Below are 144,179 nucleotides of genomic sequence, written 5' to 3'. Positions count from 1 at the left end.
ACCCCGCTAACATCTCCCCAAGGGACTCGGTGCGGCTTACATGAGGCCGAGCCTCTCAGGAAGTGATTGAGGGTACTGCAAGTCCCATCATCCATGGTCCACCCTCCTCCAAACTGCAGCAGGATATAGAGTGGGTCATGGGGGCTCTGTGTGCCAAGTTTGGTCTTGATTGGTCATTGGATGAGGGTCGCAGTGGTTTCAGTGAGTAAAGGTACTGCAAATCCCATCATCCATGGTCTATCCCCATTAGAACTGCATTGGGATGTAGAGTGGGTCATGGGGGCTCTGTGTGCCAAGTTTGGTCTTGATTGGTCATTGGATGGGGGTTGCAGTGGTTTCAGTGAGTAAAGGTACTGCAAATCCCATCATCCATGGTCTATCCCCCTTAGAACTGCAGCAGGATGTAGAGTGCCCACTAAACCCTTCTAGTGTTTTCTGTTGGTCATGGGAGTCCTGTGTCCCAAGCTTGGTTTAATTCCATTATTGGTGGAGTTCAGAATGCTCTTGGATTGTAGGTGAACTCTAAATCCCAGCAACTACAACTCCCAAATGACAAAATCAATTTTTTCAGTGATGGTCACTCCTTGGGTTAGTAAATGTCTAGTGTCCAAATTTGGCGGCAATTCGTCCAGTGGTTTTTGTGTTATGTTAATCCCACAAACGAACATTACATGTTTATTTATATAGTTGTAATATTACTAATAATGTTGCAATATAGTGTTGCAATTTCCTTTGGGAATTGTCCCCTTCTGAATGCGCACAGACTACGTTATCATCAGCATACCGGGGTTCATGTAACAGATGTTGTATGTCTTCTGAATGTGCACAGACTATGTTATCATGAGCATACTGGGGTTCTGTAACAGATACTGTAAGGTCTTCTGAATGTGCAGAGACGTTATCATCAGCATACTGGGGTTCTGTAACAGATGTAGGTCTTCTGAATGCGCGCAGACTACGTTATCAGCATACTGGGGTTCTATAAAATGTTGTAGGTCTTCTGAATGCGCACAGACTACGTTATCATCAGCATACTGGGGTTCTGTAACAGATGTAGGTCTTCTGAATGCGCACAGACTACGTTATCATCAGCATACTGGGGTTCTGTAACAGATGTTGTAGGTCTTCTGAATGCGCACAGACCACGTTATCATGAGCCTACTGGGGTTCTGTAACAGATGTTGCAGGTCTTCTGAATGCGCACAGAGTACGTTATCATCAGCATACTGGGTTCTGTAACAGATGTTGTAGGTCTTCTGAATGTGCACAGACTACGTTATCATCAGCATACTGGGGTTCTGTAACAGATGTTGTAGGTCTTCTGAATGCGCACATGCTACGTTATCATCAGCATACTGGGGTTCTATAACAGATGTAGGTCTTCTGAATGCGCACAGACTACGTTATCATCAGCATACTGGGGTTCTATAACAGATGTAGGTCTTCTGAATACGCACAGACTATGTTATCATCAGCATACTGGGGTTCTATAACAGATGTTGTAACCTTGGTTTTCGCTTTCAGTCTGCTTTCCATCTGTCTGATAATTTCCACTCCGGTGGGAAGCTTCCCATCAACAAGGTGAAGTATCATAGCAATGAAGATGGAGAATAAATAATATATACAGATAGAGATTATGCATATATAGATTAAAAATTAAAATTGACTTTAGGTTTCTGTATATATTTCAAAATTAATGTCAAAAATATGTAGTATGATTTTATGTAGGATTAGAAAAGACAAATATGGTTTAAGTACAATAAGCATTAAATATTAAATAACCACATTCCTGCAAAGAGAGAACCAAGTTAAAAAGGGGCGTCTGTCTCTTTAAATCCTAAGCCCCGCCCCTTGCATGCCTCCCTCCGTCCAATCAACGGCTAGAGCGCACTTCCGGTCTGGGCCGCACGTGAGCTCAGGGAAGCCGCTTTGAGACTTTGTTTACCTTTTGCACTTCCGGTTTGTACCGGAACTGACACCAGGGGCGCCTCTAGCCCAGCGAAATCTATGGTCTTGTTCCTCCAAGTGGAAGGAGATGGAATAAGGAAAGGATTTGGAGGGAAGAGAGCTCTTCTTCCGGGAAATGGAGGCCTCTGGGGAGCCCCCCAAGGCATCTCAGTAAGTAGAAGTAGTTTTCCTCCCCAGAATGTGGCTGCAGAGTAAGCTTGGGGACAGAAGTCTTTGAGATTGGGAGATATTTGCATCTCCAGCCTCTTAGGACCTTCATAGGCACCCCATCTAGACATAACCCTGGCCCTAATTTGGATTTTGTGTGAGTTGGTTAATTACACCATCAGAAAGCAAAAGGTGCCACTGTCTCAGCCTCTTTCTTTTAGGTATTCTTGATCACAGCAATGAAGGGCATCAGTTTCCAGGGGGAAGGGTTGGCTTGATGCGCCTTCCTCTTGGCACGTTTCTCCCTTTTGCTGCCTCTTTGAATTCTGCAGCACTGCTGGCCACAGCTGACCTCCAGTCAGAGCACTCAAGGGCCAGGGCTTCTGTTCCAGCAGTCACCAGCCACCCCCTCTCCAATGCCAGAGATACAGCTTAATGGTGTAACACTAGAAAATGTTGACCATTTCTGCTCCCTTGGCAGCCACCTCTCCACCAAAGTCAACATCGACACCGAAATACAACACCGCCTGAGCTCTGCGAGTGCAGCATTTTCCCGAATGAAGCAGAGACTGTTTGAGGACCGAGACATCCGTAGGAGATACCAAGGGGCTTGTCTATAAAGCTCTGCAAGTGCAGCATTTTCCCGAATGAAGCAGAGAGTGTTTGAGGACCGGGACATCCGTAGGGAGACCAAGGTGCTTGTTTATAAAGCTATTGTCCTCCCAACCCTGCTATATGCCTGCGAAACGTGGTCTACAGACGTCACATGCAACTCCTGGAACGATTCCATCAGCGCTGCCTCCGGAGAATCCTGCAAATCTCCAGGGAAGACAAGCGGACAAACGTCAGTGTGCTGGAAGAAGCAAAGGCCACCGGCATTGAAGCGATGGTCCTCCAACATCTACTCCGCTGGGCCAGCCATGTTGTCCGGATGCCTGACCACCATCTCCCAAAGCAGTTGCTCTACTCTGAACTTAAGAACGGAAAATGGAACGTTGGTGGACAGGAAAAGAGATTTAAAGATGACCTCAAAGCCAACCTTAAAATCTCTGGCATAGACACAGAGAACTGGGAAGCCCTGGCCCTTGAGCGCTCCAGCTGGAGGTCAGTTGTGACCAGCAGTGCTGCAGAATTCGAGGAGGCACAAGTGGAGGGTGAAAGAGAGAAACGTGCCAGGAGGAAGGCGCATCAAGCCAACCCCGACCGAGACCGCCTTCCACCTGGAAACCTATGCCTTCACTGTGGGAGAAGATGCAGATCAAGAATAGGGCTCCACAGCCACATACGAACCCACAAAAATAGTCATCAAGGAAGACCATCTTACTCGTCCAACGAGGGATCGCCTAAGTAAGTAAGTAAGTGCTCAGTGTCTATGCCACAGTTTTTAAAGTTGGCACACAGTTCTCCCACGACCAACAGAAAATACTGGAAGGGTTTGGTGGGCAGTGTCCTTTGGTTTGGGAGTTGTAGTTCACCTACATCCAGAGATCCCTGTGGACTCAAACAATGATGGATCTGGACCAAACTCTATACGAATACACAACATGCCCAAATGTGAACAGTGGTGGAGTTTGGGGAAAATAGAATCTTCACATTTGGGAGTTGTAGTTACTGGGATTTATAGTTCTTCTACAATCACAGAGCATTCTGAACCCCACCAACGATAGAATTGGGCCAAACCTCCCACACAGAACCCCCATGTGGGCCACAGCAACGCGTGGCACGGGACGGCTAGTATACATATAAAATTTATAATATTATAATGTAATACAATCTAATACTAATAATATGATATTATAATTATACTAGCTGTTTTTAAGGGATTTTTAAGCTTAGGTGAGATGGCCACCTGCCAAGGGTGCTTTGATTGTGTCTTCCTGCCTGGCAGAATGGGGTCGGACTGAATGGCCTTGGGGCTCCTTTCCAACTCGAAAGGAGCCCCAAGGCTATCATATCTCAGCCTTCTCTTCTTCAGGCTAAACATGCCCAACTCCTTAAGCCGCTCCTCATAGGGCTTGTTCTCCAGACCCTTGATCATTTTAGTCGCCCTCCTCTGGACACATTCCAGCTTGTCAATGTTGTTGTTCATTCGTTCAGTCGTCTCCGACTGAACGACCTCATGGACCAGCCCACGCCAGAGCTCCCTGTCGGCCGTCACCACCCCCAGCTCCTTCAAGGTCAGTCCAGTCACTTCAAGGATGCCGTCCATCCATCTTGCCCTTGGTCGGCCCCTCTTCCTTTTGCCTTCCACTTTCCCCAGCATAATTGTCTTCTCCAGGCTTTGCTGTCTCCTCATAATGTGGCCAAAGTACTTCAACTTTGTCTCTAGTATCCTTCCTTCCAGTGAGCAGCCGGGCTTTATTTCCTGGAGGATGGACTGGTTGGATCTTCTCGCAGTCCAAGGCACTCTCAGAACTTTCCTCCAACACCACAGCTCAAAAGCATCGATCTTCCTTCTCTCAGCCTTCCCTAAGGTCCAGCCCTCACATCCCTAAGGTCCAGCTTGTCAATATCTCTCTTGAATTGTGGTGCCCAGAATTGGACACAATATTCCAGGTGTGGTCTAACCAAAGCGGAATAGAGGGGTAGCATGACTTGTTAGCGCTAGCAGAAGTATCACAGAAGCTAAGAATAATGGACTCTGGAGTCACCGGTAAAAAGCAGGTTTCAGCTTTACTTGAGCAGTTCATAAATCCAACACACACCATCAGCGAAACAGACGTGAAGAACACAAAGCAAAAGAGATAGGCACTAAAGGTAAACTGCAGCTAGAAAGGAGTTATCCCTGACACTCCCTAATTCTTCACACAGCATGAACTCAGGGTCACATTCTCACAGCTTCATTCATTTGCTGTTTAACTCTTCCGTGTAAACATACATCCTGGCCATTCAAATCTATTACAATCACTATTCTCCTCAATAAAATTACATTTAAACATACATCATACATGAAATACACACTGACATTACTTCCCTAGATCTAGACACCTTGCTCCTCTTGATGCAGGCCAAAATCCCATTTTTGGCCTGGAGTCCTCGTGGAGTCCACGAGGTGGAGTCCTCGTGGAGTCCACGGTTGTCCACGAGGACTTGGAGTCCTCGTGGACAACAAGTTAAACATGAGCCAACAATGTGATGTGGCGGCAAAAAAAGCCAATGGGATTTTGGCATGCATCAATAGGAGCATAGTGTCTAGATCTAAGGAAGTAATGCTCCCCATGCTCTATTCTGCTTTGGTTAGACCACATCTGGAATATTGTGTCCAATTCTGGGCACCACAATTCAAGAGAGATATTGACAAGCTGGAATGTGTCCAGAGGAGGGCGACTAAAATGATCAAGGGTCTGGAGAACAAGCCCTATGAGGAGCGGCTTAAGGAGCTGGGCATGTTTAGCCTGAAGAAGAGAAGGCTGAGAGGAGATATGATATCCATGTATAAATATGTGAGAGGAAGCCACAGGGAGGAGGGAGCAGATCAAGGGTCTGGAGAACAAGCCCTATGAGGAGCGGCTTAAGGAGCTGGGCATGTTTAGCCTGAAGAAGAGAAGGCTGAGAGGAGATATGATAGCCATGTATAAATATGTGAGAGGAAGGCACAGGGAGGAGGGAGCAAGCTTGTTTTCTGCTTCCTTGGAGACTAGGATGCAATGGAACAATGGCTTCAAACTACAAGAGAGGAGATTCCATCTGAACACGAGGAAGAACTTCCTGACTGTGAGAGCTGTTCAGCAGTGGAACTCTCTGCCCCGGAGTGTGGAGGAGGCTCCTTCTTTGGAAGCTTTTAAGCAGAGGCTGGATGGCCATCTGTCAGGGGTGATTTGAATGCAATATTCCTGCTTCTTGGCAGGGGGTTGGACTGGATGGCCCATGAGGTCTCTTCCAACTCTTTGATTCTATGATTCTATGATTTGCCGCCACATCATATTCCTGGCTCATGTTTAACTTGTTGTCCATGAGGACTCCAAGATCTTTTTCACACGTACTGCTCCTGAGCCAGGCATTGTCCCCCATTCTGTATCTTTGCATTTTGTTTTTTTCTGCAACAAGCAGCACACCTAAACATTAGGAAGAACTTCCTGACAGTAAGAGGTATTCAGGACCGGGATTTGTGTGATGGAGCTTCCTTTTCTAGGGATTTTAAAGCTTTGATTGTGTCTTCCCGCCTGGCAGAATGGGGTCGGACTGGATGGCCCTTGGGGCTCCTTTCCAGCTTGAAGATCCTAACCCTCTTCTCTTCCAGGAGATCCTCTCCAGAGGCAGATGTACCCGAGAGCTTGGAGCCGGGAGCACCTCCAGCCCAGCCGTTGAAGTTGTCTTCCGCCCAGCCGGAAACAAGCAAGAGATCTCGCCAATTGGGCAATCTCTGCTTCACGGTAAAGTTTGCACGGATGAATCACCCGGCATCGTTTTGAAACTTTTTTTTTTCTGGTACTTTTCCGGAAAGGTACTAGAAGTAGCTCTGAACAAACATTGTTCTTATATCAATGGTTTGAACGTCAGGCTCTGATCCCAGGAGTAATTGGAATGTAAATTGTTTTCATAGAATCATAGACTCAAAGAGTTGGAAGAGACCTCATGGGCCATCCAGTCCAACCCCATTCTGCCAAGAAGCAGGAATATTGCATTCAAATCACCCCTGACAAATGGCCATCCAGCCTCTGTTTAAAAGCTTCCAAAGAAGGAGCCTCCACCACACTCCGGGGCAGAGAGTTCCACTGCTGAACGGCTCTCACAGTCAGGAAGTTCTTCCTCGTGTTCAGATGGAATCTCCTTTCTTGTAGTTTGAAGCCATTGTTCCATCGCGTCCTAGAGGAGGGAGAACAAGCTTGCTCCCTCCTCCCTGTGGCTTCCTCTCACATATTTATACATGGCTATCATATCTCCTCTCAGCCTTCTCTTCTTCAGGCTAAACATGCCCAGCTCCTTAAGCCGCTCCTCATAGGGCTTGTTCTCCAGACCCTTGATCTGCTCCCTCCTCCCTGTGGCTTCCTCTCACATATTTATACATGGCTATCATATCTTCTCTCAGCCTTCTCTTCTTCAGGCTAAACATGCCCAGCTCCTTAAGCCGCTCCTCATAGGGCTTGTTCTCCAGACCCTTGATCTGCTCCCTCCTCCCTGTGGCTTCCTCTCACATATTTATACATGGCTATCATGTCTCCTCTCAACCTTCTCTTCTTCAGGCTAAACATGCCCAGCTCCTTAAGCCGCGCCTCATAGGGCTTGTTCTCCAGACCCTTGATCTGCTCACTCCTCCCTGTGGCTTCCTCTCACATATTTATACATGGCTATCATATCTCCTCTCAGCCTTCTCTTCTTCAGGCTAAACATGCCCAGTTCCCTAAGCCGCTCCTCATAGGGCTTGTTCTTCAGACCCTTGATCATTTTAGTCGCCCTCCTCTGGACACATTCCAGCTTCCAGTTTTAAACCATTTTATTATGAACTAGCTGTCCCCTGCCACGCAGTGCTGTGGCCCAGTCTGTGTATATGTGTTTTGTGTGTGTGTGTATATGAACGCGTGGTTTTGCGCATGCGTTGTAATATAATTTTTGGTTTTTGGCTTTTTAATCCCTTCTGCTGTGTTTTCAGTGTTTTTATGTGTGATGGTCACTGGTTGGCCTGAGAAGTGTCATGGGTCCAAATTTGGTGTCAATTCGTCCAGTGGTTTTGAGTTATGTTAATCCCACAAACAAACATTGCATTTTAATTTATATCGACTAGCCGTCCCCTGCCACATGTTGCTGTGGCCCAGTCTGTGTATATGTGTTTTGTGTGTGTGTATATGAATGCTTCATTGACTATTCTAAAGCCTTTGACTGTGTGGATCATCATAAATTGTGGCAAGTTCTTGGTGGGATGGGCATCCCAAGCCCCCTTCCCTCTCTCCTGAGGAATCTGTACAAGGACCAAGAAGCAACAGTCAGAACTGACCACGGAACAGGAGACGGGTTCAAGATGGGGAAAGGCGTACGGCAAGGCTGCATCCTCTCACCCAACCTTTTTAACTTGTATGCAGAACACATCATGCGAGGATGTGCGGGGCTGGATGAATGCAAAGCTGGGGTGGAAATTGCTGGAAGGAACATTCACAACCTCAGATATGCAGATGACACCACTCTGATGGCCGAAAGCGAGGAGGAGCTGAGGAGCCTTCTAATCAAGGTGGAAGAAGAAAGCGCAAAAGCCGGGTTTCAGCTAAACATCAAAAAAACCAAGATTATGGCAACAAGAATGTTTGACAACTGGAAAATAGAGGAAGAAAATGTGGAGGCCGTGACAGACTTTGTATTTCTAGGCGCAAAGATGAGTGCAGACGCAGACTGTGGCCAGGAAATCAGAAGACGCTTCCTTCTTGGGAGGAGAGCAATGTCCAGTCTCGATCAAATAGTCAAGAGTAGAGACATCAGACTGGCAACCAAGATCCATTGCCTAGTCCAAGCCATGGTCTTCCCTGTAGTCACCTACGGATGTGAGAGCTGGACCTTCGGGAAGGCTGAGCGAAGGAAGAGAGATGCTCTTGAGCTGTGGTGTTGGAGGAAAGTGCTGAGAGTGCCTTGGACTGCGAGAAGATCCAACCAGTCCATCCTCCAGGAAAGAAATCCCGGCTGCTCACTGGAGGGAAGGAGACTAGAGACAAAGCGGAAGTCCTTTGGCCACATCATGAGGAGACAGCAAAGCCTAGAGAAGGGAATGATGCTGGGGAAAGTGGAAGGCAAAAGGAAGAGGGGCCGACCAAGGGCAAGATGGATGGATGGCATCCTTGAAGTGACTGGACTGACCTTGAAGGAGCTGGGGGTGGTGACGGCCAACAGGGAGCTCTGGCGTGGGCTGGTCCATGAGGTCACGAAGAGTCGGAGACGACTGAACGAATGAACAACATATGAACGCGTGGTTTTGCGCATGCATTGTAATATAATTTTTGGTTTTTAGTTTTTGGCTTTTAAATCCCTTCTGCTGTGTTTTCAGTGTTTTTATGTGTGATGGTCACTCGTTGGCCTGAGAAGTGTCATGGGTCCAAATTTGGTGTCAATTCGTCCAGTGGTTTTGAGTTATGTTAATCCCACAAACAAACATTGCATTTTTATTTATATAGACTAGCCGTCCCCTGCCACGTGTTGCTGTGGCCCAGTCTGTGTATATGTGTTTTGTGTGCCTATATGTGTGTCTATATATTTGTGTAAATATGTGTGTTTGCATATATGTGTGTGGTTTTGCGCATGCGTTGTTCAGTCCCCACGAACTCCTCCCCCACAAATTGCTTTCTCATCCAGAGTGCATTTGGCCCGTCCACTGTGTTTCATTTTCCATTATGTTATTTTGTACTGTTTATTTACTTGATTGGTTTATTTATTTTAACTGTTTCAAATAATAATAATAATAATAATACTATATATTGTCGAAGGCTTTCATGGCTGGAATCACTAGGTTCTTGTGGGTTTTTTTCGGGCTATAGGGCCATGTTCTAGAGGCATTTCTCCAGACGTTTCGCCTGCATCTATGGCAAGCATCCTCAGAGATAGTGAGGTCTGTTGGAACTAGGAAAAAGGGTTTATATATCTGTGGAATGGCTGGGGTGGGGCAAAGAGCTCTTCACTGCTGGAGCTAGGTGTGAATGTTTCAACTGACCACCTTCATTAGCATTTGAAGGCCTGGCTGAGCCTGGGAAAATCTTTTGTTGAGAGGTGAGAGGTGTTAAGATGTGCCTGGTTGTTTCCTCTCTGCTGTTTTGCTGTTGTAATTTTGGAGTTTTTTAATACTGGTAGCCAGATTTTGTTCATTTTCATGGTCTCTTCCTTTCTGTTGAAATTGTCCACATGCTTGTGGATTTCAATGGCTTCTCTGTGTAGTCTGACATGGTGGTTGTTGGTGTGGTCCAGCATTTTTGTGTTCTCAAATAATCTGCTGTGTCCAGGCTGGTTCATCAGGTGCTCTGCTATGGCTGACTTCTCTGGTTGAAGTAGTCTGCAGTGCCCTGTGAGGAGCGGCTTAAGGAGCTGGGCATGTTTAGCCTGAAGAAGAGAAGGCTGAGAGGAGATATGATAGCCATGTATAAATATGTGAGAGGAAGCCACAGGGAGGAGGGAGCAGATCAAGGGTCTGGAGAACAAGCCCTATGAGGAGCGGCTTAAGGAGCTGGGCATGTTTAGCCTGAAGAAGAGAAGGCTGAGAGGAGATATGATGAGGGCCATGTATAAATATGTGAAAGGAAGCCATAGGGAGGAGGGAGCAAGCTTGTTTTCTGCTTCCCTGGAGACTAGGACGCAATGGAACAATGGCTTCAAACTACAAGAGAGGAGATTCCATCTGAACTTGAGGAAGAACTTCCTGACTGTGAGAGCCGTTCAGCAGTGGAACTCTCTGCCCCGGAGTGTGGTGGAGGCTCCTTCTTTGGAAGCTTTGAAACAGAGGCTGGATGGCCATCTGTCAGGGGTGATTTGAATGCAATATTCCTGCTTCTTGGCAGAATGGGGTTGGACTGGATGGCCCAGGAGGTCTCTTCCAACTCTTTGATTCTATGATAATCTCTTCCAACTCTATCGTTCTATGATTATATGTTTGTAGAAGGTAGTGGATGTGACCTCACGGCATCTTCCTCTCGTTTAAGGGTGAGGAGTGTTTGTTTGGCTCCGAGTGTCCCTGGCAGCACAATCTCGAGAAGTACCTTGCCACCAAGCCGCCGGACATTGGAGACTGCTGCATTCTCTTCTCGCTGTTCGGCAAGTGCCGATTTGGGATCGCCTGCCGCTTCGGTGGGGCCCACTCGGGACAGGACTGCCAGAACCCGGTCAGCAAAGAACTGTGCGTCGTGAAGCCGGACGTGAAGAACCAGCATATACATAAGATCACTGCAAAGCCGGTGGTGTTTTACAAGTCCACGGACTACCTCAAATGCCTCCGCAAGGTTGAAACGGAGATGGGGATACCCGATCTTGATTTCACATCCGATTCACTATCAGAAATTCCCCCGGTAATGCCCTGCGAGAGTTCTCAGAAAACAGTCGGTGTCCTGACAGATGAGGACCTTATAAGGCTGAGGCCCTGCGAGAAAAAAAAGGTATTTGTTTTATTTATTTGTCGTGTCAGGACAACCAGTCAATTGTATTACATTTCTAACAGAACAGAACAAACAAACAGATTAAAAAACCACAAATTTTGCAGGTTTGGTAGTTGATTAAATGTCCTTTGACCAGTATCTGGCCACTTGGAGTGCTTCTGGTGTTGCCGCAAGGAGGTCCTCCATTGTGCATGTGGCAGGGCTCAGGTTGCATTGCAGCAGATGGTCTGTAGTTTGCTCTTCTCCGCACTCGCATGTCGTGGATTCCACTTTGTGGCCCCATTTCCGCCACAAATGGTGCCAGAGCGCAGTCTGTTCAGCGGCTTCCAAGTCGCCCAGTCTTCTGTGTGCCCAGGGGAGGAGTCTCTCATTTGGTCTCAGCCACTGATTGAGGTTCTGGGTTTGAGCCTGCCACTTTTGGACTCTCGCTTGCTGAGATGTTCCAGCGAGTGTCTCTGTAGATCTTAGAAAACTATTTCTAGACTTAAGTCGTTGACATGCTGGCTGATATCCAAACAAGGGATGAGCTGGAGATGTCTCTGCCTTGGTCCTTTCACTATTGGCTGCTACTTCCCGGCGGATGTCAGGTGGTGCTATACTGGCTAAGCAGTGTAATTTCTCCAGTGGTGTAGGACACTGTTGGGGTTCAGCCTGTGTGTGAACCTGAACCTGATTCTCTGATTGTATTACCTGATGCCAGTGTCGATGTCAATGTGAATTCTGAGGCCAATATAGATGATGATGGTTTGAGTAGTGAAAATCCTACAGCCTTGGAAAGTGAAAGTCAAGATTGCCATGAGAACATGCACTCCGAGCCGAGACGTTTCACTCCCTTTTCCTCTCCAGAGAATCTGACACCTGGTCTGCCTAATGAGGATAGGCGGGGGCAGATTTGGCAGAGCCGGGGAGAAGCACAAAGTTTACGTAGGTCAGCTAGATAGAAATGCAAACAAAAACTTCAGGCGTGTCTCGTAATAGATTTCTCGGCCTTAAGTATGCCTGGCCTGAATGCAGCTTCAGACCAGGCATCGTTCCAGATTCATGTCCAAACTTTTGCAGGTCTCCTGATTCAAGTGGCCTTGTTCCTCGGAGGTTTTCTAGTTGTTCCAAGTACGGTTAGTGGATTGCTAAGAGCTTCCAGGATTCAGCAGTTTCGCTGTGGGTTTTATGATTTTGTTTATGGACATTTCTTGTTGCTGATTTTTACTGTGGCTTTTTACCTTTGCATATTTCCTCTTTTGTATTCATCTTTCATCAATAAAAAAGGATTGTTTTCCTGGAGTCAAGTGTGGTGGATTGCTGTCTGAGGGTCCAGTTTCCTGCTCTGGGTTGCAACAGACGCAGACACCCCATCATAATGCGGCATGTCTCATTAAGAGCCACTTCTACTGTTTTAGTGTGGTGAGATGTGTTCCATACTGGGCTCTGCATCTCGTGGTGCCAGAGCGCAGTCTGTTCAGTGCCTTCCAAGTCGCCCAGTCCTCTGTGTGCCCAGGGGGGAGTCTCTCATTGGGTATCAGCCATTGGTTGAGGTTCTGGGTTTGAGCCTGCCACTTTTGGACTCTCGCTTGCTGAGGTGTTCCAGCGAGTGTCTCTGTAGATCTTAGAAAGCTATATCTTGATTTAAGTCGTTGACGTGCTGGCTGATATCCAAACGGGATGAGCTGGGGAGAGGGATCCCCAAGTGATGACACATGCAGGAGACAAGATGGAACTGTCCCCTGACCCCCTCTCTCTTCACTCTGGCCCAGAGCTGCAGTTGTTGCTGGGGAGAGGGATCCCCAAGTGATGACATATGCAGGAGACAAGATGGAACTGTCCCCTGGCCTCCACTCTGGCCCAGAGCGGCAGTTGGTGCTGGGCGGAGGGATCCCCAAGTGATGACACATGCAGGAGACAAGATGGAACTGTCCCCTGGTTCCCACTCTCTTCACTCTTGCCCAGAGCGGCAGTTGGTGCAGGAGGAGAGGGATCCCCAGGTGATGACACATGCAGGAGACAAGATGGAACTGTCCCCTGGTCCCCTCTCTCTTCACTCTGGCCCAGAGCGGCAGTTGGTGTTGAGAGGAGGGGTCCCCAGGTGATGACGTATGCAGGAGACAAGACGGAACTGTCCTCTGGCCCCCTCTCTCTTCACTCTGGCCCTGAGTGGCAGTTGGTGTTGAGAGGAGGGGTCCCCAACTGATGACATATGCCGGAGACAAGGTGGAACTGTCCCCTGGTCCCCTCTCTCTTCACTCTGGCCCAGAGCGGCAGTTGGTGTTGAGAGGAGGGATCCCCAGGTGATGACACATGCAAGAGACAAGATGGAACTGTCCTCTGTCCGTCCTTTAGAGACATGTAGAATCTTGTTTTGCTTTTGGTGCCTTATTTCGTCCTCACACCGTCTTTTCTCTGTCTTCACAGCTGGATGTTCTTGGGAAGCTTTATTTATCCCCTTTAGGAGAGGTAAGCCGGTGCTTTATTTACTCTCTCTCTCTCTCGATTGGGAACGAAACATCCTCTTGATAGAAAACCCCAAGAGTAAGAATCCCATGTTCTTCCTCTGGCGGTTCAGTCTGTCCACAGTCCTCTCCCTTCTCTTGGATTTCAGTGGGGCAACGTCCCTTTCCGGAGGATTTGCAAGCGGTTCGGGGCAGACATCACCTGCAGCAGTATTCCTCAAAAGGTGTACAGGTGGAGGCTGGCGAAGATTGGAGAATCCTTCCACCGCCACGAATCAGAAGACCTTTTTGGCATCCAGGTAGCTCTAGAAAGTGGGTAATGGCAGTTCTGCATGCCAAGTTTGGTCTTTATTGGTCAATGGGTGGCTACCTCTAAGGATGCTTGCCATAGATACAGGCGAAACGTCAGGAGAGAATGCCTCTAGAACAGTGGTTCTCAACCTTCCTAATGCCGCGACCCCCTCATGTTGTGGTGACCCCCAACCATAATGTTATTTTCGTTGCTACTTCACAACTGTAATTTTGCTCCTGTTATGATTCATAATCTAAATATCTGATATGCAGGATGTATTTTCAGTCACTGGAACAAATTTGGCACAAATACCCAATATGCCCAAATTTGAGTACTGGTGAGGTTGGGGGTGATTGATTTTGTCATTTGGTAATGCTGGAGTTGCTGGGATTTATAGTTCACCTAAAATCAAAGAGCCTTCTGAACTCCACCAATGATGGAATTGAATCAAACTTGGCACACAGAATTCCCATGACCAAGAGAAAATACTGGGAAGGTCTGGTGGACATTGACCTTGGGTTTTTTTGGAGTTGTAGTTCACCTACTTGCAGAGAACACTGTGGACTCAAGCAATGATGGATCTGGATCAAACTTGGCACAAATACTCAATATGCCCAAATGTGAACACTGGTAGAGTTTGGAGAAAATAGACCTTGTCATTTGGGGAAATAGATCTTGACATTTGGGAGTTGTAGTCGCTGGGATTTATAGTTTACCTACAATCAAAGAGCATTCTGAACTCCACCAACGATGGAATTGAATCAAACTTGGCCCACAGAATTCCCATGGCCATCAGAAAATACTGTAAGAGTTTGGTGGGCATTGACCTTGGGTTTTTTTGGAGTTGTAGTTCACCTACTTGCAGAGAACACTGTGGACTCAAGCAATGATGGATCTGGATCAAACTTGGCACAAATACTCAATATGCTCAAATGTGAACACTGGTAGAGTTTGGAGAAAATAGACCTTGTCATTTGGGGAAATAGATCTTGACATTTGGGAGTTGTAGTCGCTGGGATTTATAGTTCACCTACAATCAAAGAGCATTCTGAACTCCACCAACGATGGAATTGAATCAAACTTGGCCCACAGAATTCCCATGGCCATCAGAAAATACTGTAAGAGTTTGGTGGGCATTGACCTTGGGTTTTTTTGGAGTTGTAGTTCACCTACTTGCAGAGAACACTGTGGACTCAAGCAATGATGGATCTGGATCAAACTTGGCACAAATACTCAATATGCTCAAATGTGAACACTGGTAGAGTTTGGAGAAAATAGACCTTGTCATTTGGGGAAATAGATCTTGACATTTGGGAGTTGTAGTCGCTGGGATTTATAGTTCACCTACAATCAAAGAGCATTCTGAACTCCACCAACGATGGAATTGAATCAAACTTGGCCCACAGAATTCCCATGGCCATCAGAAAATACTGTAAGAGTTTGGTGGGCATTGACCTTGGGTTTTTTTTGGAGTTGTAGTTCACCTACTTGCAGAGAACACTGTGGACTCAAGCAATGATGGATCTGGATCAAACTTGGCACAAATACTCAATATGCCCAAATGTGAACACTGGTAGAGTTTGGAGAAAATAGACCTTGTCATTTGGGGAAATAGATCTTGACATTTGGGAGTTGTAGTCGCTGGGATTTATAGTTCACCTACAATCAAAGAGCCTTCTGAACTCCACCAATGATGGAATTGAATCAAACTTGGCACACAGAATTCCCATGACCAAGAGAAAATACTGGGAAGGTCTGGTGGACATTGACCTTGGGTTTTTTTGGAGTTGTAGTTCACCTACTTGCAGAGAACACTGTGGACTCAAGCAATGATGGATCTGGATCAAACTTGGCACAAATACTCAATATGCCCAAATGTGAACACTGGTAGAGTTTGGAGAAAATAGACCTTGTCATTTGGGAGCTGTAATTGTTGGGATTTATAGTTCACCCACAATGAAATAGCATTCTGAACCCCACTGATAGAATTGGACCAAACTTTCCACACAGAACCCCCATGACCAACAGAAAATACTATGTTTTCTGATGGTCTTTGGTGACCCCTCTGACACCCCCTTGCGACCCCCATGGGGGTCCCGACCCCCAGGTTGAGAAACACTGCTCTAGAACCTGAGCCTTGATACTCCCCCACTTAGTCCCTTTCAAAATGGTGACGGGAAGCGACATCCCATCGCCTTTCTTCTTCTGGTTTGAGAGAACTTGTGGAGGAAGACAAAACTATTTGATATATTGTCGAAGGCTTTCATGGCCAGAATCACTGGGTTGTTGTAGGTTTTTTCGGGCTATATGGCCATGTTCTAGAGCAGTGGTTCTCGACCTTCCTAATGCCACGACCCCTTAATACGCTTCCTCATGTTATGGTGACCCCCCAACCATAAAATTAATTTCGTTGCTACTTCATAACTCATTTTGCTGCTGTTTTGAATAGTAACAGATTGGGGGAGGGTATTGGTTTTGTCAATTGGGAGTTGTAGTTGCGGGGATTTATAGTTCGCCTACAATCAAGAGCATTCTGAACTGCACCAATGATGGAATTGAGCCAGACTTGGCCCACAGAATTCCCATGGCCATCAGAAAATACTGTAAGAGTTTGGTGGGCATGGGGAAATAGATCTTGACATTTGGGAGTTGTAGTCGCTGGGATTTATAGTTCACCTACAATCAAAGAGCATTCTGAACTCCACCAACGATGGAATTGAATCAAACTTGGCCCACAGAATTCCCATGGCCATCAGAAAATACTGTAGGAGTTTGGTGGGCATTGATCTTGAGTTTTGAGAGTTGTAGTTTACCTACATCCAGAGAGAACTGTAGACTCAAACAATGATGGATCTGGACCAACCTTGGCACGAATTCTCAGTATGCCCAAATGTAAACACTAGTAGAATTTGGGGGAAATAGACCTTGACATTTGGGAGTTGTAGTCGCTGGGATTTATAGTTCACCTACAATCAAAGAGCATTCTGAACTCCACCAACGATGGAATTGAATCAAACTTGGCACACAGAATTCCCATGACCAACAGAAAGTACTGGAAGGGTTTGGTGGGCACTGACCTTGAGTTTTGGGAGTTGTAGTTCACCTACATCCAGAGACAACTGTAGACTCAAACAATGATGGATCTGGACCAACCTTGTCATGAATGTCCAAATGTGAACACTGATGGGGTTTGGGGAAAATAGACCTTGACATTTGGGAGTTGCAGTTGCTGGGATTTATAGTTCACCTACAATCAAAGAACATTCTGAACTCCACCAACAATGGAATTGAACTAAACTTGGCACTCAGAAATCCTGTGACCAATAGAAAACACTGGAAGGGTTTGGTGGGCATTGACCTTGAGTTTGGGAGTTATAGTTCATGTATATCCAGAGGAGGGCTATGGATTCATGCAATGATGGATCTGGACCAAACTTGGCACAAATACTCAATATGCCCAAATGTGAACACTGGTGGAGTCTGGGGAAAATAGACCTTGACGTTTGGGAGTTCTAGTTGTTGGGATTTATAGTTCACCTACAATCAAAGAGCATTCCGAACTCGACCAACAATAGAATTGGGTCAAACTTCTCACACAGAACCTCCATGACCAACAGAAAATACTGTGTTTTCTGATGCTCTTTGGAGGCCCCTCTGATACCCCCGCGTGACCCCTCCAGGGGCCCCGACTCCCAGGTTGAGAAACACTTCTCTAGAACATGGCCATATACCCCACAAAAACCTACAACAACCCAAAAGTGTTTGAGGTTACTTGGGGTTCTGGGATATGTGTGGGGGCGGGATAGGGGATACTTTTCACGTTGGGTTTTTTTCTAGCTCTGGGCAGCCGATCCACTCACCAAAGGTGCAGCGGAAGATCCAGGTTTTAAGGTCCTTTTTAAAGGTTTATAGGGTAGGGGCTTTCCTAATCTCTCCAGGTAATGCCAAGGACAAAAACGTTGAGGCTGAGCAATAGTATGAGGTTGTATACCTACTCACCAAGGGTGCAGCGGAAGATCCAGGTTTTAAGGTCCTTTTTAAAGGTTTCTAGGGTAAGGGCTTTCCTAATCTCTCCAGGTAATGCCAAGGACAAAAACCTTGAGGCTGAGCAATAGTATGATGTTGTATACCTACTCACCAAGGGCGCAGCGGAAGATCCAGGTTTTAAGGTCCTTTTTAAAGGTTTCTAGGGTAGGGGCTTTCCTAATCTCTCCAGGTAATGAGTTCCAGATGGAGGAAGGCAAAACTATTTGAGGTTACTTAGGATTCTGGGATATGCGTGGGGGTGGGATAGGGGATACTTTTCATGTTGGGTTTTTTTCTAGCTCTGGGCAGCCGATCCAGAGCTCGTTCCTGTCTTCGGTTGTAAACCTGGCTCTGTTGAAGGGAAGTAGGACGCTGATTCCTTAGCACTGCCTTTTCCGACGGGATTGTTGTTTGGGGTTGCATGATTTGCTTGTGTGGGCTGGTTGTTCTATGAGTTTCCCTCTCTTGGCCCTGCAGTTAGGAGTATCATCAGCTCCACACCGCATGATCAAATGCTCAGAATACTTCAATGAACGGATCCAAGTGGATTTCTTGGAGATTAACGATGGAGATCTGAACACGGTATGGCAAGGATGTGTCTCTGTCGCTCTTTGGGGGGATGCCCAATGGTTTGTTTTCTTCCCTTGTGTGAAGGTAGAAAACTGCAACTCAAGAAAGGGGAATGTGGCAGAATTGACCCCTTAGGACAGCGGTTCTCAACCTTCCTGATGCCACGACCCCTTAATACCGTTCCTCATGTTGTGGTTATTTATCGTGTCATCAGCAACCATACCACTGTATTACATTTCTAACAGAACAAAACAAACAAACAAACAGATAGAAAAACACAATTTTGCAAACTTGGTAGTTGATTAGATGTCCTTTGACCAGTATCTGGCCCCTTGGAGTGCCTCTGGTGTTGCCGCAAGAAGGTCCTCCATTGTGGATGTGGCAGGGCTCAGGTTGCATTGCAGCAGGTGGTCAGTGGTTTGCTCTTCTCCACACTCGCATGTCGTGGATTCCACTTTGTAACCCCATTTCTGAAGGTTGGCTCTGCATCTCGTGGTGCCAGAGCGCAGTCTGTTCAGTGCCTTCCAAGTCGCCTAGACACCCTGTGTGCCCAGGGGGAGTCTCTCATTGGGTATCAGCCATTGGTTGAGGTTCTGGGTTTGAGCCTGCCACTTTTGGACTCTCGCTTGCTGAGGTGTTCCAGCGAGTGTCTCTGTAGATCTTAGAAAGCTATATCTTGATTTAAGTCGTTGACGTGCTGGCTGATACCCAAACAGAGGATGAGCTGGAGATGTCTCTGCCTTGGTCCTTTCACTATTGGCTGCTACTTCCCGGCGGATGTCAGGTGGTGCAATACCGGCTAAGCAGTGTAATTTCTCGAGTGGTGTAGGGCGCAGACACCCGGTGATAATGCGGCATGTTTCATTAAGAGCCACATCCACTGTTTTAGCGTGGTGAGATATGTTCCACACTGGCAGTTACAGCTAGTATTATATGTATATACAATATATTATATTATATTATATTATATTATATTATATTATATTATTAGTAAAGCACAGGAGACAAGATGGAACTGTCTTCAACTGTACCCCCCTCTCTCTTCACTATATGTCTATATTGTTGATTTTCCTGGATGTTTATGGCAGTGAATCAACATGATGGATATTGAATAGTCTTTTGGGTGGGCAACCGTTTAATAACAGGCAGATTATTCAGTTTGGTGACCTCATCGGGGTAGTTTTTTGTCTTGGCAAGATTTGTTGGATAGTAGGAAGAAGGCGGTCTTTTCCATGTGTCTCTCCTTTTTTTTTCCAGGGCAGAGGATGTGATTTAATGTTGGATCCCATCAAATTTGAACAGATTGTCCGTGGCATGGACTACGTACGTTGGGCAGCTGGGCAGAGGACTCTCCTCTCTTCTATCCTCCTTGGCAGATGGATGTTGTCTGCACTTGTGTCCCCTTCAGCCAGGGAAAGGGAGAGGGCTCTTTTCTGCTTTTTTGACGCATCAAATTGGTTCCTGGCACGTCACACTGCGTTGCGTTTCTCTTGTTGTTAGGTGTCGAACGTTCCTATCACAGTGAAACTGAGGAGCGGCATATCCCCGCAGAAGAATCTGGCTCACACCGTCATCCCCAAACTCCATCATTGGGGAGCCGCTATGGTCACGGTATAGTAGCCCCACTCTGTCTTTTGTCTCAGGCCTCCTTACATAGAATCATAGAATCAAAGAATCAAAGAGTTGGAAGAGACCTCCTGGGCCAATTGGTTAAGTGGACGAACACAGAGAGTGCTCACTAATGCTTCCTCTTCATCTTGGAAAGAAGTGACAAGTGGAGTGCCGCAGGGTTCCGTCCTGGGCCCGGTCCTGATCAGGATCTTCATTAATGACTTAGATGAAGGGCGAGAAGGCATGATCATCAAGTTTGCAGACGACACCAAATTGGGAGGGATAGCCAATACTCCAGAGGACAGGAGCAGGATTCAAAACGATCTTGACAGATTAGAGAGATGACGGGCCAAAACTAACAAAATGAAGTTCAACAGTGACAAATGCAAGATACTCCACTTTGGCAGAAAAAATGAAATGCAAAGATACAGAATGGGGGACAATGCCTGGCTCGAGAGCAGTACGTGTGAAAAAGATCTTGGAGTCCTCGTGGACAACAAGTTAAACATGAGCCAGGAATGTGATGTGGCGGCAACAAAAGCCAATGGGATTTTGGCCTGCATCAATAGGAGCATAGTGTCTAGATCTAGGGAAGTTATGCTACCCCTCTATTCTGCTTTGGTTAGACCACATCTGGAATATTGTGTCCAATTCTGGGCACCACAATTCAAGAGAGATATTGACAAGCTGGAATGTGTCCAGAGGAGGGCGACTAAAATGATCAAGGGTCTGGAGAACAAGCCCTATGAGGAGCGGCTTAGGGAACTGGGCATGTTTAGCCTGAAGAAGAGAAGGCTGAGAGGAGATATGATAGCCATGTATAAATATGTGAGAGGAAGCCACAGGGAGGAGGGAGCAAGCTTGTTTTCTGCTTCCTTGGAGACTAGGACGCAATGGAACAATGGCTTCAAACTACAAGAGAGGAGACTCCATCTGAACATGAGGAAGAACTTCCTGACTGTGAGAGCCGTTCAGCAGTGGAACTCTCTGCCCCGGAGTGTGGTGGAGGCTCCTTCTTTGGAAGCTTTTAAGCAGAGGCTGGATGGCCATCTGTCAGGGGTGATTTGAATGCAATATTCCTGCTTCTTGGCAGAAAGGGGTTGGACTGGATGGCCCAGGAGGTCTCTTCCAACTCTTTGATTCTATGATTCTATGATTCTATGAAATACATGTGGAAATATAGGAATCACAAGAAATTCATATCAGACACCCCCTCCCTATCCCATCCATCAGAGAAATTGATTAAAGTTATGATTTCAGCTAAACATGAGTCCATAGTTCATTCAGGGGAAATTCATAGATAAAAATAAGTCCTTTGAAGTCCAAAACACTTGGCAGAGAGTCCAAAGTCACAAAAAGTTTAGGGATGTCCACTGAGCCAAAGGATGGGGTCCTGCAGCGCTGAGATCGAAGCTAGTCCTTGGTCATGGTATCCTGGGACGACTCTCCGGGATGGGCCTGGGAGGTACGGCTTTGTCGTGGCTCCGGTCCAGGAGGGTCGATCCCAGATGGTGAAGCTGGGAGACACCTGCTCGGACCCAGTGCCAGTCAGCTTGCGTATGATATTGTTTCTAGCACCCACTTTTTGCTTGATATTCAGGCAATGCTTCTTGTAGGTCAGAGCACGGTCCAGAGTGACTCCCAGGGATTTGGGTGCTCTGCAATGCTCCAGTGGGATTCCTTCCCAGGTGATCCTCAGAGCTTGGGATGCTTCTCTGTTCTTGAGATGAAAGGCACATGTCCGTGTTTTAGATGGATTAGGGATCAGCTGGTTTTCCCTGTAATAGGCAGTAAGAGCACCTAGAGCTTCGGAGAGCTTCTGTTCAACCATCTCAAAGCTCCCTGCTTGAGTGGTGATGGCACGATCATCAGCATAGATGAAGCTCTCTGTCCCTTCTGGCAGTGGCTGGTCATTTGTGTAGATGTTGAACATGGATGGAGCAAGCACGCTCCCCTGAGGCAGGCCGTTCTTCTGTTTCCGCCATCTGCTTCTCTGACCCTGGAACTCAACAAATTAATTAATTAATTAACCGTATTTATATACCGCCTTTCTCAGCCCGAAGGCGACTCCAAGGCAGTTTACGGTCGGCACGATTCGATGCCCCCCCAACAACATAAATTACCATTAAAAGCAATTAACATCTATATAAATAAAAATGTAATGTTCGCTACCTCTGAGGATGCTTGCCCTAGATGCAGGCGAAATGTCAGGAGAGAATGCCTCTAGACTATGGCCGTATAGCCCGAAAAAACCTACAACAACTCAATGTAATGTTCGTTTGTGGGATTAACATATAACTCAAAATCCCGCTGGACAAATTGCCGCCAAATTTGGACACAAGACAGCTACTAACCCAAGGAGTGACCATCACTCAAAAAAATGATTTTTGTCATTTGGGAGTTGTAGTTGCTGGGATTTATAGTTCACCTACAATCAAAGAGCATTCTGGATTCCAACGATGGAATAGAACCAAACTTGGCACACAGAACTCCCATGACAAACAGAAAATATTTGAAGGGTTTGGTGGGCATTGACCTTGAATTTGGGAGTTGTAGTTCACCTACATCCAGAGACTCAAATAATGATGAATACTGGTGGGGTTGGGGAGGGGATTGATGTTGTCATTTGGGAGTTGTAGTTGCTGGGATTTTTAGTTCACCTACAATCAAGGATCATTCTGAACTCCACCAATGATGGAATTGAACCAAAGCTGGCACACAGAACTCCCATGACCAACAGAAAATACTTGAAGGGTTTGGTGGGCATTGACCTTGAATTTGGGATTCCTTCCCTGTAATAGGCAGTAAGGGCACCGAGAGCTTCGGAGAGCTTCAGTTCAACCATCTCAAAGCTCCCTGCTTGAGCAGTAATGGCACGATCATCAGCATAGACGAAGCTCTCTGTCCCTTCTGGCCGTGGCTGGTCATTTGTGTAGATGTTGAACATGGATGGAGCAAGCACGCTCCCCTGAGGCAGGCCGTTCTTCTGTTTCCGCCATCTGCTTCTCTGGCCCTGGAACTCAACAAAAAAGCTCCTGTTTTGTAGCAGGTTTCCTATGAGGCGGGTGAGGTGGTCGTCCTTTGTGATAAAATAATAAATGTAATGATAATATTAATAATATAAGTAGAGCAAAATAAATGTAGTAGTAGTAATAATAATAATAATAAGTAGTCTATTCAGTAGTCCCGAATAGACTACTGCAATGCTCTCTACGTGGGGTTGCCCTTGAAGACTGTTCGGAAACTTCAACTAGTCCAACGAGCGGCAGCCAGATTGCTCACCGGAGCGACATACAGGGAGCATACCGCCCCCCTGTTGTGCCAGCTCCACTGGCTGCCGATTCAGTTCCGAGCACAATTCAAGGTGCTGGTTTTGACCTACAAAACCCTATACGGTTCCGGTCCAGTGTATCTGTCCGAACGTATCTCCCTCTATGTCCCACCCCGGAGTCTGAGATCATCTGGGGAGGCCCTGCTCTCGACCCCACCACTGTCACAAGTGAGGCTGGTAGGGACGAGGAGCAGGGCTTTCTCAGTGGTGGCCCCCCACCTGTGGAACTCACTCCCGGGGGAGATTAGGGCTTCATCATCCCTCCTCGCCTTCAGGAGGAGGGTGAAAACCTGGTTATGGGACCAGGCCTTTGGGCACTCTGGCAATTAAATCAGTCAATCAGGCAGGTAAGACCAGCAGGATGGATGAATGGAACGAAAAACTAGATCTAGGTGTTAACAAACACTGACCATGTAAGAGGAGAAACTGGGTTTGTATTTGGTTTTAATGATTTTATTGATTTTATGGTTATAATGCATGCATGTCAACTGTGAATTGTTGTAATTTTGTGTAATTTTGTGTACTATTGTTTATGATGCTGGCATCAAATTGTTCCTTGCTCCTGTAAGCCGCCCTGAGTCCCCTTCGGGGTGAGAAGGGCGGGGTAAAAGAACCCCCAAATAAATAACAACAACAATAACAGAGTAAAATAATAAATAACTTGACTTGAGTGTAAGCCGATGGGGACTTTTTCAGCCTAAAAAAGGGGCTGAAAAACTAGGTTTATACTTAACTATATACAGTAAATAGCCTAAGTTGATACTTCTGACTCTCTCAGCTTCACGGACGGCCAAAAGAAATCCCAATGAGTGAGCCGGCGGACTGGAACTACATATCACACTGTGCCCATATTGCCAGACCGATGCCTCTTTTTGGTAAGCTGTGTTTATATTGCCTTTTCTTTGTTCCTGTGCATTGGTTGGGCTGAGGCACGACCAAGATATGCCCGACTGTTTTTCTGCTGAGTCCATCTTTCTTCCCTTTCTTGTGATCCAGGGAATGGAGATATTTTCTCCTTTGAAGATGTCATAAAAGCCAAGGAAACTGGCATTTCGGGGGTCACGATTGCAAGGCAAGTGCTTTTTCCTTTTCTGCAGTGGGAATATCCCGACACAGGACAAGTGATTGTTCATAGCCTTTCATATCATGGCGCCATTGTCAATGGAATGGCGATGATCTCAGCACACACAAGGCACTGAAACACATCTTCTTACACTAAAGCTACTTCATTAAACACAAAACTAAAATAATATTTACACTAGAAGCTAAGGAGAACAAGAAGCAAGCGGCTACATGGTTCGGCTTTTCGTTGTAATCTAGAATCAGGCACCTCCTTACATTCCACAGTGACGAGATGACGTACGACGCAACACAGCTTACAACACTTTCCGCACTGAGATTTACGACTCCTCCTTCATGATACAGTTAACCCTTTCCACACAGGAATTACAATCTCACAGCATTACATTTCTAAGCACACAAACACCAACTTTGAAAACTACAGTACAGTTAATCAAAACACACACATATATTCTCAACAGCCATTCCGTGTTACATTAAATAGTTTGTAATTTTTTTATGCCTCCCAAGTCTTTGCCTTGGTCTCAGTGACATCAGAGGGTTGTTCGGTGAGGACTGGGCCTTTTCGGTGTCTGCTCCCATCTTCTGGACCGACATCTCTCTTTATCTGTATTTCTTCTCAGGGCCGCCTTGGTGAAGCCGTGGATCTTCACCGAAATCAAAGAGATGCGGCACTGGGACATCTCCGCCCGGGAACGGCTGGACATGCTCAAAGACTTCACGGCCTATGGTTTGGAGTATTGGGGGACCGACACGAACGGCGTGGAGAAAACCCGGGCCGCCCTCTTGCAATGGCTGTATTACCTCTGCAGGTAACAATGATCTAGAGCTGGAATTTAGGGGTCTTTGCCAGGAGGCAGAGACCAATTAGACTCATCAAATAGTTCTTTTTCCCTGGTGAGACAGAGAAGCCCCAATATTTTCCCCTGATTTCCCAATGAAGAGTCTCACCAAGTTGAAGAAAAGCCATCGAGGTTTTATTTGCGATTCAGCTGAAAAGGATGCAGAGCTGCAATCATTCGCCAGCAGAGTATGAGGAGAATACACCAATACAGTCATATTTATAGTAAAGTCAAAGTTCCAGAGTTCAAACTTCCCGCCCCACCTCCCTGCCGCCCTCCACCGTGATTGGACAATGGGCAAACAGCTGGGAGGCGGCCCTCCTGCCCCTGGTGCCTCTGGACCAATCAGGAAGCTCCAGTGGTGCGTAGGATCCAATGGGGAGACCTCTGCCACTTGGCGGCGACAGCAAATCAGGAGAGAGGGAGGCAAGACGATAGAACACAAAGGAATCTGTGAAGGAGTCTTAAAAAAAGGAAATGCCATGTGGCCTGTGAGACAAAAAGCTCAAGCAGGGCTGACCTATTGTGTTTTGAGTGTTGTTAATCAACATGTGTAAAAATATCCAGATCCTTCCTGGCTGTGAGACAGGAGAACAATGAGGGTAGCCTGGGGTTAATGCTATCAATGGGAAGTAAACAAAAAGCAGAGGGGAAGATCTTACATGAAGAGTGATAGAAACTTTGCCAAACAATTCCTTACTCTAGTGGGCCGTCTCCGATGCTAGAGATAAGAATCTCCTTCTATTATCTATGCAAATGTGTCTTTAGCTGGAGGTTTCTGTAATCGCTAATGGCTTTTGTCCCCTTACTTATTTCTTTAGGGGGAGAATGGGGCAAAGGGTCAGGCTAGGGTCAGGAACACAAGGAAACATAGAAATCATATAGAGATCATACACAGGGGGGGCATGCTCGACTTCAACAACAGCTCTGCAAAACCCCACCAAATTGTATGGAAAACCGGGCCCAGTTTGGTTGAACAGAGCCTTGATTGATATAATTGAACTCCATTCAATCCATTGTAGCAGCAAACCTTAGTGTGGAAAGAATAACATAAAGCAGGCCTCTTCAATCTGCAGCCCTCCAGGCATTCGGGCTTCTGACTCCCAGAACCTTAGCTCAGTGTTTGTGTGTTGGAATTCAACCACATCACACACACACACAAAGCTAATTTGTGGAAACAGGGTAACTGTCCAGATCAGTAGCTTTCTGGTGAAATAATTACCTCACAAACCAAGTTGGAAAGCTTTAATTCAAAAGCATGCATTAGGGAATGCAACAAAGTTCCAACTGACAGTTTATTTCCCTCGCGCTGCACCCTGTCTCCTCCCCTACATTGCTCCCGTTTCCACGGCAACCCTCTTCCAGATTTCAAATATACACAGGACAGATCTGTCAGAGATTGACGATACCCAGCGGAAGGAATGCTAGATCCAGCAGACACTGAGTTGCAAAATAAGGACTCTGCAGGCTTTGAGTTACAAAAGAAACTAAGTTTAATAAGTACATACATCAGACACGTCTTTCTACAGCGAGCTACAATTCAGGAAGAAGCAAAGAACTAGTCCAAACCGAAAGCTTCTGCACATCTGCTTATCTCTTCTTGCTGAGACTGGCAACTCCCTTCTGTTCTCAGCAAGAACAAACCTTATTTTACTTTTTCAAGTTCACTTAATCACGGCCTCAAAGTATAAACATTTCTGCATGGCATTTTCAATTCACAGTGGCATCCATCTTTGTAATACATAGAAGCACATTTAAAACACATACATAACTAAATTAATCCTGACAAGATCTAAGGCAGTGGTTCTCAACCTTCCTAATGCTGCGACCCCTTCATACAGTTCCTCATGTTGTGGTGACCCCAAACCATAATATTATTTTTGTTGCTACTTCACAACTATAATTTTGCTACTGTTATGAATCATAATATAAATATCTGATATGCAGGATGTATTTTCATTCACTGGACCAAATTTGGCACAAATGCGTGAATACTGGTGGGGTTGGTAGGGGATTGATGTTGTCATTTGGGAGTTGTAATTGGTGGGATTTATAGTTTACCTATGATCAAAGAGCATTATGAACTCTAACAATGGAATTGAACCAATCTTACCACACAGAACTCCCTTGACCAACAGAAAATACTGGAAGGGTTTGGTGGGCATTGTCCTTGAGGTTTGGAGTTGTAGTTCACCTACATCCAGAGAGCACGATGGAGTCACACAATGATAGATCTGGACCAAACTTGCCATGAATACTCAACATGCCCAATGTGAATGAACACTGGTAGAGTTTGGGGAAAATAGACCTTGGCACTTGAGAGTTTTAGTTGCTGGGATTTATAGTTCACCTACAATAAAAGATCATTCTGATCCCCACCAATGATGGAATTGGGCCAAACTTCCCACATGGAACCCCTATGACCAACAGAAAATACTATGTTTTTGGATGGCCTTTGGCGACCCCTCTGAAACCCCCTCATGACCCCCCCAGGGGTCCCGACCCCCAGGTTGAGAACCACTGATCCTGACTTCACACATAACCAGGAAATAAGGTCAAGACAGTAACAAACAATTTAAAAAAATAAATAAAACGACATGCTTGATATCTCAGGCTTTGGACTCAATTGTAAAAAAAAACCCCAAAAACAAGCAAACCCCAGTTACACTGAGCATATGTTTTACCTGTTTTCCTCCTCTCCTTTCTTTTGGGCAGCTACATTCCCGTTGGGTTACGAGAGCACTTCCCTCCACAATCCGGCGACGAACACCCTTTGTTTTTGTCCGGAGACTACTTGGAAGTCTTACTGTCAAGCCAAAAGGTGACGGATATGGTGAAGATCAGGTAAAAAAAAAGGGGGGGAGGGCGAGGTTCCTGGCATCTCCGATTTCCCCTTTTTTGTAACCGAGTTAAGTGTCTTGTGTGATTTCCAAATAGCCTCCCAGGGCAGCCCCAGAGAGAATGCTGTAGCAGCCAAGCCCAATTTATGGATCTATCATCTTAGCCATTTCTCTGCCATTTCGCTCACCTGAATCTTTGGGGAAATTACCTCTTTATGGAAATTGCTAGGTTTAAAAGAATCATAGATCCTAGGTCCTGGGGATTATTATTCTCTAATGCAGTGTTTCTCAACCTGGGGGTCGGGACCCCTGTGGGGGTCGTGAGGGAGTGTCAGAGAGGTTGCCAAAGGCCTTCAGAAAACATAGTATTTTCTCTTGGTCATGGGTTCTGTGTGGGAAGTTTGGTCCAATTCTATCGTTGGTGGGGTTCAGAATGTTATTTCATTGTAGGTGAACTATAAATCCCAGCAACTACAACTCCCAAATGTCAAGGTCTGTTTTTCTCAAACTCCTCCAGTGTTCACATTTCAGCATATTGAGTATTCGTGCCAAGTTTGCTCCAGATCCATCATTGTTTCGGTCCACTGGATGTAGGTGAACTACAACTCCAAAAATTCAAGGTCAATGTCCACCAGATCCTCCCAGTATTTTCTCTTGGCCATGGGACTTCTGTGAGCCAATTTTGGTTCAATTTCATCATCGATGATGTTCAGAATGCTCTTTGACTGTAGGTGAACTATGAATCCCAGCAACTACAACTCCCAAATGTCAAGGTCTGTTTTTCTCAAACTCCTCCAGTGTTCACATTTCAGCATATTGAGTATTCGTGCCAAGTTTGCTCCAGATCCATCATTGTTTGGGTCCACTGGATGTAGGTGAACTACAACTCCAAAAATTCAAGGTCAATGTCCATCAGATCCTCACAGTATTTTTTCTTGGCCATGGGACTTCTGTGTGCCAATTTTGGTTCAATTTCATCATCGGTGATGTTCAGAATGCTCTTTGATTGTAGGTGAACTATAAATCCCAGCAACTACAACTCCCAAATGTCAAGGTCTATTTTTCTCAAACTCCTCCAGTGTTCATATTTAAGCATATCGAGTATTCGTGCCAAGTTTGGTCCAGATCCATCATTGTTTGGGTCCACTGGATGTAGGTGAACTACAACTCCAAAAATTCAAGGTCAATGTCCACCAGATCCTCCCAGTATTTTCTCTTGGCCATGGGAGTTCTGTGTGCCAAGTTTGGTTCAATTTCATCATTGGTGGTGTTCAGAATGCTCTTTGATTGTAGGTGAACTATAAATCCCAGCCACTACAACTCCCAAATGACAAAATCAATATATATATATCCCAATTTAAATTATCAAACACCTTTTCTGCATCGAGACTTAATAGGGCTAACTCTTCTTGGTTATTTCTTTTGTAGAATTTGATTGTATTTATTATTATTATTATTATTATTATTATTATTATTATTATTATTGATCCATCATCTTGGCATCATGGGGACTTATGGCAGCCTTCTCTCCACCATTTCGCTCACTTGAATCTTTGGGGAAATTACCTCTTTATGGAAATTGCTGGGCTATCCAGGCAATTCGATGGCACGCTTCCCGCATAGAGTTGCATTGGAAGACCTACCAGATTCCTATCATAGAATCAGAGGTGGAAAAGACCCCAAGGGTCATCTAGTCCAACCCATAAAGACAAACAGATTCAAATCACCCCCCAACAGATTGTTATCCAGCCTCTTCCAATCCCTATTGGAAGACAGGGTGTTTCGTCATGTGTATTGTTTCAGGTCCATAGAAACAGATATGGGGATTTCACTGTATAGATTTACCGCATTTGCAGGAGGGACGTTCTGTCCCATAACAAAACCATAGGAGAGTTTTTTGAAAACACATCCGATATTTTTCTCTTGTTCTTTCTAAGGTTCTCCATCCATAACAGGGAGGGAAAATATATTGGAGATAATTAAAGATATTGAAAAACACTGTTTGTACCTTAATATTTTGGTCTTACCCTCTTCGCGTGTCACCTTTTCGCAGCGAGATGTTTTTGGGTCCAGTCTCACCTGGCTTCACCTTCCCGTTGGAACACGATGAGAACGGCTACCCGCTGTAATGGAAGAGGGAACCAAACCGTTTGAAAGTACTACAAATGTACATGCCGCAATTATTTTCGTTCTCGTCGTTAATTAAAATTTAATCTTGTGTACATGTGTGTCTGTTCTTGTCTGGACCAAGATTTCAGCGTCTTATTGAGTCGCTTTGATCCTGGGAACCACAAAATCCATGGAATGCTCAAGTCCCCAATATGTGCAATGGTAGGGCAAAATGGTGGAGCCCTCGGTGGCACAATGGGTTAAACCACTGAGCTGCTGAACGTGCTGACTGAAAGGTCAGCGGTTTGAATCTGTTAGCTGGTCTTGACATATAAAACCCTATATGGCTCCGGCCCAGCGTACCTGTCCAAATGTATCTCCTTCTAATAATAATAATAATAATAAAACTTTATACCCCGCTACCATCTCCCCAAGGGACTCGATGCGGCTTACATGAGGCCGAGCCTCTCAGGAAGTGATTGAAGGTACTGCAAGTCCCATCATCCATGGTCCACCCTCCTCCAAACTGCAGCAGGATGTAGATAGGGTCATGGGAGCTCTGTGTGCTAAGTTTGGTCTTGATCAGTCATTGGATGAGGGTGGCAGTGGTTTCAGTAAGTGAGTGAAGGTACTGCAAAGTCCCATCATCCATAGTCCATTCTCCTTCAAACTGCAGCAGGATGTAGAGTGGGTCATGGGTGCTCTATGTGCTAAGTTTGGTCTTGATCAGTCATTGGATTAGGGTCGCAGTGGTTTCAGTAAGTAAGTGAAGGTACTGCAAAGTCCCATCATCCATAGTCCATCCTCCTTCAAACTACAGCAGGATGTAGAGTGGGTCATGGGTGCTCTATGTGCTAAGTTTGGCCTTGATCAGTCATTGGATTAGGGTCGCAGTGGTTTGAGTAAGTGAGTGAAGGTACTGCAAGTCCCATCATCCATATAGAGTGGGTCATGGGGGCTCTGTGTGCTAAGTTTGGTCTTGATCAGTCATTGGATATGGGTCGCTGTGGTTCCAGTAAGTGAGTGAAGGTACTGCAAGTCCCATCATCCATTATCCACCCTCCTCCAAAATGAAACAGGATGTAGATAGGGTCATGGGGGCTCTGTGTGCCAAGTTTGGTCTTGATCGGTCATTGGATGAGGGTCGCAGTGGTTTCTGTCAGAGTGAGACCCTCCGGTCTGGCACAGCATACTTGAGGTTTCCAGATCACACAGACTCAATTACCACACTGCAGTCTTCCTCAGTTTCAAAAACAACAAACTTTACTGAAAGCATTTCTATATGCGACTACATCTTGATGATGAAAAATGGCGACAGACAGAGTACAGCATAAAACACACAGTCAAAGAAAATCCGCCCTCCTGCCTTATCTGTCTTCTAGCTGGTACACTCCTTATTCTTCTCAGGGCAAAGGAATTCCAGTTATCTCAGTCTCAAGGACTCTACGGCCTATTCCAACTCTATAATAATAACAATCTACTGCACAAATGAACAAAACTGAACATAACTAAATCCATCTTGGAATACATATGAATACACATTATTAACACATTGAAAAACATACATATAATACTAGCAATTATCCTGACAATTTCAGTGAGTAAAAGTACTGCAAATCCCATCATCCATAGTCTATCCCCATTAGAACTGCATCAGGATGTAGAGTGGGTCATGGGGGCTCTGTGTGCCAAGTTTGGTCTTGATTGGCCATTGGATGAGGGTCGCAGTGGTTTCAGTGAGTAAAGGTACTGCAAATCCCATCATCCATGGTCTATCCCCCTTAGAACTGCATCAAGATGTAGAGTGGATCATGGGGGCTCTGTGTGCCAAGTTTGGTCTTCATTGGTCATTGGATGAGGGTCGCAGTGGTTTCAGTGAGTAAGGTACTGCAAATCCCATCATCCGTGGTCCATCCCCCTTAGGACTGCAGCAGGATGTAGAGTGGATCATGGGGGCTCTGTGTGCCAAGTTTGGTCTTGATCGACCATTGGATGAGGGTCGCAGTGGTTTCAGTGAGTAAAGGTACTGCAAATCCCATCATCCGTGGTCTATCCCCCTTAGAACTGCATCAGGATGTAGAGTGGATCATGGGGGTTCTGTGTGCCAAGTTTGGTCTTCATTGGTCATTGGATGAGGGTCGCAGTGGTTTCAGTGAGTAAGGTACTGCAAATCCCATCACCCGTGGTCCATCCCCCTTAGGACTGCAGCAGGATGTAGAGTGGATCATGGGGGCTCTGTGTGCCAAGTTTGGTCTTGATCGACCATTGGATGAGGGTCGCAGTGGTTTCAGTGAGTAAAGGTACTGCAAATCCCATCATCCGTGGTCTATCCCCCTTAGAACTGCATCAGGATGTAGAGCGGGTCATGGGGGCTCTGTGTGCCAAGTTTGGTCTTTATCACTCTTTGTTGGGGGCCATAGTGGTCCGTGGGAACCAAACCTTTTGAAAGTACTACAAATCCCATAATCTGTGTTCCACTTCCCCCATACCCCACCAGGACGTAAAGGGGGTCCCGGGGGTTATGTTTGCCAAGTTTGGTGCAGGTAGTTCACCTACAATCAAAGAGCATTCTGAACTCCACCAATGATGGAATTGAACCAAACATGGCATACAGGATTTCCATGACCAACAGAACACACTGGAAGGGTTTGGTGAGCATTGACCTTGAGTTTGGGAGTTGTAGTTCACCTACATCCAGAGAGCACTGTGGACTCAAACAATGATGGATCTGGACCAAACTTGACACAAAAATTACATATGCCTAAATATGAACACAGATGGAGTTTGGAGGAAATAGACCTTGACATTTGGGATTTGTAGTTACTGGGATTTATAGTTCACTACAATTAAAGAGCATTCTGAACCTCACCAATGACAGAATTGGGGCAAACTTCCCACACAGAACCCCCATGACCAACAGAAAATACTTAAGGCCACCCAGTCCAACTCCCTTCACCAGGGCAAGAAAATGTAATCAAATCCCTCCTGACAGAGAGCCATCCAGTCATAAATATAAATAGATAGATATGATTCTCTCTCTCACACACACAGATATAGTATTATAGATTTGAAAGAGACCCTTAAAGAAGGACTATGATATGTTGCATATTCCAGAGTAGGCCAACCAGACACTCTCCACATCAACACTGACAAAGAAACAACACGAAATACTGTTTACTCACAAGCAGAAAGGAATGACATATATTAGAAACTAACACTTTCTCATTAGTTTATTTTCCAGATCACCAGACTGGGGACAGCTAGTATACAAATAAAATTCTTCTGAATGCGCACAGACTACGGTATCATCAGCATATTGGAGTTCTATAACATGTTATTGTGACCTTATTTTTGGCTTTCAGTCTGCTGAGGTTGAATAGCTTGCCATCTGTCCGATAGATTATTTCCACTCCGGTGGGAAGCTTCCCATCAACAAGATCAAATATCATAGCGATGGAGAATAAATAATATATACAGATAGAGATAATGCATGTAGATAAATAGATTAAAAACTAAAATTGTAGGTTTCTGTATATATTTCAATGTTAATGTCAAAAATATGTAGCATTATTTTATATAGTTTTTATATATATTATTTTATATAGTATTAGAAAAGACAAATATGGTACAATAAGTACAATAAGTATTAAATATTAAATAGCCACATGCCTGCCAGGAGAGAACCAAGTTTAAAAAGGAGCCTCTGTCTCCTTGGCTCCAAACTATAGGAAAGGAGATTCCACCTGAACAATAGGAAGAGCTTCCTGACTGTGAGAGCTGTTCAGCAGTGGAACCCTCTGCCCCAGGGTGTGGTGGAGGCTCCTTCTTTAGAGGCTTTGAAACAGAGACTGGATGGCCATCTGTCGGGGGTGCTTTGAATGCAATTTTCCTGCTTCTTGGCTCCAAACTATAGGAAAGGAGATTCCACCTGAACAATAGGAAGAGCTTCCTGACTGTGAGAGCTGTTCAGCAGTGGAACTCTCTGCCCCAGGGTGTGGTGAAAGCTCCTTTTTTGGGGGCTTTGAAACAGAGGCTGGATGGCCATCTGTCAGGGGTGCTTTGAATGCAATTTTCCTGCTTCTTGGCAGAATGGGGTTGGATTGGATGGCCCATGACTGTGAGAGCTGTTCAGCAGTGGAACTCTCTGCCCCAGGGTGTGGTGGAAGCTCCTTCTCTGGAGGCTTTGAAACAGAGGCTGGATGGCCATCTGTTGGGGGTGCTTTGAATGCAATTTTCCTGCTTCTTGGCAGAATGGGGTTGGATTGGATGGCCCATGACTATGAGAGCTGTTCAGCAGTGGAACTCTCTGCCCCAGGGTGTGGTGGAAGCTCCTTCTCTGGAGGCTTTGAAACAGAGGCTGGATGGCCATCTGTTGGGGGTGCTTTGAATGCAATTTTCCTGCTTCTTGGCAGAATGGGGTTGGATTGGATGGCCCATGACTGTGAGAGCTGTTCAGCAGTGGAACTCTCTGCCCCAGGGTGTGGTGGAAGCTCCTTCTTTGGAGGCTTTGAAACAGAGGCTGGATGGCCATCTGTCGGGGGTGCTTTGAATGCAATTTTCCTGCTTCTTGGCAGAATGGGGTTGGATTGGATGGCCCATGACTGTGAGAGCTGTTCAGCAGTGGAACTCTCTGCCCCAGGGTGTGGTGGAGGCTCCTTCTTTGGAGGCTTTGAAACAGAGGCTGGATGGCCATCTGTCGGGGGTGCTTTGAATGCAATTTTCCTGCTTCTTGGCAGAATGGGGTTGGATTGGATGGCCCATGACTGTGAGAGCTGTTCAGCAGTGGAACTCTCTGCCCCAGGGTGTGGTGGAGGCTCCTTCTTTGGAGGCTTTGAAACAGAGGCTGGATGGCCATCTGTCGGGGGTGCTTTGAATGCAATTTTGGGAGGGAAAGCTCCTTCTACTTACTGAGATTCCTTGGGGTCTTCACCAGATGCCTCCATTTCCCGGAAAAAGAGGTCTCTTCCCTTCAAATCCTTTTCCTCCAGGAAGAAGCCTCTTGAATCCTTGCAAGGAGAGAACCAAGTTTGAAAAGGGGCACTGTCTTTTTAAATCCTAAGCCCCGCCCCCTCTATGCCTCCCTCCGGCCAATCAACGGCTAGAGCGCAGTTCCGCTTTGGGCCGCACGTGAGCTCAGGGAAGCGGCTTTGAGACTTTGTTTACCTTTTGCATTTCCGGTTTGTACCGGAACCGAGACTAAAGGCGCCTCTAGCCCAGCGAAATCTATGGTCTTGTTCCTCCAAGTGGAAGGAGATGGAATGAGGGAAGGATTTGGAGGGAAGAGAGCTCTTTTCCCGGGGAATGGAGGCCTCTGGGGAGGCCCCCAAGGCATCTCAGTAAGTAGAAGGAGCTTCCCTCCCCCAAAATGTGGCTGCAGAGTAAGCTTGGGGACAGAAGTCTTTCAATGTATTGTCAAAGGCTTTCATGGCCAGAATCACTGGGTTGTTGTAGGTTTTTTCGGGCTATAGGGCCATGTTTTAGAGGCATTCTCTCCTGACATTTCACCTGCATCTATGGCAAGCATCCTCAGAGGTAGAGAGATCTGTTGGAATTAGGACAATGGGTTTATATATCTGTGGAATGACCAGGGTGGGACAAAGGACTCTTGTCTGTTGGAGCTAGGTGTGAATGTTTCAACTGACCACCTTGATTAGCATACAATGGGCTGAGTGTGCCTGGAGCAAACTTTTGTTGAGAGGTGATTAGATGTCCCTGCCTGCTTCGTCTCTGAAATGCTGGACCACTCTCAGAACCACCATGTCAGACTACACCGAGAAGCCACTGAAATCCACAAGCATGTGGACAATTTCAACAGAAAGGAGGAGACCATGAAAATGAACAAGATCTGGCTACCCGTATTAAAAAACTCTAAAATTACAACAGCAAAACAGCAGAGAGGAAACAACCAGGCACATCTTAACACCTCTCAACAAAAGATTCCCCCAGGCTCAGCCAGGCCTTCAAATGCTAATGAAGGTGGTCAGTTGAAACATTCACACCTAGCTCTTTGCCCCACCCCAGCCATTCCACAGATATATAAAGCCATTTTCCTAGTTCCAACAGACCTCACTATCTCTGAGGATGCTTGCCATAGATGCAGGCGAAACGTCAGGAGAAAATGCCTCTAGAACATGGCCATATAGCCCAAAAAACCCCACAAGAACCTACTAAAGATGTTGTCCCTGAGGTAAATCCCTTCCTGCCTACCAGCTCTCCCTTTGGCCCTCTGAAATGATTGAGATGTAAAGATGTTAAAAACCACTGGAATTATTCTCACAGAAAGAATCAATGCTGAGGCTGCTTAAAAGTTGAACTAGAGAAAGGTTTCTTAATATATTTGAACAAACAACTATCTTCTTTGACGAGGCGCACAAGCTTGAATGGTTACAGTGGCACAAGATTCTTAAAGGTTACTTAAATAGGTTTCCTAACTTAGATGTGAGCAAACTCCTCACTCTACCCTGACGCAGTAGCCTGCCTGCTTCCTCTCTGCCTGCTTCCTCTCTGAAATGCTGGACCACTCTCAGAACCACCATGTCAGACTACACAGAAAAGCCATTGAAATCCACAAGCATGTGGACAATTTCAACAGAAAAGAGGAAACCATGAAAAAAAACTCTAAAATTGCAACAGCACAACAACAGAGGGGAAGCAGGCAGGGACATCTAATCACCTCTCAACAAAAGTTTGCTCCAGGCACTGTCAGGTCATTGCATGCTAATCAAGATGGTCAGTTGAAACATTTATTATTATTTATTTACTGTGCTTATATACCTCTGTTCTCAGCCCGAGGGCGACTCACAGCGGTGTACAACATAGAAAGGACAGGGTACAATTTACAAGATACAATCTAAAATCAATCTAGCAATAACCAAAAAAACATCATCATCAGAAACATCAACAATATCACTAATACAAAAAGCCATTCGCGTCGTCTCATCATTAAACCACAATCCAGTATCATTTTCTGTCATCATTACCAATTATTGCACTTCTTGTTCGAACGCCTTCTTCAACAGCCAAGTCTTTAGTTTCCCGCGGAATATCATCAGGGAAGGAGCCAGTCTGATGTCCACGGGAAGGGTGTTCCACAGCCGAGGAGCCTAGCTGGCTCACACCTAGCTCCAGCAAACAAGAGTCCTTTGTCCCACCCTGGTCATCATTCCACAGATATATAAACCCCTTTTCCTAGTTCTTACAGACCTCACTACCTCTGAGAATGCTTGCCATAGATGCAGGCGAAACGTCAGGACAGAATGCCTCTAGACCAGTGGTTCTCAACCTGTGGGTCCCCAGGTGTTTTGGCCTACAACTCCCAGAAATCCCAGCCAGTTTACCAGCTATTAGGATTTCTGGGAATTGAAGGCCAAAACATCTGGGGACCCACAGGTTGAGAATCACTGCTCTAGACCATGGCCATACAGCCCGAAAAAACCTACAACAACCCAGTAATAAGTTTATATTTGTTAAATTTGTTCTTCATTTTAATTATTGCATTTTTTTGCACTACAAATAAGATATGTGCAGTGTGCATAGGAATTCATTCATGCTTTTTCCAAATTATAAACAGGCCCTCCAACAGTTTGAGGGATTGTGACCTGGAGCTAGGTGTGAATGTTTCAACTGACCACCTTGATTAGCACATGATGGCCTGGCAGTACCTGGGGCAGTCTTTTGTTGAGAGGTGATTAGATGTCCCTGATAGTTTCCCCTCTGTTGTTTTGCTGTTGTAATTGTTGTAAGTGTTCTTGCCATGCATCAAGGGAACCACTGACCACAGAGGGAAGCTGATGAGGAAACACAACATACAAACTATCTACAGACCCACCAAGAAAATCCAACAAATGCTTCGTTCAGCAAAGGACAAGAGGGATCCTCTCACTTCTGCAGGAGTCTGCCGTATCCCATGCAGCTGTGGACAAGTCTACAGAGGGACCACCAAACGCAGCAGCATTGCCCAAACACGAATCATGAAAGGCACTGCAGACTACTTCAACCAGAGAAGTCAGCCATAGCAGAGCACCTGATGAACCAACCTGGCCACAGCATATTATTTGAGAACACAGAAATGCTGGAACACTCTCACAACCACCATGTCAGGCTACACAGAGAAGCCATTGAAATCCACAAGCATGTGGACAATTTCAACAGAAAGGAGGAAACCATGAAATGAACAAAATCTGGCTACCAGTATTTAAAAAAATCTAAAATTACAACAGCAAAACAACAGAGGGGAAACAAACAAGGACATCTAATCACCTCTCAACAAAAGTTTGCTCTAGGCACTGCCAGACCATGAAACGCTAATCAAGGTGGTCAGTTGAGACATTCACACCTAGCTCCAGCAGACAAGAGTCCTTTGTCCCACCCTGGTCATTCCACAGATATATAAACCCATTTTCCTAGTTCCAACAGACCTCACTACCTCTGAGGATGCTTGCATAGATGCAGGTGAAACATCAGGAGAGAATGCCTCTAGAACATGGCCATATAGCCCGAAAAACCCTACAACAACCCAGAAGTCTTTCAGATTGGGAGATATTTGCATCTCCAGCCTCTTCAGAAGCTTCATAGACACCTCATCTGTACATAACCCAGGCCCTAATTTGGATTTTGTGTGAGTTGGTTAATTAACCCACCAGAAAGCAAAAGGTGCCACTGTCTCAGCCTCTTTTCTTTTAGGTATTCTTGATCACAGCAATGAAGGGCATCAGTTTCCAGGGAGAAGGGTTGGCTTGATGCGCCTTCCTCTTGGCATGTTTCTTTTGTTGCCTCTTTGAATTCTGCATCACTGCTGGTCACAGCTGACCTCCAGTCAGAGCACTCAAGGGCCAGGGCTTCCCAGTTCTCAGTGTCTATGCCACAGTTTTTTTAAAAAAAAGTTTTTTTTATTTATTGTGTCAGGAGCAATCAGACAGTTGTATTACATTTTTAACAAAACAAACACAAACACAGAAATGTATTGTCGAAGGCTTTCATGGCTGGAATCATTAGGTTCTTGTGGGTTTTGTTTCGGGCTCTATGGCCATGTTCTAGAGGCATTTCTCCTGACGTTTCACCTGCATCTATGGCAAGCATCCTCAGAGGTAGTGAGGTCTGTTGGAATTAGGACAATGGGTTTATATATCTGTGGAATGGCTGGGGTGGGGCAAAGAGCTCTTCTCTGCTGGAGCTAGGTGTGAATGTTTCAACTGACCACCTTCATTAGCATTTGAAGGCCTGGCTGAGCCTGAGAAAATCTTTTTTTGAGAGGTGTTTCCTCTCTGCTGTTTTGCTGTTGTACTTTTAGAGTTTTTTAATACTGGTAGCCAGATTTTGTTCATTTTCATGGTTTCCTCCTTTCTGTTGAAATTGTCCACATGCTTGTGGATTTCAATGGCTTCTCTGTGTAGTCTGACATGGTCAACCAGAGAAGTCAGCCATAGCAGAGCACCTGATGAACCAACCTGGATACAGCATATTATTTGAGAACACAGAAATGCTGGATCACACCAACAACCACTATGTCAGACTACACAGAGAAGCCATTGAAATCCACAAGCATGTGGACAGTTTCAACAGAAAGGAGGAAACCATGAAAATGAACAATATCTGGCTACCAGTATTAAAAAAAAATCTAAAATTACAACAGAACAACAACAGAGAGGAAACAAACAAGGACATCTAATCACCTCTCAACAAAAGTTTGCGGAACGATTGAGGAATGATTGAGACCCTTTTGGAAGTTAAATAGAAAAAGATTTATTTATAAAAACAGACAACTAACTTCTTCTGAGAGGCACAAAGCACTTGACTTGTTACAAAAGTGTACTATAGCTTGATGGTTGCTTGAAAAGAGTTTCTTCACTTGGTTACATACAGAGCTAATCAAACAGATATAGCTGCTGGTTACAAAATCTGTCACTACTTCAGAGAAATAGCAATGAGTCTCTGACTAACCTAACCTAGGTAGTCCCCTGAGTTATTAGCTAACTCTCCCAGAGTTCTTACCGTTAACTAACTCAGTCTAGAGAGCTAATCCCTTGTGCTATCTCCCACAAGAAATCAGGTAGCTATCTGACCTTTCAGCTAATCAACCCCTGTCTGACACAGACACTCTCCCTCTGAAAACCTAGTTTCAGAAACACTTCTTCTTCCACCAGCTCCCAGCTCTCTTCTCCACAGAAGCTGAAATCTTTTCCCTCCTAAGGCTTGGCTCCTCCCATCTGCTCTAGCCAATCCCAGGAGACCTCAAACTCCTCCCATCTTCTAGCTATCCCCACTCAAGATGGCTGCTTCCCTGGCATACACTCTCAAAATGGAGGTTTGTGTAAAGGAGTGTGGTTAAAGCTTACTGCCACCTAATTTGTGAGGAAAGCCGGGCAACGATCAATATCAGCTTAGGAGCTATTTTATAAAGGGACTATTAATTACAGAAGGCTTTATTCATTTGATAGCGTAGCGTTTACTGTCCCTGGCTTGACTTTACTTCTTATGCAGGCTGTTTGTCTTAAGAGAAACTGTATCAGGCAAGGCTTGAGGAAAACAGTAACAAGTTTATTTTAACAGGAGTATAACATGTTTAACTGTTTCTTCACAAGAGGCACACATCTTGATTGGTTACATTAGTAAGGTACAGACTTCAAGAGGTTTCTATAAGCAGATGTAACTCTTCTGGACAACTGTCCTAATAAAACAAATAAGCTAAAAGGCTTATTTAACAGAATTGGCTCCCAGCCAAACCTTGATTCTTAACTCAGAATCAATAACCCCCTGTAGTTTTATCACTACCGGGTCCTTTTCTGTAACCCCTTTGGTCACCAATTAATTCCCTGAATCTCCACCCAGAGATTCAGTCTTCCCAATAGCACACCGGCTACAGACACATTCCCTGAATCTCCACCCAGAGACTCAGTCTTCCCAGTAGCTCACCGGCTTACTGACTGCCACTTTCAAAAAGCTGCGCCGTGAAGAGACAGTTGGCTCCGCCTCCGTTGCTATGGCAACTCAGCTCAAGCCACCAGCCACCATCTCTAACACAATATAATCCTTCATACTTACCATTTCTTAACTTGTGTTTAAACAACCCATAACCATAAGACTAAAATTTACACATCGTCACAGTTTGCCCTAATGTTATCCAGGCTTCCTTTTCGGCCTACTAGGTAAGAATCACTACAGATGGCCACCTGCCAGGGGTGCTTTGATTGTGTCTTCCTGCCTGGCAGAATGGGGTCAGACTGGATGGCCCTTGGGGCTCCTTTCCAACTTCAAGATCCTAACTCTCTTCTCTTCCAGGAGATTTTCTACAGAGGCAGATGTACCCAAGAGCTTGGAGCCAGGAGCACCTCCATTGAAGTTTTTTTCCACCCAGCCGGAAACAAGCAAGAGACATGCAGTTAGTCTTAATAAGAAGGTGACCCAGTTGGGCGATGTCTGCTTCACGGTAAAGTTTGCACGGATGAATCACTTGCCGTCGTTTTGAAACCCCCCCCCCCACCCCCCGCTTTCCCTTCCGAAAGGTACCAGAAGTAGTCCGAACAAACAGATGAGTGGCCAAAGTTCAAAAAAGAAGCAAAACATTGTTCTTATGTCAATGGTTTGAACGTCAGGCTCTGATCCTGGGCTTTAATCTATGCTCAGCCTCAGCCTTGGCCAAGTCAGCCTCGGAGGAAGGCGACAAAACTTGTGATGAAAACTCTATAATAGGTTGTGGGTTTTTTTGTCATGGCTTGTAGTCATGCCATTGGGAACAAAGGGGGATATGCTTTTCTTGCAATCCTGTTTGTTGTGCCTATTGTATAAGGCAGTGGTTCTCAACCTGGGGGTTGGGACCCCTGGGGGGGTTGAGAGGGGGTGCCTGAGGGGTCACCAGAGACCATCAGAAAACACAGTATTTTCTGTTGGTCACAGGGGTTCTGTGTGGGAAGTTTGGCCCAATTCTATTGTTGGTGGGGTTCGGGATGCTTTTTGACTCTAGGTAAGCTATACATCCCACCAACCATAACTCCCAGATGGCAATGTCTATTTCCCCCAAACTCCACCAGTGTCCACATTTGGGCATGTTGAGTATTCGTACCAAGTTTGGTCCAGATCCATCATTGTTTGAGTCCACAATGCTCTCTGGATGTAGGTGAACTACAACTCCCAAACTCAAGGTCAATGCCCACCAAACCCTTTCAGTATTTTCTGTTGGTCATGGGAGAACTGTGTACCACGTTTGGTTCAATTCCATCATTGGTGGAGTTCAGAATGCTTTTCGATTGTAGGTGAACTATACATCCCAGCAACTACAACTCCCAAATATCAAGGTCTATTTCCCCCAAACTCCAGTTGTGTGCATATTTGGGCATATGGAATATTCATGCCAAATTTAGTCCAGATCCATCATTGTTTGAGTCCATAATGCTATCTGGATGTTGGTGAACTAAAACTCCCAAACTCAAGGTCAATGCCCACCAAACCCTTCTAGTGTTTTCTGTTGGTCATGGGAGTTCTGTGTGCCAAGTTTGGTTCAATTCCATCATTGGTGGAGTTCAGAATGTTCTTTGATTGTAGGTGAACTATAAATCTCAGCAAACTACAACTCCCAAATGACAAAATCAAAAATTTTTGAGCGATGGTCACTCCTTGTGTTGCGAGATGTTTTGTTGCCAAATTTGGTGTGATTTCGTTCATTGGTTCTTTTGTTTTTAAGGTACTCATTATGCACAGAGCATTTTTATATAGATAGACTGGCCTTCCCTTGCCACGTGTTGCTGTGGCCCAGTCTGTGTATGTGTTTTGTGTGTGTATATATATTTGTGTATATATGTGTGTGTGTATATTTGTGTGTTTATATGTGTACATGCATATTGTGTATGTATGTGCTTGTCTATATGCATATTTGTGTGTATGTATGTATATATGTATATGTGTGTATATGTATATATGTGTGCATGTGTATGTATATATATATGTGTGTGTGTATATATTTGTGTATTTGTGTGTGTTCATGCATATTGTATATATGTGTGCGCTTGTCTATATGCATATTTGTGTGTGTATGTGTGTATGTATGTGTATATGTGTGTGCATGTGTATGTACGTATATATATGTGTGTATATATTTGTGTATTTGTGTGTGTTCGTATATGTACATGCATATTGTGTGTATGTGTGTATGTATGTGCATATTTATATTTGTATGTGTATATGTGTATATTTGTATACATATACACATGCACACATACACACATGTACACATGAACACATGCACGCACATATACATATACACATACATACAAATATGTGTATATTTGTGTGTGTGCATACATATATACATGTGTGTGTATGTGTACATGCATATTGTATATATGTGTGCACTTGTCTATATGCATATTTGTGTGTGTGTATGTATGTGTATATGTATATGTGCGTGCATGTGTATGTATGTATATATATGTGTGTATATATTTGTGTGTGTTTCTATGTGTACATGCATATTGTGTATATGTGTGTATGTATTTGCATATTTATATATGTATGTGTGCATGTGTATATGTATATGTATGTGTGTGTATATTTGTGTGTGTGCATACATATATATACATGTGTGTGTATGTGAATGTGTGCATGTGTATATGTATATGAATATGTGTATATGCATATATTGTGTATTTTGGGGGTTTTTTAAGTCTGTTCCACTGGGGTTGTGTGTGTATGTGTGTGTTTTAGGGGTGATGGACACTCGTTGGACTGTTAGATGTATTGTGTCCAAATTTCGTGTCAATTCGTCTGGTGGTCTTTAAGTTATCTTAATCCCACAAACAAACATTACATTTTTATATGTATAGATTGTAGACGGTGGTGGGATTGGTGGATGTGACCTCATGGCATCTTCCTCTCGTTTAAGGGTGAGAAGTGTTTTTTCGGCTCCAAGTGTCCCTGGCAGCACGATCGCCAGAAGTATGTTGCCACCAAGCCGCCGGACATTGGAGACTGCTGCATTCTCTTCTCGCTGTTCGGCAAGTGCCGATTTGGGATCGCCTGCCGCTTTGGTGGGGCCCACTTAGGACCGGACTTCCAGAACCTGGTCAACGAAGAGCTGTGGATAGTACACAAGGGGAAGCCAACTCTGAAGAACCATCTGGATAAGGCGGCCGCAGTGTTGAAGGCGTTTCCCTTTCGCAAGTCTCACGACTACCTCCAATGCCTTGTCAAGGCTGAAATGGCGATGCGAATACCCAGTCTTCTTGATTTCAAATCCCATTTGCCACCAAAAATCCCCCCGTTAATTCCCCCCAAGAGTTTGCCCTCCCTGGCTGCTCCTCTGAAAAGAGTCGGTGTCCTGACAGATGAGGACCTTATAAGGCTGAGGCCCTGCGAGAAAAAAAAGGTATGGAGGATAGGAAATGGGGCAGACCATTTGGTCCTCACCTGGATGTATTCGCACACCACTCTCATCACAGGCAGAAAGGTTCTTTGGATGTCCAAAGAACTTCTAACTGTGCTAAAACACAAAAGAGACATGCACAAGAAGTGGAAAAAGGGAGAAATCACCAAAGAAGAATTCAATAGTAATAGTAATATTAATCCAACCAGCCGTAATTTGTTTTGTAATGGACTTTTCCACTATATATACTCGAGTATAAGCCTCGTTTTTCAACCCTTCTTTTAGGCTGAAAAAGTCCCCCTCGGTTTATACTCGAGTCAAGGTTATTAATAATTTCCTCTGTTATTATTATTTAATTTATTATTTTATTATATTTACTATTATTACATTTATTATTTTGCTCTATTATTATACATTTATTATTTTACTGTATAATTGTTATTGCTACATTCATTATTTTACTATTTTAAATTATTGTTATTCTGACATTTATTATGTTAATCTCCCTATTATTATTGGAAGGATACGTAAGCACATTTACATTGAAGAAGGTAAATAATCATTTCATCAGAGTGGGACAGCCTTATCTTAAATTACCATTTTTGTAAATATTCAAAAAAATATAACGTACTCATTCCTCAATTAATGTAATTTAATTGGTATCTATTTTTATCTAGTATTTTACCAGTAGCAGCTGCATTTCCCACCCTCGACTTATATTCAAGTCAATCCGTTTTCTCAGGTTTTTTTGTGTGGTAAAATTAGGTGCCTCGGCTTATATTTGGGTCGGCTTATACTCGAGTATGTACGGTACCTAACCAATGCAGAATCCATACCGATTTGGCAGGGAAAATTGCGATTACTCCCTTGCATTCTCACTCTTTTCCTGTAGCATTTAAGTGTCCCGGATTCTACACGCATCCCACTTCCCTCCTTTTGTCCTCAGCTACTGCAGAAGTGGATTGCACTCCATTAACTTGCAAAGAAGGAAGAAGAGAAGGGAGAATGTTGCCCTTCTTAATATTTATTTACGAAATTTATACGCCACCCTTCTCACCCCGAAAGGGGACTCAATTCAATATATTATATTATTAGCATAGTACAATATCAGTATTAAATATTACTATATTGCACTATACCACTATATTGTAATATTATTAGTAATTTTACATGTAATAAAATATATAATTATGTCATATTATTAATATTATATTGCATTACATTATAATACTATAATATTATATGTATATACAATATATTATATTAATTACATTATATTAATTATATTATATGATTAGCATAGCACAGGAGACAAGATGGAACTGTCCCCTGGACCCCTCTCTCTTCACTCTGGCCCAGAGTGGCAGTTGGTGTTCAGGGGAGGGGTCCCCAAGTGATGACATATGCAGGAGACAAGATGTAACTGTCCCCTGGCCCCCTCTCTCTTCACTCTGGCCCAGAGTGGCAATTGGTGCTGGGGAGAGGGGTCCCTACCTGATGACATATGCAGGAGACAAGATGGGACTGTCCCCTGGCCCCCTCTCTCTTCACTCTGGCCCAGAGCAACAGTTGGTGCTGGGGGGAGGGGTCCCCAACTGATGACCAATGCAGGAGACAAGATGGAACTGTCCCCTGGCCCCCTCTCTCTTCACTCTGGCCCAGAGTGGCAGTTGGTGCTGGGGGGAGGGGTCTCCAACTGATGACATATGCAGGAGACAAGAGGGAACTGTCCCCTGGCCCCCTCTCTCTTCACTCTGGCCCAGAGCGGCAGTTGGTGCTGCGGTGAGGGGACCCAAATGATGACAGCGGCACTTGGTGCTGTGGGGAGGGGACCCAAATGTCATCATGGAACCGTCCCCTGGCCCCCTCTCTCTTCATTCTGGCCCAGAGTGGCAGTTGGTGCTGGGGGGAGGGGACCCAAATGATGACATATGCAGGAGACAAGATGGAACTGTCCCCTGGCCCCCTCTCTCTTCACTCTGTCCCAGAGCGGCAGTTGGTGCTGGCGGGAGGGGACCCAAATGATGACTTATGGAAGAGACAAAATGGAACTGTCCCCTGGACCCCTCTCTTTTCACTCGTAGCAGGAGAAATAAATGCTTCCTTCAAAACATTGGTCCAAAAATGTAGCAGCTTGTTTTGCTTTTGGTGCCTTATTTTGTTCTCACACCATCTTTTCTCTGTCTTCACAGCTGGATGTTCTCGGGAAGATTTATTTATCCCCTTTAGGAAAGGTAGGCCAGTGCTTTATTTGCTCTCTTGAGTGGAAACAAAACATCCTTTTGATAAAAAAAAAACCCCAAGGGTCTTGCCATGTTCTTACTCTGGCGGTTCAATCTGTCCACAGTCCTCTCCCTTCTCTTGGATTTCAGTGGGGCAACGTCCCTTTCCGGAGGATTTGCAAGCGGTTCGGAGCAGACATCACCTGCAGCAGCCTTCCTCTCCCCCACAACTTGTACGGGTGGCAGCTGGAGAACTTTGGAGAATCCTTCCACCGCCACGAATCGGAAGACTTTTTTGGCATCCAGGTAGCTCTAGAACCCGAGCCTTGATACTCCCACTTAGTCCTTTTCAAAATGGTGACTGATTAAGAAAACGGGTTAGATAAAAGGAGAAGCAGGTTATTTGCGGAGGGGGGTTCATTATAATGAGGATTGTGGAATCGAGCTTTCCCACGAGGGGGGACGGGGACCTATACTCCAAGAACAAAAATGTTGAGGCTGAGCAATAGTATGAGGTTGTATACCTACTCACCAAAGGCGCAGCGGAAGATCCATGTTTTAAGGTCCTTTTTAAAGGTTTCTAGGGTAGGGCCTTTCCTAATCTCTCCAGGTAATGCCAAGGACAAAAACGTTGAGGCTGAGCAATAGTATGAGGTTGTATACCTACTCACCAAAGGCGCAGCGGAAGATCCAGGTTTTAAGGTCCTTTTTAAAGGTTTCTAGGGTAGGAGCTTTCCTAATCTCTCCAGGTAATGCCAAGGACAAAAACATTGAGGCTGAGCAATAGTATGAGGTTGTATACCTACTCACCAAAGGCGCAGCGGAAGATCCAGGTTTTAAGGTCCTTTTTAAAGGTTTCTAGGGTAGGGGCTCTCCTAATCTCTCCAGGTAATGCCAAGGACAAAAACGTTGAGGCTGAGCAATAGTATGAGGTTGTATACCTACTCACCAAAGGCGCAGCGGAAGATCCAGGTTTTAAGGTTCTTTTTTAAGGTTTCTAGGGTAGGGGCTTTTTAAAGGTTTCTAGGGTAGGGGCTTTCCTAATCTCTCCAGGTAATGCCAAGGACAAAAAAATTGAGGCTGAGCAATAGTATGAGGTTGTATACCTACTCACCAAGGGCGCAGCGGAAGATCCAGGTTTTAAGGTCCTTTTTAAAGGTTTCTAGGGTAGGGGCTTTCCTAATTTCTCCAGGTAATGAGTTCCAGATGGAGGAAGAAAAAACTATTTGAGGTTACTTGGGGTTCTGGGATATGCGTGGGGGTGGGATAGGGGATATTTTTCACGTTGGGTTTTTTCCTAGCTCTGGGCAGCCAATCCAGAGCTTGTTCCTGTCTTTGGTTGTTAACCTGGCTCTGTTGAAGGGAAGTAGGACGATGATTCCTTAGTACTGCCTTATCTCTTCTTACAGCTTCTGCATTTTCCGGCATTCTAACGCTCCTAGGCCTGCCAGGTGATTTTTTTTTCAGTTTGGATCCAGTTGCCCAAAGATTAGAAATCCATAGCAAAATAATCTTCCTGTCTTGTTGCAGATGCATTTGAGTTTGCTTGTTCCTAGCTTTGATTTTAGATTTACTGTATCCTGGAAGTTTTCTGTGTTTCTGTTCATGTACTCCTGTTCAAGTGCACACCATTCAAAATCATGGGTGTCTTGAGCTCATCCAAAAGAGGCTTCGCTCAGGTTAGAACAGGCATGGGCAAACTTCGCCCTCCAGGTGTGGTATAAATTGTGAAAGAAATTCACAGAAAACGGAACGATTTCATGGGTGTCTATTAAGCAAGAAGTCATTTAGCTTAAGGTCAGTTCAGGAAACGCTGCATAAGAGTGAGATGTTAAGCCCGAGTTCTCTTGTTCCTAGTTCAAGTCAAGCTTTGGTTTTGGATTGGTTTTTAGTGGTTTTATCGGCTTTATTGGTTTTATTGTTATATGCAGAAACTGTTTCTTAACTGTTAATTGCTGCTAGATTGTTTTATACTACTGTTATGTGATGTCGGCATCGAATTGTGCCTTTGTAAGCCACCCTGAGTCCCCTCCGGGTTGAGAAAGGCGGGGTAGAAGTAACCAAAATAAATTTACTGTATCATGGAAGTTTTCTGTGTTTCCTTTCATGTACTCCTTTTCAAGAGTACATGGTTCAAAATCATGGGTGTCTTGAGCTCATCCAAAAGAGCCTTTTGCATGAAGCCGCTGGGGGAGATCATCCGGAGTTTCGGGGTACGGTGCCATCTGTACGTGGATGATGTCCAACTCTGTCACTCCTTCCCACCTGCTACTAAGGAGGCTGTCCAGGTCCTGAACCGGTGCTTGGCCGCTGTGGCGGTCTGGATGAGGGCAAACAAATTGAAAAGGCCGAACAGGGCATAGGGTTACAGCCTGTGTTGGATGGGGTCGCACTCCCCCTGAAGACGCAGGTTCGCAGCTTGGGTGTGACCCTGGACTCATCACTGAGCCTGGAATCCCAGGTTTTGGCGGTGACCAGGGGAGCATTTGCACATCTAAAGCTTGTGCGCCACCTGCGCCCGTACCTTGGGAAGTCTGACTTGGCCACGGTAGTCCACGCTCTGGTTACATCCCGTTTAGACTACTGCAACGCTCTCTACGTGGGGTTGCCTTTGAAGACAGCTCGGAAGCTCCAACTAGTCCAACGCTCGGCAGCCATGATCTTAACAGGAGCGGAGCGCAGAGAGCATACAACCCCCCTGTTGCGCCAACTCCACTGGCTACCGATATGCTACCGGGCTCAATTCAAAATGCTAGCGTTGGCCTTTAAAGCCCTAAACGGTTCCGGCCCAAGCTACCTATCCGACCGCATCTCTGCCTATGAACCCACCAGGACTTTGAGATCTTCCGGGGAGACCCTGCTCTCGATCCCGCCTGCTTCTCAAGCACGGCTGGCGGGGACGAGAGATAGGGCCTTCTCGGTGGTGACTCCTCGGCTGTGGAACACCCTTCCTACGGACATTAGACTAGCACCATCTCGAATGGTATTCCGCAGGAAAGTGAAGACCTGGCTGTTTGAGCAGGCGTTCGAATAATGAGTGCAATGATTGCTTAATGAACATTGGAACGGAATAATGGATGACGAATCTGGATCATGTTTTTGATGATGAGACGATAGTGAATAGTGAATGGTTATTGTAGTAATTGTTTATTAATTATGTAATATGTTAGGTTGTTAACTGTTTTTACACTGTAGCATTGAATTTTTGCTGTTCTTATTTGTTGTGAACCGCTGTGAGTCGCATTCGGGCTGAGAACAGCGGTATATAAGCAAATAAATAATATAAATAAATAAATTTTGGATGAGCTCAGGTTAGAACAGGTTAGAACAGGCATGGGCAAACTTCAGCCCTTCAGGTGTGAAAGAAACTCATGGGAAACTGAAGAATGTCATGGGTGTCTATTAAACAACAAGACGTTCAGCTTAAGGTCAGTTCAGGCAACGCTGCATAAGAGTGAGATGTTAAGCCCGAGTTCTCTTGTTCCTAGTTCAAGTCAAGCTTTGGTTTTGGATTTACTGTATCCTGGAAGTTTTCTGTGTTTCCGTTCATGTACTCCTTTTCAAGAGTACATGGTTCAAAATCATGGGTGTCTTGAGCTCATCCAATAGAGCCTTTCGGATGAGCTCAGGGTAGAACAGGTTAGAACAGACATGGGCAAACTTCAGCCCTTCAGGTGTGAAAGAAATTCATGGGAAACGGAACGATTTCATGGGTGTCTATTAAACAAGAAGTCGTTTAGCTTAAGGTCAGTTCAGGCAACGCTGCATAAGAGTGAGACGCCACCCTGAGTCCCCATTGGGGAGATGTGGCAGGGTATAAATAAAGATTATTATTATTATTATTATTATTATTATTATTATTATGATGACAGGATTATTGTTTGGGGTTGCATGATTTGCTTGTGTGGGCTGGTTGTTCTATGAGTTTTCCTCTCTTGGTCCTGCAGTTAAAAGGAGCGGCTCCAGACCACATGGTCAAATGCGCAGAATTCCTCAATGAGAGGATCGAAGTGGATTTCTTGGACATTGACGCTGCAGATTCCACATTTTTTGACACGGTATGGCAAGGATGTGTCTCTATAGCTCTTTGGGGGATGCCCAGTGGTTTGTTTTCTTCCCTTATGTGAAGGTAGAAAACTGCAACTCAAGAAAGGGGATTGTGGCAGAATTGACCCCTTGGGATGGTGGTTCTCAAACTTCCTGATGCAGCGACCCCTTAATAATAATAATGTCATGTATCAGCAAATAATGTGTGCAAATCCCAGTAAGGTGGCGTTTTGCAGTTGGCAGATATTATTATTATTATTATTAATAATAATAATAATAATAATTATATATATATAATATTATATATATATATATATATATATATATATATATATATACACACACACACACACACACATATACATATACATATACATATATATATACATATATATATATATAAAATGCTCTTTGCGTAATGAGTACCTTAAAAACAAAAGAACCAATGAACGAAATCACACCAAATTTGGCAACAAAACATCACACAGCACAAGGAGTGACCATCACTCAAAAAATTATGATTTTGTCATTTGGGAGTTGTTGTTGCTGGGATTTATAGTTCACCTATAATCAAAGAGCATTCTGAACTCCACCAACGATGGAATTGAACCAAACCTGGCACACAGAACTCCCATGACCAACAGAAAATACTGGAAGGGTTTGGTGGGCATTGACCTTGAGTTGGGGAGTTGGAGTTCACCTACATCCAGAGAGCACTGTGGACTCAAACAATGATGGATCTGGACCAAACTCTAAAAGAATACTCCATATGCCCAAATGTGAACACTGGTGGAGATTGAGGAAAATAGAATCTTGGCATTTGGGAGTTGTAGTTGTTGGGATTTATAGTTCACCTACAATCAAAGAGCATTCTGAACCCCACCAACGAAGGAATTGAACCAAACTTGCCACACAGTTCTCCCATGACCAACAGAAAATACTGGAAGGGTTTGGTGGGCAGTCCTTTGGTTTTGGAGTTGTAGTTTACCTACATCCGGAGAGCACTGTGGACTCAAACAATGATGGATCTGGACCAAACTTGGCACAAATACTCAGGATGCCCAAATATGAACACTGGTGGAGTTTGGGGAAAATAGAATCCTGACATTTGGGAGTTGTAGTTGCTGGAATTTGTAGTTCACCTACAATCACAGAGCATTCTGAACCCCACCAACGATGGAATTGGGCCAAACCTCCCACACAGAACCCCCATGACCACCAGAGTGGGCCACAGCAACGCGTGGCAGGGGACGGCTAGTACATAATAAAATGTGTATTGAGATTGAATTGGGGAGAGTCCTGCATGCAAATCTTATCAGGAATATGTCTATATTGTTGATTCTCCTGGATGTTTATGGCAACGAATCAACATGATGGATAGTGAATAGTCTTTTGGGTGGGCAACCGTTTAATAACAGGCAGATTATTCAATTTGGTGACCTCATCGTAATGGGTTTTTTGTCTTGGCAAGATTTGTTGGATAGTAGGAAGAAGGCGGTCTTTTCCAAGTGTCTCTCCTTTTTTTTTTTTCCAGGGCGGAGGATGTGCCTTAATGTTGAATCCCACCAAATTTGAACAGATTGTCCGTGGCATGAACTACGTACGTTGGGCAGCTGGGCAGAGGACTCCTTCTCTCTTCTATCCTCCTTGGCAGATGGATGTTGTCTGCACTTGTGTCCCCTTCAACCAGGGAAAGGGAGTGGGCTCTTTTCTGCTTTTTTGACGCATCAAATTGGTTCCTGGCACGTCACACTGCATTGCGTTTCTCTTGTTGTTAGGTGTCGAACGTTCCTATCACAGTGAAGCTGAGAAGCGGCATATTCCCGGCGGGGAATCTGGCTCACACCCTCATCCCCAGTCTCCGTCGTTGGGGAACCGCTATGGTCACGGTATAGTAGCCCTGCTCTGTCTTTTTTCTCGGGCCTCCTTTCAGTTCAATGGGATCTCATTGTTTGCCGTCAAAACCAGCTTCAGCCTACAGTGGTGTTACTGCTCTTTCTTATCCACCTCTTCTGAGCGGTGTTACTGCTATTTCTTATCCTACGCTCTTGCTGAAAATTCAGGTTCAGAATGATCCTGGATTCATGGCTGAGCCTGGAATAACAGGTCTCGGTGGTGGCCAGGGGAACTTTCGCACAATTTTATTATTTTATTTATTTCAATTACTTCTACCCCGCCCTTCTCACCCCCGAGGGGGGACTCAGGGCGGCTTACAAACAAAGGCACAATTCGATGCCTGAATCAATAAACAAACAATACCTAAAAACGATTTAAACAGTTAACAAGTTAAAAACATTAGTACATAATAAAATAGCAAAACAATCTCATGCTCAGTGTTCAGAGTTCCGTATATCCATTCCATTCCGTTCACCCATGTTTATCGCCAGATCTTCCCTTAGCTGCCAGAATGTCCAAAAGCTTGGTCCCATATCCAGGTCTTCAGTTTTTTCCTGAACACCAAAAGGGAGGTCGCTGATCTAATCTCCCTGGGGAGTGAGTTCCACAGGTGGGGGGCCACCACTGAGAAGGCTCTGCTCCTCGTCCCCACCAGCCTCACTTGTGATAGAAGTGGGGTCGAGAGCAGGGCCTCCCCAGACGATCTTAAATTTCGAGATGGGATGTAGAGGGAGATCCGTTCGGACAAATACACTGGGCCGGAACCGTATAGGGTTTTGTAGGTTAAAACCAGCACCTTGAATTGTGCTCGGAATTGGATCGGCAGCCAGTGGAGCTGATGTAACAGGGGGGTGGTGTGCTCCTTGTACACCGCTCCGGTGAGCAATCTGGCTGCTTCTCGCTGGACTAGTTGAAGTTTCCGAGCAGTCTTCAAAGGCAACCCCACGTAGAGTGCGTTGCAGTAATCCAACTGGGATGTAACAAGAGCGTGGACCACCGTGGCCAGATCTGACTTCCCAAGATACGGGCGCAGCTGGCGCACAAGTTTTAATTGTGCGAAAGCTCTCCCGGCCACCGCTGAGACCTGGGGTTCCAGGCTCAGCGATGAGTCCAGGATCACTCCCAAGCTGCGAACCTGCGTCTTCAGGGGGAGTGTAACCCCGTCTAACACAGGCTGTCACCCTATACCCTGTTCGGCCTTACGACTGACCAGTAGGACCTCTGTCTTGTCTGGATTCAATTTCAATTTGCTAGCTCTCATCCAGTCCGACACAGCGGCCAAGCACCGGTTCAAGGTCTGGACATCCTCCTTGGTGACAGGTGGAAAGGAGTGACTTGTGTGCCAGTTATGTCCCTACCTTGGGAAGTCGGACTTAGCCGTGGTGGTCCACGCTCTGGTTACATCCTCCCGCTCCACTCCCAGCCGCGCCGGGAGAACAAGTAATGGGTGCGCGCTTATCTGGACCAGCAATCTATTATTGAGTCCACAGTGATTTATGGAGGCAGGTGAACTACAACTCCAAAACTCAAGGTCAATGCCCACCAAACCCTTCCAGTATTTTCTGTTGTTCATGGGAGTTCTGTGTACCAAGACTGGTTCAATTCCATCATTGGTGGAGTTTAGAATGCTCTTTGATTGCAGGTGAACTATGAATCCCAGCAAATACAACCCCCAAACGCCACCAGTGTTTACATTTGGGCATATTGAGTATCAGTCCCAAGTTTGGTCCAGATCCATCATTGTTTGAGTCCACAGTGATCTCTGGATGTAGGTGAACTACAACTCTAAAACCAAAGGACACTGCCCACCAAACCCTTCCAGTATTTTCTGTTGGTAATGGAAGAACTCTGTGTCAAGTTGGGGTTCAGAATGTTCTTTGATTGCAGGTGAACTATAAATCTAAGCAATTAAAACTCTCAAATGACAAAATCAATTTTTTTTAGTGAAGGACATACATTGGGTTGTTAGGTGTCCAGTGGTTTTTGAGTTCTGTTAATCCCACAAACGAACATTACATTTTTATTTATATAGATTGATTTCCTATATTCTCAGTGATCGTGCCATCACTGCTCAAGCAGGGAGCTTTGAGATGGTAGAACAGAAGCTCTCCGAAGCTCTAGGTGCTCTTACTGCCTATTACAGGGAAAACCAACTGATCCCTAATCCATCTAAAACACAGACATGTGCCTTTCACCTTAAGAACAGACAAGCATCCCGAGCTCTGAGGATGACCTGGGAAGGAATCCCACTGGAGCATTGCAACACACCCAAATACCTGGGAGTCACTCTGGACCGTGCTCTGACCTACAAGAAGCACTGCCTGAACATCAAGCAAAAAGTGGGCGCTAGAAACAATATCATACGAAAGCTGACTGGCACAAGCTGGGGATCACAACCAGACACAGTGAAGACATCTGCCCTTGCGCTATGCTATTCTGCTGCTGAGTATGCATGCCCAGTGTGGAACACATCTCACCATGCTAAAACAGTGGATGTGGCTCTTAGTGAGACATGCCGCATTATCACAGGGTGTCTGCGCCCTTCACCACTGGAGAAATTACACTGCTTAGCCAGAATTGCACCACCTGACATCCGCCGGGAAGTAGCAGCCAATAGTGAAAGGACCAAGGCAGAGATATCTCCAGCTCATCCCCTGTTTGGGTATCAGCCAGCACGTCAACGACTTAAATCAAGAAATAATTTTCTAAGATCTACAGAGACACTCGCTGGAACACCTCAGCAAGCGAGAGTCCAAAAGTGGCAGGCCCAAACCCAGCACCTCAATCCATGGGTGATACCAGATGAGAGACTCCCTCCTGGGCACACAGAAGACTGGGCGACTTGGAAGTTGCTGAACAGACTGCGCTCTGGCACCACGAGATGCAGAGCCAACCTCAAGAAATGGGGCCACAAAGTGGAATCCTTGACATGCGAGTGTGGAGAAGAACAAACCACTGACCACCTGCTGCAATGCACCCTGAGCCCTGCCACATGCACAAGGGAGGACCTCCTTGCAGCAACACCAGAGGCACTCCACGTGGCCAGATACTGGTCAAAGGACATTTAAGCAACTACCAAGTTTGCAAAATCTGTGTGTTTTTTTTTCCTTTTTTTTTTTGAAATCTGTGTGTTTGTTCTGTTCTGTTAGAATTGTAATACAATGGTATGGTTGCTGATGACACGATAAATAAATAAATAAATAAATAAATAGTCTATTGTTTATGTTTGTGTAGCAAGTAACTATATGAGTAGGCCTAATGCAGTTTAAAAGTCTGAAAGTTGAAATGTCGCTTTAATCGTGACTTTAGTTTAGATCCTGTTTGCTTCTCTTGACTTTTCTTTTGTATTCAAGGAAAGGATTCCCTCTCACAATGCTCCAGCAGTAGTCTGACAGCATTGACGGAGTCCATTGGCCTTGATATCTTTTTTCCAGAGTGCTTTATTTACACACGTGCGAGGAGGCATAACTACAGTCAAAAGAACAATGTCAAACGATGTTTAACGATACTGTCTCAGTTTTCAACTGACTGACCCTCACCGTTCAAAAGTCTGGCCTTATATAGGGCTTTCTGGCTTTTGCACACGGCACTAATACTGCGTCATCAAACTTTCTAGAGCAGTGTTTCTCAACCTGGGGGTTGGGATCCCTGAGGGGGTCGCGAAGGGGTGTCAGAGGGGTCGCCAAAGACCATCAGAAAACACAGTATTTTCTGATGGTCATGGGGATTCCATGTTGGAAGTTTGAGCCTATTCTATCGTTGGTGGAGTTCAGAATGTTCTTTGATGGTAACGAACTATAAATCCCAGCAACTACAACTCCCAAATGTCAAGGTCTATTTTCCCCAGGCTCCACCAGTGTTTGCGCATATTGAGTATTTGTGCCAAGTTTGGTCCAGATCCACCATTGCGTGAGTCCACAGTCCTCTGGATATAGGTGAACTACAACTCCCAAACTCAAGGTCAATACCCACCAAACCCTTCCAGTGATTTCCGTTGTTCATGGGAGTTCTGTGTGGCAAATTAGGTTCAAATCCATCGCTGGTGGAGTTCAGAATGCGCTTTGATTAAAGGTGAACTATAAATCCCAGCAACTACAACTCCCAAATTACAAAATCAATCCTCCCTCAACCCCACTAGCATTTACATGTGGGTGCATTGGGAATTTGTGCCCAGTTTGGCCCAGTGAATGAAAATACATCTTGCATATCCGATATTTACATTATGATTTATATGACTGTTGTGAAGTAGCAACAAAAACAATGTTATGGTTGGGGGTCACCATAACATGAGGGACTGTATTAAGGGGTCACGGCATTGGGAAGGCTGAGAACCATTGTTCTAGAGCAGGCATGGGGAACCTTCGGCCCTCCAGGTGTGGTGGACTTCAACTCCCACAATTCCTTGAGGCTCGGCATTCGCCCCAAAGGCTTACCGAGCCTCAAGGAATTGTGGGAGTTGAAGTCCACCACACCTGGAGGGCTGAAGGTTCCTGACCCCTGTTCTAGAGTATTCTAGAACAGTGGTTCTCAACCTGGGGTCCCCAGATGTTTTTGGCCTTCAACTCCCAGAAATCCTAACAGCTGATAAACTGGCTGGGATTTCTGGGACTTGTAGGCCAAAAACATCTGGGGACCCCAGGTTGAGAACCACTGTTCTAGAATCTTCCATAGTGTAAGTCGCAACATGCATTTTTTCAACCATACGTGATCACGTGATTGCTTATATTATCAAAACTAGAGCCAATACATTTTTAAATGTCATTTTCGTTTTCAGCACTCCAAAATCATAAAAGAACAACTATTTTCAGGCCCGCAACTTTTCTCCATTGAACAGTGTAATTAAATGGTCTGTCCATGATGGCGAACCTATGACAACGCGTGTCAGTACTGACACGTGTAGCCATTTCTACTGACACGCGCCTGCCGGATATTATTTGTTTATTTATTTTATGCCATTTTAAAAAATAAATAGGAAAGAAATTATTATTTTGCAATGTTACCTAAATATTAAGGACTTTCATATTTAAACTGAATGGGATGCTTGCCATAGATGCAGGCGAAACGTCAGGAGAAATGCCTCTAGAACATGGCCATATAGCCCGAAAAAACCCACAAGAACTGAGAGATAAATACTATTACTTTGCTATCTTATTCAAATATTAAAATGTATTAAATTAAATGTCAAATTTAAAAATATTTAATTATTATTCATATTTAGGTAACATTGCAAAATAATATTGGTTTATTTAATTATTATGGAAACTAATATTATTTTGCATTGTTTCCTAAATATTAAGGAGTTACATATTTAAATTAAATTAAATGATAAATAATACTTTGCTATATTATTATAACTACAAGAGAGGAGATTCCATCTGAACATTAGGAAGAACTTCCTGACTGTGAGAGCCGTTCAGCAGTGGAACTCTCTGCCCCGGAGTGTGGTGGAGGCTCCTTCTTTGGAGGCTTTCAAGCAGAGGCTGGATGGCCATTTGTCAGGGGTGATTTGAATGCAATATTCCTGCTTCTTGGCAGAATGGGGTTGGACTGGATGGCCCAGGAGGTCTCTTCCAACTCTTTGATTCTATGATTCTATGATTCTATATTACTCAAATATTTCAGAATGCCTTTGGCTAGACCACATCTGGAATACTGTGTCCAATTCTGGGCACCACAATTCAAGAGAGATATTGACAAGCTGGAATGTGTCCAGAGGAGGGCGACTCAAATGATCAAGGGTCTGGAGAACAAGCCCTATGAGGAGCGGCTTAGGGAACTGGGCATGTTTAGCCTGAAGAAGAGAAGGCTGAGAGGAGATATGATAGCCATGTATAAATATGTGAGAGGAAGCCACAGGGAGGAGGAGGGAGCAAGCTTGTTTTCTGCTTCCTTGGAGCCTAGGACGCGGAACAATGGCTTCAAACTACAAGAGAGGAGATTCCATCTGAACATTAGGAAGAACTTCCTGACTGTGAGAGCCGTTCAGCAGTGGAACTCTCTGCCCCGGAGTGTGGTGGAGGCTCCTTCTTTGGAAGCTTTTAAGCAGAGGCTGGATGGCCATTTGTCAGGGGTGATTTGAATGCAATATTCCTGCTTCTTGGCAGAATGGGGTTGGACTGGATGGCCCAGGAGGTCTCTTCCAACTCTTTGATTCTATGATTCTATGAAATGAAATGGTAAATTGAATTTTAATTTGACATTTAATTTAATGCATTTTAATTTAGTGCATTTTAAATATTTTTAATATATGCCTATATATATATATGTATGCCTTAAATGAAATGGTAAATTAAATATCAAAATATTATTTTGCAATGTTACTTTATAGTTATTGCATTATTATTATTATTATTATTATTATTATTATTATTATTAGAAATACATTAAATAGCATATTAAATGCTAGAAATACATTTAAATTAAATTAAAAATAAATAATATTTTGTTGAGTTTTTAAAATTATATTTTTATTAAATACTCCAAAAAGGATATTATTTACATAAAGAGAGGTAGAACAACATGATAAGAGAGAAAGTACCTAGAGGATTGTACTCAGAAGGTGTTGCTGGGGGACAACTGCTCTACCTCACAACCATTGTCTTGTGGGGTTCCGCAGGGCTCAATATTGTCCCCCATGTTATTTAACATCTACATGAAGCCGTTGGGAGAGATCATCCGGAGTTTCAGGGTGCGGTGTTATCTGTACGCAGATGACGTCCAACTCTGTCACTCCTGCCCACCTACTACTAAGGAGGCTGTTCAGGTCCTGAACCGTTGCTTGGCCGCTGTATCGGACTGGATGAGGGCGAACAAATTGAAATTGAATCCAGATAAGACAGAGGCACTCCTGGTCAGTCGGAAGGCCGAACAGGGTATAGGGTTACAGCCTGTGTTGGACGGGGTTACACTCCCCCTGAAGACGCAGGTTCGCAGCTTGGGTGTGATCCTGGACTCATCGCTGAGCTTGGAACCCCAGGTTTCGGCGGTGTCCAGGGGAGCATTTGCACAACTAAAACTTGTGCGCCAGCTGCACCCGTACCTTGGGAAGTCTGATTTGGCCACGGTGGTCCACGCTCTGGTTACATCCCGGATTGATTACTGCAATGCGCTCTACGTGGGGTTGCCCTTGAAGACTGCCCGGAAGCTCCAGATGGTCCAGCGCTCGGCAGCCAGGTTGCTAACGGGAGCGGCACTCAGGGAGCACACCACTCCTCTGTTGAGCCAGCTCCACTGGCTGCCAATTCGCTACCGGGCACAATTCAAGGTGCTGGCTTTAGCCTATAAAGCCCTAAACGGTTCTGGCCCCGCTTACCTCTCCGAACGCATTTCCACCTATGAACCGACTAGAACATTAAGATCGTCTGGGGAGGCCCTGCTCTCGATCCCGCCTGCGTCACAGGCGCGCTTGGTGGGGACGAGAGACAGGGCCTTCTCAGTGGTGGCCCCTCGGCTATGGAATGCCTTGCCGGCAGACATCAGACAGGCACCTTCGTTGCTGACGTTTCGGAGAATGGTCAAGACCTGGCTGTACGAACAAGCGTTTGGCTAAGCAATGCAACTAATTAAGGAAGTCGGTAAAAGGAACATAGGAACGGCACAACGACTATGAGAACGGATCCGATTTCAATTAAGACGCTATATATGTTGTTTGTTGATTTGTCCTGTCTGATCGTTAATTGTTGTGGATCAACATCGCCGATCCTGTTGTTGTACTGTCGTGTTTTAATTGCACTGTAAACCGCATTGAGTCGCCTGCCAAGGGCTGAAAAATGCGGTATAAAAATGAAGTAAATAAATAATAAATAAATAAAGTGGGAATTACAATTATATATTTTTTGTTATTTAAACTAAATATTGCGAAATTATGGTTTTTTTCTTGAAGTGACACACCACCTGAATTATGCTCAGTTTTTTGGCGAATTTTGACACACCACGCTCAAAAGGTTGCCCATCACTGGTCTAAGTTGATACTTCTGACTCTTTCAGCTTCACGGACGGCCAAAAGAAATCCCAATGAGTGAGCCAGCAGACTGGAATTACATATCAGACTGTGCTCATATTGCCAGACCGATGCCTCTTTTTGGTAAGCAGTGTTTATATTGCCTTTCTTCCTTCCTGTGCATTGGTTGGGCTGAGGCACGACCAAAATATGCCTGACTGATTTGCTGCTGAGTCCACATTTCTTCCCTTTCTTGTGATCCAGGGAATGGAGATATTTTCTCCTTTGAAGATGTCTTAAAAGCCAAGAAAACCGGGGTTTCGGGGATCACAATTGCAAGGCAAGTGCTTTTTCCTTTTCTGCAGTGGGAATATCCCGACACAGGACAAGTCATAGAATCATAGAATCAAAGAATCAAAGAGTTGGAAGAGACCTCATGGGCCATCCAGTCCAACCCCATTCTGCCAAGAAGCAGGAATATTGCATTCAAATCACCCCTGACAAATGGCCATCCAGCCTCTGCTTAAAAGCTTCCAAGGAAGGAGCCTCCACCACACTCCGGGGCAGAGAGTTCCACTGCTGAACGGCTCTCACAGTCAGGAAGTTCTTCCTAATGTTCAGATGGAATCTCCTCTCTTGTAGTTTGAAGCCATTGTTCCGCGTCCTACTCTCCAAGGAAGCAGAAAACAAGCTTGCTCCCTCCTCCCTGTGGCTTCCTCTCACATATTTATACATGGCTATCATATCTCCTCTCAGCCTTCTCTTCTTCAGGCTAAACATGCCCAGTTCCCTAAGCCGCTCCTCATAGGGCTTGTTCTCCAGACCCTTGATCATTTTAGTCGCCCTCCTCTGGACACATTCCAGCTTGTCAATATCTCTCTTGAATTGTGGTGCCCAGAATTGGACACAGTATTCCAGATGTGGTCTAACCAAAGCAGAATAGAGGGGTAGCATTACTTCCCTAGATCTAGACACTATGCTCCTCTTGATGCAGGCCAAAATCCCATTGGCTTTTTTTGCCGCCACATCACATGTTGGCTCATGTTTAACTTGTTGTCCACAAGGACTCCAAGATCTTTTTCACACGTACTGCTCTCGAGCCAGGCATTGTCCCCCATTCTGTATCTTTGCATTTCATTTTTTCTGCCAAAGTGGAGTATCTTGCATTTGTCCCTGTTGAACTTCATTTTGTTAGTTTTGGCCAATCATCTCTCTAATCTGTCAAGATCGTTTTGAATCCTGCTCCTGTCCTCTGGAGTATTGGCTCTCCCTCCCAATTTGGTGTCGTCTGCAAACTGGATGATCCTGCCTTCTAGCCCTTCATCTAAGTCGTTAATAAAGATGTTGAACAGGACCGGGCCCAGGACGGAACCCTGCGGCACTCCACTTGTCACTTCTTTCCAGGATGAAGAGGAAGCATTAGTGAGCACTCTCTGTGTTCGTCCACTGATTGTTCATAGCCTTTCATATCATGGCGCCATTGTCAATGGAATGGCGATGATCTCAGCACACACAAGGCACTGAAACATATCTTAAACTAAAGATATTTTATGTATTGTCGAAGGCTTTCATGGCTGGAATCATTAGGTTCTTGTGGGTTTTTTCGGGCTATAGGGCCATGTTCTAGAGGCATTTTCTCCTGACGTTTCGCCTGCATCTATGGCAAGCATCCTCAGAGGTAGTGAGGTCTGTTGGAATTAGGACAATGGGTTTATATATCTGTGGAATGGCTGGGGTGGGGCAAAGAGCTCTTCTCTGCTGGAGCTAGGTGTGAATGTTTCAACTGACCACCTTCATTAGCATTTGAAGGCCTGGCTGAGCCTGGGAAAATCTTTTATTGAGAGGTGTTAAGATGTGCCTGGTTGTTTCCTCTCTGTTGTTTTGCTGTTGTAATTTTTGAGTTTTTTAATACTGGTAGCCAGATTTTGTTCATTTTCATGGTCTCTTCCTTTCTGCTGAAATTGTCCACATGCTTGTGGATTTGAATGGCTTCTCTGCGTAGTCTGACATGGTGGTTGTTGGTGTGGTCCAGCATTTCTGTGTTCTCAAATAATATGTTGTGTCCAGGCTGGTTCATCAGGTGCTCTGCTATGGCTGACTTCTCTGGTTGAAGGAGTCTGCAGTGCCTTTCATGTTCCTTGATTCGTGTTCGGGCAATGCTGCGTTTGGTGGTCCCTCTGTAGACTTGTCCACAGCTGCATGGGATACGGCAGACTCCTGCAGAGGTGAGAGGATCCCTCTTGTCCTTTGCTGAACGGTCCATTTATTGGATTTTCTTGGTGGGTTTGTAGATTGTTTGTATGTTGTGTTTCCTCATCAGCTTCCCTATGCGGTCAGTGGGATCCTCTCACCTCTGCAGGAGTCTACCGTTTGAGTCCACAGTGCTCTCCGGATGTAGGTAAACTACAACTCCTTACATTCCACAGTGACGAGATGACGTACAGCATACAACACTTTCCGCACTGAGATTTACGACTCCTCTTTCATGATACAGTTAACCCTTTCCACACAGGAATTACAATCTCCGGCACATTGCATCACACAGCATTACATTTCTAAGCACACAAACACTAACTTTGAAAACTACAATACAGTTAATCAAAACACACACATATAGTGTCTAGATCTAAGGAAGTAATGCTACCCCTCTATTCTGCTTTGGTTAGACCACATCTGGAATACTGTGTCCAATTCTGGGCACCACAATTCAAGAGAGATATTGACAAGCTGGAATGTGTCCAGAGGAGGGCGACTAAAATGATCAAGGGTCTGGAGAACAAGCCCTATGAGGAGCGGCTTAGGGAACTGGGCATGTTTAGCCTGAAGAAGAGAAGGATGAGAGGAGATATGATAGCCATGTATAAATATGTGAGAGGAAGCCACAGGGAGGAGGGAACAAGCTTGTTTTCTGCTTCCTTGGAGACTAGGACGCGGAACAATGGCTTCAAACTACAAGAGAGGAGATTCCATCTGAACATTAGGAAGAACTTCCTGACTGTGAGAGCCGTTCAGCAGTGGAACTCTCTGCCCCGGAGTGTGGTGAAGGCTCCTTCTTTGGAAGCTTTGAAACAGAGGCTGGATGGCCATCTGTCAGGGGTGATTTGAATGCAATATTCCTGCTTCTTGGCAGAATGGGGTTGGACTGGATGGCCCATGAGGTCTCTTCCAACTCTTTGATTCTATGATTCTATGATTCTCAACAGCCATTCCGTGTTACATTAAATTGTTGGTAATTTTTTTTGTGCCTCCCAAGTCTTTGGTCTCAGTGACATCAGAAGGTTGTTCGGTGAGGACTGGGCCTTTTCGGTGTCTGCTCGACATCTCTCTTTCTCTGTATTTCTTCTCAGGGGTGCCTTGGTGAAGCCGTGGATCTTCACCGAAATCAAAGAGATGCGGCACTGGGACATCTCCGCCCGGGAACGACTGGACATGCTCAAAGACTTCACGGCCTACGGCTTGGAGTATTGGGGGACTGACACGAACGGCGTAGAGAAAACGCGGGCCGCCCTCTTGCAGTGGCTGCATTTCCTCTGCAGGTAACAACTGCTCTGCAAAAGCCCACCAAATTGTACGGAAAACTGGGCCCAGTTTGGTTGAACAGAGCCTTGATTGATAATTGAACTACTGTATATACTCGAGTATAAGCCTAGTTTTTCAGCCCTTTTTTAAGGCTGAAAAAGTCTCCCTCGGCTTATACTCAAGTCAAAGTTTTTTATTAATTTACTCTGTTATTATTTTAGTACATTTATTGTTTTACTCTATTTATTATTATTGCATTTATTATTTTATTTTATTGTTGTTATTTTTACATTTATCATTTTACTCTGTTATTATTATTATTGCATTTATTATTTTATTTTATTGTTGTTATTTTTACATTTATCATTTTACTCTGTTATTATTATTATTGCATTTATTATTTTACTTTATTGTTGTTATTTTTACATTTATTATTTTACTCTATTATTATTGTTATTATTATATTTCCATTATTATATTTCTATTATTATTATTGCATTTATTATTTCACTCTATTTATTATTATTATTATTATTATTATTATTATTATTACATTTATCATTTTATCATTTATTATTTTACTTTATTGTTGTTATTTTTACATTTATTATTTTACTCTATTATTATTGTTATTATTATATTTCCATTATTTTACTCTATTATTATTATTATTGCACTCTATTTATTATTATTATTATTATTACATTTATCATTTTACTCTATTATTATTAATATTGCATTTATTATTTTACTTTATTGTTGTTATTTTTACATTTATTATTTACTCTATTTATTATTATTATTACATTTACCATTTTACTCTATTATTATTGTTGTTGTTGCCTTTATTTTACTTTATTGTTATTTTTACATTTATTATTTTACTCTATTATTGTTATTTTTATATTTATCATTTTACTCTATTATTATTGTTACATTTATTATTTTACTTTATTGTTGTTGTTATTTTTACATTTATTATTTTACTCTATTATTATTGTTATTATTATTATTATATTTCCATTATTTTACTCTATTATTATTATTGCATTTACTATTTCACTCTATTTATTATTATTATTATTATTATTACATTTATCATTTTACTCTATTATTATTATTATTAATATTGCATTTATTATTTTACTTTATTGTTGTTATTTTTACATTTATTATTTTACTCTATTATTATTGTTATTTTTATATTCCCATTATTTTACTTTATTATTATTATTACATTTACTATTTTACTCTTTTTATTATTTGAAGGTTACATAAGCACATTTACATTGAAGAAAGTCAGAATAGTGGTTTAATCAGAGTTGGACAGGCTTATCTTAAAATTACAGTTTTATGTAAATATTCAAAAATATTTAAACTACTCATGCCTCAATTAATGTATTTTAATTGGTATCTATTTTTGGCATTTCCTACCCTCGGCTTATCTTCAAGTCAATATGCTTTTCCAGTTTTTTGCAGTAAAATTAGATGCCTCGGCTTATAGTCGGGTCAGCTTATATTCAAGTATATACGGTATATCATACGATTCCCGCTTCCGCAGGTGATGCATTCCAGGATTTGGCAGGGATGTGCAAAACCGCTTGTACAGTAATACCTTAAGTTAAGAGTGTAATTTGTTCCATGAGCTCTTATCTCAAATCACTCTTTTTCAAAACCCTCAAATCGCCCTTATCTCAAATCGACCTTAATCTCAAATCGCTCTTATCTCACATCGCTCTTTTTCAAAACCCTCAAATCGCCCTTATCTCAAATCGACCTTAATCTCAAATCGCTCTTATCTCAAATCGACCTTAATCTCAAATCGCTCTTATCTCACATCGCTCTTTTAAAAACCCTCAAATCGACTCTAATCTCAAATCGCTCTTATCTCAAATCGCTCTTTTTCAAAAACCCTCAAATCGCCCTTTATCTCAAATCGCTCTTATCTCAAATCGCTCTTATCTCAAATCGCTCTTATCTCAAATCGCTCTTATCTCAAATCGACCTTATCTCAAATCGACCTTATCCATTGAAAGGCTCTTAATCCGACCCCCCGACACCTCCCCCCCCCCCAAGTTTTGTTATGTGAATGTATGGATACACATTCACATCTATCTATCTACTATACACATAGGGTTTGGGGGACTGACTCAACAGAATGGAAGTTGTAGTTCACTCTGCATCGAAGCAGAGCACTGTGTCCCCCTTTGTTCCTGCTTATCTTCTTACCTAATTGGATTTACCTATTCCCTTCAAGTGCTTTTTCTACTTTGCTGCTTTTGCTTATCTTCGATAAAAACGACTGAACGAGTGAACAAACAACAACAAATGAACAACAACAACAAATATCTCAGGCTTTGGACTCCATTGCAAAACAAAAAACAAGCGAACCCCAGTTACACTGAGCATATCTTTCCTGTTTTCCTCCTCTCCTTTCTTTTGGGCAGGTACATTCCCTTTGGGTTACAAGAGCACTTCCCTCCACAATTCGGCAACGAACACCCTTTGTTTTTGTCCGGAGACTACTTGGAAGTCTTAATGTCAAGCCAAAAGGAGACGGATATGGTGAAGATCAGGTAAAAAAAAAAAAAGGAATCTCCGATTTCCCCTTCTTTGTAACCAAGTTAAGTGTCTTGTGTGATTTCCAAATAGCCTCCCAGGGCAGCCCCAGAGAGAATGCTGTAGTAGCCAAGCCCGAGGTTTGGAGGATCGTTCCCAGATGGTGAAGCTGGGGGACACCTGCTTGGACCCCTGGCCTTTGACTGATTTCCCCTTTTTTGTAACCGAATTAAGTGTCTTGTGTGATTTCCAAATAGCCTCCAAGGGCAGCCCCAGAGAGAATGCTGTAGTAGCCAAGCCCGAGGTTTGGAGGATCGTTCCCAGATGGTGAAGCTGGGGGACACCTGCTTGGACCCCTGGCCTTTGACTGATTTCCCCTTTTTTGTAACCGAATTAAGTGTCTTGTGTGATTTCCAAATAGCCTCCAAGGGCAGCCCCAGAGAGAATGCTGTAGTAGCCAAGCCCGAGGTTTGGAGGATCGTTCCCAGATGGTGAAGCTGGGGGACACCTGCTTGGACCCCTGGCCTTTGACTGATTTCCCCTTTTTTGTAACCGAATTAAGTGTCTTGTGTGATTTCCAAATAGCCTCCAAGGGCAGCCCCAGAGAGAATGCCGTAGTAGCCAAGCCCGAAGTTTGGAGGATCGTTCCCAGATGGTGAAGCTGGGGGACACCTGCTTGGACCCCTGGCCTTTGACTGATTTCCCCTTTTTTGTAACCGAATTAAGTGTCTTGTGTGATTTCCAAATAGCCTCCAAGGGCAGCCCCAGAGAGAATGCCGTAGTAGCCAAGCCCGAAGTTTGGAGGATCGTTCCCAGATGGTGAAGCTGGGGGACACCTGCTTGGACCCCTGGCCTTTGACTGATTTCCCCTTTTTTGTAACCGAATTAAGTGTCTTGTGTGATTTCCAAATAGCCTCCAAGGGCAGCCCCAGAGAGAATGCCGTAGTAGCCAAGCCCGAAGTTTGGAGGATCGTTCCCAGATGGTGAAGCTGGGGGACACCTGCTTGGACCCCTGGCCTTTGACTGATTTCCCCTTTTTTGTAACCGAGTTAAGTGTCTTGTATGATTTCCAAATAGCTTCCCAGGGCAGCCCCAGAGAGAATGCCGTAGTAGCCAAGCCCGAAGTTTGGAGGATCGTTCCCAGATGGTGAAGCTGGGGGACACCTGCTTGGACCCCTGGCCTTTGACTGATTTCCCCTTTTTTGTAACCGAATTAAGTGTCTTGTGTGATTTCCAAATAGCCTCCAAGGGCAGCCCCAGAGAGAATGCTGTAGTAGCCAAGCCCAAGGTTTGGAGGATCGTTCCCAGATGGTGAAGCTAAGAGACGCCTGCTCAGACCCCTGGCCTTTGACCTGTGGGGTCCCACAAGGCTCTATTTTGTCTCCCATGCTTTTTAACATCTACATGAAACCGCTGGGAGAGGTCATCCGGAGTTTTGGAGTTGGGTGCCATCTCTACGTAGATGACGCCCAACTCTACTACTCTTTTCCACCTAATTCCAAGGAAGCCCCTCGGGTATTGGACGAATGCCTGGCCGCTGTGGCTTTCTGGATGAGAATGAATAAGCTGAGGATCAATCCTGACAAGACAGAGGTCCTCCTGGTCGATCGTAAGCCGGATCGGGGTATCGGGTGGCAACCTGTGCTCGATGGGGTTGCACTCCCCGTGAAGTCACAGCTCCGCAACTTGGGTGTCCTCCTGGACTCATCACTTACGCTTGAAGCTCAGGCGTCGGCGGTGGCCGGGAGGGCCTTCGCACAATTAAGACTCGTGCGCCAACTGCGTCCATACCTCGGGAAGGAGGATCTGGCCAGGGTGGTCCATGCCTTAGTCACCTCCAGATTGGATTACTGTAATGCACTCTACGTGGGGCTGCCCTTGAAGACGGCTCGGAAATTATTGGCAACCAGGTTAATTACTGGAGCAACTTACAGGGAGCGGTCAACCCTTCTGTTCAAGGTGTTATTGCCTATATGTGAGTTATGTTAACTGTATTGTTTTATTTGCTTACTGCTTTGTTGTTTTATTGATGTGTTGTTGGGCTTGGCCTCATTTAAGTCGCCCCGAGTCCCCTTCCGGAGATGGTGGTGGGGTATAAATAAATAATAATAATAATTATTATTATTATTATTACTAGCCGTCCCCTGTCACACGTTGCTGTGGCCCACTCTGGTGGTCATGGGGGTTCTGTGTGGGAGATTTGGCCCAATTATATCGTTGGTGCGGTTCAGAACGCTCTGTGATTGTAGGTGAACTACAAATCCCAAATGTCAAGATTCTATTTTCCCCAAACTCCACCAGTGTTCACATTTGGGCATATTGAGTATTCGTGTAGAGTTTGGTCCAGATCCATCCTTGTTTGAGCCCACAGTGTTCTCTGGAAGTAGGTGAACTACAACTCCAAAACCAAAGGACACTGCCCACCAAACCCTTCCAGTATTTTTTGTTGATCATGGGAGAACTATGTGCCAAGTTTGGTTCAATTCCATCGTTCAGAATGCTCTTTGATTGTAGGTGAACTATAAATCCCAGCAATGACAACTCCCAAATGTCAAGATTCTATTTTCCCCAAACTCCACCAGTGTTCACATTTGGTCATATTGAGTATTCGTGTAGAGTTTGGTCTAGATCCATCCTTGTTTGAGTCCACAGTGTTCTCTGGAAGTAGGTGAACTACAATTCCAAAACCAAAGGACACTGCCCACCAAACCCTTCCAGTATTTTCTGTTGGTCAGGGGAGAACTATGTGCCAAGTTTGGTTCAATTCCATCGTTGGTGGGGTTCAGAATGCTCTTTGATTGTAGGTGAACTATAAATCCCAGCAACTACAACTCACAAATGCCAAGATTCTATTTTCCCCAATCTCCACAAGTGTTCACATTTGGCCATATTGAGTATTCGTGTAGAGTTTGGTCCAGATCGATCTTTGTTTGAGTCCACAGTGCTCTCTGGATGTAGGTGAACTACAACTCCAAAACCAAAGGACACTGCCCACCAAACCTTTCGAGTATTTTCTGTTGGTCATGGGAGAACTGTGTGCAAAGTTTGGTTCAATTCCATCGTTGGTGGGGTTCAGAATGCTCTTTGATTGTAGGTGAACTATAAATCCCAGCAACTACAACTCACAAATGACAAAATCAATTTTTTTGAGTGAAGGACATACATTGGGTTGTTAGGTGTCTTGTGTCAAAATTTGGTGTCAATTCGTCTAGTGGTTTTTGAGTTCTGTTAATCCCACAAAAGAACATTACATTTTTATTTATATAGATTTTTTAAAAAATCCCAATTTAAATTATCAAACGCCTTTTCTGCATCGAGACTTAATAGGGCTAACTCTTCTTGGTTATTTCTTTTGTAGAATTCGATTGTATTTATTATTAGTAGTATTATTATTGTTATTATTATTATTATTATTGATCCATCATCTTGGCATCATGGGGACTTATGGCAGCCTTCTCTCCGCCATTTCACTCAGCTGAATCTTTGGGGAAATTACCTCTTTATGGAAATTGCTAGACTATCCAGGCAATTCAATGGCATGCTTCCCGCATAGAGTTGCATTGGAAGACCTACCAAATTCCTATTATCTATTATCAGAGATGGATAAGACCCCAAAGGTCATCCAGTCCAACCCATGAAGGAAAACAGATTCAAATCACCCCCCAACAGATTGTTATCCAGCCCCTTCCAATCCCTATTGGAAGTCAGGGTGTTTCGTCATGTTTATTGTTTCAGGTCCATACTTACAGATATGGGGTTGGGGAGGTTAATGTTGTCATTTGGGAGTTGTAGTTGCTGGCATTTTAGTTCACCTACAATCAAGGATCATTCTGAACTCCACCAATGATGGAATTGAACCAAACCTGGCACACAGAACTCCCATGACCAACAGAAAATACTGGAAGAGTTTGGTGGACCTTGAGTTTTGGAGTTGTAGTTCACCTCCATCCAGAGAGCACTATGGACTCAGACAATGCTGGATCTGGACCTAACTTGGCATGAATACTCAATATGCACAAATGTGAACACTGGTGGAGTTTGAGGAAAATAGAATTTTGACATTTGGGAGTTGATAGTTGCTGGGATTTATAGTTCACCTACAATCAAAGAACATTCTGAACTCCACCAACGATGTAATTGAACTAAACTTGGCACTCAGAAATCCAGTGACCAATAGAAAATACTGGAAAGGTTTGATGGGCATTGACCTTGAGTTTTGAAGTTGTAGTTCACCTCCATCCAGAGAGCACTATGGACTCAAACGATGCTGGATCTGGACCTAACTTGGCATGAATACTCAATATGCACAAATGTGAACACTGGTGGAATTTGAGGAAAATAGAATTTTGACATTTGGGAGTTGATAGTTGCTGGGATTTAGAGTTCACCTACAATCAAGGATCATTCTGAACTCCACCAATGATGGAATTGAACCAAACCTGGCACACAGAACTCCCATGACCAATAGAAAATACTGGAAAAGTTTGGTGGACATTGACCTTGATTTTTGGAGTTGTAGTTTACCTACATCCAGAGAGCACTATGGACTCAAACGATGATGGATCTGGACCAAACTTGGCATGAATACTCAATATGCACAAATGTGAACACTGGTGGGGTTTGAGGAAAATAGTAGGCTTGGGCAATCCATGGTTCTAAATGGTTCTAAAGTACTTACAAAACTAAAGTTCTGGTGGTGAAAATTTCAGAACTCTAACAAAACTTTCAAAATTTAATTATTATTTCATTATTGGTGATTTTAATGACAGAACCAATTAGGAACTGCCATTTATTATGAAATTTTGAGAGTTTTGTTAGAGTTCTGAAATTTTCACCACCAGAACTTTAGTTTTGTAAGTACTTTAGAACCATTTAGAACCATGGATTGCCCAAGCCTAGAAAACAGATCTTGACATTTGGGAGTTGATAGTTGCTGGGATTTATAGTTCACCTACAATCAAAGAACATTCTGAACTCCACCAATGATGTAATTGAACTAAACTTGGCACTCAGAAATCCAGTGACCAATAGAAAATACTGGAAAGGTTTGATGGGCATTGACCTTGAGTTTTGGAGTTGTAGTTCACCTACATCCAGAGAGCATTGTGGACTCAAACAATGATGGATCTGGACCAAACTTGGTACGAATACTCAATATGCACAAATGTGAACACTGGTGGAGTTTGAGGAAAATAGATCTTGACATTTGGGAGTTGATAGTTGCTGGGATTTATAGTTCACCTACAATCAAGGATCATTCTGAACTCCACCAATGATGTAATTGAACTAAACTTGGCACTCAGAAATCCTGTGACCAATAGAAAATACTGGAAAGGTTTGATGGGCATTGACCTTGAGTTTGGGAGTTGTAGTTCACCTACATCCAGAGAGCATTGTGGACTCAAACAATGATGGATCTGGACCAAACTTGGTACGAATACTCAATATGCCCAAATGTGGACACTGATGGAGTTTGGGGGAAATAGACATTGCCATCTGGGAGTTGTGGTTGCTGGGATGTATAGCTTACCTAGGGTCAAAAAGCATCCCGAACCCCACCAACAATAGAATTGGGCCAAACTTCCCACACAGAACCCCTGTGACCAACAGAAAATACTGTGTTTTCTGATGGTCTCTGGTGACCCCTCAGACACCCCCTTGTGACCCTTCCAGGGGTCCCGACCCCCAGGTTGAGAAACGCTGGTTTGTACATTAATATTTTGCCTTACCCTCTTCTTGTGTCACCTTTTCGCAGCGAGATGTTTTTGGGTCCAGTCTCACCTGGCTTCACCTTCCCAATGGAACACGATATGAACGGCTAGGCGCTGTAGTGGAAGAGGAGGCAAATGTACATGTCGTAATTATTTTCGTTCTCGTTGTTAATTAAAATTTAATGTTATGTACCTGTGTGTCTGTTCTTGTCTGGACCAAGATTTCAGTGTCTTATTGCAATTGACAATAAGACAACACAATATTAAAAACTGTGGGAAGGCCAAATGTAAAAGTTAAAATTGGAAATGATGCCAGGACATGGGCGAAAAGGTGAACGTGGCGTTGTGGAAACATACAAGCAGAACTAATATGTTTTTATTTATCGTGTCATCCGCAACCAGAACATTGTATTACATTTCTAACAGAACAAAACAAACAAACAGATTAAAAAAGACACAAATTTTGCAAGTTTGGTAGTTGATTCAATGTCCTTTGACCAGTATCTGGCCACTTGGAGTGCCTCTGGTGTTGCCACAAGGAGGTCCTCCATTGTGCATCATGTGGCAGGGCTCAGGTTGCATTGCAGCAGGTGGTCAGTGGTTTGCTCTTCTCCACACTCGCATGTCGTGGACTCCACTTTGTGGCCCCATTTCTTGAGGTTGGCTCTGCATCTCGTGGTTCCAGAGCGCAATCTGTTCAGCGCCTTCCAAGTCGCCCAGTCTTCTTCTGTGTGCCCAGGGGGGAGTCTCTCATCTGGTATCACACACGGATTGAGGTGCTGGGTTTGAGCCTGCCACTTTTGAACTCTCGCTTGCTGAGGTGTTCCAGAGAGTGTCTCTGTAGATCTAAGAAAACGATGTCTTGATTTAAGTAATTGACGTGCTGGCTGATATCCAAACAGGGGATGAGCTGGAGATGTCTCTGCCTTGGTTCTTTCACTATTGGCTGCTACTTCTCGGTGGATGTCAGGTGGTGCAATACCAGCTAAGCAGTGTAATTTCTCCAGTGGTGTAGGGCGCAGACACCCCGTGATAATGCGGCATGTCTCATTAAGAGCCACATCTACTGTTTTAGTGTGGTGAGATGTGTTCCACACTGGACATGCGTACTCAGCAGCAGAGTAGCATAGCGCAAGGGCAGATGTCTTCACTGTGTCTGGTTGTGATCCCCAGGTTGTGCCAGTCAGCTTTCGTATGGTATTGTTTGTTTCTAGCACCCACTTTTTGTTTGATGTTCAGGCAGTGCTTCTTGTATGTCAGAGCACGGTCCAGAGTGACTCCCAGGTATTTGGGTGCGCTGCAATGCTCCAGTGGGATTCCTTCCCAGGTGATAATCCTCAGAGCTCGGAATGCTTGTCTGTTCTTAAGGTGAAAGGCACATGTCTGTGTTTTAGATGGTTTAGGGATCAGTTAGTTTTCCCTGTAATAGGCAGTTAGAGCTCCTAGAGCTTCGGAGAGCTTCTGTTCAACCATCTCAAAGCTCCCTGCTTGAGTGGTAATGGCACGATCATCAGCATAGATGAAACTCTCTGTCCCTTCTCGGAGTGGCTGGTCATTTGTGTAGATGTTGAACATGGATGGAGCGAGCACGCTCCCCTGAGGCAGGCCGTTCTAACTAATATGTTAAGTGCTTTGGAGGACAAAGTGCTATGGGATCATTATTCTGGGAAGGCACACTGGAACAACCATGTCTTCAAACTCCTCCTAAAGACTACCAGAGTTGGGGCCTGCCTGATGTCCTTAGGGAGTGAGTTCCAGAGTCGAGGGGCCACCACCGAAAAGGCCCTCTCTCTCATCCCCACCAATCGCGCCTGTGATGCAGGTGGGATCGAGAGCAGGGCCTCTCCAGATGATCGAAGAGTTCGTGTGGGTTCGTATACAGAGATGCGGTCACACAGGTAGGCGGGTCCCAAACCGTTCAGGGCTTTGTAGGTAAGAACCTGCACCTTGAATTGGGTCCGGAAAATGAATGGCAACCGGTGGAGCTCCTTGAACAGGAGGGTTGACCATCAGCCATCAAAGTGGTATCATCTGCATATCTAAGGTTGTTGATGTTTACCATGGGCTTTTCCTGGCAGGCGCAATTCCGGCTCTCAACCGCAGAGGGCAGGAAAAGACCAGAGAAATTTGGACATCATCTCAGAAATGCTGGTCGCTTGCATGCTGGTCGCTTCTGTGGCGAGAGAATCAGCCGTCTACGAAGACATTGCCCAAGGACGCCCGGATGTCTTGCAATCCTGCGAGGAGGCTTCTCTCATGTCCCCCACAGTGGACATGTCTTCTCATGTCCCCCACAGTGGATGTGGCTCTTAATGAGCCATGCCGCATTATCACGGGGTGTCTGCGCCCCACACCACTGGAGAAATTACACTGACATCCACCGGGAAATGGCAGCCAATAGTGAAAGGACCAAGGCAGAGACATCTCCAGCTCATCCCCTGTTTGGGTATCAGCCAGCACGTCAATGACTTAAATCTAGACATAGCTTTCTAAGATCTACAGAGACACTTCCTGGAACACCTCAGCAAGCGAGAGTCCAAAAGTGGCAGGCTCAAACCCAGCATCTCAACCAATGGCTGATACCAAATGAGAGACTCCCCCCCGCTGGGCACACAGAAGACTGGGCGACTTGGAAGGCACTGAACAGACTGCGCTCTGGCACCACGAGATGCAGAGCCAACCTTAAGAAATGGGGCTACAAAGTGGAATCCTCGACATGCGAGTGTGGAGAAGAGCAAACCACTGACCACATGCTGCAATGCAACCTGAGCCCTGCCACATGCACAATGGAGGACCTTCTTGCAGCAACACTGGAAGCACTCCCAAGTGGCCAGATACTGGTCAAAGGACATTTAACCAACTACCAAACTCACAAGTTTTGTACTTTTCTGTTTGTTTGCTTTGTTGTTAGAAATGTAATATAATGGACTGGTTGCTCTGACACGACAAATAAATATCTCAGAAATCTGAACCTGTAGATAAAAGTATTCCCCATAGTCACCTACGGATGTGAGAGCTTTGTAGAGGTGGCACAACAGGAAGATTGGTCTGTACCTTTTTGGATCATTATGGTCTTTGCCTGGCTTCAAGATGGCGATGACTCTTGCTTTCCTCCAGATTTTGGGGATCTGACAGGATGCAGTGCAGTTGTTCATCAGCTCCAGCAGTCAGCACCTTGCTTTTGGACCAAAGTTCTTGATTTGTTCCATCCGTAGATCATCCAGGCCAGCTGCTTTGCCATTTTTACATTTGTTGAGAGCCATGTCCAATTCAGTAGATGTAAAGGGTTCATGGAGGTTGTTGTTCTCAATCTCTGGTTGTCTGGCTATTGGTTTCTTTCCTACTTTGGTGGCAAAGTTGGGTTTCCCGTTCTTCAAGAGTTGGTGTGCTATCTGATCTGCCTTTATGTTGGCATGGGTATTAGTTTGTGAGGGTCGTTGCTTAACCTTCTCAGCAGCCTCCACGCCTTCTGGCTGCTTCTGCCCATGTCGACCTCTGTGATCAGCTTGATCCACTGTTCTTTCTTGGTTTCAGAGATGGAGGACACAATGCCTGAAGGGTTTGCTCACTCAATGGGTCTTTGTTGTGGAGCCTGTAATAGTTTTCCAACAAGGCAGCTGTTTCAGGAGGAATGCCCTGAAGGTAGTTGGTTCTGCAGCCTCTCGGTATCGAGGCCCGTGAGCAGGTTTTCACGATTTCAATAAAGTGCTCGTATTTCTCAGGAATTGGCACGGCCGATGTGATCATGTCATCTAACATGACTGAGAATGTAGTCCAATCTGCCTTTCTGAAGTTGTATCTTCGTTTAAATCAAACTTCCTGAGGGGAGATGGTGGAGGGATATAAATAAAGTTATTATTATTACTATTAAACACTCTTTACTTAAAAGAGGTTGAGACAGTGGCAGATTTGCTTTCTGATGGTTTAATTAACTAATTAACTTGACAGATTAGAGAGATGAATGGCCAAAACTAACAAAATGAAGTTTAACAGTGACAAATGCAAGATACTCCACTTTGGCAGGAAAAACAAAATGCAAAGATATAGAATGGGAGACAATGCCTGGCTCGAGAGCAGTACGTGTGAAAAAGATCTTGGAGTCCTCGTGGACAACAAGTTAAACATGAGCCAGGAATGTGATGTGGCGGCAAAAAAAAGCCAATGGGATTTTGGCCTGCATCAAGAGGAGCCTAGTGTCTAGATCTAGGGAAGTCATGCTCCCCATGCTCTATTCTGCCTTGGTTAGACCACACCTGGAATATTGCGTCCAATTCTGGGCACCACAATTCAAGAGAGATATTGACAAACTGAAATGTGTCCAGAGGAGAGCGACTAAAATGATCAAGGGTCTGGAGAACAAGCCCTATGAGGAGCGGCTTAAGGAGCTGGGCATGTTTAGCCTGAAGAAGAGAAGGCTGAGAGGAGACATGATAGCCATGTATAAATATGTGGGAGGAAGCCACAGGGAGGAGGGAGCAAGCTTGTTTTCTGCTTCCTTGGAGACTAGGACGCAGAACAATGGCTTCAAACTACAAGAGAGGAGATTCCATCTGAACATGAGGAACAACTTTCTGACTGTGAGAGCCGTTCAGCAGTGGAACTCTCTGCCCCGGAGTGTGGTGGAGGCTCCTTCTTTGGAAGCTTTTAAACAGAGGCTGGATGGCCATCTGTCAGGGGTGCTTTGAATGCAATATTCCTGCTTCTTGGCACAATGGGGTTGGACTGGACGGCCCAGGAGGTCTCTTCCAACTCTAGGATTCCATGATTCTATGATTCTTTCTCCTTTCCTTTCATTTCCCTTTCTCTCTCTTTCTTTCCATTCTTCCTCAAAATCGAGCTGCAAAGGCTCTGGCATCAACTAGTCTTTTTCCTATCTGCCTTCCTTCTTGTCTTCCTTCTTTCCTTCCTTCCTTCCTTTTCCTTTCCTTTCATTTCCCCTTCTCTCTCTCTTTCTTTCCTTCCTTCCTTCCTTCTTTCATCTGAGAGGAGATTCCATCTGAACATGAGGAAGAACTTCCTGACTGTGAGAGCCGTTCAGCAGTGGAACTCTCTGCGTGGGAGTGTGGTGGAGGCTCCTTCTTTGGAAGCTTTTAAACAGAGGCTGGGTGGCCATCTGTCAGGGGTGATTTGAATGCAATATTCCTGCTTCTTGGCAGAATGGGGTTGGACTGGACGGCCCAGGAGGTCTCTTCCAACTCTTTGATTCTATGATTCTATAACAGATGTTGTAGGTCTTCTGAATGCGCACAGACTACGTTATCATCAGCATACTGGGGTTCTGTAATAGATGTTGTAGGTCTTCTGAATGCAAACAGACTACGTTATCATCAGCATATTGGAGTTCTATAACAGATGTTGTAGGTCTTCTGAATGCACACAGACTACGTTATCATCAGCATACTGGGGTTCTGTAATAGATGTAGGTCTTCTGAATGCGCACAGGCTACGTTATCGTCAGCATATTGGGGTTCTGTAACATGTTGTAGGTCTTCTGAATGTGCAGACTACGTTATCATCAGCATATTGGGGTTCTATAACAGATGTTGTAGGTCTTCTGAATGCGCACAGGCTACGTTTTCATCAGCATACTGGGGTTCTATAACAGATGTTGTAGGTCTTCTGAGTGTGCACAGACTACATTATCATCAGCATACTGGGGTTCTGTAATAGATATAGGTCTTCTGAATGCGCACAGGCTACGTTGTCATCAGCATACTGGGGTTCTATAACAAATAAAGAGGCTAAGACAGTGGTACCTTGGCTTTCTCATAGTTCACACAAAACGTTGCAGAGAGAAATTCAAATTATGTATTTATTAGGTGTCTATGAAGCTTCTAAGAGGCTGGAGATGGAAATATCTCCCAATCTCAAAGACTTCTGGCTCCAAGCTTACTCTGCAGCCACATTTTGGGAGGGAAAGCCACTTCTACCTATTGATATTCCTTGGGGGTCTCAATAGAGGCCTCCATTTCCCGGAAGAAGAGCTCTCTTCCCTCCAAATCCTTCCCTAATCCCATCTCCTTCCACTTGGAGGAACAAGACCATAGATTTCACTGGGCTAGAGGCGCCCCTGGTGTCAGTTCCGGTACAAACCGGAAGGGCAAAGTGTAAACAAAGTCTCAAAGCAGCTTTCCTGAGCTCACTTGCGGCCCAAACCGGAACTGCGTTCTAGCCGTTGATTGGCCGGAGGGAGGCATGCAAGGGGCGGGGCTTAGGATTTTAAAAGACAGAGGCCCTTTTTAAACTTGGTTCTCTCCTTGCAAGGATTCAAGAGGCTTCTTCCTGGAGGAAAAGGATTTGGAGGGAAGAGACCTCTTCTTCCGGGAAATGGAGGCTTCTGGGGAGGCCCCCAAGGAATCTCAGTAAGTAGAAGTACCTTTCCCTCTCAAAGTTGCATTCAAAGCACCCCCGACAGATGGCCATCCAGCCTCTGTTTCAAAGCCTCCAAAAAAGGAGCCTCCACCACACTCTAGGGCAGAGAGTTCCACTGCTGAACAGCTCTCCCAATTAGGAAGTTCTTCCATTATTGGTGTTGCCGCAAGAAGGTCCTCCATTGTGCATGTGGCAGGGCTCAGGGTGCATTGCAGCAGGTGGTCAGTGGTTGGCTCTTCTCCCCACTCGCATGTCGTGGATTCCACTTTGTGGCCCCATTTCTTGAGGTTGGCTCTGCATCTCGTGGTGCCAGACCATAGTCTGTTCAGCGCTTTCCAAGTCTTCTGTGTGCCCAGGGGCGAGTCTCTCATTGCTTAAGGCTCTGGGTTTGAGCCTGCCACTTTTGGACTCTCGCTTGCTGGGGTGTTCCACTGAGTGTCTCTGTAGATCTTAGAAAACTATTTCTAGATTTAAGTCATTGATGTGCTGGCTGATACCCAAACAAGGGATGAGCTGGAGATGTCTCTGCCTTGGTCCTTTCACTATTGGCTGCTACTTCCCGGCGAATGTCAGGTGGTGCAATACCGGCTAAGCAGTGTAATTTCTCCAGTGGTGTGGGGCGCAGACACCCCGTGATAATGCAGCATGTCTCATTAAGAGCCACATCCACTGTTTTAGTGTGGTGAGATATGTTCCACACTGGGCATGCATACTCAGCAGCAGAATAGCGTAGTCTTCACAGATGTCTTCACTGTGTCTGGTTGTGATCCCCAAGTTGTGCCAGTCAGCTTTCGTATGATATTGTTTCTAGCACCCACTTTTTGCGTGATGTTCAGGCAGTGCTTCTTGTAGGTCAGAGCACGGTCCAGAGTGACTCCCAGGTATTTGGGTGTGCTGCAATGCTCCAGTGGGATTCCTTCCCAGGTCATAATCCTCAGAGCTTGGGATGCTTGTCTGTTCTTAAGGTGAAAAGCATATGTCTGTGTTTTAGATGGATTAGGGATCAGCTGGTTTTCCTGTAATAGGCAGTAAGAGCACCTAGCTTCGGAGAGCTTCTGTTCTACCATCTCAAAGCTCCCTGCTTGAGCGGTGATGGCACAATCATCAGCATAGATGAAGCTCTCTGTCCCTTCTGGCAGTGGCTGGTCATTTGTGTAGATGTTGAACATGGATGGAGCAAGCACGCTCCCCTGAGGCAGGCCGTTCTTCTGTTTCCGCCATCTGCTTCTCCGGCCCTGGAACTCAACAAAAAAGCTCCTGTTTTGTAGCAAGTTTCCTATGAGGTGGTCGTCCTTTGTGATATTACACATTTTTCTCAGGAGGAAGCGGTGGTGGTCGACAGTCTCATAAGCTGTGGACAGGTCTATGAAGACAGCTCCTGTGATCTGCTGCCTTTAAAAGCCATTTTCTATGTGCTGAGTCAGGTTCACCACTTGCGATGCCTGAACATCAAGCAAAAACAATATCATACGAAAGCTGACTGGCACAACCTGGGGATTACAACCAGACACAGTGAAGACATCTGCCCTTGCGCTATGCTACTCTGCTGATGAGTACGCATGCCCAGTGTGGAACACATCTCACCACACTAAAACAGTGGATGTGGCTCTTAATGAGACATGCCGCATTATCACGGGGTGTCTGCGCCCTACACGACTGGAGAAATTACACTGCTTAGCCGGTATTGCACCACCTGACATCTGCCTGGAAGTAGCAGCCAATAGTGAAAGGACCAAGGCAGAGACATCTCCAGCTCATCCCCTGTTTGGGTATCAGCCAGCACGTCAATGACTCAAATCAAGAAATAGTTTTCTAAGATCTACAGAGACACTCGCTGGAACACTTCAGCAAGCGAGAGTCCAAAAGTGGCAGGCTCAAACCAATGGCTGATACCCAATGAGAGACTCTCCCCTGGGCACATAGAAGATTGGGCGACGTGGAAGGCGCTGAACAGAATGCGCTCTGGCATCACGAGATGCAGAACCAACCTCAAGAAATGGGGCCACAAAGTGGAGTCCACGACGTGTGAGTGCGAAGAAGAGCAAACTACAGACCACTTGCTGCGATTCAACCTGATTCTTGTTACATGCACAATGGAGGGCCTTTTTATAGTAACACCAGAGGCACTCCAAGTGGCCAGATACTGGTCAAAGGACATTTAATCAACTACCAAGCTTGCAGACTTTGTGTTTTGTCTGTTTGTTTGTCTTGTTAAAAATGTAATACAACTGTCTGGTTGACCCTGACATGATAAATAAATAAACAAAATTGAGTGAGATTCTGGGTTTGAGCCTGCCACTTTTGGACTCTCGCTTGCTGAGGTGTTCCAGTGATCTTAGAAAACTATTTCTTGAATTAAGTCGTTGACGTGCTGGTTGATACACAAACAAGGGATGCGCTGGAGATGTCTCTGCCTTTAATCAACAGCCAAGCTTGCAAAATTTGTGTTTTTCTTTATCTGGGGGTGATTTGATTGTGTTTTCCTACCTGGCGGAATGGGGTTGGACTAGATGGCCCTTGGGGTTCCCTTCCCACTGGGGGATTCTAACCCTCTTCTCTTCCAGGACCTCCTCTATTGAGGCAGCGGTGAGTTCCAGCGTTGATCGCGACAAAGGGCCGAGTGGGGAAAAAGATGGCGACCCAAACAATGCAGAAGCATCGGAGATCTTGGAGCCGGGAGCATCTCCAGCCCCGGTGTTGGAGTCGTCTTCCGCCAAGCCAGCAACAAAAACGAAGAAGAGGAAGAAGACGAGGAAGGACTGCTTCACGGTAAAGTTTTCACGGATGACTCACCTGACATTCTTTTTGAACTTATTTTCTGCCCTTCTTTCCTTTTCGAAAGGTACCCAGAATAATAATAACAACAGCAACAATAGGGAAGTGCTTGCTGGAATACCTCAGCAAGCAAGAGTCCAAAAGTGGCAGGCTCAAACCCAGAACCTCAATCAATTTTGTTTATTTATTTATCCAATTCAACAGCCAGCAGAGTGTCTGCTGTAGACTCATCTTGTTGTGTTTCTAATAATAATAATAATAATAATTATTATTATTATTATTATTGGGAAGTGTCCGACATGTGATCCAATTCAACAGCCAGCAGAGTGTCTGCTGTAGTCTCATCTTGTTGTGTTTCTAATAATAATAATAATAATAATAATAATAATAATAATACATCACACAGTCCTAGACACTTGGGAATTGTCCGACGTGTGATCCAATACAACAGCCAGCAGAGTGTCTGCTGTGAACTCATCTTGTTGTGTTTCTAATAATAATAATAATAATAATAATAATAATAATAATAATAATGCATCACAAGGTCCTAGACACTTGGGAAGTGTCCAATTTGCGATCTAATACAACAGCCAGCAGAGTGTCTGCTGGGAACTCATCTGGTTGTGTTTCTAATAATAGTAATAATAATAATAATAATAATACATCACACAGTCCTAGACATTTAGGAATTGTCCAACGTGTGATCCAATTCAACAACCAGCAGAGTGTCTGCTGTAGACTCACCTTGTTGTGTTTCTAATAATAATAATAATAATAATAGTAATAGTAATAATAATAATAAGTCACACAGTCCTAGACATTTGGGAACTGTCCCACGTGTGATCCAGTACAACAGCCAGCAGAGTGTCTGCTGTAGTCTCATCTTGTTGTGTTGGACTGGATGGCCCATGAGGTCTCTTCCAACTCTTTGATTCTATGATTCTAATAATAGTAATAATAATAATAATAATAATAATACATCACACAGTCCTAGACATTTGGGAATAGTCCAACGTGTGATCCAATTCAACAACCAGCAGAGTGTCTGCTGCAGTCTCATCTTGTTGTGTTTCTAATAATAATAATAATAATAATAATAATAATAATTGGGAAGTGTCCGACGTGTGATCCAATACAACAGCCAGCAGAGTGTCTGCTGTAGACTCATCTTGTTGTGTTTCTAATAATAATAATAATAATAATAATAATAATAATAATAATAATGCATCACAAGGTCCTAGGCATTTGGGAATTGTCCAACGTGTGATCCAATTCAACAGCCAGCAGAGTGTCTGCTGTAGTCTCATTTTGTTGTGTTTCTAATAATAATAATAATAATAATAATAATAATACATCACACAGTCCTAGACACTTGGGAAGTGTCCAACTTGCGATCTAATACAACAGCCAGCAGAGTGTCTGCTGGGAACTCATCTGGTTGTGTTTCTAATAATAATAATAATAATAATAATAATAATAATAGTCTGTCGTGTGATCCAATTCAACAGCCAGCAGAGTGTCTGCTGTAGACTCATCTTGTTGTGTTTCTAATAATAATAATAATAATAATAATAATACATCACACAGTCCTAGATATTTGGGAATTGTCCGACGTGTGATCCAATTCAACAGCCAGCAGAGTGTCTGCTGTAGTCTCATCTTGTTGTGTTTCTAATAATAATAATAATAATAATAATAATACATCACACAGTCCTAGACATTTGGGAATTGTCCAACGTGTGATCCAGTACAACAGCCAGCAGAGTGTCTGCTCTGGTCTCATCTTGTTGTGATTCTAATAATAATAATAATAATAATAGGGAAGTGACTGACATGTGATCCAATTCAACAGCAAGCAGAGTGTCTGCTGTGGACCCATCTTGTTGTGTTTCAAATACTACTACTGCTACTACTACTACTACTACTACTACTAATAATAATAATAATAATAATAATAATACATCACAAGATCCTAGACATTTGGGAATTGTCCAACGTGTGATCCAATTCAACAGCCAGCAGAGTGTCTGCTGTAGACTCACCTTGTTGTGTTTCTAATAATAATAATAATAATGATAATAGTAATAATAATAATAAGTCACACAGTCCTAGACACTTGGGAATTGTCCGACGTGTGATCCAGTACAACAGCCAGCAGAGTGTCTGCTGTAGTCTCATCTTGTTGTGTTTCTTATAATAGTAATAATAATAATAATATTAATGCATCACACAGTCCTAGACTCTTGGGAAGTGTCCAACTTGCGATCTAATACAACAGCCAGCAGAGTGTCTACTGTAGACTCACCTTGTTGTGTTTCTAATAATAGTAATAATAATAATAATAATAATAATAATAATAATACATCACAAGGTCCTAGACACTTGGGAATTGTCCGACATGTGATCCAATTCAACAGCCAGCAGAGTGTCTGCTGTAGTCTCATCTTGTTGTGTTTCTAATAATAATAATAATAATAATAATAATAATAGTAATAATAATAATAAGTCACACAGTCCTAGACACTTGGGAATTGTCCGACGTGTGATCCAATTCAACAGCCAGCAGAGTGTCTGCTGTGGACTCATCTTGTTGTGTTTCTAATAATAGTAATAATAATAATAATATTAATGCATCACAAGGTCCTAGACTCTTGGGAAGTGTCCAACTTGCGATCTAATACAACAGCCAGCAGAGTGTCTGCTGGGGACTCATCTTGTTGTGTTTCTAATAATAGTAATAATAATAATAATAATAATAATACATCACACAGTCCTAGACACTTGGGAATTGTCCGACGTGTGATCCAGTACAACAGCCAGCAGAGTGTCTGCTGTGGACTCATCTTGTTGTGTTTCTAATAATAATAATAATAATAATAATAATAATAATAATAATACATCACACAGTCCTAGACACTTGGGACTTGTCCAACGTGTGATCTAATACAACAGTCAGCAGAGTGTCTGCTGGGGACTCATTTTGTTGTGTTTCTAATAATAATAATAATAATAATAATAATAATAATAAGTCACACAGTCCTAGACATTTGGGAATTGTCGGACGTGTGATCCAGTACAACAGCCAGCAGAGTGTCTGCTGTAGTCTCATCTTGTTGTGTTTCTAATAATAATAATAATGATAATAGTAATAATAATAATAAGTCACACAGTCCTAGACACTTGGGAATTGTCCGACGTGTGATCCAGTACAACAGCCAGCAGAGTGTCTGCTGTAGTCTCATCTTGTTGTGTTTCTAATAATAGTAATAATAATAATAATATTAATGCATCACAAGGTCCTAGACTCTTGGGAAGTGTCCAATTTGCGATCTAATACAACAGCCAGCAGAGTGTCTGCTGGGGACTCATTTTGTTGTGTTTCTAATAATAATAATAATAATAATAATAATAATAATAATAAGTCACACAGTCCTAGACATTTGGGAATTGTCGGACGTGTGATCCAGTACAACAGCCAGCAGAGTGTCTGCTGTAGTCTCATCTTGTTGTGTTTCTAATAATAATAATAATAATAATAATAATAATAATAATACATCACACAGTCCTAGACATTTGGGAATAGTCCAACGTGTGATCCAATTCAACAACCAGCAGAATGTCTGCTGTGAACCCATCTTGTTGTGTTTCTAATAATAGTAATAATAATAATAATAATACATCACACAGTCCTAGACACTTGGGAAGTGTCCAACTTGCGATCTAATACAACAGCCAGCAGAGTGTCTGCTGTGGACCCATCTTGTTGTGTTTCAAATACTACTACTGCTGCTACTACTACTAATAATAATAATAATCTTAGAGGACCCATGAGGGAATCTAGACTAGATGGCTTTTATAGTCTCTTCCAGCTCTAGACGGTGGTGGGATTGGTGGACGTGACCTCATGGCATCTTCCTTTCGTTTAAGGGTGAGAAGTGTCGGTTCGGCTCCAAGTGTCCCTGGCAGCACGATCGCCAGAAGTACCTTGCCACCAAGCCACCGGACATTGGAGACTGCTGCGTTCTCTTTTCGCTGTTCGGCAAGTGCCGATATGGGATCTCCTGCCGCTTCGGTGGGGCCCACTTGGGATCGGACTTCCAGAACCTGGTCAACGAAGAGCTGTGGATGGTACACATGGCGAACCCAACTGTGAAGAACCGTATGCTTCGCCTTGCCGGAGAGCTGAAAGCGTTTCCCTTTCGCAAGTCCAAAGACTACCTCCAATGCCTCGTGAAGGCTGCAGGAGAGAAGGGAATACCCCGTCCTCTTGATTCCAAATCCGATTTGCCACCAAAAATTCCTCTGTTAATGCCCCCCAAGACTCCGCCCACCCTCGGTGTCCTGACAGATGAGGACCTTATAAGGCTGAGGCCCTGCGAGAAAAAAAAGGTATGGAGGATAGGAAATGGGGCAGACTGTTTGGTCCTCACCTGGATGTATTCGCACACCATTCTCTCCTGTCTGGGAGCTCATCACAGGCGGAAAGGTTCTTTGGATGTCCAAAGAACTTCTAACTGTGCTAAAACACAAAAGAGACATGCACAAGAAGTGGAAAAAGGGAGAAATCACTAAAGAAGAATTCAATAGTAATAGTAATAGTAATCCAATCAGCCGTAATTTGTTTTGTAATGGCCCTGCGAGAAAAAAAAGATATGGGAATGGAGCAGCACTCTCTCCTGCCTGGGAGCACATCATAGGCACAAAGGCTTGCGTTTCCTGGAGGTGCCTTACTACAAAGAGTAATCCAAGCAGCCACAATTTGTTTTATAATTGACTTTTCCACCAAAGGTTCAAACATATTTATTTATTTACTGCATTTATATTCCGCCCTATACACACAATATTTTATATTATTAGCATAGTACAATAAATATTAATATTAAATATTACTATATTGTATTATACAATTATATTGTAATATTATTAATAATATTACATGTAATATAATAATAATAATTATTATTATTATTATTAATTTTATTTGTACCCCACTAGCATCTCCTGAAGGACTCGATGCGGCTTACAAAGGCCAAGGCCTCAATAAAACAACAATACACATAAACCATGAAGCAAATCAAAACATTAAGCAATAACAGTAAACAGTAAAAACAATACACCATATATATAATTATAATTATAATTTATTATTATATTGCATTATAATATAATATTACATTATATTATATAATATTATTAACATAGCACAGGAGACAAGGTGGAACTGTCCCCTGGCCCTCTCTTCACTCTGGCCCAGAGCGGTGGTTGGTGCTGGGGGGGAGGGGTCCCCAGTTGATGACATATGCAAGAGACAAGGTGGAACTGTCCCCTGGTCCCCTCTCTCTTCACTTTGGCCCAGAGTGCCAGGTGGTGCTGGGGAGAGGGGTCTCCAACTGATGACATATGCAGGAGACAAGGCGGAACTGTCCCCTGCTCCCCTCTCTCTTCACTCTGGCCCTGAGTGGCAGTTGGTGCTGGGGAGAGTGGTTCCCAAGTGATGACATATGCAGGAGACAAGATGGAACTGTCCCCTGATCCCCTCTCTCTCCACTCTGGCCCTGAGTGGCAGTTGGTGCTGGGGGGAGGGGTTCCCAAGTGATGACATATGCAGGAGACAAGGCGGAACTGTCCCCTGGTCCCCTCTCTATTCACTCTGGCCCTGAGTGGCAGTTGGTGCTGGGTAGAGGGGACCCCAGTTGATGACATATGCAGGAGACAAGGTGGAACTCTCCCCTGGTCCCTTCTCTCTTCACTCTGGCCCTGAGTGGCAGTTGGTGCTGGCGGGAGGGGTCCCCAACTGATGACATATGCAGGAGACAAGGTGGAACTGTCCCCTGGTCCCCTCTCTCTTCATTCGGGCCCTGAGTTGCAGTTGGGGCTGGGGGGAGGGGTCCCCAGTTGAAGACATATGCAGGAGACAAGATAGAACTGTCCCCTGATCCCCTCTCTCTTCACTCTGGCCCTGAGTGGCAGTTGGTGCTGGGGGGAGGGGTCCCCAAGTGATGACATATGCAGGAGACAAGGTGGAACTGTCCCCTGATCCCCTCTCTCTTCACTCTGGCCCTGAGTGGCAGTTGGTGCTGGGGGGAGGGGTCCCCAAGTGATGACATATGCAGGAGACAAGATGGAACTGTCCCCTGGCCCGCTCTCTCTTCACTTTGGCCCTGAGTGGCAGTTGGTGCTGGGGGGAGGGGTCCCCAAATGATGACATATGCAGGAGACAAGATGGAACTGTCCCCTGGTCCCCTCTCTCTTCACTATGGCCCAGAGCGGCAGTTGGTGCTGGGTAGAGGGGTCCCCAGGTGAAGACATATGCAGGAGACAAGATGGAACTGTCCCCTGGTCCCCTCTCTCTTCACTCTGGCCCTAAGTGGCAGTTGGTGCTGGCGGGAGGGGTCCCCAAGTGATGACATATGCAGGAGACAAGATGGAACTGTCCCCTGGTCCCCTCTCTCTTCACTCTGGCCCAGAGCGGCAGTTGGTGCTGGGTAGAGGGGTCCCCAGGTGATGACATATGCAGGAGACAAGATGGAACTCTCCCCTGGTCCCCTCTCTCTTCACTTTGGCCCTGAGTGGCAGTTGGTGCTGGGTAGAGGGGTCCCCAAGTGATGACATATGCAGGAGACAAGACGGAACTGTCCCCTGGTCCCCTCTCTCTTCACTATGGCCCAGAGCGGCGGTTGGTGCTGAGTAGAGGGGTCCCCAGGTGATGACATATGCAGGAGACAAGATGGAACTGTCCCCTGGTCCCCTCTCTCTTCACTCCGGCCCTGAGTGGCAGTTGGTGCTGGGGGGAGGGATCCCCAAGTGATGACATATGCAGGAGACAAGATGGAACTGTCCCCTGGCCCGCTCTCTCTTCACTTTGGCCCTGAGTGGCAGTTGGTGCTGGGGGGAGGGGTCCCCGAGTGATGACATATGCAGGAGACAAGATGGAACTGTCCCCTGGTCCCCTCTCTCTTCACTCTGGCCCTGAGTGGCAGTTGGTGCTGGGGGGAGGGGTCCCCAAGTGATGACACATGCAGGAGACAAGATGGAACTGTCCCCTGGCCCCTCTCTCTTCACTCTGGCCCTGAGTGGCAGTTGGTGCTGGGGGGAGGGGTTCCCAAGTGATGACATATGCAGGAGACAAGGTGGAACTGTCCCCTGGTCCCCTCTCTCTTCACTCTGGCCCAGAGCGGCGGTTGGTGCTGGGTAGAGGGGTCCCCAGGTGATGACATATGCAGGAGACAAGGTGGAACTGTCCCCTGGTCCCCTCTCTCTTCACTCTGGCCCAGAGCGGCGGTTGGTGCTGGGTAGAGGGGTCCCCAGGTGATGACATATGCAGGAGACAAGATGGAACTGTCCCCTGGTCCCCTCTCTCTTCACTCTGGCCCAGAGCGGCAGTTGGTGCTGGGTAGAGGGGTCCCCAGGTGATGACATATGCAGGAGACAAGGTGGAACTGTCCCCTGGTCCCCTCTCTCTTAACTCTGGCCCAGAGCGGCGGTTGGTGCTGGGTAGAGGGGTCCCCAGGTGATGACATATGCAGGAGACAAGATGGAACTGTCCCCTGGTCCCCTCTCTCTTCACTCTGGCCCAGAGCGGCGGTTGGTGCTGGGTAGAAGGGTCCCCAGGTGATGACATATGCAGGAGACAAGATGGAACTGTCCCCTGGTCCCCTCTCTCTTCACTCTGGCCCAGAGCGGCGGTTGGTGCTGGGTAGAGGGGTCCCCAGGTGATGACATATGCAGGAGACAAAATAGAACTTTCCCCTGGTCCCCTCTCTCTTCACTCTGGCCCAGAGCGGCGGTTGGTGCTGGTTAGAGGGGTCCCCAGGTGATGACATATGCAGGAGACAAGATGGAACTTTCCCCTGGTCCCCTCTCTCTTCACTCTGGCCCAGAGCGGCGGTTGGTGCTGGGTAGAGGGGTCCCCAGGTGATGACATATGCAGGAGACAAGGTGGAACTGTCCCCTGGTCCCCTCTCTCTTCACTCTGGCCCAGAGCGGTGGTTGGTGCTGGGTAGAGCGGTCCCCAGGTGATGACATATGCAGGAGACAAGATGGAACTTTCCCTTGGTCCCCTCTCTCTTCACTCTGGCCCAGAGCGGCGGTTGGTGCTGGGTAGAGGGGTCCCCAGGTGATGACATATGCAGGAGACAAGATAGAACTGTCCCCTGGTCCCCTCTCTCTTCACTCTGGCCCAGAGCGGCGGTTGGTGCTGGGTAGAGGGGTCCCCAGGTGATGACATATGCAGGAGACAAGGTGGAACTGTCCCCTGGTCCCCTCTCTCTTCACTCTGGCCCAGAGCGGCAGTTGGTGCTGGGTAGAGGGGTCTCCAGGTGATGGCATATGCAGGAGACAAGATGGAACTGTCCCCTGGTCCCCTCTCTCTTCACTCTGGCCCAGAGCGGCGGTTGGTGCTGGGTAGAGGGGTCCCCAGGTGATGACATATGTAGGAGACAAGATGGAACTGTCCCCTGGTCCCCTCTCTCTTCACTCTGGCCCAGAGCGGCAGTTGGTGCTGGGTAGAGGGGTCCCCAGGTGATGACATATGCAGGAGACAAGATGGAACTGTCCCCTGGTCCCCTCTCTCTTCACTCTGGCCCAGAGCGGTGGTTGGTGCTGGGTAGAGGGGTCCCCAGGTGATGACATATGCAGGAGACAAGATGGAACTGTCCCCTGGTCCCCTCTCTCTTCACTCTGGCCCAGAGCGGTGGTTGGTGCTGGGTAGAGGGATCCCCAGGTGATGACATATGCAGGAGACAAGGTGGAACTGTCCCCTGGTCCCCTCTCTCTTCACTCTGGCCCAGAGCGGCGGTTGGTGCTGGGTAGAGGGGTCCCCAGGTGATGACATATGCAGGAGACAAGATGGAACTGTCCCCTGGTCCCCTCTCTCTTCACTCTGGCCCAGAGCGGCAGTTGGTGCTGGGTAGAGGGGTCCTCAAGTGATGACATATGCAGGAGACAAGATGGAACTGTCCCCTGGTCCCCTCTCTCTTCACTCTGGCCCAGAGCGGCAGTTGGTGCTGGGTAGAGGGGTCCCCAGGTGATGACATATGCAGGAGACAAGTTGGAACTGTCCCCTGGTCCCCTCTCTCTTCACTCCGGCCCTGAGTGGCAGTTGGTGCTGGGGGGAGGGCCCCCCAAGTGATGACATATGCAGGAGACAAGATGGAACTGTCCCCTGGCCCGCTCTCTCTTCACTTTGGCTCTGAGTGGCAGTTGATGCTGGGGGGAGGGGTCCTCAAGTGATGACATATGCAGGAGACAAGATGGAACTGTCCCCTGGTCCCCTCTCTCTTCACTCTGGCCTAGAGCGGCGGTTGGTGCTGGGTAGAGGGGTCCCAAGGTGAAGACATATGCAGGAGACAAGATGGAACTGTCCCCTGGTCCCCTCTCTCTTCACTATGGCCCTGAGTGGCAGTTGGTGCTGGGTGGAGGGGTCCCCAAGTGATGACATATGCAGGAGACAAGATGGAACTGTTCCCTGATCCCCTCTCTCTTCACTCTGGCCCTGAGTGGCAGTTGATGCTGGGGGGAGGGGTCCCCAAGTGATGACATATGCAGGAGACAAGATGGAACTGTCCCCTGGTCCACTCTCTCTTCACTCTGGCCCAGAGCGGCGGTTGGTGCTGGGTAGAGGGGTCCCCAGGTGATGACATATGCAGGAGACAAGATGGAACTGTCCCCTGGTCCCCTCTCTCTTCACTATGGCCCTGAGTGGCAGTTGGTGCTGGGTGGAGGGGTCCCCAAGTGATGACATATGCAGGAGACAAGATGGAACTGTCCCCTGGTCCCCTCTCTCTTCACTCTGGCCCAGAGCGGCAGTTGTTGCTGGGTAGAGGGGTCCCCAGGTGATGACATATGCAGGAGACAAGATGGAACTGTCCCCTGGTCCCCTCTCTCTTCACTCTGGCCCAGAGCGGCGGTTGGTGCTGGGTAGAGGGGTCCCCAAGTGATGACATATGCAGGAGACAAGATGGAACTGTCCCCTGGTCCCCTCTCTCTTCACTCTGGCCCAGAGCAACAGTTAGTACTGGGTAGAGGGGTCCCCAGGTGATGACATATGCAGGAGACAAGATGGAACTGTCCCCTGGACCCCTCTCTCTTCACTTTTTACTTGTAAGCCACTCTGAGTGTCCTTCGGGGTGAGAAGGTAGTAAATAAATCTTTTCTCTGTCTTCACAGTTGGACGTTCTTGGGAAGCTTTACTTATCCCCCTTAGCAGAGGTAGGTCAATGCTTTATTTGCTCTCTCGAGTGGAAACAAAACATCCTTTTGGTCAAAACCAGTTCAGTCCATTTGCAACCCTCTCCCTTCTCTCGGATTTCAGTGGGGCAACCTCCCTTTCCGGAGGATTTGCAAGCGGTTTGGAGCGGACATCACCTGCGGCGAGATCTTTTCTTCCGACAAGTTTTGCCAGGGGGAGCTGGAGCAGTTTGCAGGATCAGTACACCGTCATGAATCGGAAGACTTTTTTGGCATCCAGGTAGCTCTAGAACAGCGTTTCTCAACCTAGGGGTCGGGACCCCTAGGGGGGTCGCGAGGGGGTGTCAGAGGGGTCGCCGGACCATCAGAAAACACAGTATTTTCTGTTGGTCGTAGGGGTTGTGTGGAAAGTTTGGGCCAATTCTATCCTTGGTGGGGTTCAGAATGCTGTTTGATTGTAGGTGAACTATAAATCCCAGCAACTACAACTCCCAAATGTCAAGATCTATTTCCCCCAAACTCCATCTGTGCTCATATTTGGGTGTATTGAGTGCTTGTGCCAAGTTTGGTCCAGATCCATCATTGTTTGAGTCCACAGTGCTCTCTAGATGTAGGTGAACTACAACTCCCAAACACAAGGTCAATGCCCACCAAACCCTTCCAGTGTTTTCTGTTGGTCAGGGGAGTCCTGTGTGCCTTGGTTTGGTTCAATGCCATCGTTGGTAGAGTTCAGAATGCTCTTTGATTGTAGGTGAACTATAAATCCCAGTAACTACAAATCCCAAATGTCAAGGTCTACTTTCCCCAAACTCCACTAATGTTCACATTCGGGCATATTGAGTATCTGTGAAAGGTCTGGTCCAGATCCATCATTGTTTGAGTCTCTGGATGTAGGTGAACTACAACTCCCAAACTCAAGGTCAATTCCCACCAAACCCTTCTAGTGTTTTCTGTTGGTCATGGGAGTTCTGTGTGCCAGGTTTGGTTCAATTCCATCGTTGGTGGAGTTCAGAATGCTCTTTGATTGTAGGTGAACTATAAATCCCAGCAACTACAACTCCCAAATGTCAAGGTCTATTTTCTCCAAACTCCACCAGTGTTCACATTTGGGCATATTGGGTATTCGTGCCAAGTTGGGTCCAGATCCATCATGGCTTGAGTGCACAGTGTTCTCTAGATGTAGGTGAACTACAACTCCCAAACTCAAGGTCAATGCCCACCAAACCCTTCTAGTGTTTTCTGTTGGTCAGGGGAGTCCTGTGTGCCAGGTTTGGTTCAATTCCATCGTTGGTGGAGTTCAGAATGTGCCTTGATTGTAGGTAAACTATAAATCCCAGCAACTACAACTCCCAAATGACAAAATCATAATTTTTTGAGTGATGGTCACTCCTTGTGTTGTGAGATGTTTTGTTGCCAAATTTGGTGTGATTTCGTTCATTGGTTCTTTTGTTTTTAAGGAACTCATTATGTACAGAGCATTTTTATATATATAGATAGACTAGCCGTCCACTGCCACGCGTTGCTGTGGCCCAGTCTGTATATATGTTTTGTGTATATATATATGAGTGTATATATTTGTGTATCTGTGTATATATGTGTGTTTGCGTAGATCTGTGTGTGTGGGGGGGGTGTGTGCAAATTTGTGTGTAGATGTATATATATGTGTGTATATATTTGTGTGTTTATATGTGCATATGTATATTGTGTATATGTGTGTGCTTGTCTATATGCATATTTGTGTTTATATATGTGTATGTGTGCATGTGTATATTTGTGAGTGCATGTGTATATGTATATATGTGTGTATATTTGTGTGTGCTTGGGGATATATATATATATATATATATATATATATACACACACATACATACATACATACATACATACATACACACACACACATATACATACACATATGTGTATGTATGTGTTCATGTGTATATGAGTGTAGGTGTGTGTGTGTATGTATGTGTGCATGTGTATATTTGTGTGTGCATAGGTATATGTATATATGTGTGTGCTTGGAGATATATATATATATATATATATATATATATATATATATATACATACATGTATGTATATGTATGTGTGCATGTGTATATGAGTATAAGTGTGTATGTATGTGTGCATGCATGTGTATATGTATATATGTGTGTATATTGTGTGCTTGGATATATATATAGATATATATATGTGTGTGTGTGTGTGTATGTATGTGTGCATGTGTATATTTGTGTGTGCATGTGTATATGTATATATGTGTGTATATTTGTGTGTGCTTGGGGATATATATATATATATATATACACACATACATACATGTATGTGTATGTATGTGTGCATGTGTATATGAGTGTGTGTGTGTATGTATGTGTGCATGTGTATATTTGTGTGTGCATGTGTATATGTATATATGTGTGTATATTTGCGTGTGCTTAGATATATATATATATATATATACATACATGTATGTGTATGTATGTGTGCATGTGTATATGAGTGTAGGTGTGTGTGTATGTATGTGTGCATGTGTATATTTGTGTGTGCATGTGTATATATATATATATATATATATACACACACATACATACATACATACACACACACATATACATACACATATGTGTATGTATGTGTTCATGTGTATATGAGTGTAGGTGTGTGTGTGTATGTATGTGTGCATGTGTATATTTGTGTGTGCATGTGTATATGTATATACGTGTGTGCTTGGAGATATATATATATATGCATGTATGTATATGTATGTGTGCATGTGTATATGAGTATAGGTGTGTATGTATGTGTGCATGTGTATATGTATATATGTGTGTATATTTGTGTGTGCTTGGATATATATAATATATGTGTGTGTGTGTGTATGTATGTGTGCATGTGTATATTTGTGTGTGCATGTGTATATGTATATATGTGTGTATATTTGTGTGTGCTTGGATATATATATATATATATATATATATATATATACACATACATGTATGTGTATGTATGTGTGCATGTGTATATGAGTGTAAGTGTGTGTGTATGTATGTGTGCGTGTGTATATATATATGGTGCATTTTGGGGGGTTTTAAGTCCCTTCTGCTGGCTGTTTTGTTGTTGTTGTTGTTTTGTATTTTTAGGTGTGATGAACACTTCTTGGACTGTTAGGTGTATTGTGTCAAAATTTCATGTCCGTTCGTCCAGTGGTTTCTGAGCTGTGTTAATCCCACAAACGAACATTACATTTTTATTTATATAGATTTATTTCTGGCATTTGTATCCCGTCTCTTCTCTACTTCCGAAGGCGGGCTCAGGACGGCTTACATTAGTAACGGTGCAAGAGCGCTACATCACAATTACAATAATATAACACAATCAAATACAAAACAGTCATTGAAAGCAATACATATGGCCTTAATTAAAACAATAAAAGAAAGTCACAATGTCATCTGCCGCAACGCCATTCCAGTCAGTATCCATTATGGTGCAAATTACGCCTGCTGCCTGAAGGCCTGGTCCCAGGAGGGATGGAGTCGATCTTATTCCATTTGGGAGTGCATTCCATAGGCGGGAGGCCACAGCCGAGAAGGCCCTGTCTCTCATACCCGCCAAACGCATTTGCGATGTTGACGGAAGCGAGAGCAGGGCCTCCCCAGATGATCTTAGGTTGCGAGATGGGACGTAGATGCAGATGCGTTGGCTGTTTATTCCATGTGTTTCCATCTCTTCAAACTACAGATAGAAGGATCTGATCCCGAACACATGGTCAAATGCACAGAATTCCTCAATGAGAAGGTCCAAGTGGATTTTGTGGACATTAACGCCGAAAATTCCCAGTTGTATGAGACGGTATGTCAACGATGTGTGTCTGTAACTCTTTGGGGGAGTTACAGAGACACTCTAAAACCCACAGAGTTATACCCCACTGGGTATGGCCCAAACATGCTGGTTGACCTACATTACCAGCTGCACATAATAATTACCATTATAAAACCCACAGAGTTATACCCCACCAGGTATGGCCCAAACATGCTGGCTGACCTACATTACCAGCTGCACATAATAATTACCATTCTAAAACCCACAGAGTTATACCCCACCGCGTATGGCCCAAACATGCTGGCTGACCTACATTACTAGCTGCACATAATAATTACCATTCTAAAACCCATAGAGTTATACCCTACGGGGTATGGCCCAAACATGCTGGCTGACCTACATTACCAGCTGCACATAATAATTACCATTATAAAACCCACAGAGTTACACCACACCGGGTATGGCCCAAACATGCTGGCTGACCTACATTACCAACTGCACATAATAATTACCATTCTAAAACCCATACAGTTATACCTCACCGGGTGTGGCCCAAACATGCTGGCTGACCTACATTACCAGCTGCACATAATAATTACCATTCTAAAACCCAAAGAGTGATAACCCACCCGGTATGCCCAAACATGCTGGCTGACCTACACTACCAGCTGCACATAATAATTACCATTCTAAAACCCATACAGTTATACCCCACCGGGTGTGGCCCAAACATGCTTGTTGACCTACACTACCAGCTGCACATAATAATTACCATTCTGAAACCCATAGAGTTATACCCCACCGGGTGTGGCCCAAACATGCTGGCTGACCTACATTACCAGCTGCACATAATAATTACCATTCTAAAACCCATACAGTTATACCCCACCGGGTATGGCCCAAACATGCTGGCTGACCTACACTACCAACTGCACATAATAATTACCATTCTAAAACCCATAGAGTTTTACCCCACCGGGTATGGCCCAAACATGCTGGCTGACCTACACTACCAGCTGCACATAATAATTACCATTCTAAAACCCATACAGTTATACCCCACTGATTATGGCCCAAACATGCCTGGCGATTTGTTGGATAGTAGGAAGAAGGCGATCTTTTCCAAGTGTCTCTCCTTTTTTTGCTTTCCCAGGGCGGAGGATGTGCCTTAATGGATCATCCCATCAAATTTGAACAGATTGTCCGTGGCATGGACTACGTACGTTGGGCAGCTGGGCAGAGGACTCTCCTCTCCTTCTTGGCAGATGGATGTTGTCTGCACTTGTGTCCCCTTCAACCAGGGAAAGGGAGAGGGCTCTTTTCTGCTTTTTTGATGCATCAAATTGGTTCCTCACACGTCACACTGCATTGTGTTTCTCTTGTTGTTAGGTGTCGAACGTTCCTATAACAGTGAAGCTGAGGAGTGGCATAGACCTGGAGGAGAATCTGGCTCACACCCTCATCCCCAATCTCCATCATTGGGGAACCGCTATGGTCACGGTATGGTATTTATTATTTATTTATTTACAGCATTTATATTCTGCCCTTCTCACCCCGCAGGGGACTCAGGGCGGATTACAGTGTACACATATATGGCAAACATTCAATGCCAATTTTTGACATACAAACATATACAGACATACACAGAGGCTATTTAACTTTTTCTGGCCGCCAGGGGAGCTGTCGCTTTCATCGTCCATCTGCGACGCTGATGAAGCACTTCCGCATTCCCCGCATGCTTCCCTGCTGATGAAGCACTTCCGCATTCCCCGCATGCTTCCCCGCTGATGAAGCACTTCCGCATTCCCCGCATGCTTCCCCGCTGATGAAGCACTTCCGCATTCCCCGCATGCTTCCCCGCTGATGAAGCACTTCCACATTCCCCGCATGCTTCCCTGCTGATGAAGCACTTCCGCATTCCCCGCATGCTTCCCTGCTGATGAAGCACTTCCGCATTCCCGCATGCTTCCCTGCTGATGAAGCACTTCCACATTCCCCGCATGCTTCCCCGCTGATGAAGCACTTCCGCATTCCCCGCATGCTTCCCCGCTGATGAAGCACTTCCGCATTCTCCGCATGCTTCCCTGCTGATGAAGCACTTCCACATTCCCCGCATGCTTCCCCGCTGATGAAGCACTTCCGCATTCCCCGCATGCTTCCCCGCTGATGAAGCACTTCCGCATTCCCCGCATGCTTCCCCGCTGATGAAGCACTTCCGCATTCCCCGCATGCTTCCCTGCTGATGAAGCACTTCCGCATTCCCCGCATGCTTCCCCGCTGATGAAGCACTTCCGCATTCCCCGCATGCTTCCCCGCTGATGAAGCACTTCCGCATTCCCCGCATGCTTCCCCGCTGATGAAGCACTTCCGCATTCCCCGCATGCTTCCCCGCTGATGAAGCACTTCCGCATTCCCCGCATGCTTCCCCGCTGATGAAGCACTTCCGCATTCCCCGCATGCTTCCCCGCTGATGAAGCACTTCCGCATTCCCCGCATGCTTCCCCGCTGATGAAGCACTTCCGCATTCCCCGCATGCTTCCCCGCTGATGAAGCACTTCCGCATTCCCCGCATGCTTCCCCGCTGATGAAGCACTTCCGCATTCCCCGCATGCTTCCCCGCTGATGAAGCACTTCCGCATTCCCCGCATGCTTCCCCGCTGATGAAGCACTTCCGCATTCCCCGCATGCTTCCCTGCTGATGAAACACTTCCGCATTCCCCGCATGCTTTGACTCATCGCTAATGCTTGAAGCCCAGGCGGCAGTGGTGGCTGGGCCTTTGCACAATTGAAGCTCATTGCATTGCAGCAGATGGTCAGCGGTTTGCTCTTCTCCGCAGTCGCATGCCGAGGATTCCACCCTGTAGCCCCATTTCCTAAGATGGGCTCTGCATCTCGTGGTGCCAGAGCGCAGTCTGTTCAGTGCCTTCCAAGTCGCCCAGTCTTCTGTGTGCCCAGGGGGAGTCTCTCATCTGGTATCACCCATGGATTGAGGCGCTGGGTTTGGGCCTGCCACTTTTGGACTCTCGCTTGCTGGGGTGTTCCAGCGAGTGTCTCTGTAGATCTAAGAAAACTATGTCTTGATTTAAGTCGTTGACGTGCTGGCTGATACCCAAACAAGGGATGAGCGCCTTCCAAGTCACCCAGTCTTCTGTGTGCCCAGGGGGGAGTTTCTCATTTGGTATCAGCCATTGGTTTGAGCCTGCCACTTTTGGACTCTCGCTTGCTGAGGTGTTCCAGCAAGTGTCTCTGTAGATCTTAGAAAACTATTTCTAGATTTAAGTCGTTGGCATGCTGGCTGATACCCAAACAGAGGATGAGTTGGAGATGTCTCTGCCTTGGTCCTTTCACTATTGGCTGCTGCTTCCCGGCGGATGTCAGGTGGTGCAATACCGGCTAAGCAGTGTAATCTCTCCAGTGGTGTGGGGCACAGACACCCTGTGATAAGGTGGCATGTCTCATTAAGAGCCACATCTACTGTTTTAGTGTGGTGAGATGTGTTCCACACTGGGCATGCGTACTCAGTAGCAGAGTAGCATAGCGCAAGGGCAGATGTCTTCACTGTGTCTGGTTGTGATCCCCAAGTTGTGCCAGTCAGCTTTCGTATGATGTTGTTTCTAGCGCCCACTTTTTGCTTGATGTTCAGGCAGTGCTTCTTGTAGGTCAGAGCACGGTCCAAAGTTACTCCCAGGTATTTGCGTGTGTTGCAATTCTCCAGTGGGATTCCTTCCCAGGTAATCCTCAGAGCTCAGGATGCTTGTCTGTTCTTAAGGTGAAAGGCGCATGTCTGTGTTTTAGATGGGTTAGGGATCAGTTGGTTTTCCCTGTAAGAAGCAGTAAGAGCACCTAGAGCTTCGGAGAGCTTCTGTTCAACTATTTCAAAGCTCCCTGCTGGAGTGGTGATGGCACGATCGTCAGCATAGATGAAGCTCTCTGTCCCTTCTGGCAGTGGCTGGTCATTTGTGTAGATGTTGAACATGGATGGAGCAAGCACGCTCCCCTGAGGCAGAACTTAGCACACAGAACTCCCATGACCAACAGAAAATACTGAAAGTGTTTGGTGGGCAGTGTCCTTTGGTTTTGGGGTTGTAGTTCACCTACATTTAGAGATCACCGTGGACTCAAATAATGATGGATCTGGACCAAACTCTACACGAATACTCAATATGCCCAAATGTGAACACTGGTGGAGTTTGGGGAAAATAGAATCTTGACATTTGGGAGTTGTAGTTGCTGGGATTTGTAGTTCACCTACGATCAAGGAGCATTCCGAACCCCACCAACAATAGAATTAGGCCAAACCTCCCACACAGAACCCCCATGTGGGCCACAGCAAAGCGTGGCGGGGGACGGCTAGATTATATATAAAATCTAAATAATAATAACAACAATGGAAGAGCTTCCTGACTGTGAGAGCTGTTCAGCAGTGGAACTCTCTGCCCCAGGGTGTGGTGGAAGCTCCTTCTTTGGAGGCTTCGAAACAGAGGCTGGATGGCCATCTGTCGGGGGTGCTTTGAATGCAATTTTCCTGCTTCTTGGCTCCAAACTACAGGAAAGGAGATTCTACCTGAACAATAAGAAGAGCTTCCTGACTGTGAGAACCATTCAGCAGTGGAACTCTCTGCCCCAGGGTGTGGTGGAAGCTCCTTCTTTGGAGGCTTTGAAACAGAGGCTGGATGGCTATCTGTCGGGGGTGCTTTGAATGCAATTTTCCTGCTTCTTGGCTCCAAACTACAGGAAAGGAGATTCCACCTGAACAATAAGAAGAGCTTCCTGACTGTGAGAACCATTCAGCAGTGGAACTCTCTGCCTCAGGGTGTGGTGAAGGCTCCTTCTTTGGAAGCTTTGAAACAGAGGCTGGATAGCCATCTGTCGGGGGTGCTTTGAATGCGATTTTCCTGCTTCTTGGCAGAATGGGGTTGGACTGGATGGCCCATGACTGTGAGAGCTGTTCAGCAGTGGAACTCTCTGCCTCAGGGTGTGGTGGAACCTCCTTCTTTGGAGGCTTTGAAACAGAGGCTGCATGGCCATCTGTCGGGGGTGCTTTGAATGCGATTTTCCTGCTTCTTGGCAGAATGGGGTTGGACTGGATGGCCCGTGACTGTGAGAGCTGTTCAGCAGTGGAACTCTCTGCCCCAGGGTGTGGTGGAACCTCCTTCTTTGGAGGCTTTGAAACAGAGGCTGGATGGCCATCTGTCGGGGGTGCTTTGAATGCAATTTTCCTGCTTCTTGGCAGAATGGGGTTGGATTGGATGGCCCATGACTGTGAGAGCTGTTCAGCAGTGGAACTCTCTGCCCCAGGGTGTGGTGGAGGCTCCTTCTTTGGAGGCTTTGAAACAGAGGCTGGATGGCCATCTGTCGGGGGTGCTTTGAATGCAATTTTCCTGCTTCTTGGCTCCAAACTACAGGAAAGGAGATTCCACCTGAACAATAAGAAGAGCTTCCTGACTGTGAGAACCATTCAGCAGTGGAACTCTCTGCCCCAGGGTGTGGTGGAAGCTCCTTCTTTGGAAGCTTTGAAACAGAGGCTGGATGGCCATCTGTCGGGGGTGCTTTGAATGCGATTTTCCTGCTTCTTGGCTCCAAACTACAGTAAAGGAGATTCCACCTGAACAATAAGAAGAGCTTCCTGACTGTGAGAACCATTCAGCAGTGGAACTCTCTGCCCCAGGGTGTGGTGGAAGCTCCTTCTTTGGAGGCTTTGAAACAGAGGCTGGATGGCCATCTGTCGGGGGTGCTTTGAATGCAATGTTCCTGCTTCTTGGCTCCAAACTACAGGAAAGGAGATTCCACCTGAACAATAAGAAGAGCTTCCTGACTGTGAGAACCATTCAGCAGTGGAACTCTCTGCCCCAGGGTGTGGTGGAGGCTCCTTCTTTGGAAGCTTTTAAGCAGAGGCTGGATGGCCATCTGTCGGGGGTGCTTTGAATGCGATTTTCCTGCTTCTTGGCAGAATGGGGTTGGACTGGATGGTCCAACTCTAGGATTCTGTGATTGAGCATTCCCAAAAAAGTCACAGATCCAAAGTACAATGGTTAAAACATTGAAAGCTCAAGTGCGGATAATGATATGACCTAAGTTAATACTTCTGACCCTCTCAGCTTCACGGACGGGCAAAAGCAACGCCATTCAAATCGCCAGCGGACTGGGACTACATATCACAGTGTGCCAAGATCGCCAAACCGATGCCACTTTTTGGTAAGCCATGTTTATATCACCTTTTCTTTTTTCCTCTGCATTGGTTGGGCTGAGGCACGACAAAGCTGTGCCCGTGTAGGTTCTATAGAGCAATATTAAATAACCACTCACAAGCCGGTTTTGCTTTGAAATGGATATATTGCTTGTAGGTAGTGAGGTCTGTTGGAATTAGGACAATGGGTTTATATATCTGTGGAATGGCTGGGGTGGGGCAAAGAGTTCTTCTCTGCTGGAGCTAGGTGTGAATGTTTCAACTGACCACCTTCATTAGCATTTGAAGGCCTGGCTGAGCCTGGGAAAATCTTATGTTGAGAGGTGTTAAGATGTGCCTGGTTGTTTCTTCTCTGCTGTTTTGCTGTTGTAATTGTAGAGTTTTTAAATACTGGTAGCCAGATTTTGTTCATTTTCATGGTCTCTTCCTTTCTGTTGAAATTGTCCGCATGCTTCTTGTGGACTTCAATGGCTTCTCTGTGTAGTCTGACATGGTGGTTGTTGGTGTGCTGAACCCAGCTCTCTCCCCTTTCTTGTCATCCAGGGTGTGGGGATATTTTCTCCTTTGAAGATGTCTTAAAAGCCAAGAAAACCGGCGTTTCGGGGGTCACGATTGCAAGGCAAGTGCTTTTTCCTTTTCTGCAATGGGAGTGTTCCGACACTGCACAAGTGTTTGTTCATAGTGTGCTGTCACTCGCTGGGCCTGTGAAAGAGTCTGTAGACAGGACGTGTTTTCTGAATGCCCAACAGGACGCCGGGGGTGCCTCGGCTGAGAGGCCCTTCGGATTTCCCCACACAAAGTTCTTTTAGAAGCTTAGAAAGTTCAACCAAGTTTTTATTGTTGCTTAAATCTTCAATAAATCAGACAAATACTTCAAGGCTTTGAATCAACTGGTGGCTTGCTTAAATCTTGTCCACAAGGGACAGGCAACAGTCTTCATAAACTGTTTCCTCCTTCTACAAGGGAAATCCTTGACCACTCCTTGGGCAATCTGGCTTATTTATCATGTCGGCCAACCGAACAGTTGTATTACATTTTTGACAGAACATAGAAACAAACATACAAAAGGCACAGAGTTTGCAAGCTTGGTAGTTGATTAAATGTCCTTTGACCAGTATCTGGCCCCTTGGAGTGCCTCTGGTGTTGCCGCAAGAAGGTCCTCCATGGTGCATGTGGCAGGGCTCAGGTTGCATTGCAGCAGGTGGTCAGTGGTTTGCTCCTCTCCACACTCGCATGTTGTGGATTCCACTTTGTAGCCCCATTTCTGAAGGTTGGCTCTGCATCTCGTGGTGCCAGAGCGCAGTCTGTTCAGCGCCTTCCAAGTCACCCAGTCCTCTGTGCCCAGGGGGGAGTCTCTCATTTGGTATCAGCCATTGGTTTGAGCCTGCCACTTTTGGACTCTCGCTTGCTGAGGTGTTCCAGCAAGTGTCTCTGTAGATCTTAGAAAACTATTTCTAGATTTAAGTCGTTGGCGTGCTGGCTGATGCCCAAACAGAGGATGGGCCAGAGATGTCACTGCCTTAGTCCTTTCACTATTGGCTGCTACTTCCCAGCGGATGTCAGGTGGTGCAATACCGGCTAAGCAGTGTAATTTCTCCAGTGGTGTAGGGCGCAGACACCCCGTGATAATGTGGCATGACTCATTAAGAGCCACATCTACTGTTTTAGCGTGGTGAGATGTGTTCCACACTGGGCATGCGTACTCAGCAGCAGAGTAGCATAGCGCAAGGGCAGATGTCTTCACTGTGTCTGGTTGTGATCCCCAGGTTGTGCCAGTCAGCTTTCGTATGATATTGTTTCTAGCACCCACTTTTTGCTTGATGTTCAGGCAGTGCTTCTTGTAGGTCAGAGCACGGTCCAGAGTGACTCCCAGGTATTTGGGTGCGTTGCAATGCTCCAGTGGTATTCCTTCCCAGGTCATCCTCAGAGCTCGGGATGCTTGTCTGTTCTTGAGATGAAAAGCACATGTCTGTGTTTTAGATGGATTAGGGATCAGCTGGTTTCCCCTGTAATAGGCAGTAAGAGCACCTAGAGCTTCGGAGAGCTTCTGTTCAACCATCTCAAAGCTCCCTGCTTGAGTGGTAATGGCACGATCATCAGCATAGATGAAGCTCTCTGTCCCTTCTGGCAGTGGCTGGTCATTTGTGTAGATGTTGAACATGGATGGAGCAAGCACGCTCCCCTGACGCAGACCGTTCTTCTGTTTCCACCATCTGCTTCTCTGGCCTGGAACTCAACAAAAAAGCTCCTGTTTAGTAGCAGGTTTCCTATGAGGCGGGTGAGGTGGTCGTCAGGAGAGAATGCCTCTAGAACAGCGTTTCTCAACCTGGGGGTCGGGACCCCTGGAGGGGTCGCGAGGGGGTGTCAGAGGGGTCACCAAAGGCCATCAGAAAATACAGTATTTTCTGTTGGTCATAGGGGTTCTTTGTGGGAAGCTTGTCCTGATTCTATTGTTGGTAGGGTACAGAATGCTCTTTGTTTGTAGGTGAACTGTAAATCCCAGCAACTACAACTCCCAAATGTCAGGGTCTGGTTCCCTAAAATTCCACCAGTGTTCACATTTGGGCATATTGAGTATTTGTGCAAAGTTTGGTCCAGAGCCATCATTGTTTGAGTTCACTGTGCTCTCTGGATGCAGGTGAACTACAACTCCAAAACTCAAGGTCACTGCCCACCAAACGCCTCCAATATTTTCTGTTGGTCATGGGAGTTCTGTGTTCCAAGTTTAATTCAATCCCTCATTAGTGGAGTTCAGAATGCTCTTTGATTGTAGGTGAACTATAAATCCCAGCAACAACAACTCCCAAATGACAAAATTAGGCCCCCTCCCCCCGCAAACCCATCAGTATTCAAATTTGGACATATTGGGTATTTGTGCCAAATTTGGTCAATTGAATGGTGAGATGTGTTCCACACTGGGCATGCATACTCAGCAGCAGAGTAGCATAGCGCAAGGGCAGATGTCTTCACTGTGTCTGGTTGTGATCCCCAGGTTGTGCCAGTCAGCTTTCGTATGATATTGTTTCTAGCGTCCACTTTTTGCTTGATGTTCAGGCAGTGCTTCTTGTAGGTCAGAGCACGGTCCAGCGTGACTCTCAGATATTTATATTATGATTCATAACATTAGCAAAATTACAGTTATGAAGTAGCAACAAAAATAATGTTATGGTTGGGGGTCACCACAACATGAGGGACTCTATTAAGGGGTCGTGGTATTGGGAAGGTTGAGAAACCCTGCTCTAGAACATGGCCATATAGCCCGACATAACCTACAACAACCCACATTGTTGCGGGAGTGTCCCCGACTTCCAGGATTCCAAGAGATCAGTGAAGAAGGAAGAGACAGAGACAGCTTTTGCAAGTTCACAGAATTTAATGCTTACCCCGGGTAAGGGCGCCCCAGCTTCTCAAAATGGCTGATGTGGCACAGAGCACTACCCCAAAAGCATCCAGTATTTATAGGCAGAATTACCTAGTTCGCACATGTGCATAACTCTCTTGACATTTACACAATCTAATCAATATCAGTTTGTCCTCGAGGAATCGTGGCCAAGAACACTTGTTGGCAAGATACTATAATTTCCACTGCTCCCCTTTCATCAGCTGACCAGCCACGTTCCTAGATGAATTACGTAAAAGTGAATCTTAACTTCATATATCTCTTCACACATATATGACTCCATATATCTTCATATATGTATCTTTAACTTATTCAAAGCAAGCATTTCCCTTATTAATTCTTCTGTAATTACTTTCACATTATTTTCCTATATTCTTACTTATGTAGGATTTGTTCATAGGACTGAATTACCTGCTATTTACATCAGATGGAGGATAGATGGCGCTGTTGTACCATATCTTCAGATGTTTGTTTTGGATCAATAATTATCGATTTACTTTTAGAGCCAATTCTCTGACCTTCCGCATTTAGCACATAGCCGTCCTTCTATTTGTTTACTTAAGATATGGCTTCTCCTGCCTTGTCCCAGTCCTGTTCCATCTGTTAGTTTCCCTTCCACCAGAATTCTACCCCCGAACCTTAAGAAAGCCTTTAAGCCTAATTAATTTCATTAGTTTCTAATTATTTTTCTTCCTAATGACTGCCACAACATCAGAGGGTTGTTCAGTGAGGACTGGGCCTTTTTGGTGTTTGCTCCCATCTTCTGGAACTCTCTCTCTCTCTATGTCTTCTCAGGAGTGCCTTAGTCAAGCCGTGGATCTTCACCGAAATCAAAGAGCTGCGGCACTGGGACATCTCCTCCCGGGAACGACTGGACATGCTCAGAGAGTTCACGAACTACGGCTTGGAGTATTGGGGGACCGACACAAAAGGCGTGGAGAGAACCCGGGCTGCCCTCGTGCAGTGGCAGCAGTTCCTCTGCAGGTAACAACAGCTCTGCAAAACCTCACCAAATTGCATGGAAAGCTGGGTCCAGTTTGGTTGAACGATCTTCTATATATATAAATCTGTTAGGTTGGTTCAACCGGACAGCAAAACTCCACAACCCCCCAACGAAACTTAACCAAACTTCCCATGCCCATAACACAACCGACAAGGTACAAACATATCTACTCAAAATGAAAAACAACACAACAACACACTCACAAAACGGCAAAACAACAAAACTAAAAAAACCAACGAAACTTAACCAAAATTCCCATGCCCATAACACAACCCACAAGGTACAAACATATCTACTCAAAATGAAAAACAACACAACAACACAATCACAAAACGGCAAAACAACAAAACTCCACAACCCCCCAACGAAACTTAACCAAAATTCCCATGCCCATAACACAACCCACAAGGTACGAACATATCTACTCAAAATGAAAAACAACACAACAACACACTCACAAAACAGCAAAACAACTGAGCATGCGCATTGGTGCCCAGCCACAAGTTCCCTGGCGCGCGCACACAGCCTTCCGGCCAACGTTCCCTCTGCAGAAGCCATGCCCACTCCAAGCCCCGCCGCGCCGCTTCCCGCACACACACACACCCTGCCGCACGCACACACACAACCCCACACTCCATCACTCCCCCCACCACCGCATACACACACGCAACCCCACGCTCCATCACTCCCCCTGCCGCCGCACACACACACACAACCCCACGCTCCATCACTCCCCCTGCTGCCGCACACACACACACAACCCCACGCTCCATCACTCCCCCCGCCGCCGCACACACACACACAACCCCACGCTCCATCACCCCACCTCCGCCGCCGCACACACACACGCAACCCCACTCCCCCCACCACCGCATACACACACGCAACCCCACGCTCCATCACTCCCCCTGCCGCCGCACACACACACACAACCCCACGCTCCATCACTCCCCCTGCTGCCGCACACACACACACAACCCCACGCTCCATCACTCCCCCCGCCGCCGCACACACACACACAACCCCACGCTCCATCACCCCACCTCCGCCGCCGCACACACACACGCAACCCCACTCCCCCCCGCCGCCGCACACACACACGCAACCCCAGGCTCCATCATTCCCCCTGCCGCCGCACACACACACGTAACCCCACGCTCCATCACTCCCCCCGCCGCCACACACACACACGCAACCCCACGCTCTATCACTCCCTCTGCCGCCACACACACGCAACCTCACTCCCCCTACCGCCGCACACACACACGCAACCCCACTCCCCCCGCCACCACACACACACACACAACCCCAGGCTCCATCATTCCCCCCGCCGCTGCACACACATAATAGTCCAGATATCTACCTCAACTTTGATAAGTTTTACTATAGGCCACAGCAACGCGTGGCAGGGCACAGCTAGTGATTTATAATTAAGCTATATCATACAATTCCCATCTCCGCAGGTGACACAGGGATATGCAAAACCCCTGGTACAGTGATACCTTGAGTTAAGAGCGTGTTTTTCCACACCCGAGTTAATTCAAATTGCTCTTTTCAATCCTAGCCTTAATGGCATTGGTTCTGATGGCTTTCTCCTGGGCTGCAAGAAACAGGGCTCTTCAGGGTTCCATTTGTGAGCCATCACCAGGTCTTCTTCTTGTCAACTTTTCCTTCAATTTTGTCAAGGAACTGCCTGTGTAAGGCTTTGTAGTGCTCTGGTTTCGATTGCAGTTTTCTTGTACTGACTCTTTGTCTGCTGTGCTTTGAGATGTTTCTGATTATTGACTTCAATTAAAGCAGGTTCTTGGCTTTCCTTGACTTCTTCTGCCAGGGCATTGTGTTTTTCTTCTTCGACTGCTTGTTTGACTTGTAAGAACATTAGGAAGAACTTCCTGACTGTGAGAGCCGTTCAGCAGTGGAACTGTCTGCCCCGGAGTGTGGTGGAGGCTCCTTCTTTGGAAGCTTTTAAACAGAGGCGGAAACAGAAGAACGGCCTGCCTCAGGGGAGCGTGCTTGCCCCATCCATGTTCAACATCTACACAAATGACCAGCCACTGCCAGAAGGGACAGAGAGTTTCATCTATGCTGATGATCGTGCCATCACCACTCAAGCAGGGAGCTTTGAGATGGTTGAACAGAACCTCTCTGAAGCTCTAGGTGCTCTTACTGCCTCTCCAAAGCTTGCTCCATCAATGTTCAATATTTACAGACATTATCAGCCATTGCCAGAAGGGACAGAGAGTTTCATCTATGCTGATGATCGTGCCATCACCGCTCAAGCAGGGAGCTTTGAGATGGTTGAACAGAACCTCTCTGAAGCTCTAGGTGCTCTTACTGCCTCTCCAAAGCTTGCTCCATCAATGTTCAATATTTACAGACATTATCAGCCATTGCCAGAAGGGACAGAGAGTTTCATCTATGCTGATGATCGTGCCATCACCGCTCAAGCAGGGAGCTTTGAGATGGCTGAACAGAACCTCTCTGAAGCTCTAGGTGCTCTTACTGCCTCTCCAAAGCTTGCTCCATCAATGTTCAATATTTACAGACATTATCAGCCATTGCCAGAAGGGACAGAGAGTTTCATCTATGCTGATGATCGTGCCATCACCGCTCAAGCAGGGAGCTTTGAGATGGCTGAACAGAACCTCTCTGAAGCTCTAGGTGCTCTTACTGCCTCTCCAAAGCTTGCTCCATCAATGTTCAATATTTACAGACATTATCAGCCATTGCCAGAAGGGACAGAGAGTTTCATCTATGCTGATGATCGTGCCATCACCGCTCAAGCAGGGAGCTTTGAGATGGCTGAACAGAACCTCTCTGAAGCTCTAGGTGCTCTTACTGCCTCTCCAAAGCTTGCTCCATCAATGTTCAATATTTACAGACATTATCAGCCATTGCCAGAAGGGACAGAGAGTTTCATCTATGCTGATGATCGTGCCATCACCGCTCAAGCAGGGAGCTTTGAGATGGCTGAACAGAACCTCTCTGAAGCTCTAGGTGCTCTTACTGCCTCTCCAAAGCTTGCTCCATCAATGTTCAATATTTACAGACATTATCAGCCACTGCCAGAAGGGACAGAGAGTTTCATCTATGCTGATGATCGTGCCATCACCGCTCAAGCAGGGAGCTTTGAGATGGTTGAACAGAACCTCTCTGAAGCTCTAGGTGCTCTTACTGCCTACTACAGGGAAAACCAGCTGATCCCTAACCCATCTAAAACACAGACATGCGCCTTTCATCTCAAGAACAGACAAGCATCCCAAGCTCTGAAGATCACCTGGGAAGGAATCCCACTGGAGCATTGCAGCGCGCCCAAATACCTGGGAGTCACTCTGGACCGTGCTCTTACCTACAAGAAGCACTGCCTGAACATCAAGCAAAAAGTGGTTGCCAGAAACAATATCATACGAAAGCTGACTGGCACAACCTGGGGATCACAACCAGACACAGTGAAGACATCTGCCCTTGTGCTATGCTACTCTGCTGCTGAGTATGCATGCCCAGTGTGGAACACATCTCACCATGCTAAAACAGTGGATGTGACTCTTAATGAGACATGCCACATTATCACAGGGTGTCTGCGCCCTACACCACTGGAGAAATTACACTGCTTAGCCGGTATTGCACCACCTGACATCCGCCGGGAAGTAGCAGCCAATAGTGAAAGGACCAAGGCAGAGACATCTCCAGCCCATCCCCTGTTTGGGTATCAGCCAGCACGTCAACGACTTAAATCTAGAAATAGTTTTCTAAGATCTACAGAGACACTCACTGGAACACCTCAGCAAGCGAGAGTCCAAAAGTGGCAGGCCCAAACCAATGGCTGATACCAAATGAGAGACTCCCCCCTGGGCACACAGAGGACTGGGCGACCTGGAAGGCACTGAACAGACTGCGCTCTGGCACCACGAGATGCAGAGCCAACCTTCAGAAATGGGGCTACAAAGTGGAATCCTCGACATGCGAGTGTGGAGAGGAGCAAACCACTGACCACCTGCTGCAATGCAACCTGAGCCCTGCCACATGCACAAGGGAGGACCTTCTTGCGGCAACACCAGAGGAACTCCAAGTGGCCAGATACTGGTCAAAGGACATTTAATCAACTCTCATACTCACAAATTTTGTAATCTGCTTGTTTGCTTTGTTCTGTCAGAAATGTAATATAATTTGACTGGTTGTTCTGACACGACAAATAAATGAATAACAGAGGCTGGATGGCCATCTGTAAGGGGTGATTTGAATGCAATATTCCTGCTCCTTGGCAGAATGGGGTTGGACTGGATGGCCCATGAGGTCTCTTCCAACTCTTTGATTCTATGATTCTACTCTATGTTGGTATCGGTGCTAAAGATTCGGACAATGTTAGTCAGAGGCTGGATTTCAGTTTCGGTTTTCCCATACAGCTTCAGGTCGTCCATGTACAGCAGATGTGAAATTTTGTGAGATTTCTTAGATGTCTGATAGCTCAGGTTTGTTTATTGTAAGGTTGTTGACAGAGGGATCATGGCAATGACGAAAAGCAGTGGGGACAATGAGTCTCCCTGGAAGATTCCTCTCCTGAGGTTGACAAGTCCGTAGTTTTCATTTCCAACAAACAGTTTTCCAGTGCTTCATCATATTGTCAATACAAGTGCCAACGTTTTTACAAATGCCGATGGCGTCTAGGCACTTGATGATCCAACTGTGTGGGAGTAAGTCAGTTATTTTGTTGTGTTGCTTGTAGACATCAAGTCCCCCCTCGGAGGTTGAGAAGGGCGGGGTATAAATACTAGGCTTGGGCGATCCAGTTTGTTAATTTTGTAATTCGTTATTGATTCGTATTTAAATTAGCTTACGATCCAATATCGAGCCATGCAGGAATAGTGTGAGGAGTAATTAAGAATCGAAACATTTTTTTCCAATTTTCGTAATTATTTCGTAATTATTTTCGTATGTCTGGTGCAAGTTTTACAATCTCACATTTACCCCACTTCCGGTCCCTTTGCTCTGCTGCTTCCCTCCTCTTTCTTATATTACCGTATATTCCGGGGTACAAGACGACTTTCTAAGCCTGAAAAATCATCTCAAAAATGGGGAGTCGTCTTGTACCCCGGCATAAATTTTTTTGGATCATTTTTCCCTCGTGTCCCTCGCCCTTGGCATCCCCGCGTGGTGGAGCCTGAGGAGGAGGGAGGGCGGGGGGAGGGGGCGAGGAGGAGCAGCGGCAGGCTTCGCTACCAAGCTGGCAGCATGGGAGCCTACTGGGCTGTCTTCACCCTCGCCGGCATTGAGCTGGGTCCGCCTCTGCCCTCCATCTCAGTGTAGCTGCTGCAGGAGGGAGCCAAAGCCATAGGGGCGGGGCCTCTCGCTGCTCCGCCCCGCCCCCGCAGATGGCCCCGCCCCCGGTTCCGCCCCGCCCCACTCGCTCCGGCTTCAACTCCTGCTGCTTTACCAGACTGGCGAGGGTGTTTGCATGCTGTGCTGTCCCCTCCGCCACTGGTCTGCTGCTAGCTTTGCATGCAAACACCCTCGCCGGCCTGGTAAAGCAGCAGGAGTTGAAGACGGAGCGGAGGGGCGGAACCGGGGGCGGGGCCATCTGCGGGGGCGGGGCGGAGCAGCGAGAGGCCCCGCCCCTATGGCTTTGGCTCCCTCCTGCAGCAGCTACACTGAGATGGAGGGCAGAGGCGGACCCAACTCAATGCCTGCGAAGGTGAAGACAGCCCAGTAGGCTACCATGCTGCCAGCTTGGTAGCGAAGCCTGCCGCTGCTCCTCCTCGCCCCCTCCCTCCCTGTGCCCCCCCCCCCTATGACTTCCTCTCACATATTTACATAGGGTCTCATCATGTATCCTCTCAGCCTTCTCTTCTTCAGGCTAAACATACTCAGCTCTTTAAGCCACTCCTCATAGGGCTTGATCTCCAGACCCTTGGCCTGCTCTCTCCTCCCTATGACTTCTTCTCACATATTTATACATGGCTCTCATCATGTCTCCTCTCAGCCTTCTCCAGGCTAAACATGCCCAGCTCTTTAAGCCACTCCTCATAGGGCTTGATCTCCAGGCCCTTGACCTGCTCTCTCCTCCCAATGACATCTTCTCACATATTTATACATGGCTCTCATCATGTATCCTCTCAGCCTTCTCTTCTTCAGGCTAAACATACTCAGCTCTTTAAGCCACTCCTCATAGGGCTTGATCTCCAGACCCTTGACCTGCTCTCTCCTCCCTATGACTTCTTCTCACATATTTATACATGGCTCTCATCATGTCTCCTCTCAGCCTTCTCCAGGCTAAACATGCCCAGCTCTTTAAGCCACTCCTCATAGGGCTTGATCTCCAGACCCTTGACCTGCTCTCTCCTCCCTATGACTTCTTCTCACATATTTATACATGGCTCTTATCATGTATCCTCTCAGCCTTCTCTTCTTCAGGCTAAACATACTCAGCTCTTTAAGCCACTCCTCATAGGGCTTGATCTCCAGACCCTTGACCTGCTCTCTCCTCCCAATGACATCTTCTCACATATTTATACATGGCTCTCATCATGTCTCCTCTCAGCCTTCTCTTCTTCAGGCTAAACATATTCAGCTCTTTAAGCCACTCCTCATAGGGCTTGATCTCCAGACCCTTGACCTGCTCTCTCCTCCCTATGACTTCTTCTCACATATTTATACATGGCTCTCATCATGTCTCCTCTCAGCCTTCTCCAGGCTAAACATGCCCAGCTCTTTAAGCCACTCCTCATAGGGCTTGATCTCCAGGCCCTTGACCTGCTCTCTCCTCCCAATGACATCTTCTCACATATTTATACATGGCTCTCATCATGTATCCTCTCAGCCTTCTCTTCTTCAGGCTAAACATATTCAGCTCTTTAAGCCACTCCTCATAGGGCTTGATCTCCAGACCCTTGACCTGCTCTCTCCTCCCTATGACTTCTTCTCACATATTTATACATGGCTCTCATCATGTCTCCTCTCAGCCTTCTCCAGGCTAAACATGCCCAGCTCTTTAAGCCACTCCTCATAGGGCTTGATCTCCAGGCCCTTGACCTGCTCTCTCCTCCCAATGACATCTTCTCACATATTTATACATGGCTCTCATCATGTATCCTCTCAGCCTTCTCTTCTTCAGGCTAAACATACTCAGCTCTTTAAGCCACTCCTCATAGGGCTTGATCTCCAGACCCTTGACCTGCTCTCTCCTCCCTATGACTTCTTCTCACATATTTATACATGGCTCTCATCATGTCTCCTCTCAGCCTTCTCCAGGCTAAACATGCCCAGCTCTTTAAGCCACTCCTCATAGGGCTTGATCTCCAGACCCTTGACCTGCTCTCTCCTCCCTATGACTTCTTCTCACATATTTATACATGGCTCTTATCATGTATCCTCTCAGCCTTCTCTTCTTCAGGCTAAACATACTCAGCTCTTTAAGCCACTCCTCATAGGGCTTGATCTCCAGACCCTTGACCTGCTCTCTCCTCCCAATGACATCTTCTCACATATTTATACATGGCTCTCATCATGTCTCCTCTCAGCCTTCTCTTCTTCAGGCTAAACATATTCAGCTCTTTAAGCCACTCCTCATAGGGCTTGATCTCCAGACCCTTGACCTGCTCTCTCCTCCCTATGACTTCTTCTCACATATTTATACATGGCTCTCATCATGTCTCCTCTCAGCCTTCTCCAGGCTAAACATGCCCAGCTCTTTAAGCCACTCCTCATAGGGCTTGATCTCCAGGCCCTTGACCTGCTCTCTCCTCCCAATGACATCTTCTCACATATTTATACATGGCTCTCATCATGTATCCTCTCAGCCTTCTCTTCTTCAGGCTAAACATATTCAGCTCTTTAAGCCACTCCTCATAGGGCTTGATCTCCAGACCCTTGACCTGCTCTCTCCTCCCTATGACTTCTTCTCACATATTTATACATGGCTCTCATCATGTCTCCTCTCAGCCTTCTCCAGGCTAAACATGCCCAGCTCTTTAAGCCACTCCTCATAGGGCTTGATCTCCAGGCCCTTGACCTGCTCTCTCCTCCCAATGACATCTTCTCACATATTTATACATGGCTCTCATCATGTATCCTCTCAGCTTTCTCTTCTTCAGGCTAAACATATTCAGCTCTTTAAGCCACTCCTCATAGGGCTTGATCTCCAGACCCTTGACCTGCTCTCTCCTCCCTATGACTTCTTCTCACATATTTATACATGGCTCTCATCATGTCTCCTCTCAGCCTTCTCCAGGCTAAACATGCCCAGCTCTTTAAGCCACTCCTCATAGGGCTTGATCTCCAGACCCTTGACCTGCTCTCTCCTCCCTATGACTTCTTCTCACATATTTATACATGGCTCTTATCATGTATCCTCTCAGCCTTCTCTTCTTCAGGCTAAACATACTCAGCTCTTTAAGCCACTCCTCATAGGGCTTGTTCTCCAGACCCTTGATCTGCTCTCTCCTCCCTATGACTTCTTCTCACATATTTATACATGGCTCTCATCATGTCTCCTCTCAGCCTTCTCTTCTTCAGACTAAACATACCCAGCTCTTTAAGCCGCTCCTCATAGGGCTTGTTCTCCAGACCCTTGATCATTTTAGTCACCCTCTTCCTCTGGACACATTCCAGCTTATCAACATCTCCCTTCAGTTGTGGTGCCCAGAATTGGACACAATGTAATTCCAGGTTTGGTCTAACCACAGCAGAATAGAGCATGGGGAGCATGACTTCCCTGGATCTAGACACTATGCTCCTATTGATGCAGGCCAAAATCCTATTGGTTTTTTTTGTTTTGTTTTGTTTTGCCACCGCATGACATTGTTGGCTCATGTTTAACTTGTTGTCCACGAGGACCCCAAGATCTTTTTCACACATACCGCTCTCGAGCCACGCGTCCCCCATCCTGTATCTTTGCATTTCATTTTTGACAGAAGTCAAACTGGAAAGCTCTTATTGACCCAGGGTCCCCTTTCCTCTTTTCTGATCTCTTTTCCCCTTCTAACAATTAAACATCACCTGGCTATGTTCTTGAGAAACTCTAAAACAATTCAAACTGTCACGGTGATTTAAGGATGAAGACATGTCAAGATGTGACCCAGTAAACATGTGCCATGCCAAATGCTACATTTCTGAAGGATGAGGTCCAATCTGCCCCTCTCTTCTGAGAGGAGGTCCTGATTTATAAAGACTGCTTATAGATAAAAATTCTACAAATGCTTTGCCTTCACCTCAGTACTCATCGTACAAAGCCTGACTTCTATTTGCATGCAAGCTTCTATGCCAACATACATGTAATCTGAACCATTTAAAGCCTGCTTTCATACTTGCCAGCATGATGGAAACGACCCAGAGCGTAAATGAAATTCAAGGGAGGAAGAGCAACTATAATGTCCAATGTAAGGTACAATGTCCCTTTCATAGGAACCTGCATGTCAGAAGCATTTGAATTCAAATTACCATATTGAATTCAAATCTGATTTTTTTAAAAATTTATTTGGTGTGCATTGGAAGAGGGGTGGTCTTATACGGCGAGTATATCCCAAACTCTATATTTTAACTGGAAAAATTGGGGGTCGTCTTATACGCCCAGTCGTCTTATATGCCGGAATATACGGTATATTATTATAATACTCTTATATTATATTTATTTATATTTATTTATTTACTATTCTTGTATACCGCTGTATCTCAAGCCCGGGGGCGACTCACAGCGGTATTGTATATTAGTATTGTATATTATATTATAGTATTATAGTATTATATATTATATAATACTATATTATATTAAAGTATTATAGTATTATATATTATATAATACTATATTATATTATAGTATTATAGTATTATATATTATATAATACTATATTATATTATAGTATTTTATATTATATTATTATACTATATATTATATTACTATATTATTATTATTATATTATATTATAATTGTATATTATAATATAATATAATATATAATTATAATATAATATACAATAATATAATATTATTTTAATATAATATATATAATATAATAAATTATTATATTATATTATTATTATAATATATAATATAATTATAATATAATAATATAATATAAAATAATATAATATAATATACAATAATATCTATATATATAAATCTGTTAGGTTGGTTCAACCGGACAGCAAAACTCCACAACCCCCCAACGAAACTTAACCAAAATTCCCATGCCCATAACACAACCCACAAGGTACAAACATATCTACTCAAAATGAAAAACAACACAACAACACACTCACAAAACAGCAAAACAACTGAGCATGTGCATTGGTGCCCAGCCACAAGTTCCCTGGCGCGCGCACACAGCCTTCCGGCCAACGTTCCCTCTGCAGAAGCCATGCCCACTCCAAGCCCCGCCGCGCCGCTTCCCGCACACACACACCCCCTGCCGCACGCACACACACAACCCCACGCTCCATCACTCCCCCCCCGCCGCCGCACACACACACACAACCCCACGCTCCATCACTCCCCCCGCCGCTGCACACACACACGCAACCCCACTCCCCCCGCCGCCGCACACACACACGCAACCCCAGGCTCCATCATTCCCCCTGCCGCCACACACACACACGCAACCCCACGCTCCATCACTCCCCCCGCCGCTGCACACACACACGCAACCCCACTCCTCCCGCCGCCGCACACACACACGCAACCCCACGCTTCATCACTCCCCCCGCCGCCACACACACACACGCAACCCCACGCTCTATCACTCCCTCCGCCGCCACACACACGCAACCTCACTCCCCCCACCGCCGCACACACACACGCAACCCTACTCCCCCCACCGCCGCACGCACACACACAACCCCAGGCTCCATCATTCCCCCCACCGCTGCACACACATAATAGTCCAGATATCTACCTCAACTTTGATAAGTTTTACTATAGGCCACAGCAACGCGTGGCAGGGCACAGCTAGTAATATAATAATATTATAATATAATATACAACAATATAATATAATAATATAATAATAATATAATAGAAGTTCCCCCTGTCCCATTTGGAGGTTTTTTTAGCATATTGCGCAATCGCGTCCGCCATTAACGAATCAATTCGTAATTTACAAAATTTCGGAAATTTCGAAATTTTGAAATCTTAAATTTCGGAAGTCCTCAGAATTTCGAAACGCTAGCGCACCCTAGAAACGAAACGAGTTTAGAACCAATTTTTTTCTTGATCGCCCAAGCCTAGAAATTGCAATAAAAAGAACCTATGCTTTAAATTTATTGACAGTCCAACGCATCTGGAGGGCTGCAGGTTGAAGAGGCCTGTTGGATCCCGGTCCCCTTAGCTCAGTGTTAGAGTGTTGGAATTCCACCACATCAAACACACACATACACCAAAAGCTATTTCTAGGAAACAGGGTTAGGTAAAGGTAAAGGTAGTCCCCTGACATTAAGTCCAGTCATGTCTGACTCTGGGGTGTGGTGCTCATCTCCATTTCTAAGCCGAAGAGCCAGTGTTGTCCGTAGACACCTCCAAGATCATGTGGCCGGCATGACTGCATGGAGCGCCCTTACCTTCCCGCCGGAGCGGTACCTATTGATCTACTCACATTTGCATGTTTTCGAACTGCTAGGTTGGCAGAAGCTAGGGCTGACAGCGGAAGCTCACGCCGCTCCCCGGAATCGAACCTGCGACCTTTCGATCAACAAGCTAAGCAGCTCAGTGCTTTAACCCACTGCGCCAAAGTGTTTTTTTGAAAAAACGACATGCCTAAGATATCAGGTTTTGGACGCCGTTGTAAAAAAAAAAACAAACAAACCCGAATTCCACTGAGCATACACTGTCGTGTTTTTCTCCTCTCCTTTCTTTTGGGTAGGTACATCCCCGTCGGGTTACTGGAGCACTGCCCTCCAAAATTCGGCAACAGACGCCCTAATTCTTTGTCTGGAGACTACTTGGAAGTCTTAATGGCAAGCAATAGGACATCGGATTTTGTGAAGATCAGGTAAAAGGGGGCAGAGGGGAGGTAATCTATATAAATAAAAATGTAATGTTCATTTGTGGGATTAACAGAACTCAAAAACCACTGGGGGAATTGACACCAAGTTTGGACACGATACACTTAACAACCCAATGTATGTCCTCCACTCAAAAAACCCACCAAAAAACCAGCGGAAACCCCAAAAACCCACACAAGGGAAGAGCGGCCGTTACGGCATTGGGAGCCAACTAACAACCCAATGTATGTCCTTCACTCAAAAAAACCAACAAAAACAAAAAGCAGAAAGGACTTCTAAACTGCATGTCCACAAAGGAGAAACTGCATACCCAGAAAGAGACTCATGGCCACGCTCCATCCTCCTCACGGGAAACAGGCGTGCGTGCATGGCCACACACACACACACACACAAGCGAAAGTGGGCAGCATGGGATTGGAGGTGGAGGCTTGCTGCATGGAGCCCCTTCTCTTTCCCTGCTGTGTCAGGAGGGCGGTCTCCTCCTCCTTTCCCTGTTGGAAGAGGAAGGGGTGGATGAGTGGCAGCGGCAGCGGCGGAACCCCCAGACAAGGAAGAAGGGGAGGAGGAAGAGGAGGAGGAGGGAGGCGAGGAAGGTCGAGGGTATTTGAGTGAAGGATCTTCCTTCTCTCCCTCACTCCCTTCCCTTCTTTCCTCCCTTTCCTTCCTTCCTCCCTCCCTTTTTTCCTTTTCTTCCTTCCTTCTCCTTCCTTTCCTTCTTCCCCCTTCCCTTCCTTCCTGTCCCGCCTTCCTTCTTCCTTTCCTTCCCTTCCTTCTTTTCTTTCCTCCCTTCCTTTCCTCCTTCTTACCCTTTATTAACTTCCTTCTCCTTCATTTCCTTCCCTCCCTCTTTTTTTCATCCCCCTCCTCCCTTTCCCTACTCCCTTCCCTTCCCTACTCCCTTCCCTACTCCCTTCCCTTCCATACTCCCTTCCCTACTCCCTTCCCTTCCCTACTCCCTTCCCTTCCCTACGCCCTTCCCTTCCCTACTCCCTTCCCTTCCCTACTCCCTTCCCTTCCCTACTCCCTTCCCTTCCCTACTCCCTTCCCTTCCCTACTCCCTTCCCTTCCCTACGCCCTTCCCTTCCCTACTCCCTTCCCTTCCCTACTCCCTTCCCTTCCCTACTCCCTTCCCTTCCCTACTCCCTTCCCTTCCCTACTCCCTTCCCTTCCCTACTCCCTTCTCTTCCCTTCCCTACTCCCTTCCCTTCCCTATTCCCTTCCCTTCCCTACTCCCTTCCCTACTCCCTTCCTTTCCCTTCCCTATTCCCTTCCCTTCCCTACTCCCTTCCCTTCCCTACTCCCTTCTCTTCCCTTCCCTACTCCCTTCCCTTCCCTACTCCCTTCCCTTCCCTACTCCCTTCGCTTCCCTACTCCCTTCCCTTCCCTACTCCCTTCCCTTCCCTACTCCCTGCCCTACTCCCTTCCCTTCCCTACTCCCTTCCCTACTCCCTTCCCTTCCCTTCCCTACTCCCTTCCCTTCCCTACTTCCTTTCCTTCCCTTCCCTTCCCTTTCCTTCCCTTCACTCTGGCCCAGAGCAGCAGTTGGTGCTGGGGGGAGGGGCTCCCAGCTGATGACATAGTCAGGAGACAAGGCGGAACTGTCTTCCTGGTCCCCTCTCTCTTCACTCTGGCCCAGAGCAGCAGTTGGTGCTGGGGGGAAGGGCTCCCAGCTGACGACATAATCGGGAGACAAGGTGGAAATGTCTTCCTCGTCCCCTCTCTCTTCACTCTGGCCCAGAGCAGCAGTTGGTGCTGGGGGGAGGGGCTCCCAGCTGACGACATAGTCAGGAGACAAGGTGGAAATGTCTTCCTAGTCCCCTCTCTCTTCACTCTGGCCCAGAGCAGCAGTTGGTGCTGGGTGGAGAGACTCCCAGCTGATGCCATAGTCAGGAGACAAGATGGAACTGTCTTCCTAGTCCCCTCTCTCTTCACTCTGGCCCAGAGCAGCGGTTGGTGCTGTGGGGAGGAGCCCCCAGCTGATGCCATAGTCAGAAGACAAGGCAGAACGGTTTTCCTGGTCCCCTCTCTCTTCACTCTGGCCGAGAGCAGCACTTGGTTCTGGGAGGAGGGGCTCCCAGATGGTGACATAGTCAGGAGACAAGGTGGAAATGTCTTCCTGGTCCCCTCTCTCTTCACTCTGGCCCAGAGCAGCAGTTGGTGCTGGTGGGGCTCCTAGATGATGACATAGTCAGGAGACAAGGTGGAAATGTCTTCCTGGTCCCCTCTCCCTTCACTCTGGCCCAGAGCAGGAGTTGGTGCTGGTGGGAGGGGCTCCTAGCTGATGACATAGTCAGGAGACAAGGTGGAAATGTCTTCCTAGTCCCCTCTCTCTTCACTCTGGCCCAGAGCAGCAGTTGGTGCTGGTGGGAGGGGCTCCTAGCTGATGACATAGTCAGGAGACGTGGAAATGTCTTCCTAGTCCCCTCTCTCTTCACTCTGGCCCAGAGCAGCAGTTGGTGCTGGGTGGAGAGGCTCCCAGCTGATGCCATAGTCAGGAGACAATATGGAACTGTCTTCCTAGTCCCCTCTCTCTTCACTCTGGCCCAGAGCAGCAGTTGGTGCTGGGTGGAGAGGCTCCCAGCTGATGCCATAGTCAGGAGACAAGATGGAACTGTCTTCCTAGTCCCCTCTCTCTTCACTCTGGCCCAGAGCAGCAGTTAGTGCTGGGGGGAGAGGCTCCCAGCTGATGCCATAGTCAGGAGACAATATGGAACTGTCTTCCTAGTCCCCTCTCTCTTCACTCTGGCCCAGAGCAGCAGTTGGTGCTGGGTGGAGAGGCTCCCAGCTGATGCCATAGTCAGGAGACAAGATGGAACTGTCTTCCTAGTCCCCTCTCTCTTCACTCTGGCCCAGAGCAGCAGTTGGTGCTGGGTGGAGAGGCTCCCAGCTGATGCCATAGTCAGGAGACAAGATGGAACTGTCTTCCTAGTCACCTCTCTCTTCACTCTGGCCCAGAGCAGCAGTTGGTGCTGGGGGGAGAGGCTCCCAGCTGATGCCATAGTCAGGAGACAATATGGAACTGTCTTCCTAGTCCCCTCTCTCTTCACTCTGGCCCAGAGCAGCAGTTGGTGCTGGGGGGAGAGGCTCCCAGCTGATGCCATAGTCAGGAGACAATATGGAACTGTCTTCCTAGTCCCCTCTCTCTTCACTCTGGCCCAGAGCAGCAGTTGGTGCTGGGTGGAGAGGCTCCCAGCTGATGCCATAGTCAGGAGACAATATGGAACTGTCTTCCTAGTCCCCTCTCTCTTCACTCTGGCCCAGAGCAGCAGTTGGTGCTGGGTGGAGAGGCTCCCAGCTGATGCCATAGTCAGGAGACAAGATGGAACTGTCTTCCTAGTCCCCTCTCTCTTCACTCTGGCCCAGAGCAGCAGTTGGTGCTGGGTGGAGAGGCTCCCAGCTGATGCCATAGTCAGGAGACAAGATGGAACTGTCTTCCTAGTCCCCTCTCTCTTCACTCTGGCCCAGAGCAGCAGTTGGTGCTGGGTGGAGAGGCTCCCAGCTGATGCCATAGTCAGGAGACAAGATGGAACTGTCTTCCTAGTCCCCTCTCTCTTCACTCTGGCCCAGAGGAGCAGTTGGTGCTGGGGGAGAGGCTCCCAGCTGATGCCATAGTCAGGAGACAAGGTGGAAATGTCTTCCTGGTCCCCTCTCTCTTCACTCTGGCCCAGAACAGCAGTTGGTGCTGGGGGAGAGGCTCCCAGCTGATGCCATAGTCAGGAGACAAGGTGGAAATGTCTTCCTAGTCCCCTCTCTCTTCACTCTGGCCCAGAGGAGCAGTTGGTGCTGGGGGAGAGGCTCCCAGCTGATGCCATAGTCAGGAGACAAGGTGGAAATGTCTTCCTGGTCCCCTCTCTCTTCACTCTGGCCCAGAGCAGCAGTTGGTGCTGGGGAGAGAGGCTCCCAGCTGATGACATAGTCAGGAGACAAGGTGGAAATGTCTTCCTAGTCCCCTCTCTCTTCACTCTGGCCCAGAGCAGCATTTGGTGCTGGGGGGAGAGGCTCCCAGCTGATGCCATAGTCAGGAGACAATATGGAACTGTCTTCCTAGTCCCCTCTCTCTTCACTCTGGCCCAGAGCAGCAGTTGGTGCTGGGTGGAGAGACTCCCAGCTGATGCCATAGTCAGGAGACAAGATGGAACTGTCTTCCTAGTCCCCTCTCTCTTCACTCTGGCCCAGAGCAGCAGTTGGTGCTGGGTGGAGAGGCTCCCAGCTGATGCCATAGTCAGGAGACAAGATGGAACTGTCTTCCTAGTCCCCTCTCTCTTCACTCTGGCCCAGAGGAGCAGTTGGTGCTGGGGGAAAGGCTCCCAGCTGATGCCATAGTCAGGAGACAAGGTGGAAATGTCTTCCTGGTCCCCTCTCTCTTCACTCTGGCCCAGAGCAGCAGTTGGTGCTGGGGGGAGAGGCTCCCAGCTGATGACATAGTCAGGAGACAAGGTGGAAATGTCTTCCTGGTCCCCTCTCTCTTCACTCTGGCCCAGAGCAGCAGTTGGTGGTGGGGGGAGGGGCTCCAGCTGATGACATAGTCAGGAGACAAGGTCGAAATGCCTTCCTGGTCCCCTCTCTCTTCACTCTGGCCCGGAGGAGCAGTTGGTGCTGGGTGGAGAGACTCCCAGCTGATGCCATAGTCAGGAGACAAGATGGAACTGTCTTCCTAGTCCCCTCTCTCTTCACTCTGGCCCAGAGCAGCAGTTGGTGTTGGGGGGAGGGGCTCCTAGCTGATGACATAGTCAGGAGACAAGGTGGAAATGTCTTCCTAGCCCCCTCTCTCTTCACTCTGGCCCAGAGGAGCAGTTGGTGCTGGGGGAGAGGCTCCCAGCTGATGCCATAGTCAGGAGACAAGGTGGAAATGTCTTCCTGGTCCCCTCTCTCTTCACTCTGGCCCAGAGCAGCAGTTGGTGCTGGGGGGAGAGGCTCCCAGCTGATGACATAGTCAGGAGACAAGGTGGAAATGTCTTCCTGGTCCCCTCTCTCTTCACTCTGGCCCGGAGCAGCAGTTGGTGCTGGGGGGAGGGGCTCCCAGTTGATGACATAGTCAGGAGACAAGGTGGAAATGTCTTCCTGGTCCCCTCTCTCTTCACTCTGGCCCAGAGCAGCAGTTGATGCTGGGGGGAAGGGCTCCCAGTTGATGACATAGTCAGGAGACAAGGTGGAAATGTCTTCCTGGTCCCCTCTCTCTTCACTCTGGCCCAGAGCAGCAGTTGGTGCTGGGGGGAGAGGCTCCCAGCTGATGCCAAAGTCAGGAGACAAGGTGGAACTGTCTTCCTGGTCCCCTCTCTCTTCACTCTGGCCCAGAGCAGGAGTTGGTGTTGGGGGGAGGGGCTCCTAGCTGATGACATAGTCAGGAGACAAGGTGGAAATGTCTTCCTGGTCCCCTCTCTCTTCACTCTGGCCCAGAGCAGCAGTTGGTGCTGGGGAGAGGGGCTCCCAGCTGATGACATAGTCAGGAGACAAGATGGAACTGTCTTCCTAGTCCCCTCTCTCTTCACTCTGGCCCAGAGCAGCAGTTGGTGCTGGGGATAGGGGCTCCCAGCTGATGACATAGTCAGGAGACAAGGTGGAAATGTCTTCCTAGTCCCCCTCTCTCTTCACTCTGGCCCAGAGCAGCAGTTGGTGCTGGGGGGAGGGGCTCCCAGCTGATGACATAGTCAGGAGACAAGATGGAACTGTCTTCCTGGTCCCCTCTCTCTTCACTCTGGCCCAGAGCAGCAGTTGGTGCTGGGGGGAGGGGCTCCCAGCTGATGACATAGTCAGGAGACAAGATGGAACTGTCTTCCTGGTCCCCTCTCTCTTCACTCTGGCCCAGAGCAGCAGTTGGTGCTGGGGGGAGGGGCTCCCAGCTGATGACATAGTCAGGAGACAAGATGGAACTCTCTTCCTAGTCCCCTCTCTCTTCACTCTGGCCCAGAGCAGGAGTTGGTGCTGGGGGGAGGGGCTCCCAGCTGACGACATAGTCAGGAGACAAAGTGGAACTGTCTTCCTAGTCCCCTCTCTCTTCACTCTGGCCCAGAGCAGGAGTTGGTGTTGGGGGGAGGGGCTCCTAGCTGATGACATAGTCAGGAGACAAGGTGGAAATGTCTTCCTGGTCCCCTCTCTCTTCACTCTGGCCCAGAGCAGCAGTTGGTGCTGGGGAGAGGGGCTCCCAGCTGATGACATAGTCAGGAGACAAGATGGAACTGTCTTCCTAGTCCCCTCTCTCTTCACTCTGGCCCAGAGCAGCAGTTGGTGCTGGGGATAGGGGCTCCCAGCTGATGACATAGTCAGGAGACAAGGTGGAAATGTCTTCCTAGTCCCCTCTCTCTTCACTCTGGCCCAGAGCAGCAGTTGGTGCTGGTGGGAGGGGCTCCCAGCTGATGACATAGTCAGGAGACAAGATGGAACTGTCTTCCTGGTCCCCTCTCTCTTCACTCTGGCCCAGAGCAGCAGTTGGTGCTGGGGGGAGGGGCTCCCAGCTGATGACATACTCAGGAGACAAGGTGGAACTGTCTTCCTGGTCCCCTCTCTCTTCACTCTGGCCCAGAGCAGCAGTTGGTGCTGGGGGGAGGGGCTCCCAGCTGATGACATACTCAGGAGACAAGGTGGAAATGTCTTCTTGGCCCCTCTCTCTTCACTCTGGCCCAGAGCAGGAGTTGGTGCTGGGGGGAGGGGCTCCTAGCTGATGACATACTCAGGAGACAAGGTGGAAATGTCTTCTTGGCCCCTCTCTCTTCACTCTGGCCCAGAGCAGGAGTTGGTGCTGGGGGGAGGGGCTCCTAGCTGATGACATACTCAGGAGACAAAGTGGAACTGTCTTCCTAGTCCCCTCTCTCTTCACTCTGGCCCAGAGCAGCAGTTGGTGCTGGGGGGAGGGGCTCCCAGCTGATGACATAGTCAGGAGACAAGATGGAACTCTCTTCCTGGTCCCCTCTCTCTTCACTCTGGCCCAGAGCAGGAGTTGGTGCTGGGGAGAGGGGCTCCCAGCTGATGACATACTCAGGAGACAAGGTGGAAATGTCTTCTTGGCCCCTCTCTCTTCACTCTGGCCCAGAGCAGGAGTTGGTGCTGGGGGGAGGGGCTCCTAGCTGATGACATACTCAGGAGACAAAGTGGAACTGTCTTCCTAGTCCCCTCTCTCTTCACTCTGGCCCAGAGCAGCAGTTGGTGCTGGGGGGAGGGGCTCCCAGCTGACGACATAGTCAGGAGACAAGGTGGAAATGTCTTCCTAGTCCCCTCTCTCTTCACTCTGGCCCAGAGCAGGAGTTGGTGCTGGGGGGAGGGGCTCCCAGCTGATGACATACTCAGGAGACAAGGTGGAAGCGTCTTCCTAGTCCCCTCTCTCTTCACTCTGGCCCAGAGCAGCGGTTGGTGCTGTGGGGAGGGGCTCCCAGCTGATGACATAGTCAGGAGACAAGATGGAACTGTCTTCCTGGTCCCCTCTCTCTTCACTCTGGCCCAGAGCAGCAGTTGGTGCTGGGGGGGAGGGGCTCCCAGCTGATGACATAGTCAGGAGACAAGATGGAACTGTCTTCCTGGTCCCCTCTCTCTTCACTCTGGCCCAGAGCAGCAGTTGGTGCTGGGGGAGGGGCTCCCAGCTGACGACATAGTCAGGAGACAAGGTGGAAGTGTCTTCCTAGTCCCCTCTCTCTTCACTCTGGCCCAGAGCAGCGGTGTTTTTAATGGGGTAATTTAATGGTGTTTGGTTATACTTGTTGTTTCTGGTCCATAGATACAGATATGGGGACCTCACTGTATAGATTTAACGCATTTGGAAGAGGGGCATTCTGTCCCATAACAAAACCAGACAAAAGTTTTAACGATCTGATATTTTTTTCTCTTATTCTTTCTAAGATTCTCCTTCCATAACAGGGAGGAAAAAACATCTTGTCATTGCTATTGAAAAACACTGTTTGCATATGAATATTTTGGTCTTTACTCTCTTATGTGTCGTTTCCTTGCAGCGAGATGTTCTTGGGTCCAATCCCGCCTGGCACCACCTTCTCGATAGCACAAAATATGAAAAACTATTCACTGTAGTGGAAGAAGCAGCAAATGTACATGTTGCGATATTTTTTGTGCTAGTTGTTAATTAAAATGTAAACTTACGTACCTGTGTGTCTGTTCTTGTCTGGACCAAGTTTCGGTGTCTTATTGAGTAGTTTTGGTCCTGGGAGCCACAAAACCCATGGATTGCTCAAGACCCCAATATGTACAATGGTAGGGCAAAATGGTAACCCTGATCTAAAGTGGGGAGTATTTCCAAGACGTGTCGGAAACCATAGATCAGTGTTTCTCAATCTTCCTAATGCTGTGACCCCTTAATACAGTTCCCCATGTTGTGATGACCCCCAATGGCTACTTCATAACTGTAATTTTGCTACTGTTATGAATTGTAATGTAAATATCTCATTCACTAAACATCCCATTTGGGGGCGCGAGTTCCAGTAGCAAAAATGTTGGGGGGTTCAAAATGTTGTGGTGTGCACCTACTCCCCAAAGGCGCAGCGGAAGATCCGGGTTTTAAGGTCCTTTTTAAACATTTCTAGTGAAGGGGTGTGACGATGTGTAGATTTTATTCCTTTGGTTATGTGTAGTTTGGACAGTAGTTTAGGGATGGTAAGTATGGGAGATTATGTTTTGTTGGAGATGGTGGCTTGGCGTTAGCTGAGTTGCCATAGCAACAGGGGCGGAGCCAACTGCCTCTTCACGAGGCAGCTGTTTTAAAAAGTCAGTCAGTAAGCCGGTGAGCTACTGGGTGGACTGAGTCTCTGGGTGGAGATTCAGGGAATGTGTCAGTAAGCCGGTGAGCTACTGGGTGGTCTGAGTCTCTGGGTGGAGATTCAGGGAATGTGTCAGTAAGCCGGTGAGCTACTGAGAGAACTGAGTCTCTGGGTGGAGATTCAGAGAATTAATTGGTGACCATAGTGGTTGCAGAGAAGGACCCGGTAGTGATAGAGCTACAAGGGGTTGTTGATTCTAAATTAAGAATCAAGGTTTGCTGGGTTTGAGCCTGCTGTGCCTGCTGTGAAACCTTTTGAAGTCTGTGCCTGAGATTACTCATGAAACCTTACCAATGTAACCATCAAGATTTGTGCCTCTTGTGAAGAAACAGTTAAACATGTTATACTCCTGTTAAAATAAACTTGTTACTGTTTTCCTCAAGCCTTGCCTGATACAGTTTCTCCTAAGTTGAACAGCCTGCAATAGTGAAGTCAGCCAGAGACAGTAAACGCTATGCTATCCACTGAATAAAACCTTCTGTAATTAACAGTTCCTTTATAAAATAGCTCCTAGGTTGATATTGATCGTTGCCCGGCTTCCCTCACAGATTAGGTGGCAGTAAGTGTTTTACAACTCGCACCTTCACAAGGGGCTTTCCTGATCTCTTTGGAACTCTTTACCCCTTCACTAGAAATGTTTAAAAAGGACCTTAAAACCTGGATTTTGAACCCCCCCCCCCCCCCCAACATTTTTGCTACTGGAGCTCACGCCCCCAAATGGGATGTTTAGTGAATGAGATATTTACATTACAATTCATAACAGTAGCAAAATTACAGTTATGATGTAGCCATTGGGGGTCATCACAACATGGGGAACTGTATTAAGGGGTCACGGCATTAGGAAGATTGAGAAACACTGACCTATGGTTTCCGACACGTCTTGGAAATACTTCAAAAATAAATTGAAGTACTTGGAAATACTTCAAAAATAAATTCAAAAAGCAAACCACGATCTCTCCACTCAGGGAGCCACAGAGGAGAAGGCTCTCTCTCTTGTTCCTACAAGACAGTCTCGTGAGATTGGTAGAGGTGAAAAGAGAACCTCCCCCGAAGATCGAAGGGCCCGGGTTGGTACATGGAGGGAGATACGGTCACGAACGTAGGCGGGTCTCAAACCGTTTAGGGCTTTGTAGGTGATGACCTGTACCTTGAACTGGGACCGGAAAATAAATGGCAGCCAGTGGAGCTCCTTAAACATGGGAGTCGAATGCTTCCTATAACTAGCCCCAGTTATTAATCTCGCTGCCGAGCGTTGGACAAGTTGTAGTTTCCGGGCCATCTTCAAGGGTAGCCCCATGTAGAAAGCATTACAGTAGTCCAGTCTAGAGGTAATACCTGATACGCCCAAATTTGAATACTGGTGGGGTGGGGGTGGGGGTTGTTTTTGTTATTTGGGAATTGTAGTTGCTGGGATTTATAGTTCACCTACAATCAAAGAGCATTCTGAGCTTTGCCAATGATGGAATTGAACCAAACTTGACACACAGAACTCCCATGACGAACAGAAAATACTGTAGGGTTTGGTGGGCATGGTCCTTTGGTTTTGGAGTTGTAGTTCACCTACATCCAGAGATCACTGTAGACTCAAACAATGATTGATCTGGACCAAACTTGACACAAATACACAATATGAACACTGGTGGAGTTTGGGGGAAATAGACCTTGACATTTGGGAGTTGTAGTTGCTGGGATTTATAATTCATCTGCAATCAAAGACCATTCTGAAACCCACTAAACGGTAGAATTGGGCCAAATTTCCCACACAGAACCCCCATCCATAGAATCATAGAATCAAAGAGTTGGAAGAGACCTCATGGGCCATCAAAGTCCAACCCCATTCTGCCAAGAAGCAGGAATATTGCATTCAAATCACCCCTGACAGATGGCCATCCAGCCTCTGTTTCAAAGCCTCCAAAGAAGGAGGGGCAGAGAGTTCCACTGCTGAACAGCTCTCACAGTCAGGAAGTTCTTCCTCATGTTCAGATGGAATCTCCTCTCTTGTAGTTTGAAGCCATTGTTCCGCGTCCTAGTCTCCAGGGCAGCAGAAAACAAGCTTACTCCCTCCTCCCTGTGACTTCCTCTCACATATTTATACATGGCTATCATGTCTCCACTCAGCCTTCTCTTCTTCAGGCTAAACATGCCTAGCTCTTTACACCGCTCCTCATAGGGCTTGTTCTCCAGACCCTTGGTCGTTTTAGTCGCCCTCCTCTGGACACATTCCAGCTTGTCAACATCTCCCTTCAATTGTGGTGCCCAGAATTGGACACGATATTGCAGGTGTGGTCTAACCAAGGCAGAATAGAGCACGGGGAGCATGACTTCAATGAATCTAGACACTATACAGGTGTCATCTGCAAACTTGATGATCCTGCCTTCTAACCCTTCGTCTAAGTCAGTGTTTCTCAACCTTCCTAGTGCCGCGACCCCTTAATACAGTGCCTCGTGTTGTGGTGACCCCCAACCATAAAATTATTATCATTGCTACTTCCTAACAGTAATTGTGTTACTGTTATGAATCATAATGTAGGATGTATTTTCATTCACTGGACCAAATTGGACACAAATACCCAATAACGGAGCTCTATGCAGTCATGTCAGCCTTGGAGGTGTCTATGGACAACACCAGCTCTTTGGCCTAGAAATTGAGCACCAACCCCCAGACTTGGACACGACTGGACTTAATGTCAGGGGAAACCTTTTACTTTACCTTACCCAATATGCCAAATTTCAATACTGGTGGGGTTGGAGGGATAATTGATTTTGTCACTTGGTAGTTGTAGTTCCTGGGATTTATAGTTCACCTACAATCAATGAGCACTCTGAACCCCACCAATGATGGAACTGAACGAAACTTGGCGCACAGAACTCCCATGACCAAGAGAAAATACTGAAAGTGTTTGGTAGGCATTGACCTTGAGTTTTGGAGTTGTAGTTCATCTGCATCCAGTTAGCACTGTGGACTCAAACAATGATGGATCTGGATCAAACTTGGCATGGATACTCAATATGCCCAAATGTGAACACTGATTGAGTTTGGGGGAAATAGACCTTGACATTTGGGAGTTGGTCGTTGCTGGGATTTATAGTTCACCTACAATCAATGAGCATTCTGAACCCCACCAATGATGGAACTGAGCGAAACTTGGCGCACAGAACTCCCATGACCAAGAGAAAATACTGGAAGTGTTTGGTAGGCATTGACCTTGAGTTTTGGAGTTGTAGTTCATCTGCATCCAGTTAGCACTGTGGACTCAAACAATGATGGATCTGGATCAAACTTGGCATGGATACTCAATATGCCCAAATGTGAACACTGATTGAGTTTGGGGGAAATAGACCTTGACATTTGGGAGTTGGTCGTTGCTGGGATTTATAGTTCACCTACAATCAATGAGCATTCTGAACCCCACCAATGATGGAACTGAGCGAAACTTGGCGCACAGAACTCCCATGACCAAGAGAAAATACTGGAAGTGTTTGGTAGGCATTGACCTTGAGTTTTGGAGTTGTAGTTCATCTGCATCCAGTTAGCACTGTGGACTCAAACAATGATGGATCTGGATCAAACTTGGCATGGATACTCAATATGCCCAAATGTGAACACTGATTGAGTTTGGGGGAAATAGACCTTGACATTTGGGAGTTGGTCGTTGCTGGGATTTATAGTTCACTTACAATGAAAGAGCATTCTGAATCACGTCAACGATAGAATTCGGCCAAACTTCCCACGTAGAACCCCCATGACCAACAGAAAATATTTTGTTTTTTTGATGGTCTTTGGTGACCCCTCTGATACCCCCTCGCGGCCCCCTCAGGGGTCCCGACCCCCAGGTTGAGAAACACTGGTCTAAGTCATCAGCTGCTGAAGAAGCAGAAGTAGATCAGTTCTATGAGGATCTGCAGGACCTACTGGATAATACACCAAAAAGAGACATTATTTTCATTACAGGAGACTGGAATGCCAAGGTGGGAAGTCAAATGACAACTGGGATCACAGGCAAGCATGGGCTGGGAGAACAAAATGAAGCGGGACGCAGGCTGATAGAATTCTGCCAGGAAAACTCGCTGTGTATAACGAATACTCTCTTCCAACAACCTAAAAGACGGCTTTATACATGGACTTCACCAGATGGTCAACACCGAAATCAGATTGACTACATCCTTTGCAGCCAAAGGTGGCGGGCATCCATCCAGTCGGTGAAAACAAGACCTGGGGCTGACTGTAGCTCAGATCACGAACTTCTTATTGCCCAATTTAGAATAAAACTAAAGAGATCAGGAAAAATACACAGACCAGTTAGATATGATCTCACTAACATTCCTAGCGAATATACAGTGGAAGTGAAGAACAGATTTGAAGGACTAGATTTAGTAAACAGAGTCCCAGAAGAACTATGGACAGAAGTCCGCGACATTGTTCAGGAGGCAGCAACAAAGTACGTTCCAAAGAAAAAGAAAACCAAGAAGGCAAAATGGTTGTCTGCTGAGACACTGGAAGTAGCCCAAGAAAGGAGGAAAGCAAAAGGAAACAGGGATAGTAAGGGGAGATATGCCCAGTTAAATGCGCAATTCCAGAGGTTAGCCAGAAGAGATAAGGAACTATTTTTAAATAAGCAATGCATGGAAGTGGAAGAAGACAACAGAATAGGAAGGACAAGAGACCTCTTCCAGAAAATTAGAAACATTGGAGGTAAATTTCAGGCAAAAATTGGTATGATAAGAAACAAAGATGGCAGGGACCTAACAGAAGCTGAAGAGATCAAGAGAAGGTGGCGAGACTATACAGAAGATCTGTATAGGAAGGATAACAATATCGAGGATAGCTTTGACGGTGTGGTGAATGAATTAGAACCAGACATCCTGAGGAGTGAGGTTGAATGGGCCTTAAGAAGCATTGCTAACAACAAGGCAGCAGGAGATGATGGGATCCCAGCTGAACTGTTCAAAATCTTAAAAGATGATGCTGTCAAGGTGATGCATGCCATTTGCCAGCAAATATGGAAAACACAAGAATGGCCATCAGACTGGAAAAAATCAACTTATATCCCCATACCAAAAAAGGGAAATGCGAAAGACTGCTCAAACTTCCGTACAGTGGCCCTTATTTCTCATGCCAGTAAGGTAATGCTCAAGATCCTGCAAGGAAGACTCCAGCAATACATGGAGCGAGAGTTGCCAGATGTTCAAGCTGGGTTTAGAAAAGGCAGAGGAACGAGAGACCAGATTGCCAATATCCGCTGGATAATGGAGAAAGGCAGGGAGTTTCAGAAAAACATCTACTTCTGCTTCATTGACTATTCTAAAGCCTTTGACTGTGTGGATCATAATAAATTGTGGCAAGTTCTTGGTGGGATGGGCATCCCAAGCCCCCTTCCCTCTCTCCTGAGGAATCTGTACAAGGACCAAGTAGCAACAGTCAGAACTGACCACGGAACAACAGACTGGTTCAAGATTGGGAAAGGCGTACGGCAAGGCTGCATACTCTCACCCAACCTTTTCAACTTGTATGCAGAACACATCATGCGATGTGCGGGGCTGGATGAATGCAAAGCTGGGGTGAAAATTGCTGGAAGAAACATTAACAACCTCAGATATGCAGATGACACCACCCTGATGGCCGAAAGCGAGGAGGAGCTGAGGAGCCTTCTCATCAAGGTGAAAGAAGAAAGCGCAAAAGCCGGGTTGCAGCTAAACGTCAAAAAAACCAAGATTATGGCAACAAGAATGATTGACAACTGGAAAATAGAGGGAGAAACCGTGGAGGCCGTGACAGACTTTGTATTTCTAGGTGCAAAGATTACTGCAGATGCAGACTGTGGCCAGGAAATCAGAAGACGCTTACTTCTTGGGAGGAGAGCAATGTCCAGTCTCGATAAAATAGTGAAGAGTAGAGACATCAGACTGGCAACAAAGATCCATTGCCTAGTCAAAGCCATGGTATTCCCTGTAGTAACCTACGGATGTGAGAGCTGGACCTTAGGGAAGGCTGAGCGAAGGAAGATCGATGCTTTTGAGCTGTGGTGTTGGAGGAAAGTGCTGAGAGTGCCTTGGACTGCGAGAAGATCCAACCAGTCCATCCTCCAGGAAATAAAGCCCGACTGCTCACTGGAGGGAAAGATACTAGAGACAAAGTTGAAGTACTTTGGCCACATCATGAGGAGACAGGAAAGCCTAGAGAAGACAATTATGCTGGGGAAAGTGGAAGGCAAAAGGAAGAGGGGCCGACCAAGGGCAAGATGGATGGATGGCATCCTTGAAGTGACTGGACTGACCTTGAGGGAGCTGGGGGTGGTAACGGCCGACAGGGAGCTCTGGCGTAGGCTGGTCCATGAGGTCACGAAGAGTCGGAGACGACTGAACGAATGAACAACAACAAGTCATTAATAAAGATGTTGAACAGGACTGGGCTCAAGACGGAAACCTATCTAGGTGAGGACTCAGTTGACCTCAATTAGGATCATATTTGGAAAGTCCTACTTTCGCCTCGCTCTCCGAAATAAATTCCAGGACTCGTAAAGCCCATTTTTCCTCTCCTTGTGCGGGGATGATAGTAATAGTCTCTGCCCTTCACCTCCCTTGGGCTTCTATTTCTCTCTCCTTCCACGGTTTGTAACTGGGCCAAGCTGCTCAGAAGATCCCGGGAGGATTAGCAAGTAAAGCTTCTTGAGAAGGAGAAGAAGAAGCAGCAGTGTCTGTTTCCTCTCCTGGGCCAAAGACACCTGCGGGATTTCTCTCTGAAGCAATGGGTGGAATGAAAGGATCCCAGTCCCTATCTACACTGCCATATAACACAGTTTAGTTGCATTGAATTGGACTATATGGTCAGTATAGACTCATATAATGCAGCTTAATTGCATTGCACTGCATTATACGGCAGTGTAGACTCTTATAATGCAGCTTAACTGCATTATGTCGCCAGTGTAGACCTATATAATGCAGCTTAGTTGAATTGCACTGCATTATATAGTCAGTATAGCATCAAAATGCATCTTAACTTCATTGAACTGCTTTATATGGCCAGTGTAGACCTATATAATGCAGCTTAGTTGCATTGCACTGCATTATATAGTCAGTATAGCGTCAAAATGCATCTTAACTTCATTGAACTGCTTTATATGGGCAGTGTAGACCTATATAATGCAGCTTAGTTGCATTGCACTGCATTATATAGTCAGTATAGACTCAAAATGCATCTTAACGTCATTGAACTGCATTATATGGCCAGTATAGACTCATATAATGCAGCTTAGTTGAATTGCACTGCATTATATAGTCAGTATAGCGTCAAAATGCATCTTAACTGCATTGCACTGCATTATATGGCCAGTGTAGACCTATATAATGCAGCTTAGTTGCATTGCACTGCATTATATAGTCAGTATAGACTAAAATGCATCTTAACTGCATTACACTGCATTATATGGCCAGTGTAGACCTATATAATGCAGCTTAGTTGAATTGCACTGCATTATATAGTCAGTATAGCATCAAAATGCATCTTAACTTCATTGAACTGCTTTATATGGCCAGTGTAGACCTATATAATGCAGCTTAGTTGCATTGCACTGCATTATATAGTCAGTATAGACTCAAAATGCATCTTAACCGCATTGAACTGCATTATATGGCCAGTGTAGACCTATATAATGCAGCTTAGTTGAATTGCACTGCATTATATAGTCAGTATAGCGTCAAAATGCATCTTAACTTCATTGAACTGCTTTATATGGCCAGTGTAGACCTATATAATGCAGCTTAATTGCATTGCACTGCATTATATAGTCAGTATAGACTCAAAATGCATCTTAACTTCATTGAACTGCATTATATGGCCAGTGTAGACCTATATAATGCAGCTTAGTTGCATTGCACTACATTATATAGTCAGTATAGCGTCAAAATGCATCTTAACTTCATTGAACTGCTTTATATGGCCAGTGTAGACCTATATAATGCCCCTTAGTTGCATTGCATTGCATTATATAGTCAGAATAGACTCAAAATGCATCTTAACTGCATTGCACTGCATTATATGGCCAGTGTAGACCTATATAATGCAGCTTAGTTGCATTGCACTGCATTATATAGTCAGTATAGACTCAAAATGTATCTTAACTACATTGAACTACAGTTCAATGCATTATATAGTCAGTATAGAGTCAAAATGCATCTTAACTGCATTGCACTGCATTATAAGGTCAGTGTAGACCTATATAATGCAGCTTAGTTGCATTGCACTGCATTATATAGTCAGTATAGCATTAAAATGCATCTTAACTGCATTGAACTGCATTATATGGCGAATGTAGACATATATAATGCAGCTTAGTTGCATTGCACTGCATTATATAGTCAGTATAGACTCAAAATGCATCTTAACTACATTGAACTACAGTTCAATGCATTATATAGTCAGTATAGAGTCAAAATGCATCTTAACTTCATTGAACTGCTTTATATGGCCAGTGTAGACCTATATAATGCAGCTTTGTTGCATTGCACTGCATTATATAGTCAGTATAGACTCAAAATGCATCTTAACTACATTGAACTACAGTTCAATGCATTATATAGTCAATATAGAGTCAAAATGCATCTTAACTTCATTGAACTGCTTTACATGGCCAGTGTAGACCTATATAATGCAGCTTAGTTGCATTGCACTGCATTATATAGTCAGTATAGACTCAAAATGCATCTTAACTACATTGAACTACAGTTCAATGCATTATATAGTCAGTATAATGCATCTTAACTGCATTATATGGCCAGTGTAGACTCATAATACAACTTAATTGTATTGCACTATATTACACGACAGTGTAGACTCATAAGGCAGCTTAATTGCATTATATGGTCAATGTAGACTCATATAAAGCATCTTAACTGCATTGCACTGCATTATATGGCAGTGTAGGCTCATATACCGTAACTTAACTACATTATATGGTCAGTATAGACTCATAATGCAGTTTAATCGCATTGTTCAGCAACATATGGTCAGTAGACTTAGTTGATCAAAAAAATGGTTCAAAACTCATTTCAGATGTAGGGGTTGCTGGTGGTTCGATTCGGAAAAGAATTCCGAATTTTTCTGGAAAAAATTCGGAACTTTCCGAAATTTCCAAATAGCTTCGTTAATGGTGGACGTAGTTGCGCAACAGCCCTTCTCTCTGCCCTGGTTCTCTGCTGCCCTGCTCTTCTTCCCCCTAACAACAACAACACGCAACCAGCAGCAAGGCGGGCAAGCAGGCCACAGCCCTGGTCCCAGCCCTTCTCCGCTTTCCCTGCTCTTCCAACCTCCCTTCACAACCTCCCTTCCCCTTGCTCTTTCCCCTTCCCTTCCTGGGCTCACAATGAGCCTCTGAGCCATGTGCTGCTCTTTATATAGCGCAATGCTGAAACTCTTGTCCTCGCCAAAACTTCCCCCCTCATTGGCTGGGAGGCAAGCATCCCAGCATGCAAGCTGCTTGCCTCCAAACGCTGACTCACTTCCGACTCACTTCCTGAGCTGGAAAAAAAATGGCGAGAGAAGCTTCAGAAGGGCAAAGGGACTCCCGGTTTTCTTTAAAACTTCGAAATCGCTTCAAAAATGCAAATTTTCCAAATTACGAAGATTCCGACGGTACCTAACCATGCTCAGTGTAGGCTCATCTAATGCAGCTTAATTTTATTGTACTGCATTATATGGGCAGTTTAGACCTATATCACACAGCTTAATTGCATTGAGTCGTCGTAGTAGACCCCATGACAGACCCTCTGGACTCATTATCCTGCTGTTGAATGCCAGGTCCGTCAACGGTAAAACAGCTGCCATCCATGACTTGATTCTGGATGAGGAGGCAGACCTGGCTTGCATCACCAAGACCTGGTTGGACGAGCTGGGTGGGTTAAATCTCACCCAGGTGTGCCCACTTGGTTTCGGGATGCACCAGCAGGCTAGGACCAGGGGGCGGGGAGGAGGGGGTTGCAGTAGTCTTTCAACATTCCATCTCCATGATCGGATGCGCTGTTCAGCAGTCTGCTGGGTTTGAGTGTGTTCACCTGAAGGTGGGAAACCGTGATAGCTTGGGGATTCTGCTGGTGTACCGTCCACCCCGCAACTCAGCAGTCTCCCTGCCAGAGCCAGCTGATGTGGTCTCTAATTTGGCCCTGGTCTCCCAGCACTTGATTGTGCTGGGAGATTTTAACATTTATGCAGAGACCACTTTAACAGGAGCGGCTCAAGACTTCATGATGACCATGGGGCTATCACAAGTTATATCTGGACCCACCCAACAGGTTGGACATACACTCGACCTGGTTTTTATTGCGGACAGTGGAATGGTCAGGGTGGAAGAGCAAAATATTCTTCCATTGTCATGGTCTGACCATCATCTGATCAGTTTTAGACTTACTGTGACCTCTAACTGCAGGGGTGGAGGACCAATTAAGATGGTCCGCCCCAGGAGACTGATGGATCCGGATGGTTTCCTGAGGAATCTTGGGGCTCTTCCTGTCATGGAGGCTAGCAATCATGTCGATGCTCTGGTTGATCGCTATAATAGTGAGATGGGCAGGGTGATAGACATGATCGCTCCCGAACGTCCCCTCTCACTGCACATAGACACGCCATCTCCTTGGTTCACTGAGGTGTTGGCCGGGATGAAGCACATGAGAAGGGGTTTAGAGTGCATCTGGAGGAAATCCCGGGGTGTCTCCGACCGAACACGGGCTCGAGCCTCACTTAGTGCCTACACCACGGCTATACGGACAGCCAAGGAAACCTTCTTGATTTGTTGTTTATTATTGCTTGTTGTTTTGATGTGTTTTGGGGCTTGGCCTCATGTAAGCCGCTCTGAGTCCCTTGAGGAGATGGTGGTGGGGTATAAATAATGTATTATTATTATTATTATTATTATTATTATTATTATTATTATTGGCAGGGTAGAGTCACTCCTTCCCACCTACTACTAAGGAGGCTGTCACTCCTTCCCACCTACTACTAAGGAGGCTGTTCAGGTCCTGAACCGTTGCTTGGCCGCTGTGTCGGACTGGATGAGGGCTAACAAATTGAAATTGAATCCAGATAAGACAGAGGCACTCCTGGTCAGTCGTAAGGCCGAACAGGGTATAGGGTTACAGCCTGTGTTAGACGGGGTTACACTCCCCCTGAAGACGCAGGTTCGCAGCTTGGGTGTGATCCTGGACTCCTCGCTAAGCTTGGAACCCCAAGTTTCGGCAGTGTCCAGGGGAGCATTTGCACAACTCAAACTTGTGCGCCAGTTGCGCCCGTACCTTGGGAAGTCGGATTTGGCCACGGTAGTCCACGCTCTGGTTACATCCCGGATTGATTACTGCAACGCGCTCTACGTGGGGTTGCCCTTGAAGACTGCCCGGAAGCTTCAGATGGTCCAGCGCTCGGCGGCCAGGTTACTAACGGGAGCGGCACTCAGGGAGCACACCACTCCTCTGCTGAGCCAACTCCACTGGCTGCCAATTCGCTACCGGGCACAATTCAAGGTGCTGGCTTTAGCCTATAAAGCCCTAAACGGTTCTGGCCCTGCTTACCTCTCCGAACGCATCTCCACCTATGAACTGACGAGGATGTTAAGATCGTCCGGGGAGGCCCTGCTCTCGGTCCCGCCTGCGTCGCAGGCGCGGCTGGCGGGGACGAGAGACAGGGCCTTCTCGGTGGTGGCCCCTCGGCTATGGAATGCCCTACCCGCGGACATCAGGCAGGCCCCTTCGTTGCTGGAGTTCCGGAGGAGGGTCAAGACGTGGCTCTATGAACAGGCGTTCGGTCAACAAGGCAACTGAGCTCATGAAAACGGCATAAATGAACAAAGGAATGGTAGAAGGATTATGAGAACGGAATCTGATTTTACTGAGGCGTTGATGACCACGTTGTTTGTCTTGTATTGTCTGTCGTGTATGTTGTGTTTTAACTAATTGTGGTTGTTATATAAATTGTATTGTAAACCGCATTGAGTCGCCGATTTTAGGCTGAAAAATGCGGTATAAAAATAAAGCAAATAAATAAATAATAGAGTCACTATATGGCACTATAGATGGGGACCCAATCTTGAAGCGCTCTCTCAACATTTCCTCTCCCAAAAACCACGTTTAATAAACACACAACAGGATCGAAGAGGTTTTTTTAATCGAATCCTCATTGTTCGTTCATGAAGAGCACAAGAGGGACCGAAAGGATTTCTCCTCATGCCCAAGAGGCCATCAATGGCCACAGAATGACGACGGTCGAGATTGCGGTTCAGATGGGATCAATGCATTCTTCCACATCTGTCTCAAAGCAGCGGAACCGGAGTGGGATTCTCCACGTGGCAATATTGTGCTTTTCCGGGCTCTCTTGAAGGGAGTTTGTGGCCTGGACACCGCAGTTGGAAGCTCGCTCCGGACACCACTAAACGGTCAGTGTAGACGGGGCCTCAGATACATTGCAGCGCATTAGGATTATAAAAAGGAAACTATACGACTCAGAATAACCTGCGAAATAAGATAATAACATAAGGTGCATCTACACTGTCACTTTAATGGCCACAGTTCAATGCTATGGAACCCTGGGAGTTGCAGTTTTGCAAGTTCTTTGGCCTTCTCTGCCAAAGAATGCTGGTGTCTCAGCAAACTACACATCCCTGGATGCCATGGAAGGAAGTGCCATGTTTATCACTGGTTTGCTTTGTTAATCAACCTGGCATTCTAGGTATAATGTGTTGTTGGAGGCTTGGGTTGTTGTGAGTTTTCCGGGCTGTCTGGCCATGTTCCAGAAGCATTCTCTCCTGACGTTTCACCCACATCTATGGCAGGCATCCTCAGAGGTTGGGAGGTCTGTTGGAAACTGCGCAAGTGGGGTGGAATAATGTCCAGGGTTGGGAGAAAGAACTCATGTGAATGTTGCAATTGACCAGCTTGATTAGCATTGAATGGCCTTGCAACTCCAAAGCCTAGCTGCTTCCTGCATGGGGGAATCCTATATATATCTGCGCAATGTCCAGGATGGGGGAAAGAACTCTTCTGTGTTTGAGGTGAGTGTGAATATTGCAATTGTCTACATTGATTAGCATTTAATGGCATTGCAGCTTTAAAGCCTGGCTGCTTCCTGCCTGGGGGAATCCTATATATACCTGCGCAATGTCCAGGGTGGGAGAAAGAACTTTTCTGTGTCTGAGGCGAGTGTGAATGTTGCAATTGTCCACGCTGATTAGCATTTAATGGCATTGCAGCTTCAAAGCCTGGCTGCTTCCTGCCTGGGGGAATCCTATATATATCTGCTCAATGTCCAGGGTGGGAGAAAGAGCTCTTCTGTGTTTGAGGTGAGTGTGAATGTTGCAATTATCCACGTTGATTAGCATTGAATGGCATTGCAGCTTCAAAGCTTGGCTGTTTCCTGCCTGGTGGATTTTTTTGTTGGGAGGTGTTAGTTGGCCCTGATGGTTTCCTGTCTGGAATTCCCCTGTTTTCTGAGTGTTCTTTTTTATTTACTATCCTGATTTTAGGGTTTTTTTTTATACTGGTAGCCAGATTGTGTTCATTTTCATGGTTTCCTCCTTTCTGTTGAAATTGTCCACGTCCTTGTGGATTTCAGTGGCCTCTCTGTGGAGTCTGACATGGTGGTTGTTAGCGTGGTCCAGCATTTCTGTGTTCTCAAATAATATGTTGTGTCCAGGTTGGTTCATCAGGTGCTTGTGGATTTCAATGGCTTCTTACCGTACATCAAGGAAACCAACCTGGACAAAGCATCACCTCCCAACAAAGGATTCCCCCATGCAGGGAGCAGCCAGGCTTTGAAGCTGCAAGGCCATTCAATGCTAATCAAGCTGGCCAATTGCTACATTCACATTTGCCTCAACAGACAAGAGTTCTTTTTTCCCACCCTGGACATTATTCCACAGATATATAAACCCAGGGGCGGCTCATCCATTACGCAAAGTAAGCGGTTGCAGTATATATATTTTTGCCAGGGGTGCAGAGGCAAAAAATGTAAATGCCCCTCTGTAAATGCCCCTCGACCACCACTTGAGGAGTCCTAGCAGCCCTAGTAGTCCGGGGGGATCCTCGGCTTCCTTGCTTCACTGCCGGGCGATCCTCTTCCCGAAGGGCCTCGCCTAGCCCCTCTCGTTCCTGCTCCATATCAATGATTGGTTGGGGGGGGGGGCGCCAAAATACTGTTTGCTTACCATTGAAAATTACCTAGGTCCACCTCTGTATAAACCCCACTTGCCTAGTTTCCAACAGACCTCACAACCTCTGAGGATGCCTGCCATAGATGTGGGCGAAACGTCAGGAGAGAATGCTTCTGGAACATGGCCAGACAGCCCGGAAAACTCACAGCAACCCAGAGATTCCGGCCACGAAAGCTTTCAACAACACAGCGGAAGAATAATCACAATAAAAATAGAAATTGTCTCCCTTGGGAAGTTCCAGAAGCCAAGAAGTCTCTCTCATATATATATGTGTATATGTATATACATACACATATACATACACATGCACATACTGTTAAAAATAAATTAAAAATCTTCTCATTTCAAAGGACGAAAGGGATGTAAAGCTATTTCCACTCCTGCGTTTCATCTTGCGAATGTTTTATAGGGTCAGTGTAGACTCATATAATGCAGCTTAACTGCATTGCACTGCATTATATGGCCAGTGTAGACCTATATAATGCAGCTTAATTGCATTGTACTGCATTATATGGCATTCTAGACCCATATAATGCAGCGTAAGTGCACTGAACTGCAGTGTAGACCACTGAACTGCAGTGTATAATGGTCAATGTAGACCTATATAATGCAGCTTAATTGCACTGCATTACATGGCCAGTGTAGACCTATATAATGCAGCTTAATTGCACTGCATTATATGACAGTGTGGACTCATATAATGCAGGCTAACTGCATTGAACTGCATTATATGGCCCATGTAGTTCTATATAATGCCACTTACTTGCATTGCACTGCATTATATGGGATTGTGGACTCATATAATGCAGCTTAATTCCATTGCACTGCATTATATGGTCAGTGTAGATCTATATAATGCAACTGAAAATGCCCTGCACTGCATTATATGGCATTGTAGACTCATATAATGCAGCTTAACTGCATTGCACTGCATTACATGGCCAGTGTAGAGCTATATAATGCAGGTGAAAATGCACTGCACTGGATTATATGGCATTGTAGACTCATATAATGCAGGCTAACTGCACTGAACTACATTATATGGCCAGTGTAGACCTATATAATGCAGCTTAATTGCACTGCATTATATGGCAGTGTGGACTCATATAATGGAGCTTAACTGCATTGAACTGTGTTATATGGCCAGTGTAGACCTATATAATGCAGCTTAATTGCACTGCATTATACGGCATTCTAGACTCTCATATAATGCAGGTTATATAAAATGCAGGTGAAAATGCACTACATTGCATTATATGGCATTGTAGACTCATATAATGCAGCTTCACTGCGCTGCGCTGCATTATACGGCATTGTAGACTCATATAATGCAGCTTAACTGCACTGCGCTGCATTATATGGCCAGTGTAGATCTATATAATGCAGGTGAAAATGCACTGCACTGCATTATATGGCATTGTAGACTCATATAATGCAGCTTAACTGCACTGGGCTGCATTATATGGCCAGTGTAGATCTATATAATGCAGGTGAAAATGCACTGCACTGCATTATATGGCATTGTAGACTCATATAATGCAGCTTAACTGCACTGCACTGCATTATATGGCAAGTGTAGACCTATATATTGAGATTAATTGCACTGCATTATATGACAGTGTGGACTCATATAATGTAGGTTAACTGCATTGAACTGTGTTATATGGCCCGTGTAGATCTATATAATGCAGCTTAATTGCGTTGCACTGCATTATATGGCATTCTAGACTCATATAATGCAGGTTAACTGCACTGAACTGAATTATATGGCCGGTGTAGACCTATATAATGCAGCTTAATTACACTGCATTATATGGCAGTGTGGACTCATATAGACTCATATAATACAGTAACTGCATTGCAGTGCGTTATATGTCCCATTTAGATCTATATAATGCAGCTGAAATTGCATTGCACTGCATTATATGGTATTGTAAACTCATATAATGCAGCTTAACTGCATTGCACTGCATTATTTGGCCAGTGTTTCTCCCAAACATTCATTCATATCCCACCTTTCTCCCAAATGGGGAGAAATAATATATGCCGAGAGGTGCATTGGGAAGACTAGAAGTGGATGGAGCCACAATGTAAACCCCTCCAAGTAGAGCACATACATGGGGATCCCATAGCGAACCCCATGTCTGGAAGGCTATTTTTTAATAAGGTTCCACTTTGAGGTAAGATCCTCTTAGAGGCAAAGGAGAAACAAGGCTGAAAGGGGGGGGGGGTCCGAAAGAGTCCGGAAACAATGTATCCAAGGGAGAGTCCCGTTTCCACACGGACGTCTGGATCCTGAGAGTTCCCGTGGGGTTAAATAAGATCAAAATATCCCATAACCTCAGAATCAGGGGGTTCAATGGGGTTCATCATAATGCATCCAAGGGAGAGTCCCGTTTCCACCCGAACGTCTGGGTACTGAGCTTTCCCATGGGGTTAAATAAGGTCAAAATATCCCATAACCTCAGAATCAGAGGGTTCAATGGGGTTCATCATAATGCATCCAAGGGAGAGTCCCGTTTCCACCCGGATGTCTGGGTACTGAGCATTCCCATGGGGTTAAATAAGGTCAAAATATCCCATAACCTCAGAATCAGGGGGTTCAATGGGGTTCATCATAACGTATCCAAGGGAGAGTCCAGTTTCCATCCGGACGTCTGGGTACTGAGCTTTCCCATGGGGTTAAATAAGGTCAAAATATCCCATGACCTCAGAATCAGAGGGTTCAAGGGGGTTCATCATAATGCATCCAAGGGAGACTCCCGTTTCCACCCAGATGTCTGGGTACTGAGCTTTCCCATGGGGTTAAATAAAGTCAAAATATCCCATAACCTCAGAATCAGGGGGTTCAATGGGGTTAGGTTCATCATAACGTATCCAAGGGAGAGTTCTGTTTCCACCTGGATGTCTGGGTACTGAATGTTCCCATGGGGTTAAATAA

General features: G+C 45.9%; 4 protein-coding genes across 6 annotated transcripts in view; 3 read left to right on the top strand and 1 right to left on the bottom strand.

Moving 5' to 3' along the window:
• The first annotated feature begins 1,987 nt into the window (after positions 1 to 1,987).
• Positions 1,988 to 30,429, top strand: LOC132764375 (tRNA-dihydrouridine(47) synthase [NAD(P)(+)]-like). Of its 2 annotated transcripts, XM_067472500.1 has the most exons (13): positions 1,988 to 2,118; positions 6,356 to 6,488; positions 10,722 to 11,171; positions 13,578 to 13,619; positions 13,765 to 13,914; positions 18,411 to 18,515; positions 19,761 to 19,826; positions 20,004 to 20,114; positions 24,224 to 24,320; positions 24,442 to 24,517; positions 25,149 to 25,337; positions 28,083 to 28,211; positions 30,261 to 30,429. In XM_067472500.1, the coding sequence occupies exons 1-13, from the start codon at positions 2,084 to 2,086 to the stop codon at positions 30,334 to 30,336; spliced, it is 1,659 nt and encodes a 552-aa protein (XP_067328601.1). In that variant the 5' UTR covers positions 1,988 to 2,083; the 3' UTR covers positions 30,337 to 30,429. The 2 variants fall into 2 exon arrangements, with proteins under 2 accessions (XP_067328601.1, XP_067328602.1); XM_067472501.1 differs by lacking the exon at positions 13,765 to 13,914.
• Positions 30,430 to 35,507: 5,078 nt separating this feature from the next.
• Positions 35,508 to 72,754, top strand: LOC132764373 (tRNA-dihydrouridine(47) synthase [NAD(P)(+)]-like). The gene is made up of 13 exons (XM_067472499.1): positions 35,508 to 35,652; positions 41,594 to 41,741; positions 44,190 to 44,672; positions 46,862 to 46,903; positions 47,042 to 47,197; positions 50,839 to 50,949; positions 52,473 to 52,538; positions 52,717 to 52,827; positions 60,821 to 60,917; positions 61,038 to 61,113; positions 64,121 to 64,309; positions 66,740 to 66,868; positions 72,607 to 72,754. Exons 1-13 carry the CDS (start codon positions 35,618 to 35,620, stop codon positions 72,671 to 72,673), a joined length of 1,710 nt encoding a protein of 569 aa, XP_067328600.1. The 5' UTR covers positions 35,508 to 35,617; the 3' UTR covers positions 72,674 to 72,754.
• A 5,975-nt stretch (positions 72,755 to 78,729) lies between these two features.
• On the top strand, positions 78,730 to 126,381 carry LOC132764371 (tRNA-dihydrouridine(47) synthase [NAD(P)(+)]-like). Its single transcript, XM_067472498.1, has 13 exons — positions 78,730 to 78,924; positions 81,499 to 81,703; positions 85,637 to 86,098; positions 91,877 to 91,918; positions 92,022 to 92,177; positions 95,639 to 95,749; positions 96,873 to 96,938; positions 97,109 to 97,219; positions 101,818 to 101,914; positions 102,450 to 102,525; positions 106,102 to 106,290; positions 118,155 to 118,283; positions 126,234 to 126,381. Exons 1-13 carry the CDS (start codon positions 78,890 to 78,892, stop codon positions 126,307 to 126,309), a joined length of 1,755 nt encoding a protein of 584 aa, XP_067328599.1. The 5' UTR covers positions 78,730 to 78,889; the 3' UTR covers positions 126,310 to 126,381.
• Positions 126,382 to 139,180: 12,799 nt separating this feature from the next.
• Positions 139,181 to 144,179, bottom strand: part of GAL3ST3 (galactose-3-O-sulfotransferase 3) — a 47,369-nt gene continuing 42,370 nt past the window's right edge. Inside the window, exons 3-4 of one of the 2 annotated variants that reach the window (XR_010910396.1) lie at positions 141,886 to 144,179; positions 139,181 to 141,838 (exon numbers count right to left, since the gene is read on the bottom strand). The exon at positions 141,886 to 144,179 is cut by the window's right edge and continues 1,727 nt beyond it. The gene's annotated coding sequence lies outside the window, so the exon portion shown is untranslated. The other variant, XM_067472497.1, reaches the window with a different exon arrangement.

This window comes from Anolis sagrei, chromosome 12 (genome assembly GCF_037176765.1).
Source record: "Anolis sagrei isolate rAnoSag1 chromosome 12, rAnoSag1.mat, whole genome shotgun sequence".
Taxonomy (NCBI): domain Eukaryota; kingdom Metazoa; phylum Chordata; class Lepidosauria; order Squamata; family Dactyloidae; genus Anolis; species Anolis sagrei.
This window is presented reverse-complemented; position numbering and strand designations above follow the sequence as displayed.

Coding starts and splice junctions, on each gene's coding strand:
- LOC132764375 (XM_067472500.1), top strand. CDS start 2,084: ATGGAGGCCTCTGGGGAGCCCCCCAAGGCATCTCA. Junction 18,516..19,760: donor ACGATGGAGATCTGAACACG/GTATGGCAAGGA, acceptor TTTTTTTTCCAG/GGCAGAGGATGTGATTTAAT. Junction 28,212..30,260: donor ACGGATATGGTGAAGATCAG/GTAAAAAAAAAG, acceptor ACCTTTTCGCAG/CGAGATGTTTTTGGGTCCAG.
- LOC132764373 (XM_067472499.1), top strand. CDS start 35,618: ATGGAGGCCTCTGGGGAGGCCCCCAAGGCATCTCA. Junction 61,114..64,120: donor TCGGGGATCACAATTGCAAG/GCAAGTGCTTTT, acceptor ATTTCTTCTCAG/GGGTGCCTTGGTGAAGCCGT. Junction 66,869..72,606: donor ACGGATATGGTGAAGATCAG/GTAAAAAAAAAA, acceptor ACCTTTTCGCAG/CGAGATGTTTTTGGGTCCAG.
- LOC132764371 (XM_067472498.1), top strand. CDS start 78,890: ATGGAGGCTTCTGGGGAGGCCCCCAAGGAATCTCA. Junction 81,704..85,636: donor CGAGGAAGGACTGCTTCACG/GTAAAGTTTTCA, acceptor CTTTCGTTTAAG/GGTGAGAAGTGTCGGTTCGG. Junction 106,291..118,154: donor TGGCAGCAGTTCCTCTGCAG/GTAACAACAGCT, acceptor TCTTTTGGGTAG/GTACATCCCCGTCGGGTTAC.